General features: G+C 45.8%; 1 long non-coding RNA gene across 1 annotated transcript; it reads right to left on the reverse strand.

Annotated features, from left to right (window-relative positions):
- Positions 1-38,220: 38,220 nt before the first annotated feature.
- On the reverse strand, positions 38,221-118,434 carry LOC138924071 (uncharacterized). Its single transcript, XR_011438673.1, has 5 exons — positions 118,104-118,434; positions 104,963-105,113; positions 103,850-103,942; positions 63,137-63,301; positions 38,221-38,305 (listed from the first exon to the last, which is right to left on the reverse strand). It is a non-coding gene; the product is annotated as an uncharacterized lncRNA (long non-coding RNA).
- Positions 118,435-144,179: the final 25,745 nt, after the last annotated feature.

The following is a 144,179-nucleotide window of genomic DNA, read 5'->3' on the forward strand; positions in this document are numbered from 1 at the left end:
TAGCACCAAGCCCAGTGTCATGCATACAATAGGCATTCCAGAAATATTGCTGAACAAATAAATGAATACACTGGCAGTCAACTTGCCCTAATTAACAACATGATTTATATGAGTTATTCTCTTAATGCTGTTTGTTTAACTCTGCCCCATTTCTCTAGTAATTTAAATGTTTGAGATGGAAATTGATGGGACCTCTATCCCTCTACTCAGTGTGGCAATTCCATGGGAACCTTGCTACCATGCACACAGGTTAGGGGATCTCAATCTCCGAACAGGTTGGTTCTATAACTCCAAATCTGCCTATGGTGGGGTCCCTCAGACTACATCAGGGCTGCCTGACCCAGCTGCACAGCCCATCTGCATGTCTCCTCTCCCCCATCAACACACAGCAGAGAGCAATCCTGCTTCCTTTTCTTCTCCCAAAGTGCACTGCCAAGTCATCTGGCTCCTGCTCTGCCATCTGCTTCATCCCCAACTCTCCAACTTCCTTATTAATTATGCATCACATTGCTCTATCTTCCTTAATGCTATTACACACCCTTCCCCTCTACACACACACATCTGTCAGAATCTCTACCTGTACCATAGCATCCTTGCCTCCTCCAGGGTACCTGCGGCAGACACCACTGTTCATCCCAACCCTCATCCGCAATCCTCTCCTCCTTGAGTGCCGTCCAACTAGGGCTGGTCTGTGTCAGTTCTGGCCAATAAGATATAGTCGTGAGTCTACTGAGAAAGGCTTCTTTTCCAGAATTTACCAAATTAGCCTCTTGAAGAGAAGGCCTTTAGCCTCCTCCCCCTCCACTTCCTTCTTCCTGCCTAGAATGCGGATCTGAGGCCTAGAGGTGAAGCAGCCATTTTGCAACCATGAGGCAACAAGCATAGCACTATAGCCTTTACATTGAGGTTGTGAAATGGAAAAGCTAGAAAGAGCATGGATTCCTGGGGCCCTGATGAACTACCAGGTACCCTGGTAACCAGTACTATCTACCCAAGACTTCTCAAGGCATGAGATGATTCCAACCTGTCCACTTAAGTCACAGTCATAGGGTTTACTGGGTTTTGGAGCTAATCACATCCCTATTTAATACACCTTTTCAAGCGCCCCCCTACCTCAAATGAGAGAATGGCAAGGTAGTGTTGCTTGTGCTTCTCCCTCATGACTTTGTCATATGATGATATGAAACACACTGATTTGTGCACCTTTCTTATTCTGCCTTATAACAGCTTCAGTCTTCTGGGAGCGGAACCCGTCTCCTTCACCTTGGTCTCCCTCAGCACTTAGCCAAGTAGGTCAACAAAGTAGGAACTCTACATATCTGCTGATTTGAGGGAATGTGTGTCTTCCTTTCTGGCTCAATCTTTTAGCCAATGTCTCATAATCAAGGAGAGGAACCTAGCAGCCCTCCAGCCTCCGTGTACGGAAGGAAGCCACATCTTTCAAGCAATCATCAGAATCTCACATATATTTTTCCCTGCTGCAAATTGGTTATTTACATATTAAAGTGGTTATTAGAGGAGAGAATTCACTGATGCAAATTTGACATTCAGATGTCAGCCACTCCATAAATAAGGTCAACTGTGATGAGGACACATGTTAGTCTCCAATTAGAATCTCTTAATGTCTAAATAATGCTAATGTAAGGCATCTGCCAGCCCCATCTAGACTCATAAACAAAGACACTGATGAGAGTCAACTTAGTCCAGTGTTTCTCCCATTGCCATTTCACAGCTTTCAACTCCCAGGAAATGAACCCTCTCCATCTGGGAAGAGTTCTGGTCAGGTAGTGGACACAATGGCCCAGTCCTGGCAATGTAAAAGCCCCCAGCTCTGTGAACTTCCAGAGCCAATGGCTGCTTAGAGTTGTTCTTCTTGCTGCCCCATCCCAATTCTTCCCACAGAACACAGAGTCATACAAAGCCTCAGTGCACACAGAGCAGGTTTTCTGGAAAAATCCATTGTATTCAATGATTTGATGATAGTTGGAATATTTTTTACCTGGTGATAATTTAAAGCATTATTTGATATTAAAACAGACATGAATATAAAATGCAAAATTCACGTAAATTGTTTTCAAATAAAACATAAAAAATAGTCTAAGAAATTTCATGCTCGGGGCAAACTACATTGGGTTCTTCCCAGAGGGTGGTACCTTTGATGGAAATGTCTGAGAAACACTGATTTAGGGGAGATAATTCCAAGGCCACGGCCACCATGTTTCTGCTGCAGCTTGGAAGAATTTTATTCAAATGAGGGTGGGAGGAAAGACTCTTTCTAACGCCAGCTGCACTCAGAAGAAAGGCCTCTTCCCTCCCAGGAAATTGAGGTGCCTTCCTTTAGCATAACCGGCAGGTGCTACAGGGTCAGTACAATTTCCCTACTGTCCCATGACCCCCAGGCATAATCCTGGTCTCTTCCTCATGGCAGGGCTTGACTTTAATTCCCATTAATTAAACCCTAGATCTCCTCCGCCTGGATTGGGTGAGCAAGTCAAACTCGAGTGCCCTCTCTGAAGCGTGGCTTTCCATATTTGAATTCTGGCCTGGGTACCACGGGTGAGCAGCGTATTGGCCCATCACACATGGTCTGTCCCCTGAGACCAGACAGGCCTGGCCTGCCCTTTGCCCTCCCTCTTCCATCAAGAGAAGGGAATTGTGCACAACTCTTGAAAACGTCTAAAAAAGCAAAATGGTCCTTCCCATCAAGAGTCATACGATATTTTTAAGACACCGGAAGCAATTACCCTCATGCCAAAATGATATACACTTTACTCTCACAGGCTTAATTTCTTTGCCAAAACTGCACTTTAGAGAATGAAGTTCAAACTCTTCAGCCTGACGTTCGAGGAGAAGGCTCAAAGAAGTAGAGATGCCTTCCTGTTCCAAAGGCATCTTCGAGCTCTGCCGTTGTCTAACATTTCCATCCTGTACGCCAGTCACATTTGATCTTTCCTACAAATCCTCTCTTTCTCTGTTTCTCTCCCTTCTTCTCTCCCTCCCTTCCTCTCTCTCTCCCACTCTCTCCCTGCTTTCCATGTTTTCTGCTCTAAAATGCCCTCCGCATCCAATTCCAGGACCTGACACTTATTCTTTCACTCAAATGGCATCTGTCTATTGAGAATCAACCGTGAGCTGGGACTGTCCTAAGTATGGTATATGAGAGACCAGATGCTGCTCTCATGGGGCAGTCATTCTGCCAGGAGATAGTGAAAGAAAACATCCAGAGATGATACGTGCTAACTGGCGACTTTGGGTGGTCCAGAAAGGCCTCTCTGAGAGGGGGCTTTAAGCTGAGTCCTACGACGAGACCACCTCATGCTCTTCTGAAGGACAAGCATTTCAAAGAAAGGAAACTTGAGAAGCAAAGGCGTAGAGTACAGACAAGCTTGGGGGAGGGTCTGAGAAACTGGAAGAACGTGGGGGTGGCTGAGCAGATCAGGATAGAGGGAGACAGTGCAGATGAGGTTTGAAAGGCGCCAGGCCATGTAGGACCTTGTAGGCCAGGGAAAGGAATTTCTATTCTATTTTGAGTGGGAAGGGACCCTATTAAAGGGTTTTTAGGAGAGAAGTGACGTGACCCTGGGTGAGAACCCCACGTCAACCCCTTACAGGTGTTGTGTCCTTGGGCAAGTTACTTAATCACTAAGCCTTAGTTTTAGGATCTATCTCCTTGGGCTACTTTGATAAATAAAAGGATAATACATACAAGAGCCATAGCCCAATCTCTAGCCCAACAAGCATATGGCAGGTATTGTCATCAGACACAGCTCCCTGATTCTAGTCAGCTGGAAGGGATTGCTCTTGCCTCCGGCATCCCTTAGCAGCATATATGTACATCTTTCTATCTATCTGTCTGTCTGTCTATCTATCTATCAATATAACTTTCTATCTTTCTGTATATTTCTTATTTTCCCCTAGTAATCAGTGAATACATTGACAGCAAAGATCATATCTTACTCATTTCAAGGTCTCCCACAAAACTAACTTGAGTGTACTCCACTGGGCAACAATTCAGCATTTATTAAATGAATACATGGATTTAAAAAAAAGAAAGAAACCTAGTGTCCTTAACGTCTTGCCTGGGGAAAATGCAGGCATATTCATAGGTCCATTGTGAGCTTAGAATTTATTTTCTTGAAGGGAGAGATGAGAGAACTGTTTGCAAAGGCCTTCAGGAAATAAACTTTGGAGAAAATGATATCCAGTGTCATGATTTCAAAATAAAGAGTCAAAAATGAAGAATGGCCATTCCAACATTTCTATCTGGTCTGTGTGCAGTTAGATGAGGGTATCTTCAGAGCAATATGCCATTGTTAGACCCTGCCAACCCCCAGCCCCCAAGAAAACAGGAACCACTGAGGTCCAGCATCTAAACCTCAGCCCACCCACCCAGTCCTGAGTCAGCCCAACCTGGACAGAGGATACAGAAGCCATCACAGCCCAGCAGACATGAGATCTAGAAATAGCCTTGTCACTATAAAAAAAATAGAAATGAATATTAATAATGAACCAATACCATTCATTGGACCCTTGCTATGTACCTATAGCTGCACTAGCTCTTTGATTTATTTTTATATTTTACTGATTTAAGAGTCCTTTAATCCTTCAGACAATTCTTATCGAGTGTAAGCACCTGCCCAATATCGCACAGCTGGTGGTAGAGCGGCTGGGGGTCAAATTCAGGCCCATCCAACTCCCAAGGCACTGACCCAAAGCTGGGGTGAGCTTGGGTACCCACTTTGCCAACTGAACCGCAGTTTTTCCAACCCCTGCCTTTCTACCCTTTGACCCTGTCCATGTGCCTAGGCTTGTGCCCATTTCCTGATTAGCTCCTACACACACCATGGTCTGGGGCCATACCTTGGCGGCTACAAAGCTGACCATCCCTGTCTTGCTCTTGAAAATCTCTTTTCCTAGGAGCCTGGACCCCGTCTCTTGGGCCTTGCCTTTGAGAGTGAAGCCTGAGGGTGACACTGTATCTAACGGTAATGTTCACCCAGAGTCAGTGTTAAGTAGAGTGAGGGATGATAGGTCAGTTTCCCTGGCCCTGCTCTGCTCTACAGGACTTTCTTCCTTTTCACCACCATCCCAACCCTAAGATTCGAACCAAGCCTCAGGACTTTCCAGACCAAAGCTGAGACTCCCATTAGGCCACTGCAAAAGCACGAGGCCACCAGTTCCGTTTGTAACCCAGGGAGTTCTGAATGCTGCCCTCGTGCCCCTTAAACCATCGTAAATTGAATTTTAGGGTATCTTACTTCTCCCATCTTGTGCATCAATGTTTTGGATGGCCAGATGTTAAGACAGATAGAAATATGAATAAAACATCGTTCCTGTTATCAAGAACTTGCAACCTTGTCAGGAACACATGGAAAGTTAAATAACAATGACTGACTTAACAAACCAATCAACACAGAAATAGAAAACGTGTGAGGCAGCACTCCTTGGGTTGAATGCTTGTGTGTGTTAGCTTGTGAGATTTTCTTTATCCTCAAAGTTTACCAGGAATTTTCCCAGATTAAGCCTAAGTCTATCCCAGTTCCACAATCTTGTCTGCAGCTCTGCAAAATCTCTCGATTTGAAAATTCAAAGAATTTGCTTCCACTTAAGAAATGCTTTATTTTCCTATTATTTGTTTTATTTCTAATTCTCCTCCTTCTCTTCCTTTTTTTGCCTTGTGGAACTCATGTCAGGGCTCCTGGATCCACCCCTCAAGTCTCGTCTCTTGTCCCACGAGAATTCCTCCTCTCTGTGTTTCTGCTCTCTTCGAGTTATTTCTTCCTCTTGGTCTTCCCAGCCACTAATTCAAGTCTCGTCTGCTCATTCAATCCACTGAATTTCTGAGTTGGCAAACTATACTTTTTAAGTGCCAAAAAGTCTTTTTCTGCTGTACCTAAATCTCCCTTCATAGTCCAATGGGTTGAAGAGTGTCCCCCCAAAATTTATGTCCACCCAGAACCTTGGAAAGTGACCTGATTTGGAAGCAGCATCTTTGCAGATGTCATTAGTTTAGATGAGGTCATATTGGATTGGGTTGGGCCCTAATCCAAGGACTGGTGACCTCATTAAAAAAAAAGGAGAGGACACACACAGCAAAAGCCTGTGACAACGGAGGAAGAGATGGAGTCATGCATCCACAAGCCAAGGAACACCAAAGATTGCCCGGAGCCACCAGAAGCTGAAGAGGCAGAGATGGATTCTCGCCTAAATCCTTCGGAGAGAGCATGGTCCTGCTGACACCTGGATTTTGAACTTCCGGCTTCCAGAAATTTCTGTTGTTTTAAGCCAGCAAGTTTGTGGTGATTTGTTACTTCAGCCATCGAAAACTAATAGACAGGGTCGTAATTTTTGCTGAAATTGTCTTTTCCAGACTCTCTATTTCATGCACCTCTTCTGTCTGTTTTGCAGAGTCTTCCTTTCCAACTCCTGGGTTCCTTTCCACGTGCTTCTGTCTTCCCCTCCTCTGCTCTCTGGGGCTGAGTCAGAGCTTCTGTGGTACCCTGAACAGGGGCAACCCTGAGAGTGATGGAAGAGAGCCCCGTCCTCCAGTGTGGACGGCTAGGGCACATGCCCGCGAATGTTTGACAAGGCAGGCAGAGGCCAGCACCCGTTCAGCTTCAAGGGCAGAGAGGACACGATGCCCAGGACCTCACCAGGATCAAAAAGACCAGCCAGTCCTCCTCACAGGCAGGAGTCATCCCCATCCCCAAGGTCCCAGGTGTCTGTAGACCAGGCTCCCTCCAGAGTCCGCCACGCTCATGCTGGTTCTCACTCCAGGGCCCTCCCCTCTCATTCCCAGTCAATCCACCAACCTGGAAAGTAAAACCCTGTAAAGTAAAATTTTTTCCAAGAGATCCTGAGGCTCCTTCCCCAGAACTTCCTGGGGGTCCCAAAGACGTCAGAAGAGCCATCAATGCCCCCACCCACCTCCCCACACACACGCTAGCTGCCTCGGAGGTGTTCTAGGTCTGCTTTCTGGAGGAGAAATCCAGCCTGAAAGATGACGGAGGAAGCTTTTCTAATGTGCTTGCTCTAATATTACAGGATTAAGTGTTGGAAATTTCTGGGGCATGTCCTTATTTTCCCAGGATAACATGGGGCCGGCCTGAGCCCACAAACCAGCCCGGAGAGGTAACTATGATAGAGCAAAAGCCTATGCTGTCTAAACTCTCCTGTGCCCACGGTGCTTGTTTCCCTTTTATTGGCCTTAAAGCCTGTCTTTAAAGACCCAAGCTACCTGACTGGACTGTGGGGAACCAGAGGACACCTTGTCCACACTGGGGCCCAAATACAAAAGGAGGCTCCAGACCTCTCAGGACCCAGGAGGGAGGGTACCTCAAAGAAAGTCAGGGTGGCCTGGCCTTCCATGCCCACCAGCAGATGCTACTTGGAAAGCTTTGAAAAGCCTTGGGTTTGATTTTCTTAAGGAAGCAGATTCCCTTCCTTCTCTTAGTCTCTTTTTCAAGAGAGAGACATAGAACCCCTACAATTAGGGTGACCAACCATCCCAGTTGGCAAGACTTCCAGTTGGTTTGTTTTGGGTTTTTTTCTGGGATGAAATTCACAGGACGTAAAATTACCACTTTAAAGTGGCCTTTAGCATATTCACAACGTTGTGCAACCACCTCCTCCATCTACTTCTAAAATGTTCTCACCACCCCAAAGGGAAGCTCTGTGCTCATAAAGCAGTCACTCTCCGTTCTCCCCCCTCCTCTCAGCCCCCAGCAACCACCAATGTACTCCATGTCTGTGGATTTGCCTATTCTGGACATTTCATATAAATGCAATTACACAAAATGTGACCTTTTACATCGGGCAGCTTTGACCTGGTGTAATGTTTCTGAGGTTCATCCACATTGTAGCAGGCATCAGTGCTTCACTCCTATTTATGGCTGAATAGTATTCCATTGTGTGGATATACCACATTGCATTTAGCCATCCATTTGTTAACGGGCATTTGGGCTGCTTCCACCTTTGGGTTGTTGTGACTAGTGCTGCCATGAACATGAGTGTACACGTATTTGTTTGAGTCCCAGTTTTCCATTTGCTCAGGTATATGCCCCAAAGTGGAACTGTGAGACTTTCCATTTTGAAACCAGAAAAGTCTCAGGCAAACCAGGGTGAGTCAGTCACCTACTTACGAGGTGTCAAGCATTAGGACACGAGGTGCTCAGATCCAAAGAGGAGCAAGGAAAGTACAGTCTGGATAGAGACACCTAAACAGATGATTCTGATCCAGGGGCGGTAGAGTTGAGGGAACCCAGAGGAGAGGCATCGGATCCAGGCACGGAGTGGGTGGGGAAGAGCTGGATCTGGTCAGAAAGACCCTTCCTGAAAGAACAAGACACAGTCCAGCCCTCAGGGACTCACAGGAGGGCACGGGAGACACTCAACTACAGACTGATGAAGGCTAAAATGGAAATCAGCACTGGGTTCTAGAGGAGCACGAGGATGGAAAGAGGGGAGCTCCGGAGAGTCAGGAAGATTCATAGAGCAAGGGGCACCTGGGCTAACCTCTGAAGGACAAACAGAAGTCAGCCTGATGCAGAATGGAGGAGGGAATTGTGGACAGAATGAATGACGTGCTCAGAGACGCGGGAGCTGGATAGAAAAAGTCTTCCCTTACACATTTCAGGAAATGAATGTCCCACTCCTAAAGATTTAAGCAAAAGACCTTGCAGCTATAATGCGATGCCGGAAACCACCACTTCCCCCACAAATTACAACGTGCCATCAAAACGCAAAGGTTCCATGGCATGGAGTCGTGAAAAAGGTGCTAATAAATGGATGGGATGAGACACACGATTTTAGCAATTTAGGCAAGTTCCAAAAGAACCACTGGCCTGAGTGAAGATTTAGATTTCTGGCGCCAGCTCGGCGGGGCAGCGGTTAAGTGTGCACGTTCCACTTCGGCGGCCCAGGGTTTGCCGGTTCGGACCCTGGGTGTGGACATGGCACTGCTTGACAAGCCATGCTATGATAGGTGTCCCACATATAAAGTAGAGGAAGATGGGTACAATGTTAGCTCAGGGCCAGTCTTCTTCAGCAAAAAGAGGAGGATTGGCAGCAGTTAGCTCAGGGCTAATCTTCCTCAAAAAAAAAAAACCTCCAACCCACAGCTCACCACTCCAAGGACAGCGCTGAGCCTCCACACCCATCAGAGGAGGCATCTCCTCTGTTTTCAGCTTGCTGAAGAGAGTAGGCGAAGCGTTCCCAGGAGAGACATGGTAGAGTGACCACTTTTGTGGGCGCTCGGTTGCCTTTCCTTCACAACATTCAAGAACACATGCATTTCCCTTGAAACAAGGAAGTTCGCGTCATCTTCTCCCAACCAGCCTCCCCATCTGTAGCCCTGAATGTCTCTAGTTCAACTCTGTTGTTGGAATCGGTTGTCTCATCCACCATTCTCACCAGGAGACAGCTCAGGGCAAAATTCCCCTCTCTGATCTAAAGCAGAGGAAGCGTCAGGGAGCTTCACTTGAAGAACCCTCCATTTCTTCCTCACTTCGCCCCCTCTCCCGCCTCACACCCCACATCCTCACTGATGCTCCTTTGCTCCCCATGATGGACTGAATGTTTGCGTCCCCCCAAAATTCATATATTGAAACCCTACCCCACAATGTGATGGCTTTAGGAGGTGGGGCCTTTGCTAGGTAATTAGGGTTAGGTGAATGGGATTAGTGCCCTTTTAAGAGTCACGAGAGCGCTTACTTCCCTTCTCTGCTCTCCACCATGTAAGGAGAGAACGAGAAATTGGCTGTCTGCATCTCCGAAGAGGGCTCTCACCAGAAACCGACCATGCTGGCAACCTGATCCCAGACTTCGGCCTCCAAAACCATGAGGAATAAATTCCTGTGGTTTACAAGCTACTCAGTCTATGGCATTTTTGTGATAGCAGCCCAAGCTGAGTAACATAGCCCCATTGTCCATGTCCAACCTTATTTGGGAGATGAGGGACTCATTAGCTTCCTAACAAGTTTATAATTCCTATCCACAAATATCCCTTAAAACAGGTTGGAAATACAAATACCCAGAGGGGTCAGGCAGCTGCCATAAACGAGTGAAATACGTCAGCTGTAAGAAAACGGGGGGGTTTGGTGGGAACTTTGAGAAACAAAAGGGCACAGGTCCCACCTAAGAAAGTTACTCCCATTCATCTTCTGACGGTGGGATGGGTTCATTCAGGGATGAAGACCCAAGTGTCTGGCTCTTGGGATTTTTCAAAAGAAACCAGAAATCCAGATTTTAACGTGAAATTCCTAAAGTACACAACAATATTCAGGCCAAATAAAATAAGCCTGAAGGTCAGATTCCACCCCAACCCACCTGTTTGGCATCAAAACTTTCCTTTTTATCTCACTATCATCAAAAAGTTCAACCTGGGGCCAACCCAAAAACATAGTGGTTAAGTTCACTTGTTCCGCTTTGGTGGCCAGGGGTTCACAGGTTCAGATCCCGGGTGTGGACCCAGCTCCGCTCATCAAGCCATGCTGTGGCAGCATCCCACATAAAATAGAGGAAGATTGGCACAGATGTTAGCTCAGGGCCAATCTTCCTCCTAAAAAAAAAAAAAATTCAACCTGAGAAAGTGGGTTTAGAGAGAGTCAAGCTCTTAAATTTATCATTCAGAGAAGACAGCCATTGCTGCCAAGATGGGAACACACCCAAAGGGAAAAGCCATTTTAACTAAAGGGAGGGAGAAAAGTCAGAGCAATATCAGTGTGATGGCTGCTTCTGACACCTCACATATCTCCACTTCAGATGAATAACAAGATAACTTTTGATCTAAAACATGCATTGCTTTCTCAGTCAAAAATACACAGAAGGAGTTAGAACTGCCAAGAGACACAGCACTTTAGAATTTGCAGCCTCATATAAGCATTATTATTAAGCTGTTCCTGCTGCGTCCTGGTTGGATCTGACCTTGCTACAAGGGCAGCAGTCACAGCCTTCACAAACCTGGATGACTCTCAATCCCGAGACATTTGTACACGAAACTGACATTCCAAATAGTTCCAAACGTCCAGGTATTTGTCACCTCAGCACCCAGACAAGTGACGGGATTTTTCCCCGACTGCATCATTTATAAACCACGTGACCTTGGAGAAGTCTTAAATTCTCTGTTCTTCAGTTTCCCCATCTACAAATGGGTGTTATAATAATAGGACACACCCCATAAAGTTGTTACAAGCAATAAAAGAGCTAAAATACTTAAAATGCTTAGAACAGAGCCGTACGCATAAAAAAGTGCTATAGAAGGGTTACTCGGTGGTGGTTTGGGTTTTGTTGTTGTCATCACTACTATTTGAAAGCAAATACGCATGGCTTTAGTGACCTTGATGAGAATCTGACATTCTGAAACACGCATTTCTGTGTAGTTCAGAACGTGTACCATAATAAAATGATCAACGCAGGCGGAAACATAGCACTTATGAAATAGTGAGAACACTAAATATCAAAGACCTCCTTTTTACACTCCGCTCTGCCTTGTGTTGGCTGCAATCATGCCTCCTTCTCAGGGGTAAAGGATTGGTGAACATCAGATATGCCATCCTACTCACTTTCGAGTGTCTGCAGAATAATGGATCATCATATATCAGAGTCAGATGACCCCAAATATTTAATCAAAGCCATAATTCACTCACTTACTGGGTGCCTACTGTCTGCGCAGACCAGCAAAGACCCTGTGAAAGATATAAAAGCAAGAGATGAAGAAACAACAAAATGCCACTGTATTCCCATCATACTGGCAAAAAATTAGAAAGGTAAATAATATCAAGTGCTGGTAAAGACGTGGTGACTGAGTGGTTCTCATGCACTGCTGATAAGGTCAAGCCATTCTAGAAAGTAGACTGGGAGAGTTTCATAAAACTCTGAACTTGCACAACCCTGAGAATGAGGGCCACTTTAAATTGTGCACCCTGGGCACTTTCCATGTCTCCCCCTAGTCCTTGCCCTGCTAAGGATGTCACCTGGCAATCCCATTCCTGGATTTATATCTAGAGAAAGAATCACACAGACACACAAGGGACACATCCTATCCTTAAGATTCTCACAAACCCTTGTCCATAAGGGGCAAGGATGTTCATCAGGGCATTGTAGAAGCAAGGAGTTAGAAACAAAGTCATCACTGGGGGATTCAATATATAAAATGTGGCAAATACATATTAAGGAATGCCCGCAGCCTTTATAAACACCCAACTAGATGTATACATAGCAATATGGATAGAGCTTAAAAACACAGTGTTTAGTGAGGGGAAAACGTAAGAAAGAAAATGAGACATTTTTGCATAGTACCATTTTGTGTAAATTAACAATCTTAACAAAATCGTGTAAATTAACAAAGCACCACCACATATTTTACAAGGGTAGAAGCATGTTTAAGGATATTCCAACCACATAAAAGTGAGCACCTATGGGAGATGATAGGAGTAGGGAATAGGGATAAAGGGAGACAATAAAATAAAATAAAATAAGACCAGACAAGAGCCTCATAAGGACCAAAGGCGATAATGGGCCGCTAACTGGCGAGTAGGATTAACTCAAGCCTCTGCACCCAAGAATCATCAACAATCCCATAAACCAGGCATGAGATCAGGCCTGGTCCCTGGGGCAGCAGGCAATGATGCAAACACTTGAAAATCTCATTAATAACACAAAGCAATATGCACGGAAGTGCTGAGTTACTTCTACAGACAAAAGCTTTCCAAGTTGGGAGAAGGGGATTTAGAACAGAGAGGGTACAAGTCAAGAGAATGTCACAGAGCCAGTCCTTGACGGTTAAGTAGAATTTGCACCATTAAATAATCATGATGATGATAATAATAACCCTTTGTAAGCCCCGACTTGGCAAGGACAAGCACTTTACACACATTTTCCCATTTAAGCCTTCCAACCACATTACAAGGTAGAGGTTGTCAGTCCCATCTTTCAGAGGAGGAAACTGAGGCTCAGGGAGCTGACTAGGAAACTTTCCATAGGTCCCACAGCTACTAAGTGACAGAAGCAAGATTTGTACCTTTAAATCTCTGCTCCGAAACCAGCCTTTGTCCTGTGCACACATATAACAACATTCAGGGCAAATAGACAAGGGCAGGGATCAAAATCCAAAGGCTGAGTCTGAGGTCCAGTGGACAGAGAACTTGGATCAGAGAGAAAAGGGTGTGAGAGAGAGGGGAAGGGCCCTGAAGTCAGGCTGCGGATCGACCACCTAAAATAACGTCTGCAAATTTCTTTGATCACACATCTTTATCAGTTTCCAAAAAATGACTATGCTCTCCAGTACATCATTTGTTTACTTTCTACGTGTATGAGTTTATTAATATATTATGAATTTTATAAAGCACATACAAAAAGCAAGAATTTTAAAGTAAGAGAGAAGACAGACATCTACGTCAAAGTTCTATTATTTTCCTCTCGCCCGCCAACGGATTGTCTTACAAACACAGCCCTACGTGAATGCAACCCAGATCCCGACCTCCGACCTCCGAGACTCGTCATTTTCTCTTCCTTCAAAAGCTGGCGGCGATCTCTGATATGCCAGGAAGCTCCCTGCCAACTGAAATCAGGAGCTGGGACTGCGGAAGTCCGTTTCTTTGGCTTTCTGTCTAGTACCCTCCTTCCCTTCTCCGAGGACCCCTCCTGGGCTGCCCCGCCTCTGCCCAGCAAAGGTCCCGCCCTGTTCCCAAAGCCCAAGGACGATGCTCGCTGGCAGGGACTTCCTCCGCAGTCAGTCCACGCCGTCTGGTTGCTGCGGAAACCAGAAAGTCAGCGGTTGTTTTCTTCCACCGGCAACGCTGTAAACAGTAACCAAACAGCCTTGCCAGTCCCGAGGCCCGTCTGTAAAGGGCACAGCCTATCCTTGATGGACAGGCAGAGGGAATCCAGGCCCGTCTGCTCCTCTCATATCACGTTAGCAATGCCTGGGTTAGGTTCCATAATCCTGACGCCATCACATAGCAGGAGGATTCGTTTATTCAGTCCTGTCCTGACCACAAGGGAATCTGAAATAGAGCAGCTTCCCACTCTGCTGGAGCCTGTGTGAAATGCCCCTGCCCCAAGGCTGAGAGGCCACCAAAGGCCAGAAGACTTCACCACTTCTGAGTCATGGGGGTCGGAAGGGCTGCCCAGTAAGGAAGGCCTTGACCTCCCGTCCATTGAAGTTTCATGGGCAGGGGTCATTCAAGTTTATGTGAGCTGGGGCTTTAAATTCAGACTGTCTTAGGTTGGAATTCTGGCCCTGCCACTTACTAGTTTTATGAACTTCCTAGAGTTGTCATGACAAAGTCCCACAAACGATAGAAATTTACTCTCTCAGTTCTGGAGGCTGGAGGTCTGAAATCAGGGTCTTGGCAGGGCCATGCTCCCTCCAAAGACTCAAGGGGAGGGTCCTTCTATGCCTGGTCAAGCTTCTGGGAGCCAAGGGTCTCTTTGGCCTGTGGTAGCGTAATTCCAGTCTCTGCCTCCATCTTCGCATGGTCGTCTTCCTCCTCTGTCTGTGTTCAAATCTCCCTCTTGCTATAAGAACAGTCATATTGGATTAGGGCACACTCTACTCCAGTAGGACCTCATCTTAACTAATTATGTCTGCAACAACCATATTTCCAAACAGAATCACATTCTGAGGTACTGCAGGTGGGGCTAGGGCTTCAGTGTATGTTTTTAAGGGAACACAATTTAACCCGTAACACGAGCTGAATGAGTTTGATAAACATGATTAAGCTCTTGGAGGCTCAGTTTCCCCAGCTGAAGGAAGCAGTACTGTGACCTGCTTCACGTGGCTGCTGTGAAGCTCCAATGAGATCGTGGGAAAGCTTCTGGGGGCTCTTCAGTGCACGTTAGTTCTCTCTTTCTTCTCCCTGCATGCCTTCCCACCTCCCCTCCCGACCTCTTTCCCACTTTGGGGAAACTTTTGCCCCCTGTTCAGATACCAGTTGTCAGCCTGCTCAGCCTGAGATCCAGCCGTGGGCATAGCACACTCACAGCCAAAAAGGAAAGAGGAGGGGATAGGTGGGGAGATGACCTGGATGTGCACCTGGTCTGGGAATGGATGGGCCTGGGGTGCACAGCATTAAAAACCGTAACATGGGGCTGGCCCTGTGGCCGAGTGGTTAAGTTCGCGTACTCTGCTTCGGTGGCCCAGCGTTTTGCTGATTCAGATGCTAGGAGCGGACCTGGCACTGCTCATCAAGCCATGCTGAGGCAGCATCCCATATGCCACAACTAGAAGGACCCACGACTAAAATATATAACTATGTACTGGGGGGCTTTGGAGAGAAGAAGGAAAAAAAATTTTAAATCTCAAAAAAATCGTAATGTTCAGAGGACAATTTGGCGATATTTCAATTAAAAGTTAAAATGTCTCTGCTCCTCGGACAGTTTCTACTTCTAGATTTTTACCCTGAACATTTGGTCTATGTGCCAAATGATGCGTGAAAAGGATATTCACGGCAGCATTGTTTCTCAAAGCAACAGATTGAAAACAGCCTTTACTTTATGGTACACCCATGTAACGAAATACTATGTAGTCATTAAAAATAATGAGGAGCTCTCTGTATGCTGATATGGAACCATCTCCCAAATAAAATTTTAAGTGAAAGAGCAAGGGTCAGGGAAGGAGGGATGAATAAGTGGGACAAAGAGGACTTTTAGGGCGGTGAAAATACCCTGTATGATACTATAATGATGGCTACAAGTCATTGTACATTTGTCCAAACCCATAGAATGTCAAACACCAAGAGTGAACCTAATGTCAACTATGGACTTTGGGTGATAACGACGTGTTCTGTTAATGTAGTTTCATCCATTGTAACAAATGTTCCACTCTGGTGGGACATGTTGATAATGGGGGAGGCTATGGATGTGTGGGTGCAGGGAGTATGTGGGAATCTCTATGCCTTCCTCTCAATTTTGCTGTGAACCTAAAAGTGCTCTAAGATATAAAGTCTATTTTAACATAAAGTGTAATAAAAGCAACATCAGAGTAATGTGTTTCGATAACCCTCATGCTGGGGAGGAGAGAAAATATATACACACACATACGTATATTTGTATGCACACACATACACACATGCACATATATGCATGTAATATTTCCAGAAGGGTATATTAAAATATAATAATAGCGGTTGCCTCAAAAACAGAAATTGGGCAACTGGGACAGAAGACAAGGGGAGATCTACTTTTCACCACATTTCTCTCTGTGCCTTTTGAATTATATGCTATATAAGGAAATTATCTGTTCAATAAATGAATCCAATTTCTAAATAATAACAACAGGTCTCAAAGGCTTGTGACCAATTTGGCTCCACCTGGACTAATGAGGAACTTAAGGGAGAGCTCTGATCTGGTGGGGGAGGGAAGCGTGTTGAGGAGCTGATGGTGGGCAGCCAGGCAGAGATCTCTTCATCTGGGGCTCAGATAGCTGGGAGTACCAGGAGCAGGAGCTGGTCTTCAAAAAGAAAGAATGGTAAAAACTACTTAGGTGGTGGTTGGTGCAACCATGTGAGCTGAGAGGAGAAGTGAGGATCCCGGAGGGAATAAGGTAGAAAAAGCAGAATGGACCACAGGCCCAGCTCACAATGGGGGCAGATGAGGGTAGGGGTGGCCCAGGGAGGATGGCTAAGGCTCCTGGGCATGGAGGCCCAGCCAGGCTCCACAAACACATGCACCTTAGTCCCTGCTGGAGAGGACAGGGCTCGGAGAGAGTGTATCCTCCCAAAGTGGCCAGGAAGAAAGGAAGGAATTAAGGAGTTAATATCAGAGGCACAGTCCAGTCTACGCTCGTGGAATGTCTAGTTCCCTCAGGTTGCTGCTAGGTGACCGGCTAATTTGATAAACTAATCAAGACACACTGTAAGACATTATTTCATGAACACCTCATGGGGGCACATAGGATGTTTCCTCCTGAATCAACTTGACATTGCAGTATTAATAGCTGTTAATTGTTTAATTTGCTCATCCTTCCCAGGGGCGATTGCGTTTTAACTGGCACTTCAGACACTCAAAGGAATGCGTGTCTATGGGAAGTTCTTTCAAGACTGTGACAGGATGACAGAGGAGAGCTATTTGGGACTGGAGGCCTTCTCTGTACCCTTCAAATCCCATGACAAAGGGGATTAACCGATTTACCCACCTTTCATCCCAAGTTGTCTCTGGAATAAGACTGAGGACCACTTTAAGGGAACAAAAGCCACTTGGAGTGGAGCCTGCCAGTGCCTGCTGTGTGCTGAAGGGCTAAAGAGAGGGCTAGTATCACCTGAATGGCTCAACAGAGCACAATTGACTTGGGGTCTGTCAATCAGACATATTCTGCCGGCATAATTCAGCTGCCACAATATGTCAGGTCTGTAAAGAAATAATTGCCAGGTCCTGAGAGAATCAACGCCCAACACAAGGTATTGCAAGGGCCCAGGAGTGTCCCTTTCTTCCTCTGACTATGAAACCGCAAGAACTTCTCCAGCCCACAACACAAAAAGAGCTATTAACTACTTTTCAAGGACAAAGACATTTCCGTTGTATTGCCACAGACAATGAAGAAGTCGGGCTGCCTAGTCCACCCTCTAAGAAAAAGCCGGTCAGTGCAATTTACCATGATTGCCCACCATTCAGTAGGACTTACCAACTCTCCTAGAGACTGGCTTCTTTTAGTATGCAAGGTGCGCAAACTCCATGAGCCTCTCAATGGCCCTGGTGCAATTATTGTATTGATTTGATGCAGCATTAGCTCCACGTTTAAGGTGGTTTATGTTTTTTAATTTGCAATTAAATCAAATGATGCCTGTTTGCTAAAATGGCTGACACTTGTTTATATTCTGCAGCAAGCAATGAAGGCAATTTTTATTTAGCACCATAAAACATGTAGGGTGGGGAGCTTGAAATTTCAAGCAACTCAATTTCTTGCCTGGCTCTTCAGCCTAGTGAAATAATCAAAGTACATACCCATCCATTGTAAAAAATAGTCCAAGTAATAATTGGTGTTTTACAGTGACAATCTAATGAAGTTACTGAGCAAACAACATTGGAAGGATGTTATGGGATGAATGCTTGTGTCTCCCCAAAATTCATGTTAAAGCTCCAACCCCTAATGTAGGGTCTTTGGAGGTGGAGCCTTTGGGAGGTGATTAGGATTAGATGAGTTATGAAGGTGGGACCCTCATGATGGGATTAGTGTCCTTATAAGAAGAGTAAGAGAGAAAGATCTCTCTCTCCACACATAGACACACACCAAGGAAAGGCCATACGAGCACACAGTGAGAAGGTGGCTGTCTACAAGCCAGGAAGAGAGACCTCACCAAGAACCAAATCTGCCAGCACCTTGATCTTGGACTTGTCAGCCTCCAGGACTGTGAGAAAATAAATATTTAAGCCACCTAGTCTATGGTATTTTGTTATATCAGCCCAAGAAGACTAAGACAGATGATAACTTGAAGAGCAGCAAGAATAATTGGTGATTTTGTCACATCTTCCTTTCTGGATGATCTCCAAGCACGTGACCCACTCGATTTCTTTCCAACCTCTGATATGGTTGCACTACATCCCTTTTGCATTTGCATTCTGTTTCAACATCAATCTCAGCATCCTTCTTCCTCCAGGAAGAGGCAAGATGGTAGTTGACAAGAGTTTGAGTCTTGAGAGGGCATCCTATAATCCCAGGATCAGAGCAATATCAGCACCTCATCTGGGGACTCAGAAAGATCTTCAAAGGCTGTCCCATCCCCAGCTCTTTAAACATAGTGTACCCACCAACTCACCACATGACAATTAACACATAAATACCAGCTGCAGAAAATAATGCCTGCTTTTTGAACCATCCCAGTATTTAACAACTCAGTAAAGGAGGATGAACCTGCAACAGAGATGGAGGAGAGAGAGAGAGAGAAGACAAGAGAATCACAGAAGATAAAGGAAGAGAATGTTTTAAGGATGTCCATTGCAGCTAAGCAGTCAAGAGAGAGGGGGACGACAGGGAAGGCGGAACGGATGATTTCAAACGTCAGGGGGCACTCAGGTGACCTCCGCGATAACTGTTTTGGTGGTAAATGGAAGCGGAAGCCAGCATGGAGTTTTCAGAGGAATGAAGAATTATCACTCTCCAAGGTGGATGCTTCCTTGCTCTGCACATTCCAGAGACCAAGGTTGTGACTCACAGAGAAGTTCCCTCAATTTAAGTTCCTCCTCTTAGCAGTAGTCAAAGGATGCTTCTAACAATATAATGATCATCTCTTTAAGATTAATAGCGTACCATTGGCTAAACTAGATTCTTAGACATTGATTTAAACAAAAATGGACATTACTTCATGGGTGTGGGTTTGGTATTAACTGCCCCTCCCTCCCTCTCAGGTATTGACGAAATCCAGCCAGGAGTAGCTCAGGAACATCTCTGTGCTGGCCCTGGTCTGCCATTGCTACTTCCTTTGTAGTCTACTGGCTTCATCATCTCTGCTCCATTTCTACATCCAATGCCAGTCCAAGATCATTGCTGACCCATGACAATCTGTAATGGACCAGCCACTTGCTTATACCAGAACCAGAGCAGCATTTAATGAGAGTCTTGTTTCTACCTTGCTCCAAACATTTAAGTACAATAGAGTTTTGCTCTGTCTTGTCCTATGCAAATGCTTAGGCAGCCAGGGGTGGAGGCTTTGCCAACACCTTCCAGAAAAAGCCTATGAAAGAGTCCTACAGGGACCATGTCTAGCTGTGGTGGGTGAGTTGTCAAGACTTCCCTGGCTTCCATGGGGAAAAGAAGTCTTGAGTGCTATTGCCACCTGGAAGCAACTCCCACCATTACTCCAAGACCCTTGAGACATTGGGTGGCAGGAACTTGCTCTTTCAAATGAGTTTCCTGCTGTGGTCTCCACTGCTCTGGGGCACTGCAGAAGAGGCACAGGTTTGTGGGGGAAATATGGAATAGGGGTTGTACGGAAACAGAGTTCCACTGTTGTGCCTCAATTCTCTCCTCTAGGAATAAAAATGACCCCTGTAGACTAAGAAGATAGGAAAGGATTGTTCTTGCCATCAGGGCGCACAAAGGTTCATGAATAGATCCAATGTTAATGGCAGAGTTCAAAAGAGTACATATGGTGTACAATTAATTATTTGGGACCAGGAAAAGTCAGGGCAATTAAACTCATTTTAATTTTTAAAAATGATGTAGACAGTCAACCATCTTTCCCTATTAAGTGACCATTAGGAAAATGTTCAAGAAACGATCAAGGAAAAATGGAAAGGAAATACTATGTTATGGGTTAAACTGTGTCCCCTCAGAAAAGATATGTTGAAGCTCTAATCCTCAGTATCTCAGAATGGGCCCTGGTTTGAAATAGGATCTTTACAGCAGTAATCAAAATAAGGGGGTGGGCCCTAATCCAACATAAGTGATATGCTTATAAAAAGGGGGAAATTTGGAGACAGAGACAGACACACACAGGGAAGACAATGTGAAGACACAACGAGAAGATGGCCACATGACTGGAGTGATGCATCTACAAGCCAAGAAATGCCAAAGATTTGCAGCAAATGCCAGAAGCTAGAAGAGACGAGGAAGGATCCCCTCCAGAGCCATCAGAGAGAGCGTGGCCCTGCCAACACCTTGACTCCAGACTTCTAGCCTCCAGAACACTGAGACAACACATTTCTGTTGTTCCAAGCCACCCAGTTTGGGGTACTTCTTTATGGCAGTCCTAGGAAACTAATACACCACCACATTAAATATTTGCATTAATTGCAGGTCCTATCCCAATTTCTGAAAAATTGATGTGTGAAAGAAATCTCCGTTTTATGAGTCAACATAGCATACAAATCAAAAAATGGTATTCTTAGTGGGGCAATTGTGGGAATGTTAAGAACAGAAGAAAAGGACAGAGGCAAAAGAATCCAGAAGTAAAGTTAGAAACAAAACACATAAGATTCTTTACAGTTTGCTGAAGGTTGTAAATTTCATTCTGGGCGTCCTAGTACCCAGTTTAAAGAAAGAAACCCAATCACTTTCATAACACAATTTTCACAGGCAGGGAAGAAACAACAGTTCTCATGAGAAGTAAAGCTATTTCTGGAGCTGAAGCCTCAGAGAAAGTTAATAAAGACATTTGGCTGATCACTGAGTTATGTCTTGAGCAATATCCTTCATCCCATAACACACTGTTTAGTTCTGAATTATACAGGGCCGTATCTTGTAACATCCTTCATTTTTAGCCAGTGATCATGCAGGGTGGTAAAAGCTGTGATTTTCAAAGCCAAAAGGATGTCATTTGGTTTCCAGCTCTCTAACGATGAGACTTAATCCAGAGATAAAAATCTACAATATTTTTAGGCAGCGGTTCCCAAATGCTAGTCCACAGACTAGATGCACCAGGATCATCTTTAAAAAGATACTGATACAGATGCCTGAGCATCTGACAATTCTGGTGCCCAGTCAAGTTTAAAAACCGCTCATCTAGAGGATGATGAAGGCATACCTCCTGATGTGTAAGTATCATTTCTCAGTCCAGATTTTGATAACCCTTGGATGGAAGAGAAGTCAAGGTAAGACACCCAGCCAATTATTGGTTTCCTCAGTGTGCAAATGTAGAGGACTACATAACCTGTTACCCCAAAAAGATTATGTTCTGGAGCTAAAGTGACTCTGCACCCAGTCCTGCATGTTCCCAGTGGGCTGAAATAATATGGGGCTCCGGGCTTCGTCTGAGTCTCAACGCCTCCATTTAATAGCCACTTGGCCCTTAGCTGGGTCAGGGGACCTTTCTAGGCTTCACGTGGCTCAGAGAAATGGGGGTGGCAAGGCCAGTCTCATAAATTTGATGTAATGATTTTACAAGAAAGTACACGTGAAACTCTTAGCAAAATGCCCGTGTGGTAGAAAAACCCAATAAAGGAAGCTTTTTGTTGCTTATTTTTCTTTTAGGAAATACCCTTTTTCTGAGACCATATCCCAAGGCATCACCCTCTCTGATAGCAGGATAAACCATCGAAATGCTAGACCACAGATCAGAATTGACCACCAAGTTGCCCCAAGTGGGACCCCCTGGCTACCAATAGCCCTTGGTAATGGCATCTTCCACATAACCCTGTTGGGAGGTGGAGGGGCAAGGGTACAGAATACCACGTGTAACAGAGCAGAGAACGTTGTTACAAGAATGAAGAGGGCTACGGAAACAAATGACTCAAAACCTATAAAAATAAACCTGACTTCACTTGCAGCACTTACATGCAATGAGGACTCAGGAGGCCTCTTGGAGAATGGTGCATGTTATTTTTATTTAGTGAGGGTCTTTTAAATTCTTTATTGTTTAATCCTCCTACAGGCTGGATAGCTCTTTCTTTTAGGGTCATAAAGCTAGGTGCAATCTTGGACGGGCTGTTTGGAGGCCTTATTCTCTGCCTCCAAGCACTTGTTTGTCTAAACCTGAGTACCCAGGATACCCAACGTGTGTGTGCAGGGTAGCTGATTTCTATGCCTTCCAAAGCCGTGAGCTCATGGCAGGGGGTAGGGAAAGAAGGGAACAGGCGGGAGAGAGGAGGGACAGCCAATGAAGCTCAAAGACAGAGAGGGAGAGGACTATGCAATTAGCAGCAATCTCATGAAGCAACTCTGGGGAGGCAGTGCAGCTGCCAACATGAGTTTTGTCTCTGCCACAGCTATTTGACAGCCTATGATGCAGCCATTTACAAACATCTGTGGGGAGTTCATAATAACACGGAAAATGCTTATTTCACACTGCCCTGTACATTCAGTGTAGAAATAATAGCTACACTTAACTGAGCACAAACTCCCCACTTACTTTACTTTATATATATTATCTCATTAAATCAACACCCTACAGTGTAAATTTGATTATCCCTGCCTGAAAGATGGGGAAACTGAGTCTTAGCAAAGTTGTCACTTGTCCAGTGACAGAGTGGTAGAAGCAGATTTGAAACTCCTGCCTTGTCTGACCCCAAATCCTGTACTTTCCTTCTTTCCACAGTGAGGAACAACCCACTGTGGCCAACCCAAATGATTAGAAGACAATAGAGCAGTACCGTTATATCTGAAATCTGGGGGTTTGGGCATTTTTTAAAACTGTTTTGCATTTGTCCAGAAGGATCATAAATTTCTTTCATAATGGAGAACATTAAACTTGTTTTTGTAAATTCCCTTCCCTCATGGCATCCCAACGAACATAGGAGGCGCCAAACGGAACTAGTGGCAAGTCCTGACTCCCAGTGAAAGCCTGAGTCCCCACTCTGTGGTCTGCAGAGGGCTGCTCGTTCACCACATGAGACAGGACTTGAGTTGTTCAGACTTGTTTCCTTTCTTCTCCAGCTGTTCTCCAGCTCCAGCCAAACCAGCACCAGGAGGAAGGACGCAATGCTGGTGAGGCCAGGAGCATCTGCTGCCCCACAGCCCCGTAGAGATTGTATTGGTTTCCTGGGGCTGCTGTAACAAATTACCACAAACTGGGTGGCTTCAAAGAATAGAAATTTATTCTCCCACAGTTCTGGAAGCCTGAAGTCCAAAATCCAGATGTTGCAGGGCCATGCTCCCTCCAGAGGCTCTAAGGGAGATTCCATTCTTTGCGTCCTCCAGCCTCTGGTGGCTCCAGGTGCTGCTTGGCCTGTGGCTGCATCACTTCAAGCTCTGCCTCCATCTTCACATGGCCTCCGCCTCTCTGGTCTGTGCCTCCTCGTCTATCTCTTATAAAGACGCTTGTCATCGGATTTAGGGCCCACCTGGATAATCTGGGATGATCTCATCTTAAGATCCTTAAGTACATCTACAAAGACCCTTCTTCCAAATAAGGTCACATTCACAGGCTCAGGGATTAACATATGAACGTATCCTTTGGGGAGAGTTATCATTTAGCCCACAACTGAGACCATCCCTCTTTCTAGCCCCGGACTCATGACGAGAGGCAATGGAGGCAGACGTTGGATTCAGACCTTCAGCAATGTCATTGTTTCAGCACTAAGTATTCAATCGCCCACATCAAAGGAAGAAAACTCTGCTGCCAGTTAGAAAAGGGTGGGATTTTAAACTCCTCTCTCTCTGTCTCCTCCCTAACTGAGCAACGTCTCTTGCACAATAGATAATGATTGATTATAAATGAAGCAATGTCTCTTTAAGTTCCTGAGGCCCCAAATCTTGAAATCTCCCTTTAATTGAATGGTAACCAGTAGGGGCTTTGTTGGGGAAAGATGACAGGGGTAATCACCCGAGAACAGATTTCTAGGTAATTTATACTTAGTCAATTCAAACCTAATTCCTGAGTGACCTATACTGTGCCTAAGGAGCCTGATATAATCATGTATTTACCCTTTACCCTGAAATTAGATGGTACTTACTATGCAATTACCCAGCCACTAAGTGACAATTACCATGTAATTAAATGGTCAGTGGGCACCATATTATTAAATAGCATTGACATGATATTCGTTCCACAGAACCTTGCACTGTCACCACAGAATTAAACACCCCACTGAGAAATTACAGCTGTTCCTGGGAAGTTCTGCTCTTTGCTTGGATGGCTTTCGAGTTGGCAGAAACTCCCAGGGCCATGTGACTTGGAGGGAGCCAGGAAATGGCCAAAACTGGGCACAGATATAACGTGGTCTCCTGGGCATAGGCCTCTCGCCGGACCAGGGCAGCACCTCTGCATCCCAGCTCCAGTCCAGAACTAGGACAGCTGGGTCAATTCTTCCATCTTAATCCCAGAACACACCATAGAGGGGCGGTAGACATCATGCTCTTTCTCTTCTGGATGTGGTACCTACTCAGGGGCACAGTATGCTGGGAGAGCTGGAAGCCTTCAGTAAAGCAAGAGTTCTGTTTCAACCTGCAAGAAACTAAATCATCATTATAAGCATAAGCTGCCTCCTAAATTCCATGAGGACAGGATCTCTCTCTGTCTGCCTTATTTATGACCTTACGCCAACACCATCCTTGGCACATTGTAGATGCTCAATAAATATTAGTTGGATGTATCCCTCCATTCATTCACTCATTATTTATTTATTAGTTTGCATCTACTACGTGGCAGGCCCTGAAACCTTTTAAGGACACTGTGAGATCTGATGGACTCTCAGAGAGGCTGGGTCACTTGCCCAAGGTCATTATACAACTAGCCAGTGGCAGATGCAAGACTGAACAAAGGACTGTCTGACTCCAAAGCTATGCTCTTCTATGACACCACAACCTCTTGGCCACGTACAGCCTCAAACCACCCTGGGACGCGAAGGAGGACTGGGGAAAGCTAATGGCTTCTGCAGGATGAATTGCTTTGGGGACGAAGCCTTCTTTTTTAGAACAACCGTACTAGTTCACGTAAACTGTTACATTCAGGAGATGAAGGAAGCGAGGCTCAGAGAGATTAAGTCACTCGTCCAAAGTCACCCTGCCGGTAAGTTGCTTAGGGTTGAACTTGGACTCAAAAGCCGTTTGTCTGCCTGGTATAACCAGAGAAAAACACGCTGCCTGCCTCAGGCCCTCATATTTTCACCATTAAAATGTTATGTCTTTGGGTCAGCATTGTTTCCAGATGTTACTGCTAAAATGTAGTATCTCACTAGCGCTCTCTAACATCCTAGATTAAATTATCCAGCCTCCAAAGACGGATTCCAGAGGAAAATGGGACCAGAGAGGAATGGATAGTTTGAGGCTGTAGAGAGAAAAAGATTCAGGCAATGAGTAACAAATAGGTCTCATCTTAAAGTCAACGGATCAATTGATAGTAGCTGCCTGGAGCACCATATTGTGAAGCCTTCTAAGACTGCGTGAGGGCTCAGCAGGAGAAAGTATCAGGATCCATTAGTGATGTCTGCCATGGAAACTAATTGAGGGCGTAGTTGCACATGGGCCACGTATTTACCATCTCTAATCTAGACTGCGGGACTCTACAAAATAAGGTCAGGCTTGCAAATTTTCAGGGCTGAGGAGAAGCCAATGAATGAGGCCGGAAAACCAACTAACTAAGTAAGCAGACATTCTCTCCCTCACATGCAGGTATTCGAAAGAGAAAGTGAAAAATATAGTGTCAGTAAATTGAAAACTACAAGTCAGGACACCTTGCTCCTAGTCTCAGTTCTGCTGTTAATTAAATGTAAGACTTTGACCTCATCCTTGCCCCTCTCTGGGTCTCAGTTTCCTCATCTGTAAAATGAAGGCATTTGAGTAGCAAATCTCTAAACCACTTCCAATTCCAGAATTCTAAAGCCTATAATGCTTGGTAGTGAACTGAGTGAAAGAAGGGAAGGAGATAAGCTCATTGAAACCTCACATCACATGGAAATCTCCTCAGCCTTTTAAAGATGAAGAAAATAAGGCTCAAGGAGTTAAACACCTTGTCCAAGTTCATCTTCAGGTCACAGTTGTGCTGGAGTTGGGATTCACAGTCAAGGCTCTTCAGTCCCAAAGGCCCGGCTATCTGCCATGCTGCCCTGCCTCCACGACCCCTGGAGACTCAGCACTGCTGGGTAGATTGAGCTTTAACTGAGCTTAACTGCAAGAGGCCAGAAAGGTTCACCCAAGGCTCATGGTTTTCCTTGGAAATGTGCCTGGCTGCATGAGTTGAGGAATTGACCGATCAGCAAGGTGAGCTGCAGGAGCCTGCTGGCCTCAGGCCAGCTCTCTTCTTGCCCTCCAAGAGCTGGTGGACCAGCCTGAGGCAAGTGGCAGAAAGTTCCTGCTTGCTGGTTCTCCCCATACACAATTTGAATAGGTGAGATGGTTCCCCACATCACACAGGTGTGGGGAGGAATGCAGACGTGGACCCAGCTGTAGCTGAATCCAGGGACAAATCGTATCAGCCATATGGGTGTCCTTCTTCATGAGGCCTGCTGAGCCCAAAGCCAAGTTCACTTTAAATCAAAGAGCCACCTGAGTTCTGATTAAATGGCAAAGCCCCACCTAGAGATCTGAGTTATTTCATGATAATTGGTCTTCGGACAATTCCCACCTCCTCCTGCCCCTGTTTGCTACACGCTCTTCTTTATCAGATCTGTTTCCCCCTGGGGGCCCAAGAATGCACTATGGGCATCATCAGGCATGACGGAATGAAATAGAAATGGCAGACAGACTCAGGTTCTAAAGTCCCTGATAAGGCTCCTTAGGCCCTAGTCTTCGTCTCTAAAATGCAATGGGAAATTAGCACATAGTCTTATTTTAAGAGTTAAATGAGATATGGCCTATTAAGGGTTTAGTACAGGGCCTGGCCCTAAATGTAAATGTTAGCTACTGTCAAATTAAAAATGACTTTAGACTTAGGTAAGGAGAGACTTTATTTTAAAGGATTAATTGTCAGAGGAGAGAAAGAGACTATTGCAATAGGAGAAGAATTACTGCAATAGAGAGCATTCTAGCCATGACTTCTGCAAAGGTCTCAAGGGTTAGGGAGCAAGGACCTTTTCTTTTATTGAATGGAGCAAATCAGGCTAGGAAGAACCAGGCATGGGGATGTAGGATGAACAGGACGAATGGGTGGAGATGTCCTGATCTGACAGTAAATCAGAGACCCCAAGGCATCAGGGATTTTTCGAATCATCGCCATTTTCCAGGATCACAGGGCTGGGGTGAAATTCAACATTGTCACTGCAACGAAAACATGTTTAATCTCTGTGAGCCTCTGCTTTTTCCTCTGCAAAATGGGGATAGTAATGGTAACTTCCCAGGACTATCGTGCAGATTAAACGGGACAAGGGACACCAGGTGCCAACCGCAGGTCCTGGCGCACGTGAGCACTAAGTGTTGTTATTTTAATGTTCCATTCCCACTGTGTACCCAACACTGTAGTCAGCACTGCAAGGAATGAAAAATAATAGCTTTCAGATTCTGAGGCACTGAGGTAGAAAAGGCTGGAAGTAATTGAGCGTCTAGGATTAGGTCCCAGTAGGTTATAATAGAGATGGGAATCAATGTCAGGGTCTCGCCTCCCTGCTGGCTATTGGACCAACCCTTCAGCCGCAGGACTCACATCCTTACCAAACCTACGGCCAGTCAGAGGAGCCATTCCTGGGGTCCCTTCCTCCAGCCTCCCAGGATGGAGAGATCCCTGTGGCACCTGCAGACCTATGGAGAGCACAGATAGCTTCTACCCAGTCCTTTGCTTTTCTCTAGGCAGTGAGAAGAGACAAGTTTGATCATCTCCATCATCCCTGGGCTGTGCAATTCTAAGCCACAGGCTGTCTGAAGTTAATACAGCACGGTGTTCAGGCAAATCTCAGCAGTTTCATCAGTCTTCCTAGACACAGGATACTGGTACCCCTTGACTTCTGTTATCATACCCGGAAGCTGGGCACGCGCTCTGTGTCCATCTTTCCTGCAGATGGTTGATGGCTGGGCTGGGCAGCACACAAATGCTCCTTCATGTGAACCCAGTTAAGGACCAGCGACCTCAGACACCCCAGCGAGCCCAAAGTCAGCTTGTCCCATGTTGCTGCGGAGCTTGCCTTGTGAGTGCTGGTGTAAATATAGTTCCCTCGGGGCAGCCAGCCGGAGCTGTGCCAGCCGACATTCCCTTACCAGCCTGCTCTTCACACGCTACTTGGTTTCACTACTTGGAGCTGCTCCGCCACTCGGGGCTCAGTATTCAAGGGCTCCGGGAAGCAGAGCCAACTTGCTTTTGGATGGTTTTCTTCCTGCCATCTTGGCACCGCAGACACCGTCTCTAAGGAACTCCTCCTTTCTGAGTGCTGCGAAAATTCCTTTGGATCTTGCAGTGCAGGCTTTGGGTGTGTTCCATTTGGGGGTACCTCAGCTCCTGCCGTGCCTGAGACAGACAAACCTGAGCCTGAAGTCAAAGGAAAAGAAGCTTTTTGAATGCTTCTCTGGTGCCTTCGGCCATGGACAATGGGACTTAAAGTAAAAACAAAAATGGCAAGTAATATAAAATGATCCACTTTCTTGTGGATGATCTCTGTACTTGACACAGGCCCCAGATCTGATCTTGGCTTCTCTCAAAGCCCATCAGGGCTCCCCACCCAGGTCAGGCCCGGGGGCAAACACTGCCTATGTCGGCCCAGCACTTAAGCTCACCTCTTTCGTTGGCACTTTAGTTACAGGGATGTCCCTACAGAGCTTGAAAAACAACAGCCTGCAAGCCACATTTAACCTGCAGACAAATTTATTTGGCCCACCTGACAATGGCTTGCACATTTTAATTTTGTCAATATTTTTTAAACCTGGAGATTCCACCTAAAAATCAAGGTTTCTGGCTTTCCTTAGAAAGCAAAAAGCAGAAGATCTAATAAGACTGAGGTCACATTTCTACATGGCAAAATCAACTAGAACTAAGTCACAGTTGATCCCTTTACACAGGGCATGTGCTCCCTGGCTCACCACCATCTGACACTCATTCACTTATCGATCACAGTGACTGAGTGCCTACAGCAGGCCAGCCTGTCTCAGGTCCTGCCAACACAGTGGAGAACAAGAGAGCGAGTTCCCTGCTGTTTCAGAGGTGGATGCTAACATCCCATTGTCTCCTAACACTGAGGAAGGGTGGCAGTTGACGTTCATCATCATACTTGTACTTTTAGTCAGTAAGAGGACAGAATGGCTCACACCAGCCCCACATCTCTCCTGCATGTCACTAATGGGCCCCTGTGGACACCTACTCTCTCTGACCATCCCACTAGAGTGAGAATGCTGGAAGGATGGGAATGCAACACGCATTTCTGTATCCTCAGTGCTTATGTCATCATCTGTCATAAAGTATATTCTTAACTAATAGAAATATAGATATAGGAAGATGTACACTCAGAGTTGGTGAAATCAAAAGAATTAAATGAATAACTTGGGGACCATTTAGGAGATCGTCGGTTCCCTGGGGAAAGGGACTCTAGGTGGGCTTGAACTGCACTTACCTTGACACCTTCCCAGTCTGACCAAATACAGCTACCAAAGCAGTTCCTTCTTTAATGCCTTTCTCAATTATCAGTCCACTCCTTAATATTCCACATGGAATCAGGGCTACCCCAGGACATAGGTCTAGAAAATAGGATATGAGGATACACCTGTGGCTGAGCAATGGTCAGCAGGAGATGTGGAGTAACAGACTTTCAATTAGACCAAGCCCACGATGCACACCAGGTGATCAGAGATGCCAGGACAAGAGACCACTGTGGCACCAAGAGTTTAACTGGTACAGGTCTCCCCAGCATCTACTGGACAGAAGTCTAGTTATCCTTTCTGGAAAATTTTTGATGGTAACGACCAAAAGGCAATGACTCAGAGCAGAGGAGCACATGCTGAATGTGAGACAGGCCCCTATAAACTCAGTTGCAATAATGTGCAGGAGCTGGGACTTGCAGGGGCTGTAGTCGGCATGTCAGCTCTGTAAAACTGAGCAAGGTGGGGAGCAGCAGGCGCTGCCTGGCCTCATTCATTCTGTGCCTGGAAGGCAATGATGCTCTTCAGGGCACTAGGGGCTCCCAAATGTTCTAGGCAGAAAGACTTCACTTGGCTCCAGATGGATCTGGTTTTCTTCTTTGATAAGTCATTGAGAGCTGGGTCTGGGAACTCTTGGCTGAAAGAATGGTAAGGAAGATCCAAGACCAATAAAAACAGCCACTCCTAGAGCCATCTGGCCACCTGCATGAGTCACTGCTTCCCCTCTTCATTCCATCCAACTGCTCAACATCAAGTCCACCAGAGGGAGGGGCAAGGATAAAGAGGAGAAGACAAACCAACATTAGCTGAATACTTGTGTGTGCCAAACCCTTTGAATGCATTGCCTTATTCTTCCTCCCTCCAAACCAGTGAAGAAGGTGCTTTTTTTTCTTTCCATTTTAGACTTGAGGAAATTAGGACTTGGAGGAGTTTAGCAATTCACCCCAGGTCACACAGCCAGTAAGGGGCAGGAGCAGAGATTTGAACCCATGTTGGTTGAATTCCAGAAGTTAATTCTTCACTGCCAGACTAGCCTCAAACATGACAACAGCTAAACTCTGAACAGCTCCAGCAGATATTTTGGTGGGTCGAGTTTACAAACACCAGTCAAAATTAGACTTACAGAGTCTCTGTTAATTTACACTTTCCTGTGATCCCTGCCCCTCCCACTAACTCCCATCATAACAGATGGAGAAGGGATAAGATCTGCTGAGAGCTTTCCAAGGAAATCCAAAAGCTGCTGTCTTCTCCTTGGCCCTCTTAATACCCCCTAATCCCAGAAGATAATCGGAGCATGAGAGGATGACATGTTGAATTCCAAGGGGGCAGTGCCAAGCTCTGGGAGCAGAGGAAGGCCTGTGAAGGCTCTCAAGAGTTGGAGGCAATTAGCCAGGGCCCAAACAGCAAGCTCAGAGCATTGAGGAGGCTGCTTAACTGGACCTTCCCCTCTCTCCACATTCTCACCCTGAGCCAGTTCCATGGCTTAAAATAACAGCTACATGCTGGAGATCCCATGCTCCAGACCCACCCCCAAAGTGGACGCCCCACCAGCATCTCAGTTGTAATGTGTCCTGAAGAGAACTCTTAAATTCCCACACCCAAACCTGTCCCTGGTCCCCGAGTCTTCCCCATCAGTAAACAGCACTGTTGTCCCCTTGGAGACTTAAAACTAGAGTCCTAGGATTCAATCCTTTTCATCCCAACTTCTTATTTTGGAAAAGTTCAAACACATAGGAAAGTGGACAGAATAGTATAATGAACTCCTACGCACCCGTGACCCAACTTCAACAGTTATCAACTCAAGGCCAGTCTTATTTCATCTATACCCCCTTCCCCTCCCTCCTCCTTGGATTATTTTGAAACACATCCTAGGTCTCAAAGTGTGATCCCTAGACTCCTGGGGGTCTCTAAGACCCTTTCAGGGAATCTGTGAGGACAAATCTATCATAATACATCATTTTTATTATAGTATTGAGGCATTATTTGGCTTCTTTACTGTCTTGACACTTGCATGAATGGTGCAAAAGCAATGGTGGGTAAACTGTTGGTGCCTTAGCATGAATCAAGTCAGCATTGCAACATTGTATTCTGTACTCCCACTCTGTATTAAAATAAACACCAGCTGCACTTAGATGTCCTTGATGACATAGCAAACATTATGGACTTTATTAAATCTCAACTTTTAAGTTGACGTCTTTGGAATATTGTGTGACAAAATGGAAGTATGCATGAAGTGCTTACGCTGCACACCAAACACAATTGTTGCCTCAAGGAAAAGCACTTGTGCAAATGTTTGAGTGACCAGCTCAACTATCCACTTTTTTCATGGAATACCATTTTTACTTGAAAGTCTGGCTAAAGGACAAACTCTGCTTATTTGGACTCGGGTCTTGACCCATATTTTCTCAAAAATGAGTGAAGTGAGCCTGTCATTTCAAGGAAAACAACTGATAGCATTTGCGGCCAATGACAAATTTCAAACTTTAAGGCAAAAGTTAGAATTCTGGAATAATCGTATCTGCCACCAATGAGTTTGACAGCTTCCAGATCAGTGATGATATTAATAAATGTGGGGTTTTTTTAATATTGTGTCATGCAGTGTGCCAGCATTTGAAAGATCTGTATATTCAGTAAACCAATATTTGCAAATGACCCATGAATGATAATACAAAATCTTACATGGGTAAAAGATCCATTTAAAGTACAATATAGAACAATGGATTGCAGCGTAAGAGAGTACAAAAAGTTCATTGAGATGATTACAAATAGAAATGACCACATTTGATGTAGTATCAAAGAATAATATCCACAATGATCTGAAAAAGTTTATTAAAATGCTCCTGCCTTTACCAACTACATACTTACATGAGGTCGAATTTTTTTCATATGCACCAACTAAAACAACATATTGAAACAGTAAATTCAGAAGCAGATAGAGAATCCAGTCATCTTCTATTAAGCCAGAATATCAAAATTTTGCAAGATTTGCAAAAATGGAAAACAACGGCACTCTTCTCACTAATTTTTTTAAAATATAGCTATTTTTCACAAAAACGTCACGAGCTATAAGTAAATTAATAAATATGAATGTGTTATTAATTAAATACTTTTAAATGTTTTAAGTTTTCATTTCCAATATAGTAAGTATCAATAGCTGTAATTCACATTAAAAAATGCCCTTTGGGGTCTTCAATATTTTTAAGTAGATCGATGTCCTGAGACCCAAACATTTGAGAACTGCCGATTTGGACTGTCAATATTTCCATTCGTGTCTCTTAAAGATCAGGAGTCTTTGTTTTTAACGTAATCATAATCTCACTCTTAAAATGAACAGCTGGCAGCGAAGCTGTTGAGGAGAATTTAGAACTGAAACAGAAACCACAACGTGCAAAAATGTACCCTGATTTACAAACGGATAATCTGTGCGAGACCAAGCCACGATGTGCATCCCAGACTATCTAAAGCACAAACCCTTTGCACGCCAGTTCATTTGGACCCATATGTTCGAGGTGAGACAAGACAGACTGATCTGAGACACAAACCTCAGTACTTGTACACAGATTCATGGGTTCTCAACATAAGACCCCTCACTGTTGCAGCAGCTTCCAAGATTGCAAAATTCTGGTCAATTCCTGCCAAGAGCATCTCTGGCTAACTCCAGCCCCAAGGTCTTCTAAGCACTCCTTCCCCACCTGCTCTTTTTGAGTCACTCCATGGTTCCCCATGGTGTGCAGGCTGCCTTGTTGAAGCAAGTAATAAATCTAACTTTTTAAAAATACAGCTATGTTCCTAGTGTGATCTATAGTTGATGGGAATTGACAATCCTAAATTCAAGACATCATCTTCTCCTGCCCAAACCACTGCAACAGCCTCCAAACTATGCTCTCTGTTCTCCTCACTGTTGCTGCATAATAAATTACCCCAACACTCAGCAGCTTCAAACAACCACTTTAACTTGCTCACAATTCTGTTGACCAAGAATTTGGAAAGGGCACAGCAAGGACGCCTGTCTCCGCTCCCTGACGTCTGGGGCTCACCTGGGAAGATACAAAGGCTGAGGGTGTCTTGACAGCTGGAAGCTAGAATCATCTAAAATCTTGTTCACTCACATCCCTGACCTCTGGGCTGGGAGAACTCAAGGCCAGGGCTGCTGATTAGAGCACCAACATGGAGCCTCTCCATGCGTTTTGGCTTCCTCACAGCATGGCAGCCTCCAGGGGAATGGGGAGCTGGACTTCTGCTAAATTCTATTGATTACAAGCAAGTCACAAGCCCGCCTACGTTCCAGGGGAGGGCAATTAGACTCATCTCTTGATGGAACCTCTGAAGATTCAAGAAGATGTGGGATGAACACTATTGTTCGCAGCCATATTTACAAAACATAATCTGTCCTATTCCCTTCTAAATTCTATAGATCATTTTCCACTCAGCAGGCAAAGTTATAGTTCTAAAATTAACCAAGTCATGTCACATCCTTGCTGGAAATCCTTCAATGGCTTCTCATTACACTGAAGGAAAAGTCCAGGCATTTTACTACGGGCCAGAAGGCTCTGCGTATTCTGGTTCCTGTCTACATATCTGCCATTGTTTTGTTCACTCCCTCCCCCACGCTGTGCTCTTGCCCAGCTCTTCACAAGGCTGGCTCCTTCTCATCCTTCAAGGTTCAGGGTAAATGTAACCTCCTCAGAGAGGCCCTCCTTAATGATGCCCTGTAAAGTCATCCAGAACCCAGAGTTAAATTAAGTGATTGATTGATTGGTTGATTGAAGGCAATATAAATAGCAGAGACATTGGGCTGCAGAATTCAGAATTCTCTAAGCAGCTCGCAAAATTTTTAATGTGAAACATTACTTTAGCCAGACGTTCAATAGACATTCTTTAAAAATATGGATCCACAGCACATATCCTTATAAACACTTGAGTAAGACAAAGTTGCAGAGCTTTCTTTATAGCATGACCACTCCCCATCTATAATACACTAATTGTGTGCCAGGTCTTCTTGAGAAGGATGTAACAGGCAGCAGTTCTCAACATATGCAACCACAAAACCCTTTTTTCAAGCAGCATCTCCTGGCTCCTCTTTGCAAAACCTTCTCCAGTTATGTCCCTAGGTTTGCAAAGCAAAAGAAACTAGAGTCCTCAGCACGTTGTTCCACATGTGTCCCTGACCCATGTCCTCCAAATGAGTTACAAATAACAGGAAACCTGCGGAAGAGCCAGTAGTTCTGGGAACAGCCTGATTGGCTGGAACTGAGGTCATACTTTTGACTAATGATCCTGATTGGCTGTCAGTAACACTCCACTCATTGAAACAGTGTCCAGCAACTGTATGAGGCTCTCATCTAGATATGTGAATTATATTCTTTCGAGCAGTGAGTCATTGAGGTCAGGCTCTGCCTAGGATTGCATTTTTTTTATTGGGCCAAGAACCTCAAGGCTGGCTCTGGGCCTGCTCCCATATAGTGGAAATGTGTCTGCAGCTTCCCAGAAGCAGGCTGGCTGGCCCTGGGGATGGAGGAATGGTTCACCAAGGGGCTGTAACCTGGAGAGCTCAAAGGAGGTGATTTGTCTCTGATGCTCAACACCCCATTCCCAGAATACATCTCTGAAACTATCACGGGGGAAAAAAAAAAGGTTGCAGTTTTATTATTTATGCAGTCTCGCATAATGCTTGCTGGAAAATCTTTGGGGGTTGATTTTATCAGAAAATCAAAACAAAATATTGTTATAGCTTAACTAAAGTTGACCCTCTCTCCCATCCACTCTCTGTATAATTCCCCAAGGAACTTTAGTTTGATAAAAATCCTTCAGTCCTAACGACAAAATCAGTACATCTTCGTAGTAGCAATGACAGCTAACACACAGCCCCCGCTGTGTGCCAGACACTGTGGAAAGTGCTTCCTGTGTAGTTTCTCTTCATAGCCATCTGGTAAGACATGTGTACATATTGTCCCCATTTTGCAGATGAGGAAACTGAAGTACCAAGAGGTTACTGACTTGCCCAATACCTCACAACCAATAAACAGAAGAGCAAGGGTTCAAATCCAGGTAGAGTTCTTAACCACTCAATGGCTTTTAACTACCGTAACAGCTCAGCAAAACTGTCGGCCGGTCCCGCCTGCCTAGGGTCAGAGGATCTGACACTAGCTTCTCAACCTTTACTAGGCATGCACCTCACTTGGGGATCTTAGTAAAATGCAGATTCCGATTCAGGCTGGGGTGGAGTCTGATTCTGCACTTCTTACAGGTTCCCAGGTGTTGCTAGGTGCTGGCTCAGCGGCCACACTTTGAGTCTCTAAGGCGACAGTTCTCAAAATTTGCTGCACATCACAGTCACCTAGGAAGCTTTTAAATATCCTGAGGCCCAGGTCTCATCCAATGGCAAAGAAATAAAAATCTCAGGAGTGGGCCCCAGCCATAAGTAGTTTAAGCTCCCAGGTGATTCCAATGCTCTGCCAAGGCTGAAAACACTACTCTGGGGGTCATGAGAGGTCCTGAGAATGCCTAGAGGGGAAGCCAGGACTCAGCTTGCTGCTGAGGTGGATGAATTTTGTAATGATGCCATCCTTGTTGGAAGTTTCAAAAAAAATCATTACCTTCCCTAATAACCCATTACTACCTACAAAATCATGGTGGCCCGGCCTCTTTTCAAAGGTAGCTGTCTAGCATAATCCCAGATATCAAATGATTCAGTTGTTGGCCACCCCCACGCCCTCCTCTCCCTGTCACGGACACACTATTCACCACGTGCGCTTCCCTAGGGCTCCCGATTTGACTTTGAACTTGGAGAAGGCCATTCCCATCATGGTCCACCTCTCCCCCACCCCCAACAAAGGCTCAGAACACCAAGCTGCTTTCCTGAACACCCACCCCACTCATCGGATGGGAAGTGCAAACATAAACACCCTGGTGTTATTGAAGCAATGAAGGCTGCACCAGCTGTCTGTTTCTCTTGAGTCAGACCAAAATACTCACAAGTGACAAATGAAAGAAAAGGAGGAGAGAGGAAGTGTGTCAAAGTTAAAGGCTTGAAAAAAAAGAAAGAAAGAATTAGGGCAAAGAAAGGATGCCAAAATAGCGGTAGGCTACCAATCCAGGCTGTGTCCCCCAGTGCCTGCCCCTTCCACGTGTGTCTGCTTCCACGGTTGCCAGGGCCCCTGTGCACACTCATCAGAGGAACCTGATCTCGCTTTTCTCTCTCACTTTCCCTCCCCCAGCTGCCTTTCTCTCAACACCCCTCTTTTCCTCTGGAAAGCAAGGAAAATAAATTAAGGAAATCTTTTTATCTCCAAGGCTTAAACAGATGTTCCTCTTAGTAAAGGCCTGGAGGTCAGTGGAAATAAAGTCAGAAATATACTGGCATAGACAGTGCAGGGCAGGACTGGTAAAAGTCTGTTCAAATAGGGAAAAACGACGAGGACTCTTGTTCAGAAATGCCCAGCTGTGGTATATCTCACCCACAGAAACAGTACTACCAGAGGTAGAAATCACAAAGGAGGCACATAGGTGCCTTCCAGAACACAGATTCCATAAACAAATCAAAACTATTTTAAGGATGAGACATAAATAACTTTCTCTGGAAAACTGGGTTGGGTCCACCATACTCTGTAGCAAAGCGCTCCCCACATCCACAAATGGAGGCCTCCCAATTTGGCCATGTGACATGTCCCATCACACTGGAGTTGACTTGGCTATATGAGTCCCCGAGGGTGACCCACTTGTCCCAGTTTACCCGGGACTTCCCTGGTTTAACCTCGAAAGTCCTGCACACCGAGAATTCCCTCAGGCCCAGGGAAACCAGGACAGTTGGTCACCTGGTCCCTTCCTCATCTGGACACGGGTCCTGGCCAACTGTGAGAGGCCTCTCGCCCTGGACCAGGCTCTTCAATCCTCATTTCCAGCTTCAGCCCCCACAAATAGGGGAAATAACAGGCCAAAATGCCCCTGAGCTTTCTTTGTACCAAAATGACCGTTTTAAAATGACAGACTTGCATTCTGGGTTCATCAAAGTAAGAAAATACTGCATTTTCTTTCTGGTGCTGGTCGAATGGGTGCCCTTGTACCCATTTCAAATATTTAGCCTTAACCTGTATATAGTCAAGGCTGGACCTTGGCAACGTGCAGAGGTAGGAGATGCATGAAGAGGCAGACTTCCATGAAAGATGGCCTGGGCACCCTCAGGCAAAAACAGACAGAAAAAAATTGCATAGGTGATTCTGTCCTCACTTGTCACTCCTCCCAGTTGCTCTTCCTTTCTTCTTCGCCCAACTTTTCAACCCTGACTTCAGGTCCCTCCAGGTCTTTCACCTGTGTACTGATGTGATCACTCACCTGGTGAGGCCGTAGACCCATGAGACCCACCTGTGAGCCTGAAGGAACCACGCATAGGTTGAGAGAGACTTGGGCCACTTCCATTTGGAGGAAAGAGTGGGCAGAGCAAGCCTATGAAAAAATAAAAACCAGGGCAACATATTTATTATACTTTAATCACAAAGAAATCATTATGAGTACAACCTCCTTCATAGAGAAGATCAAAAGTCTAAATGTGACATTCTTTGTGACAATGACCAGGGACAAATAGCCCCATGCCTTCTCCATCCCCCATCCCCTTCTTGAACTCTCAGGGGTCTCATCTCAGCCCATGAGATTCATTTGGGACTTCACTACTTTTGAGCTGAAATTGACACCCCACTGCCACCTTGCCTCTCCCCAGGGGACAAATGGCCCCAAGAGATTTCAGATGTGCAGGAAAAGGAAGAGCCCTGTGAGCTGTGGGAGCGGCCGATGAGAGAGGGGGAAGCTGCAGTGATGCTGGCCAGGCCCTCTCAAAATTAGCTTGGAACAAAAACCAGGAGACTGCCCAGACAAAACAGCTGAAAAGCAACTCAGTGTCCTCAAGGTCACCCCTCTGTGTGGCCGTCACAGCCAGGCTCAGAAAAGCGATAGTGGAATACCAAGTGCAGATCACTTCTGCCCCGCGTGACCCAGAACAAAGAGGAAGGATTTGCGGTGTGTTTTCACAGATGCCTTCTCCAGGGTCTGGGAGGCAATTGTTTCTCAAGGTCACACTACTGGGAGCTCAAGAGGGTCTCAGTTCTAGGCCCTTAAGGGGTGCATCTGCCTTCCCCAGCTTTGCTGCTAATTCCACAGAAAACAAGGTGGCCAAAAACACTGATGCCAATGCCGTAAAACGTTAGAAAAGCAGAATATTACACTAGCTGCTCTAAATTTCTCCAGCAACATTTCCAACCCCAGGGCCTCGGACTCCCACTCTGACCACGCTGAACTGAACTCCCCAAACGTGCCCTGCTCACTCATACTGATGAGCACGCTGTGGTTGATAAAAATAATAGTCATAAGCCAAGACAAGGAAGCAGCCTAAGTGCCCAGCAACTGATGATTGGATAAAGAAGATATGGTGTGTATATATATATATATATATATATATATATATATATATATATACACAATGGAATACTACTCAGCCATAAAAAAGGACAAAATCATCCCATTCACAACAACATGGATGGACCTTAAGGGTATTATGTTAAGTGAAATAAGCTAGATAGAGAAAGACAAACTCTGTATGACTCCACTCACAGGTGGAAGTTAAACATGTAGACAAAGAGAACTGATTGGTGGTTACCAGGGGAAAGAGGGGGTGGAGGGTGGGCACAAAGGGTGAAGTGGTGCACCTACAACATGACTAACAATAATGTACAACTGAAATTTCACAAGGTTGTAAACTATCATAATCTTAATAAAAAGTTAAAATAATAATAATAATAGTCACAGCCACCAGAATTAGCAGACCTGGGATTTGGACCCAGGCCAATCTGATTGGCAAGCTGCATCTGTGTTTTCTTTCTCCGTTCCCTGGGCTTCGAGATTCCTCTACCATCAACCCCCAGGAATACCCTCAGATCCCTTGAGGTCTGGCAGCAGCTCCCTGACCCTCCACAGCCTGGGCTCCATTTGCCCCCTTGGCTCCCCTTCTTGAACTATGCTTACTCCTCTCCCAGCCTTTGTCACACTCCAGTGAAGTCATAGGTGAGCTCTGCCTTGCACCCCCATGTTGAGGGCCCAAGGGGGCCGGAACTCACTTTCATCATCCCCATCTGCTTCATCCTCAAGTGCCAGTACATGATAGATGCTCGCATGTGTGCCCTGTGAGGTCAGGGGCTATGGCCCCATCACTCACCATATATCACAGGTAGAGGGCACAGCGCATGGTTGGTGCTCACCAAATATTTGTCCAGGGCATGCTTACTGATTGAATGAGTGATAAGCATTCAATTCGATTTGGGACTTCCTTATTCATAACTCAAATACTCATTAATAATTGAAACACATCTCAAATGTTCCTTTATTTCTTCTCTCTCCCTGTTCTACTTTTTATTCAAAGAAAAAGGATTGGATCAAAGCTTAACTCTAAGTGACTGAGACAAACTAGACTCATTTTGTGATGGTGTCTGAATTGCCCCTACAATTTGAGTCCCCACTCTAATTTACTCACCCCCGCCCCGACCCCCCCGCCTTAGGACAATGCAAATTCAGACGCACTGCAAGGTCCAGCCTTCCTGACTCATTGTTGACTGTGTTTGCATGGCCTGGGGCAAACTATTCAACTAAATAGACATGTTTTAAGCACCTACTGTGAGCAGAACAATATACAAGGTATTCTGCAAAAATATGAATAAGGTCAATAGCACTTTCAAAGACTTTACTAGAAGATAAGACATGTGTACTAACAACTATGACATATGGAGTACAGGTTCCCTGATGAGAGAACAGGGTGCTGTGGGAAGACACAGACACATGAGAGGTGACCTCTGGCAGAGCAGAGGCACACTTTGATGGCAGAAGCTCTTAAGCTGAACCGTTGGCTGAATGAGTTAGCACTTTGACAGACAGGGGCAGGAGGAAGGCATTCACTCCATGAGGGAAGAACAAGAGAGTTCAAGAACAAGAGAAGGGGTACAGGACGCTTGCAGATATGGTGTGTGCAGAGGAGCATCCTGAAGGGGTGAGGTGAGCCAAATACTGTAGAATTGGAGGCCAGGCTGGGAAGTAGTTACTTCCCGTAATGCAGAGGCAGTAGAGGGACACTGAATGTGGAGAGAGCTTGTAGGGTGGTTTGTACAAAGGGGAAAATATCTTGCTGTTTTCCTGTGGTGCAGTCACTCAGCTCAGCTACCCAGCAAGACAAGAAAGGCCCTCTTGCCACTTTCCCAGGTTCAAGTGTGCCTGGCCTGGAGGACAGATGGAATCTGAGACTTGGTGCTACTCAGCCGTGGGCATCCAAAAAGCAAGGAGTGGCCTTGAAGTGCCTGTAAGTCCTTTAAATTTTATGTAAAATCTTTTCTTTCTTTTCTCCAATTTCCTTCCGCCTCCTCTTTGGGGTCTTTCCAAATAGGCACTTGAGCGTCCCTGAAGAGGAAGCAGGAAGCACCATAATGGATCCTGGCGGTAGCTTGCCCTTCCGATCCACTCCAAAGTCAGCCTGTGAGGACATAAGCTCTAGCTAAGGTAACAACAGCTGCTGTCTGCCCACTCCATACCTGCATTGTTGCCCTTGGCTCAACAAAGTTTTCGAGCCAGCTTAGAAAGGATGAAATAGAGAGACAAGTGTTACTGCGAGAGGGGGCTCAGTGTGAACTGAAGCTGTGTTTACTTGGGCTTCAGATAGGACTTGGAAGTTCTGAGGAGTGGTGGAGGAAGCATCTCCAACTTCAAATAAGCCACAGAGGAGCCTCCTAGGAAGACCTCAGCCTCAGAGAAGAGAGGGAGCTGGCACTCAGGCTGAGAAAGAACAAAGAAAGGGAGATGATTTGAAATATTCCTCAGACTTGGCCACCCAAAGGTGCCGTGGCCCAGGCCCCTCCTCAAGGCCTGAGTCATAGAACACAAGGGCTGTGATAAACACGTCTGTAAAGCAGGGGGAATGGCTCCTTTTCTATCTCTGTGAGAGTCAGCAGCAGAAAGGGCTCTTTTGGTGTGAGAGCTCACAAGACTTATCCCTTCCAAGTGTATCACCAAGAGAGGAGGAAGGTGCTAGATGCCTCAGGGAATCAAGCGCACAACTTTCCGTGGCACCTGTGGACACCCCAAGTACTCCTTTTGACCACTTGGAAGGAATTCAAGAGGAGCTGACTTTCCCATTTGGCAGAGGAAAACAGATCCAGGGGGATTCTGTTTTATAACATAATGGTGACCCCACTTTTAGCTCTAGGCTAGGGTTCTCTGGGAAAAGTTTTGTGGCTGATATTTGATCCCATTTTTTTCAGCAAGCACGTCTGTCTCTCCCACCATTTTCAACCCCTCCTCTCCTTGACCCCATTCATTCTGAATGGTAACCCCCCAAAAAATCCAAAAGGAAGCTCAGCGCTTACATAAACTTTCAAGAATGTGCTTAACATTTTGCTTTAGCATAATAAGCTCTAGCAGAAATAAGAATATCTGAAGTAAAGGGTTCAATTAAAATCATTTGCTTTAGCACTCAAAGTCTTTTTCTCCCTGATTCCTAATTCTCTCTGTTAGAGACTTCTGAAGATTATCCTTCCATTTCTCTAAGCAATGGTATTATTTAATGTCCTTCTGGCTGTTCTTGTCTCTTGTCCCTAAAACTTTCCATCAGTTTTATGTGCCTTGTGATTAATGATGCTTAAAGAGGAGAGTTTTAGCTCAAATATGAGCAGCCTGGCCCATTTGGATTTAAGGCCCAGAATCTTAAGAAGGGTTTTCTTACTGATTACCACCAGGGATAATGCAGACAATCTCTAATCTTTGTGATTTCTGCACATCCCAGGAGATCACAAAGATCATCTTGGTAATTTACTACAATAGTAAGAGAGGGTTAAGTCTCTTCAATGAATGGTGTTGGGAAAACTGGCCAGTTGTGTGCAAAAGAATGAAAGCAGAGCATTGTCTCACAGTAAAGACAAAAATTAACTCAAAATGGATTAATGATGTTAATGCGAGACGTGAAACTATAAAACTCCTAGAAGAAAATATAGGCAGTACACTGTTACATCGGTACCTCCATCTTAGCAGTATCTTCTCAAATACCATATCTACTCAGGCAAGAGAAACAAAAGACAAAATAAACAAATGGGACTACATCAGACTAAAAAGCTTCTGCAAGGCAAAGGAAACCATGAACAAAACAAAAAGACAACCCACCAACTGGGAGAAAATATTTGGAAATCATATATCCAACAAGGGGTTAATTTCCAAAATATATAAAGAACTCATACAACTCAACAACAAAAAAATAAAAAATTTGATCAAAAATTCGACAGAGGATATGAACAGACATTTTTCCAAAGAGGACATACAGATGGCCAACAGGCACGTGAAAAGATGGTCAACATGACTAATTATTAGGGAAATGCAAATTGAAACTACAAGAAGATATCACCTCACACCTGTCAGAATGGCTACAATTAACAAGACAGGAAATAACAAGTGTTGGAAAAGATGTGGTGAAAAGCAAACCCTCAGTCACTGCTCGTAGGAATGTAAACTGGTGCAGCTACTATAGAAAATAGTATAGAGACTTCTCAAAAAGTTAAAAGTAGAAATACCATATGATCCAGCTATTTCACTACTGGGTATTTATCCAAAGAGCTTGAAATCAACAATTCAAACAGACTCATGCACCCCTATGTTCATCACAGCATTACTCACAATAGCCAAGACATGGAAGCAACCCAAGTCTCAACAACAAATGAATGGATAAAGAAGATGCTACACACACACACACACACACACACACACAAACACACACACACACAATGGAATACTACTCAGCCATAAAAAAGACAAAATCGACCCATTTGCGACAACATGAGTAGAACTTGAGCATATTATGCTACATGAAATAAGTCAGACAGAGAAAGACAAACCCTGTATGATTTCACTCATATGTGGAAGATAAACACACGGACAAAAAGAACAGATTAGTGGTCACCAGAGGGGGTGGGGGTGGGGGAGTGGGTAAAAGGGGTAAAAAGGCACATGTATATGGTGACAGATAAAAACTAGACTATTGGTGGTGAGCACAATGCAGTCTACACAGAAACTGATATATAATAATGTACACCTGAAATTACACCATGTTAGAAACCATTATGACCTCAAGAAAATAATTTTAAAAAGAAAAAGGGGTCTCTGTGCAAACAGTGGGGAGACCCGATGACTGTATTTAGGGGTTTACGCAGATCTCTTAAATATGGTGTCTGACAATATCTGTAACATCAGTGCAGTAAATGTGTCATCTTCCTCTGATGCTATTATTCCAGGGAGGTCAGTGACAGTGAAAAGCGCAGGTCCCTCCCCAACTGAATAACTCATACCTTCCTTGTGATTTGCTCAATTCTATAAAATATTTATTATTATGTGTCTACCACACACTTGGAGGTTCAGGCCCAGAAAGAGAAGGTGATTTGTCCAAGGTCACAGAGCCCACCTGGACAGAGCCTGGAGGGAAATACATCTCCCACTAAATCCTCTCACGTCGCTGTCAGTGCCCTGGATTGCAAGCTCCTTAAAGATGCGTGAGAGCCTGCTTTGTGCTGGACACTGCTTGATGCCAGGAACAGGGAAGGGAGCCGCACAGACAGAGCCCTGCTCTCATGGAGCTAACGTTATAGTGGAGGACTTGGACCCAAAAAAGTGTGTAAGTAATTACAAAACATGGTGCTATAATAGAAATAATCTAGGGAGTTGGAAGGACCATAAGAGGTAGGACCTTCTTTGCAAAGTCAGGAGCAGAGGTGAAAATTAAGTTGAGACTTGCAGCATGAGGAGCAGCCCATTTGAAGGATTGATGACAGAGCTTCCAGAAAGAGTGGAGAGCATGAGAAAATCTGAGTTGGGAAAGGGTGCAGGCCTTGCGTTTCCAGACTAGAAACAAAGCCAGCATGGCTGGATCATAGGGAGCAGAGGCAAGGATGGCAGGGAGAGGCAGATTAGGACCAGCCCACACAGGCTGCCATAAGTGATTTGAATTTTATTATTAATGGGAAGTCATTGGAAAGTTTTAGCAGAAAAGTGACATGATCATATATAGACAATTAAAACTACATGGTTTCTGTGTTAAATATAGACTGTAGGAGGGTAGGAGTGGGAATGAGGAGAACAGTGTCTGCAGGACTTCCCTGAGAAGGTTTTCGTGGACTAAGTTAGTTGGGGTGGAAATATAGACAAAATGGATGGAATTGAGCCATGTGACAAACTTGGGGGGTGGAGCGTAATGAGGGAAAAAGAGAGATCACAGTGTCCCATGTATTTGTGACTCAAATTACTGAATGGTTGGTATTGCCATTGACAGAGTTAAGGCCAGGAGGCATGGGGACAGGCTTTAAAGAAACCAAGATATAGACATACCAGTTTTGAGATACAAGATGGGAAGAATTCGAGTGAAAATATCAAGGGGTCAGTTTGGGATGTGAGTCTGCAGCTCAAAGGAGAGAGCTGGCTGGAGATACACTTTTGGGAATTGGCACCTGAAAGGTGATATTTAGGTCTAGAGAAAAGGATGATACCACCTAAGAGAAGAGTGAAGAGAGAAAACAGGAGACTTAGGATGTAGCCTCAAGAAATTTCTAAACTTTGGAGGTCAGGCAGAAGATACAGTAAGGGTGACAGAGGAGAAGAAGCCAGCGACGTAGGAAGAAACCCCAAATAGACCAAAATCTAGGAGAACAGAATGTTTCAAGGAGAGAGTGAATGATGAGCCATGAGGGATGCTAGGGGAGGTCATCTGTGAGGAAATGGGGATGAGTGGAGAGTCTGATGGGAGAAATCTTAGGGGAGAGGTAAAGACAAACCAGGGCGGAACTGTCGATGCGTGAAGCCAACATGAGTAGAGAAGCTTTTCAAGAAATTTGATTATGTTGGGAGCAGAGAAATGGAGCACACCTGGAGGGCATGGGGTCCAGTGAGGCTATTGTAAGATGGGGAATCCTCAAGTATGTGTGTGTGTTGGCGAGAGTGACCGTGCAGAGAGAGGTCAATGATGCAGGAGAGGAAGAGGCCAACAGGAGTGAGGTCCTTGAGAAGGAGCAAGGGAAAGAGACCCAGAGCCCTAGCAGGGGGACTGTCCTTTGGTAAAAGGAGGGACTCTTCCTTCATTGTAACCACCTGGAAGAGTAAGAAGGTCACTCCAAATACAGCTGGGAACGTAGGTGGGCCTGCAGAGAAAGGACAGTTCGCATCTGAGCCTGTGTGTCCTCAGGGACATACAAAGTGGGCACATTGGGGATAACGACAGCAAAGGAGGGAGCATGGACAGTCCAAGAAGAGAGTCTGCATTCCTCTCAGGACAAAGGACAGTCTGTAGAGAGGTCATTTTACAATTTTGTATCCAAAGTGAATGCAGGCAGTGCCGTGGTGTGACTTCCTCTGGCCATGCCCAGCAGCTCAGCATGGGGATTATGATGGCTAATTTTATGTATCAAACTGGCTGGGCCACAGTGCCTAAATATTTGGTCAGACATTATTCTGAATGTTTCTGTGGGTGGTTTTGGATGAGCTTAACATCTAAATCATGAGTAAAGCAGATTGGCCTCCATAATGAGGATGGGCCTCATCCAATCAGCTGAAGGCCTTACTAGAACAAAGACTGACTTTCCCCGAGCAAGATGGAATTCTGCAGCACAGTCTTTGGACTTGAACTGCAACATCGGCTCTTCCGAGGGCCTCCAGTCTAGTGGTCTACCTTGCAGATATTGGACTTGCCAGCCTCCATAATCATGTCAGCCAACTCCTTAAAATAAATCTCTCTTGATAGGTAGGTAGGTAGATAGATAGATAGGTGATAGATAGATAGATAGATAGATAGATAGATAGATGATAGGAAGATAGATAGATAGATGATAGGTAGGTAGGTAGATGATAGATAGATACATACATACATAGATAATAGGTAGGTAGGTAGGTAGATAGATTGATAGATAGATAGATGATAGGTAGATAGATAGATGATAGATACATAGATAGATAGATAGACAGATAGATAGATAGATAAGATATATATGTGTATATCTACCTTATTGATTCTATTTCTCTGGAGAACCCTGACAAATGCAGGCACCAAGAGGCTTGTGGAGGCCAATCCAGAATTGGGAGTGAGAGGGCAGGGAGACGAGAATTTCAAGCAAATGGTTAGAGAAGACCCTCCCTTGTCCACGCGATACACTCTCTGGATTCACAAGGACCATGACTTGCTGGAGGGAGACCACTGGACTGGAAAAAACAAAGCCAGTTTGGAATCATATCCTGATCCTGAGTGGAGAATGGACCAATTTCTCTCCCCGAATGATGTTGCCTTCTCCATGAAGGGCTTTCTTCTCCCTCCTTCCCAGCCTCTGGCTAGTCCTGGTCCAGAGGTCTTGTGGCTCTCTGGAAAGGTCAGGGATACAAAATGGTTGAAAACAATCCCTTTCTCAGGATCATTTGAATGGGGTCCCTATTCAAGAAGGCCGCAGACCAAGCCCTTTAACGTTGTCTGCAAGTGGGCCGTGCACAGCATAACAGAGCTACACTAAAATACTGAAGAAGATGACCAGTGAGGATGTTAAACAACCTCAAAATTCTGTTACCAAACCACAAAATCTGCTGTGTGCTTGTTCTGGTCACCTCCTATCCACCTCTTTGGTGAAGGAAAATAATACAAGATAGCCAAAAACGCAACCCCTGACACTGGCCAGATGAGATTGGCGACAGTTTATTAGTCACATATGCTCCCAGCCCGGGGGAGGAGGACACGGCATCTTGCAGGGAGGGCCACATGGGGTTGCACTCAGGGACAGAGTGAACAGCCAGGAGCTGTGAGAGGCAGGCTTTATAGTGACAAGAGGGTGAGGTAACTAGTGGTTCCCATGGGAGGATATGACCCGTTTGTTTGAATATGTCTTTGGGTTGTCAGACACACGAAGCCATTATGTTGAGAACCCCGTGGGGTACAGCTGATTCAGCTGGTAAGGGAACCGTCTGGGAAAGGGGCCTTACCCCACTGGGTGAGGGGCATATCTGGTGAGGCTTTTGGGGCCTTGTGGGGCTCAGAGATTTCAAGGCAACAGCAGCATTTGAAATTTTACGTCTTTTAACACAGAGCTCTGAATTCATATTTTTCAAATGCTGTGATTATCCTGTGAACAGCACATTTATGATACAATACTTTTAGATATGTTAAAGGAATTAATGTGAGAAATGTAAATATACTTTATTATATTTTATATTTTCATATATTTACATTTATTTATATTAACATTTGTCTTTTTTAAAAATTTCTAACTATATGTCTTAGTCAGCTCAGGCTGCCATGACAAAATAGCACAGACTAGGGGGTCTAAACAACAGACATCTATTTTCTCACAGTTCCGGAGGCTGGAAATCCAAGATCAGGATGCAGGCATGGTCAGGTTCTGGTGGGAGCTCTCTTTCTGCTTTGCAGAGGGCCACCTTCTGGCCATGTCCACACATGGCAGAGAGGGAGAGAGAGAGAGAGAGAGAGAGGGAGGGAGAGAGAGAGAGAGAGGGAGGGAGAGAGAGAGAGGGAGAGAGAGAGAGAGGGAGAGGGAGAGAGAGAGAGAGGGAGAGAAAGAGAGAGAGAGTACTCTGTGATGTCTCTTCTCATAAAGGCACTAATCCCAACATGAAGAGCCCACCCTTATGACCTCATGTAAACCTGATTATCTCCCGACAACCCCATCTCCACATACTATTACACTGAGGGGTTAAAGCTTCAATATACAGATTTGGGGGGAAGACAGCTTAGTTTCTAGCACCATACAATGGGATACCACTCAATAACAAAAAGGAATAAACTATTCATCCACACAACCATGTGGGTGAATCTCAAAAGCATTACGCTAAACAGAAAAAGCCAGACAGAAGACTGTGTACTTTACGATTCCATTGATATAACATTCTACAAAGGGAAAAATGTAGGGACAGCAAGCCAATCAGTAGTTGTTCAGGGTTGGGTGTTGGGGGAGGGGATTTACTGCAAGGAGGCACGAGGGAATTTTTTTGGAGTGATGGAACCATTCTATATCTTGACCATGGTCATGGTTACACGACTGTAGGCATTTATTAAAACTTGTCTAACTGTACCCCTTAAAAGGGTGAATTTTATTGCATGTAAATTATCCCTCAATAAACCTGATCCGAAAAAATCGCCTTCCACTTGGATAATGCTTTGTAGTTAACCAGGCTCTTTCTCATTGATTACTTTGTTGATTTTTACAACAATTTGGTAAAGCAGGCAAAGTGGTATTACTATCACCATAGGAAACAGAGCATTGGGATTTTGGTGACTTCTGAGCTCATTCAGCCTTAAGGAGAACAGTATCTTCTGAGAACAAGAGCTCTTCCCTCTCTGCCCAGAAAATCTGCTTGGGCAGTAATGTCAATGACAGCCCCATCTCCTACTCTGGGCTGTGCTCTGTGATACATGCTGTCCATTCATTCTTTTATTTTCTTCTCACAAATAAACTCTAAGGGAAGTAGCATTATCCCATAGTATAGATTAGAAGAGAGAAGGGTTAATTAACTGGTCCAAGGTCAAATGACAAGAGAGTAACAGCATCATGATTTGAAGCTGTCTGAATGGGTGAATGAACCTGTGCTTTTCAACACAAGCCCCATGCTTCTGGAAACAAATTTAGTTCCAAATAACCCAAAAGACAAAAGTCTGGACCAATCACAGGGAAATAATTATGAGCATCTTCAAGTGGAGAAGGCTATCAAGACAGTGCTAACCAATCTTTTAGGCACTTTTTAGTCCGTAGGTCTTGAAAATTTTTCAGACTCTCCAGACATTTCCTGAGACTCTGCATCCAACAAATTAGCCACTTTTCTTGATGCCCCGTCCACACCACCTAGACTTTCCATTCTGCCCAAAGCACTATCCTGAGCTGACTGCAAGCTGAACAGTGAAAGGCAAGAACGTTGGGCAGGACCAAGAGGTGCTTAGCAACGGCATAGTATCCTGACATTGGACGCTGGTGGTCCTTCTGCAACTGTTCCAAATAAGCTCAGGGGCCTGGACGCAGCCTCTCACTGCTCCTGCTGCCGGGGGCCATCTGTAAGCACCTTTTCACTGGAAGAAGTAGGTCATGATTTGCAAATAGACCAGTTCTCTTCTTTGTCCTTGTCATCCGGGCAACTGCAAGCTTTACAGATGTCTCCATGGCACCCCTGAGACCTGACCACGAAGCTGGCAGATTCCGATTTGCAGATGGAGGATCCAGGGCAGAAGACGGAGAGCATCCTGCCTGGTTCCTTGCAGCAGAAGGAAAGGAAAATTTTTTTGAGTGCCTTCGACGTGCCAGGCACTGTGCTATGAATTTTATGTGTCATACCATTAATAGTTGACATCTATGAAACCCTTTCAACATGTCAGTATGTCTGCGGAATATTTTCTATATGTTATTTTTACATACATTATCTCATTTAATCCACTCAACAACCCTACTGGATAAGTACCATTACTACCTCCACTTTATTATAGACGTCAGAACTGAAGTTTGTAATGTTTGAACAGTCCACTGTTTCTATTTCCGGAATCAGCCCTAAACCCCATCTAATGCAAGACCAGATGTGGATATTTTAAAGGAATTAGTATTTTTCACTACTCTTCTTCCTAGCAACACCATGTGTATCAACTAGTTTTTCACAAACATTTTCTAAGCTTCTACGACATCCCCAGCACTGTGCTAGATGCTTCCACATTATGTTACCTGCAAGATGATATGGAAATTCAGGAACAGCCAATGCATGGCCCCACACTTAGCAGAGACCCCAAACAATCAGAACACTCACTTCAGCTGAGTCTAAATGCAGCCTCAGAGCCCTTCTCAACACAGAGCTCCAAGAAACTGCTAAAATTAAGCAGCGTTAGCACACAGATGAAGCCTATGGGAACTCCCCACTGCAGGATTCCATAGGCAGAAATGACAGTGACATGGCAATAAGGAACAATGGGATGGAATATTTTGAACAGAAGTCCTGGGATCAAATCTTTGTCTACTTCTCACTAACGGGGCAGGAGCAAGTCAATTAAACTCTCTTCACCTAATTGCCTTTGTCATCCAAAATGGGGATGAGGATAAGATCTCGTCTACGTCACAGGACCGTTCGACCCAGAATTGTTGGGGAGCGTGGGAAGGAAAAGGCTAGAAAACCAGAAGCATTGAGTAAGGGTACTGGCAAGAGACAGGACAATGAGAGAACTCAGAAGATAAGGTTTTGCCTGGGCAATGGCCTAAGATTTTCTACAAAGGAGTTGTGTTGCGGGTGGGGTGCCTCCAAGGTCTTGCTGGCCTGCGTTGCACCACAGGGTTTATTCTGGGTAATGGTGGTGGCTTCATAGTAAATGGTGGGGCTAACCCACAGCCCTAGAGCTACCCAGGCAGGGCGACACGGCAGAAACATGCAGCTGGAGGAGCCTGGCTGCCTGGTTCGACTCCTGGTGCTGTGTGATCTGGGGCAAATTCTTCGACTTCTCTGAAGCTCAGTTTCATCATCTGAGAAGTGAAGAAAATTATCCACTTCATGGTAAAGATCAAACAAGATTGCTCCAGACACATAGTGGGTTCTCAACAAAAGGTTTTCGAAGGAGTGTAAAGACACAGGGGTTGGTGGGCAGAGATGTCATCAGAGACCCAGCCAAGTGGGAAAGGGATGATGTTAAGAGGGGGTGGCAATTTTCCATCACAGTACAAGGAGGAGCTGACAGCAAGCTCTGCTTGTGTCTTATTCACTGACATAACCCAGCAGCTGGCACACAGTAGGTGCTCAAACATATTTATGGGCTCAGACGTTAGTTGTTTGGTTGTTGAGTAACACTTAGGAAACCATTGAAAGCCTTTAAGCAGAGGGAGAGTGTGATCAGATTTAAATTCTAAGAACATTGCCCTCTCTGTTTGTGCAGACAGAGGTAGGGGGACACATGTGGGAGCAGGAAGTCCACTCTGTTTCTCCTTCCGGGACAGAGACCATGAGGATGGAGGTCCTGATCCAGTGGAAGAATCATGGCAGCAGGGGCCCTGAGCGAGCTGGAAGGGTCAGGAGATGGGACGTTTTAGAGTGAAGATTTCTGATGAGGTGCTTTTTCTGGTGGTGACAAGATGCAGGGCACGAGCAAGGCGGAGGTGGCTAAGAGTCAGTGTAATAAAAGGCTGTGGTGACTGGAAAGTGGAGAAACTGAGACGCCAGGATGAGGATGCATTACCCTTCGTGGGCAGTGTCTTATTTCCCTTTCCTTACAAAGCTGCTGTGTCGGCGTGATTGTCCTCCTTTAACAGATGATGAAGGAGACATTCAGAGGTTAAGAGACTGGCCAAGGACAGGAAAGTCGCAGAGCCAGGCTTCACCCAGGGAGGTCTGACTTTACAATGACCGTGGCCTTTCTCCTCCTTGCCTGCTGCCCATTGACTTAGCTGCACCCCATTAAACTTCACTCTGCCCAGATAACATCTTACAGCTTGACTTTCTCTGATTTTTTGCTGCAGCGGCTGCACTAAGGATGTCTCATGAGCTGGAAGGAAAGGAGGGGGAGGTGCAGAATTACAAACACACGAGGTCACAAGAAGGACAAATGAGGACTACAGCCTAGCAGGCTTTTGCCATTGGCCACTCCGAGAGGAGAGCTCTCCCGCCCCTCGCGAATGCAGGGGTGTGCCCTCTCTACCTGTCACCAGCTTCTGCAAAGCAAAGCACTGGGCATTGCTAAAGCATCACTCATTCCCCACATACAGCACTCAATGGTATATCTGGGCCATAAATACTGTATAAGCACTTTGCAATCGGGTCCATTTTTGTCACCATTTCATTCCTTTTATACATCATTACTTATTCTGACCATTTAGAGCAAACTATTTGAGAAATAGGAGCACAGCTCAGGCCGGGCAATAACCCCTCTTGTGTTGTGCATTTCTTGGAGGATTTGGCAGGGTAACAGTGGAAAGATGGGGGCAGATATTTATTATCCTCAGATATGCTCACACTCACGTCAGTCCAGCCTCCCTGAGCAACCTGTGCCCCAGTGGAACTTAACGGGCTTTATTTGAGCTTCACTCTGGCCATTGGGCACCTCGCTGTGAACCAGGGATCTAAAGCTTCATGATAGAAGGAGATGCGATTACTCTCTTAGATAGCCAGCTCTGCCTGGAGACTGCCTTGTAGAACTCACCCAACTTTGCTGGGCAAGAGGGCCCAACATCAGAGAAATTGTGTCCATTGCCCTTCACGGAGAGAGAATGCTGACTGTCTCAAGCTCCATCATTAACCAGCAGTTTAACCTAAAAGGTGGATGAGACTCAGAGGTACAGTCTAGTTCAGGAAAGAGCTTCTGGGAGGAGGCCGATTTCTCAAATAACTCAACTAGCACTGAAATTCCAGATTTGTTTCTCTAGATCCTAATGTAGGGAAGTTAGTCTTCTGATACGAGTAGATTAGCATGTGGTCAACGGTCCCTCCTGCTGCAAGAACTAGGGGAACAAAAAATATTTAAATAGCTGTTTGAAGTCAGAGAGTTACTGAGGAAGCAAGGACTTGAGGGGCCAAGAGCAGAGAGTGAAGAGAAGTGCAGGAGTGAGCCATCAATGGAGACCCTTCTCCGCTTGTGGCATTCACTGATTCCAGGACAATGACTGGTAGCCAAAAAGCTGAACAAAATTTAGGCAGCCTATGGGTTTCAAAGGAGTGAAGTTGGAATTCAGAGCCCACCAAGCATCAAGGGCTCCGGGACGCAGCCCAGGCTTTCACCTGAGAACTCCAAAGGGCTCCGAGCTAAGAGTCAGGTGTGCAGGATAGAGACCAGGGTCACAGAGACTGAAGCCCCCCTTCGAATCAGCCCAGACCCCGAGCACTCCATGCAGCCACTACCAGCCAACTGGAGCTGGCACATGATGTGGAGCCTTGCGCATCCCGTGAAGAGCTCAGACTTTGGAATTAGATCTGGAAGTTCTATCGTGGACCATCATATGACTAGGCCCCTTACCCATTCTGCCCCTCAGTATCCGACTCTTAAAACAGAGCCTGACTGAGGCAACGTGGGAGGAGTGCCTGGGACCTCACGAAGAACATACTCGGCACTTAGGAAACGAAAGCAGCGGTGAGTGGGGAGGAGCCACGCACGTGCACGGAGAGAAGACAGGAGACCAGGACCAGCCCAGCTCCACTATGCCCAGCTGTAGGATGGTGGGCAGATCACTTGGCACCTCTGGGTCTCAGTTTTCTAACTTACTAATCAGAAGGTTGGGTAACAACCTCTAGGGTCACCTGTGACTGTAAATTCTCTGTTTCCCTGCCAGGCATCCTGCAAAGTTTGACAGAGAGAGAGAGAGAGGGAGATGGATATCCGTGTATGTATACACATACATACAAATGAATACAAATTTTTTTATAATTGCAAATATTTGTATATATCTTATACATATGTATATATGTGTGTGTGTGTGTGTATATACTTTTTCTTAAGTTTTGTGTTTTCTCAGAAACATGTTCATTAAGAGCTCCTTTTGCTGAAGGATCTCTGGCGGGCATCACAGCATAGGAGGTGCAGGCAGATATATTTCTGCCTGCGCTTGAGCAGCTTGTTCTCCCAAGTACAGAGCTCAGGACCCTCCCAGATCATCCACTCCAGGTACAGCATCGTCCTCCTACCCCGGAGCTGTCTCCTACCTCAGGCTACAGAGGGCTTGGAGCCCATGGAGGAGGAGGAAGGGCTGATAAAAAAACCCTCGGAGTCTCCCCAGCTGACCTGAGCAACAAAAAGCATCCCACTTGAACCTGTCGCCTCTCCCTTAGCAAACTATGGGATTCCCAGAGGCTGGACTTGTACAGCTGCTCCTGTACCAATGGGCAGAGGGGCCTATGAAGAAGCATGTGGGGCTTGTGCCAAGATCTCCAGACAGAGTTTAGAGTTGGCGGGGAGAAGAGATGACTGTGTCCCAGGCATAGGCCTTCAGGAAAACATGCTGGGAGAATGTGGGAGGTGTTGCCAAGTGAAGGGCGAGTCAGGGACTCGGTGCGCTGCCCCTGGGAGAAGAGTGGGGCCAGGATGAGTGTACCAGGATCCCAGCTTCCTTCATGGAGTTCTGGGAGAGGAACCACAGAACTGTGTAACGGCTTCGTTGCTACTAGAAAATTCAGCATCAGCGTATTGATTAAAAGTGTGAACTCTTGAGCCAGACTACCTGGATTTGAATCCCAGCTCTGCCACTTTCTACTTGTGTGACCTTGGGCAAGTCACTTGACCTCTCGGTGCCTCAGTTTACTCATCTGTAAAATGGAGATAATAATATCTGCTTCACAGAGTTGTTGAGAATTAAATGAGTGCTTAAAACAACACTTGGCCCTTAGTAAGCTCTACATGAGTACGAATTATTATTATAAGTGTCCCGCTTAAAGTTACTACAGTGCCCTAGATGTGGGCAAATGTAGCTTTTCTAGCTGATCATTTATAATTTCTCCCTCGGCCCCTGGGCATCCCATGACATTTCTTCCACCTTTTTCTACCAAAGTCTTCTCATCCCTCTAGGTAAGAACCCCTTATCAGTTTTCTGTCCCTCTCTGGTCCACAGGAAAAATTCCCATTTGACCTCAGTCGGTAAGGGTGGAATGATTTCCCCAAGGCAGCCTTCTGTGCACTGAGTCCCCTGCAGACAGCTCCAGCCACAGCCTTTTGCCCTGTAGATTCCCCAATTTGAGATAGGTGTCAGTCCACTGTGGCTTTCAAGCCCCAGGGGATGCACGCCGAGATCTTTGAGAATCCCCATTAACGTCCCTCTCAATAGATTGGGGATCAGAAGGAAAGCATCTCCTGCTCCTCCACCATCAAGGGTGGAAGTCACTGTGCAGCTTATTCCAAAGAAACTCTCCAATTCCCAATGGTCCCTCTCGACCCTTCCCACTTTTTATGTCCTGTCGCTATACCCCTTTTATAGCCTCCAGTGGGTAAGAGTTTAAGGTTCCAGATCCAGTTTTCGCCCATTTCCTTTGTAAGTCCTCCAGCATCTCACTTTGCAATATGGGAGTAGTTGGCCTTTATTGTCTTAGAACTTCAAATGAACCAGAGTGGAGTCCCATTTTAACATCCTTTTGAGAGAAAGAGAGTTCATGAACAAAAAGCACCTGCTTAGTATAAATACTTAAAGGAGAATGGCCTGGGAGCCTCACTGGATGGCCATAATCACTCCCAGAGTTCAGGGCTGAAGGAAGACGGATATTTCTTCCTTAGAGTGAGGCCATTTCCTCGCCTGCAGAAACAGGCTGCACGGGGATCGAAGCTGATGCTAAATCTGCACAGGAACATTTTCCGCCAGCTGCCGCTAACTTCCCTTAGAGGCCAAGTTCATTATCCTCTTAAAGCTTGTTTTCTCATGCAGAGGAGCTTGGCAGGCCAGAGGGGCTGTGGTTCTTTAGTCATGGGCTGTTGCCTTCACAAGAACTTTCTTCAACAGCCCATTGCTCAAGCCCAAGTCAGCTCTGACCCCTGTGTGTGGCGAACACGTGGCTGTTCTCAGTTCTTCTGGGATCCAGCTGCCTGTGCAGAGGGACCTGAATGTCAGATATCCTAGGTTCAAATTCTGGCTTTCCCACTTCCCAGCACTGAGACCTCAGTTTCCTGCCCTGTAAAATGGGAGTTATAGCTCCTCCCTTAGAGGCTCTGGCGTATATGTGATACGACTTATACACAAAGCCTACAGCAAAATGCATGAAACTTAACAGAGTCTCAGACACTGTTCATTCCCTTTCCTCTGGGGTACACTGTAACTCATGATTTCTTCTATTGCTCCTCATTCCATGGATCTTCGCCATGTCAGTGTCAGTAATGACAAAAAATAAAAATATTGTTGCATGGCAAAACAATACTCACCAATAATTGTTATCATCTGCACTCATAAGGACAGAAGATGTAGGCACTGACGGGGCCATAAAGAGGACTGGACCAACAACCTTTCCATCTCTCCAATGAAGACACTCAGGGCACAGAGAAGATACACGGTTTAGTCCACAGAGCCGCTTAACTGAAGAGCTGGTCCAGAAGTCAGGCTTTCTGCCTACCTTGGGACTGGGTAGCTGATTACCCTATATTCTGGCTCTGGCCAGGTACAGCCTGATAAACTGCAGCTGGAAGAAGGGAGCAGTGTGGAAGGAACCAGAATCAGATTATAAGCGAGGCTAGGGCAGCCACGGAAGAGACAAAGCCAGATATGATAACAACAGCAGACCGCTTATCACTGTTGGGCATTTACGTGCATTATGTGTATTTTCAGATTTAATGCTTAAGAATTCTATAAGATTATTATTACCATTCTCATTTCAACATGGGAAATCTGAGATTCTTGGAGATGAAGCAACTTGACCTACTACCCATAGTGAAAAAATAATGGAGCCAGGAATTGAATGCTGGTCTGTCTGGTTCCCATTTATAGGCATCGAGAGAGTTCAGTCTGGTAGTATCATTATCCAAAGCTTCTAGAAATGATCTGTCCAGGCGAGTTCATGATACTGAATGTCTAAGATGAAGTCACAAGGACATCTCTGTAGGATGGCACACTGAGGAACGTGTTCTCTCACTCTCTCATTCTCTCTTTTTTTCTTTCTTTCTTTCTTCCATTCATCAAGCAAGCACTAACCCCTGTCTCAGCTGATACTGAGAAATTCCACCCAGGATCCTTGCTCGCCTACCCATGAGAACATCCCATCCCCATCCATTGTATGAAAATCATGGAAATGTCCAAAAGGCCCAGGTAAAAGCTTTTGAGCTTTTCTATGGGTTGACTTGTGTACCCTAAGAAAAAGATATCTTAAACTCCTAACCCCGAGTAACTCAGAATATGACCTTATTTGGAAATAAGGTCTTTGCAGATTTAACTAAGTTAAGATGAAGTCATTAGGGTGGGTCCTAATCCAATATGACTGAAGTCCTTATTATAAGAGGAAATTTGGGGAGTCAGCCCCATGGCATAGTGGTTAAGTTTGCACACTCCGCTTCAACAGCCCGAGATTCTCAGGTTTGGATTCTGGACGTGGACCTACACACGACTCATCAAGCTGTGCTGTTGCAGCAACCCACATACAAAATAGAGGAAGACTGGCATAGATGTTAGCTCAGGGCCAATCTTCCTCACAAAAAAAAAAGAGTGAGGGGATTTGGACATAGACACACACAGAGGGAAGACAATATGAAGACACCCAGGGAGGATGCCACGTGAAGGTAACTGATTGGAGTGATGCATTACAAGCCAAGGATTGCCGGAAAACCACCAGAAGCAAGGAAGAAGCAAGAAAGGATTCCCTATGGGTTTCAGAGGTAGCACGGCCCCGCTGACACCCTGATTTCAGACCTCTAGCCTCCAGAACCGTGAGAAAATAAAATTCTATTATGTCAGCCACCCAGTATGTGGTGCCTTGTTACAGCAGCCCTAGAAACATAATACGGCAATGCTCTGCACACCCCACCCTCAGCCCTCAAATCCCCACCCCCACTGCCAAGCTCAGAAGCATCCATGCCTAGTGCTCTGAGAGCTCCCAGGTGCCCTTTGGCAATGAAGCCACCCCAGGCCTCCATGTCTCATTTATTCATTCATTCCCCTAAATTTTCCCAGTACCAGTTTCGCGCCAGGTACTCTTCTGGTTGCTGGGGTCACAAAGAACATGCCTCTGCCATCGGGGAGCTCCCATTTGAGAAGGAAAAACACACTCAGAAATTCAGACAGGCCACTCACAGCATCCTCCGCAAAGAGGATGTCCAGGTGGAGGTCATGGAGAGGGAGAGCTTAGGAGCCAGACAGGGCCTGCCTTCGAAGGGCTGGGACGTCAGGCACAGCACCCAAGTCAAACAGAGGCCCAGCTGGCAGAACAAGAGTGGGTCTAGAACCCATACAAGAGCCAGTGCTTCAGGAAGACAGGACTGCTAAAAAGCCTCCTACAAAGGATTGCTCTAGAGGCTGGGGCAGGGCCGACCCTAAAGTGGGCAGGCAAAGAGCATCACCATTATTGGGAGTGCCAGACAAGGGTTATCTATGCCTCTTGCCTTCCCATCCCAGACTGCTTGGATCCCTCACTTGTAGTGGACACAGGCGGATCTTCTCTCCTCCACGAGACTGTCCTTGAGGCTAAGGAAAGGTGTGTATTTGGAAGAAACTTAGCAGAGGTGGCTCACATTTGTCAACAATCCTAGACATATACATGATGACACCCATAAAGAGTTGCAAAGCTGAAGGGAAAGTTTCTAAGCTCCCAATAATAAAGAGCCAATCTGATCCACCGTGCTGGAGGGAAGATAGAATCATCTTTATACATGATTTTTATAGTCTCTCTATAAAATATTACAAAATCATTGTCACGTGCAAAGGAAATCAAAGTATACATGGACAAAAACTTGTAGGGAAAAAAGTGATTATAGAGATGTGCAGGGAGTTAATTAATAAAAAGATCATGTTCCCTTTCTGGGCTGTGTGACATCTGAGCTGTTTGGCACCTTTTTTTTTTTTTAATTATTTGACTTTTTTTTCAGTCTACAGAAAAATTGAACAGAAAGCACAGAGTTCCCATAAACCCCCTCACACACACTCCCACCTCCAGTTTATTTGGCAGCTTTTTACAGTTTGTAATCTGTTGTGATCCCTCATGCTGAAGAAAAATCCACTTTGTGTCTAATTTTATTTGTAATTTTGTACTCTTTTTCCTAAGAGCACCCCCAAAATTTTAGAAGCTTCAAATCCCACAAAACCCAGCCCAATCTTCCCCTTCCTGTCACCTCCTTAGTGGATTTCATTCTCACTCCAGTGCCACGAGGTGGGCATGTCATAGCCACACTGCAAACTGAGGCACAGGGAGGCAAAGGACGTGACTGAAGACACAGAATGAACACTGGTGTCCCAGAACTAGCGCCCGGATCCTTCTAGACAGTGCTCTGCCATCAGTCCCCTCCACTGCCAGGGACCTGCCAGAGCAGGCCTTTGGACCTCCTCCTGAAGGCCAAGCCCAGCACATCTCTGCGGGCAGGTGTGCGACTTCACCTTCCCATCTGGAAACAGGGACGGAAATAGGAACAGGTCTGTGATCCCTTAGCCTGAAATTCAAGAAGCTCCAAAAACTGAAAATTCTCCAAAATTTACCAGCGGCAGAATCTGAGCCAAATGGATAAGAGGTTACAGCTTATCTCCATTGACCTAATTTTGTGTGAATATTTATATGTTTTGCTGTTTGACTTCAAATGCTGCCCCAGCCCCCACCAGGGCTGTTATGTCATAAACAGGATGTGCGCTGTAGTTGTTTTTCTCAAGTCTGCAGAGCTCTGAATTCTGGAACACTTCTGGCCCCAAGGGCCTTGGTAAGGGAGAATAAGCCAGAACCTACCTCATCAGGTTGTTGTAAGGATGAAAAGTAGGAATGTATGTGAACGGGCCTGGAGCATTGTAAGATGCTGGCCGGTGCAGGTGGGGGTGGGGGTGGTCGTAACCATCACCACCCTAAGAGTGGACAAGTAAGAAGAAGGGGAAAACTTCCTTTCAATCTGAGTAACACGTCCACTTCAAATGTCACCTGATAGCCGAGCGCTCCACCTGGACAAGACAAATACGGACACCCACTCTGTGCCCATTTGGGGCACATTCACTCCAAGACCTCAGAGCTACTTAACACACCCTGCAGATGGAGCCCAGTGACCCACAAGTGTAGCAGGACTGTGAGGCCCGTTCCAGTCCTCCACTGATTAAACAGGCCACTCCAAGCTCTCTGGGCCCCCATTCCCTTTCTCTAAAGGATGGGGAAAAATAGCTAATTGTGGTCTGTGTTATGGGCTGAATTGTGCCCCCCAAAATTCGTATGTTGAAGTGCTAACCTTCGTTATCTCAGAATATGATCTTATTTTGACTTGGGATCTTTACAGAGGTAATCTTGTTAAAATGAGGTCACGAGGCTGGAGCCTAGTCCAATATGACTAGTGTCCTTATAACGAGGTGAAATTTGGACATAGAGACATGCACAGAAGGAAGACACAAAGAGAAGATGGCCATCTACAGGCCACAGAGAGAGGCCTGGAACAGATCCTTCCCTCACGGCTACTGAAGGAACCAATCCCGACAACATCTTGGTTCTAGACTTCTAGCCTCCAAAGCTGTGAGACACTAAATATCTATTCTTTAAGACCCCCCATCCGTGGTAACTTGCTGCAGCAGCCCTAGCTAACTCTGCAGGCTGCACAGAAGCAAAGTCTGCTTGGGGACGTGATACTCCTCTATTACCGTTACTCCTGTGGTATTGCAAGTCACGTGTGTGTCACAACGTATGTGATCATCTCAGTAAATCCAGCTTCAGGTTGAGCCTGCTGTTGACCAACAGTAAATTTCTTCATTCTCCACGTTCTCCTGGGAAATCAACTTTGCCAAAGCGCCCCAACTTGTAGCAGACCAGAAGCAGCATCAGAACATGTCTGTTCTCTCTGTTATCCAATTTTGAATCTACTCTGTAACAAGTCAATGGGTTTGAGTTTCACCTCCTGTCTCTGCCCATCTAAGTCAACACATTTCAGATGAATCGCAGGAGGATTTCCTGAGCTGCTCTAACTACAGTGACCATAATAGCTACCACTTACTGAGACCTACTGTGGGCCAGGCACTGGGCTGTGTACTTAGAGACATCACGTAACTTACAGCTTACCCCAGGACTAGGAAGTAGGTAGTTTTATCTCCATTTTATAGATGAGGAAGCTCATCTGTACCCCTGAGATGGGCACTGTGAGCTGTGCGAAACAGGGGACTGTAGTCTCTGCTCATGGGGATTTAGCCATCTTGTTACTGATGCACTTTAAATACACAAAGCAAGTAGAGATCACATGATCGGATGCATAGAACAAGCTGTTAAACTGAATATGAATGAGTGTCAACTCTAGTACATATGAGCTCCTCGAAGTATAGACTGTGTCATGTTTGACTTTGTAGCCTTCTGGTTGGTACAGTTCTTGGCATTTGGAAGAGGTTTATGGAAGGAAGGAAGGAAAGAAGGAGGGAGGGAAGGAAGGAAGGGAGAGAGGGAGGGAGGAAAGGAAAAGAGGGGACAGAGGGAGGGAGGGAGGAAAGGATAGAAGAGAGGGAGAGAAGGAGGAAGGAAAGAAATAAGGGAGAGAAGAAGGGTGGAAGGAAAGAAAGAAGGAAGGAAGGGAGGGAGGGAGGAAGAAAGACAGGTAATTGGTTTCCAAAAAGATAAGGGCTTTTGTTCCATCTTGTCCTCAAAGCAAAACGGTAGGAACTAGCAGGGCAAGAGAAGAGTAGCAAATCCAAAAATGGGGGAAAGCAAAAGACAGACATCAGAAAGAGCAGATGCAGCCTAGACCACAGAGAAAGAGAGAGTGAAGGGCGCGCAGTCTCTGGGAAGGAGCAGGACAGGAATGCATTCCTGACCCACAGTCAAGGGCTGTTCTGCCAAAGCCCTCAGCTGGGGTGGGCTCAAAAAACGCGTTTTGAAAGTCCATTCCATGTCAGAATCTCCAGGGCTGGCAGGACGAGAAGGCAGATGCACCCAAGTGTACCTCTCTGAGCACATTCCAATGTGTTCCTTTTTGAGCACGCTTCTGTGGGTCTTAAAAACACTGTGCCACACATGCAGGTCCTAACCTCCCTGCTCGCCAGAGAAAGGAAAAGTCAATTCATGGTTTACCTACATGCACATACACACCCTTTTTTAGAGTAGATCTGACTTATTGGATCTTGATGGATTGGAATGTCTTTGACTGGTGGGGAGGTGGGCTTGCTCATAAGCAGTAAAGGGTCTCAAAGGCCAGGTGCCATAAAATTCTGAAGCCTGGGGGCCAGCCCGGTTATGTAGTGGTTAAGTTCACATGCTCTGCTTTGGTGGCCCGGGGTTGACCGGTTAAGATCCCAGGCGTGGACCTACAAACCATTCATCCATCAAGCCATGTTGTGGTGGCATCCAGCATACAAAATAGAGGAAGATTGCCACAGATGTTAGCTCAGTGACAGTCTTCCTCAAGCAAAAAGAGGAATATTGGCAACAGATCTTAGCTCAGGGCCAATCTTCCTCACCAAAAAAATTAAAAAATAAAATCCTGAAGCCGAGTCGTCTGTCTTTGACTTCACGGGAGCTGACTGTAGTGAACTGAAGAGCACCACCATCCAAACCCCCCAGGAAAAAAACATTCTTTCAAACGTCCCCACTGGCTCTCATGCAAATTCTCAGTGCCCAGGGCTGTAACTGATTAGTTCGTTGGTAATGCACAGGATAACTTACTAAATCATCCAGAAGAGGAAATTGACTTTTTTTAAAGATGAAACCTTTGCCTGCCGAGAGCCCCATGTGGGTCTGGAGCTTCCTCCTCCTGGGCACCAAGATTCAGCCTATTTGTCAGGGGCTGAACCATGTGTCTGAACTTCTGAGAGTCGCTCGTATCTTCCTCTGTGACAAAGACAGAGAAGGAGAAATCAGATAAAATTATCTAGATTTATTTATGTAAAAAGCCTAGAAAATCATCGCCCGCCCTTGGCCGATGAATACAGTCCACCAGCAAAGTGGAATACAGTAATTCACAGCCCTAGACAAGTTCAACGCTGCCTTTCTGGTCTGCCTGCCTGAGCGCCACTTCCCAGCCTGGGATGCCCGCCTTTCCAGTGAACACGCGAAGCTTTCTTTTCCATTAAGCAAAGATCAAAGACAAAGATTATTAATGTCAAGACATTCCCAGGGAACATGCTGATGTCAGAGCTCCACACGCCCACCACTTTGGCAGGACCTGTAATCTTGCTTCTGGTGCTCAGAGCTGCCGCTGGCCCCGGAAAGCACAGCACACCGGCTTCACTTCCTGGGCCGTGTAATAGGCTCTGCTGTCAGGTGTCCCTGCATGCATCCTGGAGGATTGTCTGCACACCTGCCAGGCCATTCAGTCTCTGTTCTTGATTTCAAAGGTGCCTCCAAGTTGCCTATCCCAGTTAAGACAGATGAGCGAATATCAGCCACTTCCAAGTCCACATGCTTTCAGACCAGCTGAGACTGAGTTCCTTCCTCTCGTCCTGCAGGGTGCATAGTGATAGACCGCCAAAGAGCACGTTGCCCAAGGTCCAAGTCCTTGGGTGTTGATTCTAAATAGACAAGAGTTGGGCTGGCCCAGCTATGTTCTTTACCTGAGCCCAGATTTGCTAAGGAAGACATTTTCTGCAGCCAAGTATCTACTTGGCTGAGAGAAGATGCCATGACAGGCAAGATGCCCACCTGGTTGAGGCAAACAGTCTGCCAGGCACAGCCCTGCTGGGATAAGGCGTATGTGACAATTAGCTGCTTACAACTGGGATCCCAAAGGATTCAGCTGTTCCCCCATGTAATGCTGGACGGTCCCCTGAGAAGTGGAAGGAACAGAGAGACATCACCACAGAGCCAAGTAGTAGACTGAATGAATGAATGACCCTTCAGCTTAAGTAGGCCAGTACTCCATGTTTCCCTGCTAATTATTCAAGTTTAGGACATGCTGCTCCATTTCATGCAAAATTTAGCAGAATATATCAGGAAAATGAGCCCTACAACATGAAGCTGCTACAGCAGTAGTGGAAGGGTTAGCGTGGTCATTAAGGTCTAGTTTACCCCCCTTCTCTCTGAATGCTGCAGATCAACGCCCACTACTGCAGGTCAACCCACACTCCCTGCCCTCACACACCAAACCAACCCATCTTGTACGCATCTTCAAATGGTGTGACAGCTTTGTGGCCCGTTGGTTAGGCTGAACTACATTTCCCAGAATCCCCTTCTCTTGCATGTTTCCTGTTAACCGTGGTATTCTCCCAGGAGAGTTGGAAGGCAAAAGGGAGCCAGCAACTATTTTGTCACACATACATTGTTGCCAATCTGCCGACTTGCCTCTGTGACATGAAACAATTGCTCTCTTCTCCCTCGGAATTTTCCCTCCATTTCTCTGGCTCCTGGGCCAGGTATGTGTGTGCTCAGCTCATGAGGAAGGACTCCGGCTCCTGCAGGAAACCCTCATCACCAAGGTCAGAAGCAACAAGAACAGACATGGGGTTCAATTCATCCTCACAGGATTCCAGCTTACACACATGGGGTTCTAGCCTGCTTGTGCTTTTCCCTTTCAGATCACCTGCCTGGGGACTTCAAGCTCTAGCATCAGACTAAGAGCCAGCCCTGTGGAGACTGCTTAGCCAAGGTCCATAATTGCATAAGCCAATTCCCTACAGAAAATGAATTATATACTTATTCTGATTCTTTGGGTGAACCCTGTCCAATATAAGTAAGGGATTTCAGAGATGAAATCCCTTTATAAAGGGATAGGTGGAGAGAGGCTCACATAAGATATAAAAGCCCTCAGCACAGATTATGGCTGATAGTAAGAGCCCAGTAAACATAAGCCAATTTTAAAGGGACAGGGTTTGTACGAGGATGAAAGAAACAATATTTGTAAAAATGTTTTCAGAACTATGAAACACTATTCAAATGCCAGCTTTCATTATTTCTACACTTAGTGATATTACTTATACTATCTGTGATACGGACAAAGAATATTGATGGACCTGAGGAGACAAGTTCTAATTCTTTCAGATTAGCATCAAATCATTTGGAATATATAGTTCCATACCAAATACCACCTTAGGTCCACCCCACTCGAGTGCTCTCCTCTGCCTATGCCAGTCAGTCAGAACCCTTGCCCTGAAGGCTCACACGTGTGCCCAGGCCGATCTCAGCGTGGGCAGGGTATGCATGGACCACTTCCCTCCTACTTCTCCTAACCAGTGGAACTCGTAATGGAGTCAAATTTCAGAACTGAGGTCCAAAGGCCATATCCCACTGTTGGGCTGCTACCTTATGAGCCAAATCATCTTGTTCCCAAACATACTTAATACCCAGTGTCCTGGAAGAGCTATGGAACCAGCACACACACACTCTTCTTCTCTCCAACACAGGATAAACCCACTGTCTCTATTTCCATTCCTTCTGTTTCATTCTTTGCTATTCTACTTCCTCCAAACACTCCTAGTTAGCTGGGGTACTGAGACCACCCTCCCCATTCCATAGAACTGACGTTTTTCTCCCTTCTTACGGTGAATCTCTTGGGATGACTGCTATTTCCCACCAGGCTCCGGAGGATTCCACTGCAGTCTTTGCAGCCACAGGATGGAAAGACCACTTCTCGAATTAGAAATGAGACTGCTCTGCCCCTTCAGAATTGTGGCTAATCCATTCAGGTACCTTTCCCAGTCCAGCCTAAGAGACCAGGTTAGCCCTCCCTAGCTACCTCTCCCTCCCCTCGGCCCCAACCAGCAGGCGGAGCCATAATAACTTAGAGCAAAGTTGACCTTAATTACCACAGCTTTAGGCTCACAACATAGAAAGACACATGAGGTAGCCCCAGGACTACAGGAAAAACATTCAGTAATTGGATCCTGATTCAAACAAACCAACCACAACAGACACCTTTAAAACAATAATGGAAATTTTAATATGGGCAGTGTATTAGATGATTTTAAGGGAACTACTATGAATTGTGTGATAATTGCAAGGTGGTTTTTATAAAGTCCTTAACAGTTAGAGATTTATACTGAACTATAGACAGGTGAAATGATATAGGTGTCGTTTTAAAATAATACAGAAAAAATAAATGGGGGAAAGAGAAAAAACAAGATGGGCAAAATGATGATAATTGTTGGATCCGGGTAAGGGTGCGTGTGGGTTCATAAAACTATTTTCTCGGGCCGGGCCTGAGGCCGAGTGGCTCCGCTTCAGCAGCCCAGGGTTTCGCCAGTTCAGATCCTTGGCGCGGACATGGCACCACTCATCGAGCCATGCTGAGGTGGCATCCCACATGCCACAACTGGAAGGACCCACAACTAAAAATATACAACTATGCACCGGGGAGCTTTGGGGAGAAAAAGGAGAAATGAAATCTTAAAAAAAAAAAACTAGTTTCTCTACATTTTGTGTTGATTGAAATTTTCCATGATAAAGGTTGTTTGGGTTCTTTTAACTTGTGAAAAACATACAGAGACTTCCTACCTGCAGGTAAATTTCTTCCCTATGGTGCTAAGTGAAGATTCCAACTCCAGTCAGGAAATGGGAGTCCAACACGGACGGAGAAAATCTGGGTTTTCTCCACCCGGAGAAAGATGGCGCCAGGAAAGAATGAACACAGAGCTCTGGTGATCTCTTTTAAAACTTACTCTCCCTGGATTCTAAAAGCTGCAATTTATTGACCAACTTTTACTGGCTACATCCAAGGCTATCAGATTCTAAGCGGAAGTTAGGGCTAGAAATAAGAATGCATAAAGCTGTTTGTAATTTTTTTTTTTACAAAATTTACTTTTATTGTGTCTTGAAATATATGTGCAATACCGTAAATGTATTTAAAGTGAAAGAGCAGTTACTGTTCGAGGAAGCAATGAAACACTCTATCAAGTTCAAATCTCACTCAAATGTTAATAAACACACAGGCAACAAAAACAACTATCCACATTAGATTCAACCATTAATATGAAATAGAACCTCCATCTGCACTGTCAAACAGAAAATTTTTCACTCTTTCAGATTATATTGTTACCCAATAAAAATACTACTACATTTTTGTGTCCTAATGGAGTTTTCAAGGGGTCTAAGCCAAAGCTAAAATTTCCAAGGGGAAAATAGTCCTGAAAAATTTCAATCACCTTTTTTAATAGATAACTAACTTCAAACTTTCTTACCCTGTGTTGGAACCTCAACCACGGATTGTGAATATGTGTCTATATGTATAAATCCTCTTCTCTCTTCCTATGAGATGACAGTGCCATTAAGATGCCATCAGCCCCTCTTGCCCAATGGTCAATGAGTCATTCAATCAACAAATAGGTATTGAATTGCTACAATGTTTCAGGCACTTCCAGATGCAAAGGCTTTAAGGAAATGGGCTTATTCAGTGACAAAGCAATGAAAGCCCACATTCGAAGAGCGTTTTTGCAGTTTACAAAGTACAAAGACCAGAATTCTCTTACTGTTCGAGCAAGTCTCTGAATCTCAGTTTCATTTGAAAAGGAAGGGCAACATTATCATCCAGCTGAACGGTTTTGGGGTTGGGTTTTTTTTCTGGGTTTTTGGGGGTTTTTTTGCTTTTATTCAAAAACATTTGTTGAGCAACCACTTTGCACGAGTGGCTGTATTTCTATTGATATCACAGACAGTTGTTATAATAATCCAGTGAACTGTGACAGCACCCAGCACCCAGCTTGGCAGAGGGCAAGCTCCTTAAATGTGCATTCCCTTCCCAATCACTTATTTCATTGGCTCTTTCCCAAGGCCGCCTCTTAGCCCACTTTCCCAGCCTGCCTCTTTGGCGGTGATTCAGTCTCCCTTCTACCATCTGCCTTAGGCCCCAAAGCCCAGTCCATCGTGGGAAGCATCCAATGTCAGCACAGCACCCTGATGGCCAGGGCTCCCACCAATGTGGGCCCAGCCCTGCCAGAACGACCCTAACGGGGTGGTGGGCTGGGGGATTGGAGACGGGAGGAGCCACTTAGGTCTGCTGTATTGAATTAGACAGACTCAAACTTTTAACTGCTTCTGATGCTGCTGAGTTCTTGGGAACCACTTGAATAAGCAACGCATTGTGCTTTCTCATTCCTGGCAAGGCTGACCCACAGAGGGCTCCCTCAGAGCCTGCATGGGGGCGGGGGAGAGCTCTGAATGGCTAGGCAGGTTTTCCCATTGGAAACCAGGCTTCCCACTCCTCAGCCGTTAGTAACACCAATCCCTTTTTTCCCTGTCGCATTGTCTTCGTTCTCACTTCTGACCAAGGAACCCTATTAATTTTCTGTGATGTGCATTCCAAATGACATCACCTCGCTCCTTTGAAATTCAAAGAGCTGGATTAATGAACCACAAATTTCAAGCAAATTGGCTGCATAATCCGTCTCATCTGACCTCAGCTTTGCCACCGCCTCAAATTCCAAAGACAGGCAGAAATTTCCCAGGCTGCTTTTGAAAATGAACACAGGAGCCTGACACAGCAGCCTACAGTAAATTCATCCTCTCTAGAAACGTTACGTGTCTTCTGTGCGCTGGAAATTAAATGGTCCCGTCCCCCGCCTGGGATTTTATTGATATAAATTTAACCTGTTCAAATGTTATATTAAATTCCAATCTTTTCCAGAATAATCTACGTTTAATTCCTCATTCCACCAATCTATTGAAAATATCCCTCTTGGCAGTCTTTCAGAAAAGCTATATGAATTGCAAACTCTTAGATTTTGTGGAAGTAGTGAGAACACTGCTTATCCACATATTCAACTGAAGACCTTTTATTCCATTCCATTTCCCCAAACTCCTTTCATATAATGTCAGAGCCACAAAAACCAGGAGCAGTGGCTGGGCACAGCCATTCACCTCTCCTTCAGCAGTGAAACTAGCATTAATGTTCGCAGCTGAAAAAATATATATCAAATTAATTACTTCCTTTTCTTCTGAAGCAAAAGACGATCTAACGCCATTCTTCTGGACATAATGCCGTTTATTTCACGTAAGGGGTTTTTCGTGCTCTCAAAAAAAGATGGTGTTTAATACGTGCGAATCAAAACCCAGATTAGCTAATTAACTGATGTGGCTGAGAGTGAAATGAAGATTCAATAGGCTGTGAAAATTGTCAAAAGCACAGAAGAAATGTCATGCCAGGTGAGACTAGTTCATGTGGTCCTGAATTTTTTTCTGCCAGTGAAATAAAAAAAATGCTTTTTTTGAAAAGCACAGTAGAATAAAACTTTGGTTAGCTGGAATGACCAGGAAATGAATCATGGCTGGATAGCTAAGTTTTCCAGAGAACTGAAGGTAAGTTCTTTAAGTAGGAAAAGTTTTTGTTCATCTTAACCATTTCTCCATTAAACACTCCTTGCTCATTCAGAGTCATTGCTGTGAACACCGAAAATTGTTTACCGAAGGCCTAAGAATTGACGAATTGAGCAAGGTTATTTTTCCCTTCAATAAGTTGCCCCAAATCGTGCTGGATGTGCCTGATGGCGACCTTGAACTTGAGTTCTCTATTTCCTGACTCTCAAGTAGGTTCCAGACAGTCTCAGACAGGTAACATGATGTCAGGTCACTTCCAAGGTGTCATTTCAAATGATGAAGCGTTTACCTTCCCCCAATCCCTAACCCTCAGGAAGAAGTGCTTAGGACATTCACCATGTAGAATTTCTCCAGGCTAAAGGCTCTAGTCACGTTCTTTTATTGCAGAAACAGACACACGCAGAGGTCATTTCTGTAATAGTCACAGTCACTTCTAGGATATGATGAGGAAACTCAGTCCTAACTGATCCAGTCTTGAGTTACAGAGGAGGAAGGACAGAAATTAGATTCTTGCTAGCTCTGGCAGTCAAATGCTTCCCCAAAAATTCTAGAACCACAGGAAAAGTCCAGGCTGAGAGAGAGAATGGGCAATATCAATATCACTGAAAAGTTAGCAAATAGCACTTCGAGACAAATCAATCCATTAATTTCACTACTGCTGTAACATCTCTGTGCTTCTGGTTTGTAAAACTGTTTAGAGTACCAAGTTCTCAACATTTATACCTGTGCTCGATGCATATACATTTTCCAGAAACTTGAAACTGTTTAAAGGGATTACAAACTTTTTATCTTTCCCATTTTGTGTGCAAGTCGGTACATTCCAAAATGCACCATATGGTTTCTTGCCTACTTAACCAAGAGGTACAGGGCCTCGATTTTTCTTCTCTCAGTGTCAGAGCCACACCTGAGCACACCCAGGACTTGATCATGGAGGAAAAGAACAATGTTCCTTGAGATTTCCTTCCCAGTAGGGTAACTTCAGGAACATTCCTTAATTTTTTTTAATCTGTGATATCCAGAACATAGCGTGTACCTCATAGATATGGTGGATAAGGCAGGTCAACAGGCGAGCCTGATGCATCCGCTAAGAGGAAGAGGAAGCTTCTTGGCCTCTACAACAATTTATACTGGATTCTGTGCCTCGCCTAGTTCTTGGCTCTGCTTCCCATTTTTCTTCTGCTTTCTGCTTGATCATATAGCTGTCATCCATCCCTTTTCCTGTTTCCAGTCCACCTGTTCCTTCTGATTTTGTTTCGTATTTTCTGTTGGTTGCCAAAATAAAATGAAGCTTCTTAGAATTGTATCTAAAGGGAGAGAAATAGGTCCTGGATTGGAGCGTCTGCTCCACCCTGAAATTCTTCCTGAGAGGCTCGTGGGCAGGCATGTCGGGTAGACGGTGACCAAATTGCACTACCCAGAAGTAGTATCCAGATGGCTGTGATTTCCGGGAGTCTGATCTCTGATATGTGGTAAAGGACCACATCTCCAAGCCATTTCCTCAAAACATTCCTCACGTCAGTTTTGTCCAAGAATTAGGACCTGGAATAAATGCATATTTATGAAACATAGAATTTTTTCAAAATGTTGCAAGTTTAAAAAAAGTGCACAGTTGGGGCTGGCCCGGTGACGTAGTGGTTAAGTTTTTGTGCTCCACTTCATTGGCCCCAAGATTCGCAGGTTCAGATCCCGGGCGCAGACCTAGCACTGCTTGTCAAGCCATGCTGTGGCAGTGTTCCACATGTAATACAGGAAGATCAGCACAGATGTTAGCTCAGCAACAATCTTCCTCAAGCAAAAAGAGAAAGATTGGCAATAGATGTTAGCTGAGGGCCAATCTTCCTCACACACACACACAAAAAAAACGTGCATGATTTCATCTATGAGGTATTTTTCCAAAAAAAAAGTGCCTGAATCTAGTCAAGTCTCTTAGACCTAATTCTTTTTTCCTAGAAGGGAGGAGAAACTGTCATGGATTGAAAGAGATATAAGAGCTGGATCAACTGAATGCAAAGTGAAGACATTATTTGAAATCTGGTTGGAAGAACCTAACCAAAAGAACACCATTTTGAGACAACCATGGAACATAAAGCATGAAAGAGGTATTCTATGATATTAAGCAATGATTATTATTTTTGTTGTGATGATGATATTGTGGTTATTTTTTAATCCTTGTCTATTGGAGATACAAACGGATCGGATGTATTTACAGGCAAATGATATGAATTTGGAATTTCCTTTATAGCACTCCAGCCAAAAAAGAAAGTGTGTGTGTGCGTGTGTGTGCGTGTGTGTGTGTGTGTGTGTGTGTGTGTGTGTAAAGGGAATAAACAAAAATAACAGAATATTGACAAGTATTGAAGCTGTGGAAGGATACTTAGGGGTTTATTATACTATTCTCTTTACCTTTTGTAAGTTTGAAACTTTTCCAAATGAGTCCTTAAATTTATAGACCTATACATTTTTAGAACGTCATTTCAGCTGACGCGTCAAAGTGCCACACTCTCTGGGATGGAAAGCTAACTGAAAAGTCGATCAATCCAGCCATCCATCAGCACTCATTGAACACCTACTGTGCACCCAGCCAGGCAGCCCTGAGAGGTCGAGCTCATTAGCAACCATTCCTAACGTAGCCTTTGACACTCAAATGCATTTCTTTCCATCTAATCCATTTTGCAAAATCATAGTCACAATGAGATTCTCATTTGGGGTTTGCACGATCTGAGAGACAATTCAATGTGTCATTTTTTGAGCTTGTATCAAATCTCAAGTATTTTTAATTAATATATAGAAATGTATAAATGTGGCATCAATTATTATTAACCAAGTTAATGGAAATTTATACAATGAAACAGCTCACTTATCTCAATCTCCTTTGGCCTCAGTTCCTTTGGCCTTTCAAGTTTGTTAAGCACTGCTAAGGCTATTTTTGGAATCCCTCATTACTTCCAAATAAAGAGTCTCAGGTCTTTAATACTTTGAGTCTAACGAAAACAGCAGGCACCTGAGAATCGGGAGAGAGGAGCCTGTGCCCCCGACTCCGCCAGCAATGAAATGAGTGACTTGAGAGATTCTTTTCTGCTCTGAGTCTCAGTCTCCCCATGTACAAAATTAGGCTAATTGTACGTGTCACCCATTGTGTAAGGATTATACAAAATTAAACCCGCAGAGTATTATAGAGATTGTGCAAAAAACACAAGATGTGTGGGAAATACTGTTTAATAACTTGAGAGGTAGGAACTGAACAAGTTCAAGACATCTGTGACCTCGGTTCAAGCCTTCCTTCTCTTCTCAGAGCAAAAAGATGTCCAGAGAGAACTCCTTGAATGGGCCATCTTCACGTTGCTTTGGATACTGGAGTCCATTCACTCTTGTACTGTTAAAAGTATGGTGAGGTACAGCTATGGTGGAAGGACGTCCTAGAGGCCCCTGGAGTGATGCATGGATGGTCCTACCCCCAGCTAACCCCAGAGACGGCTAAACAATGTTTCCCAAATGTATTCTTCAGCTGGTCCACCGGTGACAGTGGCTCACTACAGCACTGTAACTCAGTGAGGGGACCGCCTCACTCAGCGGACATATCAGCATTTCCAGGGGTGTCTTTTTTATGAGCTCCCCTTGAAAGCTCTTCTCTAGGACTTCCTTAATTGTGTAATACTAACACAACTGCTGCAAAATATTGAGGAAATTAAGTCCTTCACATCTCTCGCCAAGTATATGATAGTAGTGCGCTCAAGCAACAGGATGAAGTGTTCACCCCATGACCATTCTCCATGGACCAGGAAACCCAATGATCCGGATAAAGGAGAAAAAAGGAAACGAATGTCTTCTTTAACAGGATCATTAAAATCTTGAAAGTGGCACAAAGGAGGATTGGAGGGTTGTTAAGGACGAGTAGAACACTGTACAAAGATGATTGGTGGCCGTCCCCACAGCGTTGAGCTAATGCACTGGCCAGGAGTTATCTCTGGTAACTCTCCCTGGAACCCAGCCTTCCAAGCCAAGCCCTGACAGTACGCAGATAGGCAGGTGGCCCCAGACCATCCAGTGGATGGGTCTAGAATTAGTGTCAGTGCCTCAGAGCCCACATCTGTTATTAACCCCAGTGTTGCATCAGCTCTGGTTTGCCCAGGCAGAGGCCACCCCTCTGCTCTGGCACCCCCAGCCTTTACATAGCCACCTGGTTTCTCCATTCCCCCTCTCCCAGCACACCTGATGGAGTGAGGCCACTGTGATCTGAGAACATTCCTTCCACTTAAATTCTGAATTTCCACTATTTCTAATAAACAGAAGCAAATCTCTACCCATTCAGCCCGCCCCTTCCCATCCTCGCTCTGAATTTGACTTAGAATATATCAAAGCTAGAGGGCTCGCAAAGAGACCACATAATCCATTTGTGTCCCTCAGCTCTGTTCTGCTCAGATCCTGAGTAAAGGTCTCGCCGCCCCCACCTCAAATGTTAATGACTCCATTTGTATTCTGGGTACTCTCCAAACGTTTCTGCTTAGCTTCTCTCCCTGGATTTTGGGTACGCACTGAGCAGGGCTGAAAATACCTCGTGACAGCTGTGATCTGGGCATTTGAAGAACTCCAGGTTCCACAGTGCAAGATGGGAGGAGGGACGGGCCCTGAAAATAGAGCCCATCTGATGAGCTGGAATGAAACGCCAGCATCGCACGGCACGCTCTGGCCTCCCGGGAGGAGCACAACAGAACTATGCAGTCAGAGAACCAGATCGGGGTTGGAGGCCGCCTTCTGCTCTGACAAGCTGGGGTCGACTTCTGCCCAGACATCCAAAAGCACATCACATGGAGGAGACCCACAGCGAGCTTTCGATCCTTCAGCAGATGGCAAATAGGAGCCTTCTCTGATGCAAAGTAAACAGGCAGCTGCTGCAGAATGAGGACCCAGAGCCTCCCTTGGTTCCAGCTCAGACACCTGAGCACTCCCCTGCTCTCCCCACCCGCCCCCCCGCTGCCCACTCCAGAAGGAGAACCGGCGGCTGGCAGAGTTTATTACAGACGGAGCTTGGCGGCTGCTCCCACTGTGCATCTTCCATGTTCTTTCTGCACACAAGGAACGGGAGTAGAGGATGCGTTCTTCCTGCATCAGTCCCAAAATAGATACTCTCTATACAAATATTAGTCGGAATTTTTATCATGGCAGGAATGATAAATTGAACTTTTCCCCCTTACATGTGATTTTGTGGTTTTTCTCCAAGGATAAAAAGTCCTTGTGGAAAGATCTCCCCATAGCACGCTGCAGAGCTCTGGGGACAGTGATGGAAGCCCCCATTGTCATAGCCCCACATGGCCATGGCGAATGACGGGCAGCAAGTAAGCTCACAGACAACGCTGCGAAGTCAGTTCCCCTCCTAGCATCCCTGAGGACAGTGTCTCCATTCCTGAGCCTCTGATGACCATTCCCAAACTCACTGTGAGCTGGAGGGATGCAGACACCACCTGGCGCACAGGGAGAGAGAGCCTGGGGTGAGGCAGACAGGGCAGACAGCCAATCCAAGAGGTCACCAAACCCCAAATCTCAGGACTCCTCAGGCGTCAGAGAATGTCCAGCGGGATGAAGTGTCTGCATAGTGGTGGGCAGAGAGGTCTGGCCTGGGAGGAACGATTGCACCAAGCTTTCAGTGAACTCTAGGGGAAATGTCATATCATCCAATTAGTGTTAACATTTCATTGCTCCAAAAATATTGGGCAACTGTTTTGTCCGGTTTCCTTGGAAAAGACCAAAGAAATAGAAGCACGGTCCACTGCTGAAGGAGTTCACATTTGGCTGGCCAGGAAAAGGGACCCAGGTATAGGTAAAAACCAAATTTCAAACCATAGAGCAATTCCTGTAAGGTTATTGGGAGGTCAGTGTGGACCAGATTCCAAAAAGCTGCATAAAAAAGAGAAGGCTTGAGCTGGACCTTATTCAGAGCTAACACGTATTCAGTTACTATTATGCGCCGGGCCATATGGTAAATTCTTCACCAGGCTTTGATAAAGGTACTACTGTTATCTCCATTTTACAAATGAGTAAAAGACACTTAGAGACCTTAAGTCACCAAGGGTCAGCTAGGCCACGATGAAATTAGGTGTCACCCAGACCTATCTGATTCTAATGCTGTTTTCCTAACCACTGGGTTATTATTATTACTCAGCCTCCAATATTGTTACCATCCTCCAAGAGGGATGGAGAGAGAGGAGGCGAAGGGGAGAGCAGGCGGCCTGCAGCAGGAATCAAAGGCAGAAGAGGGCGAGAGAGACCCACAAAGGGATGCTGTCCTGTCCTCGCTAAAAAGCAAGGGTTTCCTTCCCACTACAATGACTTTCATTTTTCCCCCTTGTGCTCATCTACATTTCCAAAACTTCCCTGACGAACACTTAGACGCGTGTCACAAATAGCGATAAATATTGTACTAAATTGTAGGTGGGGCAGATCTGAAGAGCTTTTAAGCAGAGGAGTTATAGCTCATAATATTCTGCAAGTTGCATCACTTCATCTTATCGAGGAGGAAGCTGATGCATTAAAATAGGAGGTAACTTGCTCGGGGACACAGTGAGATGAAGACGAAGCGGGTAAGAAACCAGGTCTGCGCCAGCTGGGTGCTCTCCCCACCACACTGGGTGCTGCTAAATTTTCCACCACGGCAAGCATAAGGGTGCAAATGGGAGGTTAAGAAAGTTAGCAGAGTGGTAGAGTGGAGGGCAAAAAGGAGTTGGGAGCAGCTACCAGGAAAGAAACTAGTGTAAGGAAGGCGTGCCAGGCTCCAGCAGGAGCCTTAGTAGCCAGAAGTAGTAAAGAGAACATGTTAGACCTATGAAGGAAGGCGCAATAAAACCTGAAAACCAGGTGTGTCTAGAGCATGAAAGAGTTGAAGGGATGAGAAATTGATGTTCTGGAAGAGAAGGCAATGGTGCAGCTGTTGACCTTGACTGGGCTATGACCCAGATATCAACCAATGTTGAACTTCAAGATCCTGAAAAGCAAAGTCAGAGACACCTGCTCCCCACCCCCCAGGCCCCGTCTGCCTCCACCACCACAGTTCATGACGCTAAATTGGCAGTTCTCAACTTTTTCCCCTTCAGCAATACACCTGATATTTGTTATTTGCATATACAATGCACTCCTCAAATTTTGATGAAACCCATAAAAAATGTGGAAGTAAGGGACCAGCCCGGTGGCACAGTGGTTAAGTGCACACGTTCCACTTCGGGAGCCTGGGGTTCACCGGTTCCGATCCTGGGTGCGGACATGGTACAGCTTGGCAAGCCATGCTATGGTAGGCGTCCCACACAGAAAGTAGAGGAAGATAGGCACGGATGTTAGCTCAGGGCCAGTCTTCCTCAGCCAAAAGAGGAGGGTTGGCGGAAGATGTGGAAGTAAAATGCAACACAATATTTCATTGCTGCCTCTATTAACAGAAGATTTTTTGTTGTGGGAAATGACCTATGTGAGGCAGTCCCTATGGCTCCTGGGGTGCTCTCTGTACCCCGACCCTTTTTCTCCTACACAAAAAAGCGCATCAGAATGCGAGTCAGCAAGTTTTCACAGAGAAATCATCTTGAATCTTCTTCGATTTCTAGAAAAATTCATAAGCATTGATTCTTTCACTATTGTTATAAGGAAATACTTGTGAGACCCACTCTACAGTGTCAAGGCACCGAGTCTCTGGATAGCCAACCCCACCTGTGCCCTTGGGGATCCTTAACTCCCTAGCCACGATCTGACTTCCTGACCACTAGGGGGAAGATGCTTCCGCACTTTCCTAACCTGGACACCACCCTGACCTCATCATTTTCTGACTTGCCACCTACTGAAAGACGGGTCCCTGACCCTGTCCTCCTCTCAGGCCCCAACATTCTTGCTCCATGGATCCACCTTCCTGATCAAAATCGCTGGCTTTCCCCAGCCCACTCGTTTGACCTGACTGGTCTCAGCTGCTCCACATCGTCCACTTGGACACAGATTGTACGATGGAAAATCTTTATGATGTGTCACATTGATTATTCAATATCCTCCATGACATAGTCATTCATAAAATGGTAAGAAGAGGCATGGAGGGGTGAAAGAAAGACGCAGGAACAGAGAAGCTAGTGCTACAGAACAACTAAAGAGACTAAAGATGAGAGAAGGAAAGCACCAATGCTTACAAAAGAATAAGCACATGGACTGCAGGCTCCGCCTCCTTTTCCCTTCTCAAGGGTCATCCCCACCTATTTCGCTCATGCTGTTTCTTGTAATGACTTGTCATTTGGCCCCTGGTCTGCCAGGTTACTCTGTCCCATGCAGCTGTGTTCTCACTTTACTTCCCCGACAGAAGTAACTAGGTGAATGATGCCTAGCTCAATTCCCTTTGTCCAAACACACCTTAACTGCTTTCACAAGGCTTTGCCCTAACCAACTGACCTATACTGTACAAGGCTGCTCACTACCCAATAGGTCCAGTCTCATGTAGACGCACCACAGAAAGACATGCTATCCCAAGTAAGAGGATTCTGCCTTCCAGGAGAATTATGACTTTGGGGCTTGGAATTTGATGGCCTTCGAGAGATTTTCTATAAGGGAATTGGAAATACACAACCAGGAGGAATTTAAGAAGTTCCAGCCATTATTAATATTATTTTATTCTTGGAGGCAAGCGGAAACTGGTATAAGTTTATTAAAATTTGATGAGGCCCGTCAATGCAATGACCATGTTGTCCCAGCTGAGCACGAATACACTTCTGGGAGCAAGAGGAGGGAATACCTGAATTGAGGAAGGGTCTTGGGCGGGGCAGGGGAGAAGTACATGGCTGCTGCATCTGTAGTCTGAGCATATTTCCCCAATCATTACACAGGCAGAAATTTCTTGGCATAATCATTATTGTCATTTCCCTCAGCCACTGAACACTTCAGATCTCCACGTTCCACAGTCTTTAAAGAAGGAAGCCATGTGTACTCACCCCCTGAATTATATAATTTGTAGCTCGAAATCAGTCTTTCATCCTTTTCTTTTATTGATTTTTATGTCTAAGCAGACTTTCAGACACCCTGTGACTTGATTCTGAATCCTGGAGTCCGAGAGACCCAACCAGGTGATGAAAGGGGGAGAGAGTGACACAGAGAGTAGAAAGTTTTTCGGTTGTATTCTGCCCAATTGGCAAGGGCCACGTCCACTTCAAAAGAAAATGACTGTTTAGCTGGCCTAGGAAACAAGCTGCGATGAAAAGAAAAACATTTTTTAATAAGGGAAGAGTTGTCTCTTGCAAAGTACCCCTCAAATCACTACAACTTGGTGTTTTCTTAATTATGAGACAAGTGTAAATGAATTTGGGGGAAATCGGGTTCGTGACTGGACCTTAGAAATAAGATCATCACTGTCATTTTACAGATGAGTGAAGTGGGGTCAGAGAGGGAAGGCAGGGTGTTTGTGCGAGTCAAGGACCCATGATTATGTAGCACCCACCCAACCAAGCTAGTATGGTGCTCCCCCCAAACAATATCACTTATTCCTCCTTCATTCACTCAACGTTTATTAAGCACCTATTAATGCAAAAGGTCCTGGCAACCATGATGTGGTTGCTACTGAGGAATTTTCTGGACCAATGGGGGAGAGAAACATAAACTGCCAGCCGTATGAGGACAATGGCTTTGAGCCCAGCAGACTACAGCAAGAAATCCAGTTGGAAGCCTGTCGTAGTGACCTCTAAGAGCAGTGACAAGGGCCTAACTCTTGAGCTGATGATGAGCTGATTTCTGCCTGCGTAATGATTGGGGAAATAGCTCAGACTACAGATGCAGCAGCCATATACTTCTCCCCTGCCCCGCCCAAGACCCTTCCTGAATTCAAATATTCCCTCTTCTTGCTCCCAGAAGTATATCCATGCTCAGCTGGGACAACATGGTCATTGCACTGACGGGCCTCATGAAATTTTAACTCATAATTATAAGAGAGAAGAAGGGATGGATTCAAGAAACTTTTAGCAGGTAAAATCAGCAGAATTGTTGATGGATGGGGCATGTGAGATCATGCAAAGGGGGGTTCTGAACGCCTGCTAGATTTTTTCGTCTTGAGTGACTGGAAACCAAAATAAGATATGTGATGTAGTGAGGAAAAATGTGCAAGTTATCCAGAAAGTGAGTTAGAATGGGGAAAGTAAGAGAGAGACACACACAAATGCTCTGAAAAATTCATAAGCATTGATTCTTTCACTAGAAGGAGAGATTCACTCCAACTGGAGACACTGGGAAGGCTTCCTGACAGAAGCGACATCTGAACTGAGCCCTGAAAATGAGTAGGATTTGAAGGGTGAAAATGGGAGGGCAAGGCATTCTGGGTAAAGGGTCCAGCATGAGCAAAGAAAGAGGAGGGGTGTTTGGGGAATGGAGAGTAACCTACAGAAACAGAGCACGGGGAGGGGAAGGACTGTGGGAGGTGTAACTGGACAGATGGCCCCCTTCCTGAAGAGGGCTTCAAATGTCATGAGGAAGGGTTTGGATCGTCCCGTAGGGCAGAGGGAGAGAGTGAAGGCTTTTGAGCAGGAGAGTGGCAAGATCAAAGGAGAGCTTTCAGAGACACTTCTCCAGTATTTTCAGAGTTAGTGAGGCCTATATCACCTTCCCAAGCCTCTCCAAAAGCAGAGAAGTCAATTGCACTGGTTTGGAGACTTGACAATGAATAAAAATGAAATGAAATTAACTCCCACCTTCCTCTGGTTGGCCTCTGTCCAAGAAGGGCAGATGGAAAGAGGTGGGCATGGATGATGCTTGCTCTTTGATACTGAATGGTGATCAAGCCGCCCCACAGAGCTCCCGAGGTGGGTCTTGGATCAACTGAGGGATACCAAAGAGTGCTTAATGACCAGAGAAAATGTCTCCCCCCCCCCCCCAGAGGAAAGGGAGAGCTTTCGGGAGAAGCTGGGGTGCGAAGCCAGCCTTCTGGAGTCCTCCTACAAAGGGGACTTGCAGAGGGAGAGAAGGAATGGGGCTGAGGAATACATCACTCTCCTCCTGGAACACTTGGCTCCATCTCAGGAAGGAGCTGGCCAGCAGACAGGTGCCCAAGGGCGCTGAGCAGCCCGGTCCACTGCCCACAGCATCCTTATGGCACTGAATTGGACCCAGCTAGTTGGCACTGGGCTTGCACAAGTGAGATGCAGTATTCCAAAGGAAGGAAATGAAGTACGGGGCTGAGAAAAGCCCCAGGAGTCCTTCAGAACGGAAGCAGCAAGTGCCTCGGGCACAAAGCCTGGAGCCAGCAGCCCCTGGGGTTCTGGCACGGACTGCACCCCCACATCCAAAGCCTGGCCTCCTCGAGGTCACAGGCCAAATAGAATTTACCCACTCGCAGGTCAGTCTCTCTTCCTCGATTTGAGACTCCCTGAAACTGATCCCTGGACTCAATCTTGATGTCAGAAACTAGCACGGGACATGTTATAAAATAGGTTAGAAGACAGACAGACGGACTGACTCAGACGGCCAGCGGGAGGGAGCTGGGCAGGCAGGTGACAGCCTCACACAAATTATGCCAACAGAGGAACGCCCCATTAGGACAGGGTCACTGAGTGAGTCGTGTCTGTATGAAAGACTCTGCTCTGAGCCGAGCTACATGTCTGGACCTATGAGTGTGTGTACACGTGTGTGTGTGCGTGCACAGAGAGAGGACAAGATAATTGAATTATGCCATTTCTAGCTTTTGTGGTCCTCCACTGCTGTTTTGGAGTGGTTTGTTTATGGGGCTTTACGTTATTTATGGGAGTCAGTGATGAGGACCCTGCCATGGAAATCTGGAGTTTTTGCACCACCCGCTGCATCCACTCTTGTGCTTCTGGCAACTGTGACCCAGTTTCCTTTTATGAACATCATCTTGCCCTAATTTGCTTGGTAGAACTGTAAACCAGAGCCACACACTTTCCCGGAGCTGAAGGGTTAGGGGCATCATCAGGGCCAGACAGATTAGACTGACACACTCTCTCATTCTCTCTTGCTCTCTTTTGGGACTTTGTGTCTTGAGCAGCGTGATACAAGGAAAGAGAGCTCTATCATAAAGAATATCCACTTTGTTATTTTCACACAAAATAATGCGTAAGCATTAAAAAATAGTAATTCCAGGGGACTGGCCCTGTGGCATAGTGGTTAAGTTTGGCACACTCTACTTCAGCAGCCCATGTTCACTGGTTCAGATCCCAGGCGCGGCCCTACTCCACTCATCAGCCATGCTGTGGTGGCAACCCACATACGAAACAGAGGAAGACTGACTGGGACAGATGTTAGCTCAGGGTGAATCTTCCGCAGCAAAAAAAAAAAAGCAATTTTACATCACTTCTGAAGGAGGAGGAGAAGGAGTCACTGACAGTCACCCACTATATGGGGATGAGGAAAGACATAGAAGGAAAATAGAAGTTATACTCCTTGCCTTTTATCCTCTTTCCATGTCAGGCACTATATATATTATACAATTTAATACAATGTACTGGGCATGGAGGGGCTATTATGCCCGTTGCAGAATGTAACTGGGGAGATAAGGTGCAGGAACCACAGTGCCCTCTCTCCCTGGTCGGATTCTGACATGGGTGTAGCACATCATGGAAATAATCCTCTCAGTGGGTGGGGTCGTTTGGCCCCTGGGGCTGTCACAGAGCATACAGGTGGTTATTTGTAGATCCACTGTGCTAAATAAGCATTTATTCATGAAACCCGAAAATACTGGACACAAAACAACTAAACAATAACACCAGGTGTAAGAGGAAATTAACTACCCAATACTCAAAGATTAATATTGAAGGCAACACCGTCCATTGGGCTGACTATTGAACATATGAATCTCTTGAATGTCCTCATATCTGTTACATCTTGTAAGCAAAATAGTGGGATAAAGTAACTCCTGGGCAAGGGGGTCTTATATGGGTTGGCCCTCTGAGGTAACATTATGCCCCTTGTCAGCTGCTGATATCAGAGTCCTCAGTTGGGGGAGGGTGTCATATTTGGGAGCAGGCCCTGAGAAAATGGCACCTTCAGAAATACCAGGCCTGTTTCCTTAACTGATAAGAAATATGCAGAACTCTGTATTCATCAGAACCCATTCATCCCTGCAGGATTGCCTGTCAGTGGCATCCTGGATTCCTATTGCAACTAACCCTGCCTCTCCAGCCTTCCCTTTGCACCTAAACTCCAGATATCTCTGTCAATTAGCTAGTCCCTGCTTTCTAGAGGCCCCGAATGAGAACTAAACAAACCACCAGGCTGTAAATGGACATGCCAGTCACATTCAGGATGTACTGGCGTCTCCAGGGAGTGGAATATTTAAGTTTCTAGAACACTCTTCTTCCATCAAGAACCATTTGACAAGCACCCTCTATGCTCAGTATCCCATGACAACCATTTTCAGAGAAAGAGAGAATAAAAAATCATTTTGTCCTGTACTATCTACCTTGCTCTTAAACACTTCCTCTGTTTTACAGGACCCACAAGAGTTGTTGGCACAGGTTATGTTTCAGTCTGTTTTTCTGCAATTTAGTATTAAATATTCCCTAAAATGTGCTAAGTATGGCAACATGCTGTTTTGATTGTTGTTACTCTCTTGTTTCAAGATTTTGGAACATATTTTCTTGGAGGCTGAGTTGAGCAAACACAGACACCTAAGGGACTGATGTGGAAAGCACAGAACTGAAGGGATTTCTAGAGGAGAAAAAAAGGAATACACTTTGGAGCATTTGGACCAATACACATTGGTCCAGTGCCTTCTCCTGCCACCAAGGGACATAAGTTCAGATCTTTCGAATTCCAAAACCTAAAGGTTTTCCCCACCATCCTTGATAATTGCTCTAATAACAAGTGACTTTTTTTTTCATTTTATAAGCACTCGGTTTTATTACACAGAAGCAATTGAAAGTGGACTCCAGTGGAAAAATGAGCCCTGGCATGATTCAGTGGCCATTCCACCCCAACTCCAGCTCCTTCAGGATAGAAAGCTTGACCACTGACTTTCCTTTGGAAAACAGGAGGCCTTCGGGAAAGGTTAAGACATCGCAAGCATAATATGTTTCTAGCTGCTCATTCTTCATTGCGCTCACCTGTCAGGTACAGACACAGGAAACAATGCACTTACTTGGAAAGGAGGGGGCCAGTTTTTATAGTCAAATGTCTACATGTGGCATTCAATGTATGTCACACTGGGCTACATATGCTATCATAACATAACTGTCCGTCTCCTGGGGAGAGCTTGGGGCCACTCAAAGGTGGTTGAGTCCAACCGTCTCTTTCTCTAAATGAGAACCCTGAGGCCCAGGGGGTTCTCAACTAGTGTCAGAATAAAGACTAGAACTCGGGTCTCCTGCTTCTCAAACCATTTCCCTTCCCACTATGTCACCCTACAAGAAACCCTCTCTAAGCCCATGATGCTGCATGGTAGGTTGACGTCCTTCTTTTTACTCCAATCCTGCAAATAAGGAACCTCAGAGGAGGCGCACATTAACTCTGTTCTTCTTCCCTTTGCCCCAGTGTTTTTGTCTTTTCAGCTCCTCCTTGTTTTGATCCTCCTCCCAGGTCCTCCTGCCCTTTCAGCAGAGCAGCTGCTGGGGCATGTCATAGCAGGTCCGTCTGGGGCGTATGGAGTCACTCAGGAGTGACCAGGACAGTGGAGAAGCCAGGAGGGAAGCGGAGAGGGGCTGGTTTCAAGGGCAAAGGAACAGCTGGTACTTCAGGCTACCACTGCCAGCATGGTGAGGGCAAAGCAGGCCCTGGGGAGCGAAAGGACAGGGACGTTTGGCCGCAGCTCTCCAGCAGCCACAAGAGCTGGAGCCTGACAAGGCTTAACTGTCCCTACAGCACCGTAGTGGGGACAAACAGGTGTTCCCACAGTTGATTGGGCAGCTCAGCTCCTAGCAGAGACATGTGGTGGGGCAGACTGAGCAGGGCACTGCAGAAATACAAGGTCTAAGATACAGCCAGGCCCTCGCAAAGCAGTTGAGAGTAGCAGCCTGGGATGAAGGTATGTATTCCTTCAAGGATAGAAACACTTGACCTTCAGCCAGTCAGAGGCTAAAGGCTGCAGGACCTGGGACAACGCTACCAAAAGGGCGGGCCTCACAGGAACAGCATCAGCAACACCTGGGAGCTTGTCAGCATGCAAACTCTCAAGCCCCGCCCCATATCTTCTGAATCAGAACCTGCATTTTAACAAGATCCCCAGATGACTCCCGTGCACATTAAAGTTTGTGAAACGCTGGTCTCAGACAGCAATTCTCAAAGTGTGGTTCTCAGACCAGCAGCAACAGCATCCCCGGAGAATTTGTTAGAAATGCAGATTGTCAGGTCCCGTTCGCAGACTTCCATGGATGGGGGTCAGCAAACAGTTTTAACGAGCCATCCAGGTGGTTGGAGGCACATTAAAGTTTGAGCAGCACTTATGTAGAGCACAGCATATACGTTTTGGAGGGAGGTCGTTTGGAGGAATCTCAAGAAAGGCATCTGGATTGCAGCTGGAAGGAGGACCCAGGACGTTGGCTGTAGCCAGCAGTGTCTCCTGCTGCTCCAGCCTCCCAACACACTCACCCACAGAGATCAGATCCAGAATCCCACTGGCCCCAGGATTCCCAAGTTTCAGATCTGAGCCAGTCATTTATTAATGACTACTACATTTATTAATGGTCACTGCAAATGGGTGCACCATATTCTGGGAAGCTGGACCCCAGATGAAAACTGAAAAGCTGAGATACGTAATCCAGCCACCAGCTGGAGCCTCCTTGCCCTTGAGGACCAGATATGACCAGCCAGAACTTCACTCCCTGGCCTGTGGAAATCCAGGGTCCTCCCCCAAGATTTCTGGGTGTTCTCAGGGTCCTTCCAGGTTCAAGATCCTATAGCTGAAGCAGGTCAACAGATGGATAACCTCACTCATGCTTGCAAAGAGTCCCCCTGCCTCACAGCATCCATCTGGGTGAAGGTCCTAGTACATTAGTGGTTTCAGTGTTGTTGTTGTTTTTAACTAAAAAAAAACCTGCCACTGGAATTTTGGAAGTAACAGACTTTCCAAAGGTATTAGGGAAAGGGAGTATGTCACAGAGATGCAAACCATTTCTAATTGAGTACCATCACCTCCATTCTTAAAAGCCCCAGAACCTATCATGATGCTCTGACACTCTCTTCCCCTCCCTTCTCAACACCATCCTATCTTCTTTCCACTCCTCTCTTCCCCCACCCCATCACCAAATCGCTGCTTATTTACAATGCAGAGAAATTTGTTTCTTGACTCTCACTAAAGCATGCCCCACCATTTCATCTTCTATACCAAGCAGGATAGTTTCTTAAATAAAACATTTTCTTTCCTAAAAGTAACTCCAGTGTCAACGAAAATAGACAGACAGACAGATAAATAGGATGGATTTTTGCTCCACTGGAGCACACAGCCCCTCCTCCTTCCATTCTCTCCTTTGAAAAGTCCTGATCATCCTTCTTTGTCCCATTTTCTTAATCTAACTCTGAGATCTCTTCTTTCATTTACAGTAATTCAGGTTATTTTATCTCCTTCCTTTGTCTGAAACCAAAACCTCTTTCCTGGAACTTCTATTTCGTACAAGGCTAACCATTACCCACCTCGCAGCCTGAATTATATACCTCTTATCAGTGGATCTTTTCCAAAGCAGCTGGCAGCTTTATACAAAAGCCAAAATGCAGCTATTCTTAATGTAAAGGCTGGGGTTGCCTTCTAATATCTGGGGGCTCAGGAATCCCAGAGGGAGCGGAACTCTGTAACAGCAAGTGTCCTCTCCTTTCCATTCCCAACACCAGCAACCTAGCTTAGGACTCTCACCATCCTTTCCTCGGCAATCACAATAGCATCGTGAATGATGTCCCTCACTATCCGCTCCACCCCACCCCACCACCACCAGGTCCTCTGTCCCCCCATTGAAAGAATCAGCTTCATGCTCACAAATCTTCGAAGGCTCCCAGTCGCTTATAGAAAAACACCAACCTTCCCTCAGCTCAAGTCTCCTACTAAAGTACGAAAGGGGTAGTGAAAGGAAGATGGAAAACCTAGAGAGCTGGGCAGAGCGAGAAACAGGCACTGATGTCTCAGCCTGGAGGGAGGAAGAGGCAGAGCTGATATCCACACAAGACAGTAGAGTGTGGGGTGCTGGCCATGACGGTAACCCACAGGATGATGGTTAGAAATACCTGGGGCCACCTTGTCACTCCCCGAGAGTTGGCTCGGAAATCAGACCACTTATTATGGAAAAACCTGGAATAAAAGAACAGAGAAGAATAGATGTTGGACATGGGGCATGTAGAAAAATAAGCCAGGTCAAAGGCCAGTTTGCAAAGGGAATCAAAGATGTGCTTTCTAATGAACTGGTTTTGTTTTGTCTTGTTGTACTTCCCTGAGACAAAGCACTCTATGAATGGCTGGCTTTGGTACCTTATTTCCAGAGGAAACTCCATTCAGTTCACTTCTTCACCTGAACACAGGGTAAACATTTTATTTCTTGAGTGTGTTTGCACAGCATTTCATTTGGTTGTCCACCTGTGGCCTGCACTTCAGGATCCACGCTGCCCCTGGGACGGAGCTCTCAAAGGTGGGGTGAACCACTGTATGGATTAAGTCGCTGTGTGTGGCCCCCTTACAGCCCAGCAGCTGTATAGTATCATTTTGATTCTGCTAATAAAAGGCTGGGAGCCACCTAAGGAACAATCTTAGGGGCTGGGAAGATGCTTCTTGAGAATATCCTTTGGCCACCCGCAGTGAGAAATCACGATTTTTCCTGTATTTAAGGCCAAATGTAACTCCAGGGAAAATCTGGGGAGTGGAATATTGAAAAGCATAGATGAGATGGAGAGAAAGTCACAGCGATTTATCCTGAAGGTTGTGCAGCAACGCCGTGGTTGTTTCAATGATGGAAGGGAGAGAAGCTTCGTCCAGGGAGGCTGGTGAGGACAAGAGAGTTTTGTAGGTGAGAGCAACCCTGGACCAGGTTTGGATTCAGAAAGACTTGGATGTGAGTCCCTCCTCTTGTTGTTTACCAGATTATTGGCTAGCTCAATTTATGTAACCTGTCAAAATCTCAGTTTTCTCATCTGTGAAATGGGGATCAATGTACCTGACCCAAAGATTTGTTGGAAGAAGGAAATGGGATAAGAGACCTGAAAGTGTCAAATATCTGGTCCAGGCTCAAAAACTGCTGTTTCCTTTCATCCCTCCCTCCTTCCTTCCTCATCTGCTTCCCTTATTCCAGAAACCAGCTCCTAAAAGGTGCCACACTGGAAATGAAATTAAACCACATTTGTCCTCCTCCAGAAGGACATCACTAATGAACTCTGACAAAGATGTGAGTCCTTGTGAATAACCTTATAGGAACTATCCAGGGTGGAAAGAGAAATCACTAAGAAACCAATTTCATCCTCAGCTTCTGAGGGATTATTACAAGGAGCGAAGGGGAGTAAGTATATAAAGATGACTGACGTTACAATAGCCCCATTCATCCACCAACATTTTCAAGGGTGCTCAGAAAGTTTTCCAAAACCACATTTCAACCCTTCCCCCCCCAACAAAAAACAAGCATTTTGCTCATCTGTGAAATGATGTGTCCACCACCAGCACCCCCCCCCCCGCCCCGCCCACCATGAGAAATATGGCTTCCACTTGGCTGCCTCAGAAATACTGCAGAAAGCTAAATTCACAGGATTTCGGAGAGGGACAGAGGAGGTAGGACACGATGATTTGCCTGACATCTAGTCAGGATGTCAGAGGTGGCTGTTCAAAATGTTGACAATGGCTCTAGTGATATATGATGCTAGAAGTCCCCAAACAGGGCCCCCTGTGAGGTACCATTGTCCCCCGACTTCAAGATGCTTCTGTCACATAGGTCTGAGCTGACATTTGAGCCTTAAGAGCTGTCATGTGGGCCATTTGCCTCAGTTCACTTTTCTTTAGGCACCTACACTGAGAGCAGCCTTCCGGGGACGCTGGGTAGGCAGAGAAACAACCTCGCTGACAGGAAAAACACAATGTCTGCATCTGGCAAAATGCCGACTCCCACAGGAGCCTCGAGGAGCTCCTCAATGACTCAGAGAGGAGAATGTCACCTCCTGAATCACCAGTGCCGCTCCGGCCAGCTGGTCCTGCTTCTCTCCAAAATCTGCTCCTCAGATCCTGACCAGCTCTTCAGCGAGACCACACCCAGGGGCCAGGAGATGTGTCCACCTCCCCATTCACACTTCACCGTCTACACACAAAATGAGTCGGTATTGACAGACACAGAGTAGTACTTCTGACCATTTATAGGACCATCCTAGGTCAGTGAAATGGGGAATTTGCCGGCTATCTAGAAGGACACATTCCTTTATGTTGGCGTAATCAATTTTGATTGAGAAACATATCTAGAACATGCTTGAAATTGCCATACTGGGGTTCTCCAGCAAACAGGGTTGTTGGGACAAAAAGTGTGGGTGGAGGGCCCCTCCTGCACTGGGGGCCCCTGGTCTGTGTGGCTGCTTGTCTGACTGCTCCAGACACAGCAGGGAGTGACCAAGAATCTAATACAACGCAGATGGTTAAACTCTGAATAATACCAGGATGTGAGAATTACACAGAACCAGAATAACTTCATGAGGAAAACCACAGACAAGCTGGAATTTAGTTCAGTAAAAGAGATCCTTGGTTGAATTGTGTTAACTTTCAGCTGGACTTGTGGCTTTTTATTCATTAACCCATATACAACATGTATTTATTGAGTGCCAGAAAGTACCACTCAGAGAGAACATGGTACACCAGAAAGAGAACAAGCTTTGAAACCTGGGCCTCCCTCTACCTCAGTTTTCTCATTAGTACAATGGGACTAATACCACATCTAGCACATAGGGTTGTTGTCAGGATGAAACACATTATTGTGGATTGCGTTATTGGCCTCAACCTCCATTTCTCCCTCATGTTTTGCCATGTGACTTTGAAGCTCCCCCCACCACCACCACCCTTTCCCCAGGCCTTGACTTTGGGTTTGGCCATGCCACTTGCTTTGACATATTGAATAAGGTGGACATGACAGTTCCTAGCATAGGCCATAAGAGGCCTTACATGTGTCCACTTATTCTCTTGTCCTTCTGCAGAGCCAAGAAAAGGGCATGCCTTGGCTAGACTGCTGGTCCCAGGAGGATGAGAGACACATGGAGTAGAGCCACCCCAATAACTAGAGCCAGTGACCTGACCTGTCTTGCCTAACTCCCAGACCTATACTAAGAAGAACCATCTAAACAAGCCCAGCCCCACTCAACCCAGATCCGCCAAACCCCAGACAACATGAAAAATAAGAAACGACTGAGGCTTTTTTAAGCTATGGAGTCTTGGGATGGTCTGTTATGCAGCATTACTGTTGCAATAGCTAACCAATACATTTTTATTTATACACACACACATAAAGCATCTCCCATAGAACCAAGTATACAGTAGATGCTCAATAAATAGTCATTTCCTTCTCTCTCGCTCCTACATTCCAAATACTGTGCTACGTGCTGGCGATACAAAGATAAATGAACCTCAGACCCTCAAGAAACTTTCGGGTTGGTGGAATAAGAACCGCAAGCTATCCGTTCAAGTCCTCGGTCCCTCACAGAAAATTAATGGAAGCTGTGGGAAGGAAAGCAATGAGCCAATTGCTTCTCCTCCTCAACTTTTCTCTAAAATATGGTAAAATAGAAGTTCTCCCAAGACAGGGATTTCTTTTCTATTTCCTGAGACCGTATCCATCAGACACTTTCACGAGTGTAGAAAGAAAAACTCCTTAAAGACAGGGAGAGCTTTGGGTTGTGTCTGTCCTTTGCCTAAGATTAAGTTTCTCTTCGAGATTCCTCAGGAACCAGCCTGGCTTTGAGGGGGTCAGAGAAGCCTGCAAATGTAGCTAACTTGAGCTCAAAGCAGAAAAGGCCTTCAAGCGAGATTTACAAAAAAGAAAACTTTTTTCTTTATCAGTGTTGAAGAAAGTAGTTCAAAATGGACCTTCTTTCTAAAGACAAGAGTGTACCCATTGCAGCTGCCCACCTTCCAGAAAGGACACAGTTCTCGGTTGGGACTTTGTCTGCAACGGAAGAATCAAACCCACCAGGAGGTAGAGAGTGAAGATATTAGGGATTTTATTACCAACCATGTAATGCCTGTCACTGAATGTTCCAGTAATGGTCCAGCCCAATAATACCCTTCCGTGTTCTTAAATCTCTCCTGTCGTGGGAGCTGAAGGATAGCTTCTATTCTTTATTCCTTTGAAATGACCAGTCAATGGTTTGCTGTGTGAGTAGCCTCGGCCTGACAGAGAATTATTGGCTTTTTACTTGTCAGCTTAGAGGAAATATCTATGTGATGCCACTGGCAGCCGAGGCAGCTGGCAGACAAAATGGCACCGAGATGTGAAGCTTGGAGTCCAGGGGGAGCAGTATGGTCCTGAATACACTCATGTCTCAGCTCCACGGAGCGCTGGTCACCTCCAGGAGAAGGCCCTTGTTTAGGAGAAAGGACTGGAAGATGAGTTTGCATGAGCAGCCTCAGCTCAAGGGAAATCGGAGCCCTGGGCAGTGTTTTCCTAGCACTCTAATGAAAGGAGAACTCCCTTCCAGCCAGATGGCTCCACCAGTGTCATCCTCGTCATACTGCGGACTGCGAAATACTCTCACCTTCGTGAGTCCACGGAAGCCTTACCACTCAGATCACTCCGGCAAGATTTGTCATGTTACACATTAGACCACATGAAATTGCAGCTATTTGACTGTTTTGACCTACAAAAACTGCAATTTTAAGAAAAGTGTTCATTTTTTTGAGTCAGGTTCGTTATACACAGTAAAACTCAAACTTTTTTTTTATATAGCTCTTGGAATTTTGGCAAACGCACACAGTCACGTAACCGCACTTATAATCAAGATAGAGAACAGCGCCATAACCCCACAAAGATCCCTGGTGCCCCTTTGTAACCAATCCCCTCCCCCCACACCCAGCCCCTTGCAACCCTGACTCGTGTGCCCTCCCTGTAGATTCGCCTCTCGAGAATGCCACAGGGATGGAACAGGACAGCGTGGAGACTTAGGAGTCTGGCTTCTTTCACGTGGTATCACACACTTGAGATTCATTCACGTTGTTGCTTGGATCAGTAGTTTGTTCCTATTTATTGATGAGTAGAATTCCAATGCATGGATTTACCACCTTCTTGATTATCTGTTCACCAGTGGATAGATAAGTGGGTTGTTTCCAGTTTGGGATGGTTAGTGACAACGCCCCTATCAACATTTGCATACAGGTTTCTGCATGGGTGTGTATTCTCATTTCTCTTGGGTAGGAGAGAAAATATCTAGGAGTGGGGATCTCTGGGTTATAAAATAAGTGGATTTAACTTTATAAGAAACTTGAAAACCATTTTTCAAAGTGATCATGCCCCTTTGCATCTCCAGTAGCAGCATACGAGAGCTCCAGTTCCACTTCGTTGCCAACATTGGCTTTGTCGGATTGGCGGGGTTGAGGGTGGTCAGCCATCCTGATAGGTAAGGAGTGGTATCTGATTGTGATTTTAATTTCCATTTCCCTAACAACTACTAATGCTGAGCATCTTTTCATGCACTTATTTTCTATCCAGTATCTTCTTTGGTGAGGTGTCGGCTCAAGTCTTGCCCATTTTCTTAAACTAGGTTATCTGTTTTCTTATTATTGAATCATGAGAGCTCTTTATTCCAGTTCTTTATTCACAAAGTTAATATCAGGATATTAGTTCTTTATCAGATCTGTGTTTTGCAAAACTGTCTTGTCTTTTCATTTCCTTAAACCGTGTCTTTTGAAGAGCATAAGTTTTTAATTTTGATGCAGTCCAATTTATCATTGTTTTCTTTTATAGTTCATGCATTTTGTGTCCTATAGAAGAAATCTCTGCCTAACCCAAGGCCACAGAGATTTTCTCCTATGTTTTCTTCTAGAAGTTTTATTGTGTCAGGTTTTACATTTACGTGCATTATCCATTTTGAGTTATTTTTGCATAAGGTGCAAAATATGGTTCAAGGTTTATTTGTGTGTGTGTATAGATATCCAATTATTCGAGCATCATTTGTTGAAAAGACTATCCTTCTTCTATCGAACTGCCTTGACATCTTTGTCGAAAGCAATTGACCATATGTGTGTGGTCTATCTCTGGACTCTATTCCATTCCATTGATCTATGTGTCTACGCTTATTCCAATACCATATGGTCTTGATTACTGTGGATTAATAGTAAGTCTCAAAATCAGGTAGTGGGAGGCCTCCAACTTTGTCTTTTGGGGGTTTTTTTTCCAAAACTGTTTTGGCTATTGCAGTCCCTTTGCTTTTCCATACACATTTTAGAATTAGCTTGTCGATTTCTATAAATAAGCCTGATGAGAGAGTGACTTACCCAAGTCACATGGGTTAACAGGCATTAGCGTCAGCTCAGTCTCCAATCACTTTTATGGATCCAAGTTCACGATCTGAGCCTGGGCTCCACACGAACACTGAGGGAGAGCCTCATTATGGCAGAATTGCTGAGGCAGGTCCTGCAGAGCTCGCCAAAGGTCTGGAATTTTGGCTCTCAGTACATTGGGAAGAAAACCAACTGTCTTCAGACACTTTGCCGCTGCCTTGCCTTATCAGGGCAGAGAAGGAGAACCAGATATTGTCTGGAATAAATCATACAGTCATAGACCCAGTGTCTGGGGAGCCAAGGTGGAGCCCTGGTGTCTCACGGAGCAATGATTCCCAGCTTTAACACGCCCTGACCTGTTGACAAGTCTATTCAAGAAAGCTTCAGTCTTGGCTTCCTGCTTAGCATTCCCAGTCCCCACTGGGAAGGAAGCCCAGCTCTGAACCCTCTTAGCTGGTGCTTGGACACCTTGCCTTACCCGTTCCAGTTATTTCCACTGTCTCCTCCCCCCGTGATTGGCTGGGGCACCAAAGCAATGAGTTCCCAAGACAGAGACCTGCTCCCTGTGCCTGGGTCTGACCCTATGGCTGACCCCACCCACTGGGCTGTTTCTCTTATCTCTAGCCCCTTCCCAAACCAATCCCAGTTTTATTCTTCCCAATTGGACAACTTCTAGAAAGTACCCCTTCCAGCCACCCAACACCCCACAGCCGGGAGGCAGACTAGGGTAGAAGTTGAGACTTCCAAATCTGGGTTTTGGAACCAGACAGAACTCTGCTTGAATCCCGGGTCTGTATTTTTGGGCAAGATACTTAATTTTCAGAGTCTCGGTTTCCTTGTTTATGAAATACCCCACAAGGCTTCCAGGAGAACACAAATATTCTAAGGCATTTCAAGCATTTGACACAGTCGCTGACATGTACCTGGGAGTCATCAGCACTCTTGTGGCTGCCCCACCCCAGCCCCCATCCAGGTCTGCGTCCATCTCCCCACCAGCCCACACCACTGAGAAGGCAAACAGCCTCCCAGCAGAATCCCAGGGCTCTGTCACCAGCCGCAACGCCTTTTCCAGCCAGCTGCGAGGAAAACAACCTTGGAAAGATCCAGCTGCAGCAAATTCGGCAAATCCTCCATCACAAAAGCAGCAAGTCTCTTCCCCATAGGTCCCTTGTGCTGACTTGATTGAAGAGAAACGGGCATTTATTTTTCATGATCCAGAAAAACCCTTTCGCACTTAGAGAAAGGAACTCAAGCCTAGCAACTGCCTCTATTGAGTGTCTTATTCACTTTTAATGGTGAATAACCAGTGAGAGAGACTGTCTCGGTCACCAGAGGGCCTTAATGAGTGCTTTAGTTCTCTCATTTTCTGGCTTATCGCAGAGCCAAATGAGAAGCTATCCTTCATTCCCAAAGACGGTGCCATTGGCTTGTGAACAGAGAAGCTTGAGATGTTTTCTGATGGTGGTGATAGACAGGGCAGGTCCACCGTTCTCTGGTTTCTCCCCCATGACCAGAGGTAGGCCCTGATGAGAAGGGGGTTTGGGTTTTAGATGGAAGCTGAGACCAGGGGTGTAACATTGCACACCACACGTGCAAGAATCACGCCTGCCATCTTGATGTGTTCGCATGGAGTTCTAACCACGCGATGACAGGCATGAGTCCCACTTGCTCAAGGAACCAGCCCAGGGCCTCTCTGGACCTTGCAAGGGAGTGGTCATTGGAAGACCTCAAGAACTAGAAAGACAACTGAACCCAGAAGTCATGCCAGGAACAAAGCATAGTCTCCAACTGCACACAGAGTATGAAGGAAAGCACCCCCCGGGCCCACAGGTGTGCCAAGCAGCACACAAGAGGAGCGCCTGGGCAGATGAGAGATGTTTGCAGGCATAGATCTGGACTCAATCCCTTCTGTCCACCCTGTTTCCAGTCCTCCATCCATTGCAGCCTTCTCTCCTATTCCATCCCTCTAGCTGACATGCTGTCTACTCTATTCGGCCCCGTCTTCCATTTCCCGATTTATTTTCCAAAAGTTGATCGGCCTCCTCCCTCCTTATAATGAACCTTGCTTGGCACGTCGAAGGGGTCACCACATGTTAGTAACATCCCATGAGCAGGCCTGACTGAGCCCCCACAAGCCCTGCTCCTTAATTCCCAGGACGGTCTGAGAAGGACTAATTCTTTTTACTTTTTTTACCAATTTTTTTTTCCTTTTTCTCCCCAAAGCCCCCCGTTACACAGTTGTATATTTTTAGTGGTGGGTCCTTCTAGTTGTGGCATGTGGGGCGCCACCTCAGCATGGCCTGATGAGCGGTGTCATGTCCGTGCCCAGGATTCGAACCTGTGAAACCCTGGGCTGCCGAAGCAAAGCACGCAAACTTAACCACTCAGCCACGGGGCTGGCCCCAGAGAAGGGCTAATTCTAAACGCTGGTCCAGGGATGGCAAATCCCTGTCATACATACACCTCGTCTCTCCCAGACTTTACCTACGGTAGACCAGGTGTTCTTTCCTGCTGGGCCAAAGGCAGTGGTGTTCAGCCTAAGTCCCAGATCAGAGACTGGGTGAGGACATGTTTTCCTGAAAGTCCCAAATCTCAGGAAACCCTTCAGTCCCAGGTATCCTGGAACAGCTAGTTCCTTAGCAGACAACACCAAATACAAGGGAGGCCCGTGCAAAAAAAAGCACTGTGGAGTGAGCAGGGCCAGAAGCTCTGCAGACGGTTCTAGAGACTGAACAGTCATTTCTTACATAAAGAAACCATCCTAGGCCAGAAAGTCTACCTGGGGTAACAAACAACCCCCAAATCTCAGTGGCTTCAGGTAATAAAGGTTTATTTCTTGCTCACGTGACAAACGTGGGCTGGCAGAGGGCCCGGCTCCACATGGCTGTTCAGGGATGTGGGCCTCCTCAATGGAGTGGCCTTAACGCCTTAGGGCAGAATCCCCACCACCACCACCCAGGTCCTCTGTGCTCATTCACAGACACAGGAGGGGAGAGGCAAAGAGAGCCGTGCCCGGGGCTGCGTGGCCAGGCTGGAAATGGTGTTCCTCACTGGACGGAACGAAGTCACGTGGCTGAATCTACCCTCAGGGGTGCAGGAAAGTACAGCTGTGCAGCAAAGTAGAGCATGAAACAGGCTGTTTGTTGAATATCTAGCTCACCTCTGCCTACAGAACTCATTAGTCATAAAAGCAGGACGTTCAGTGGTCAGAGGGTCCAAATGTCCCCCCTTATCCCACATCCCCTTTACGTACCTGGGCTAAACATGAGAAGACTGTGGGGTGGGTGGAAGAAAAAAAAGGCAGAGAACTCAGAAAATCCACTCCTGGGGATATACCCAAGAGAAATGAAAATGTGCTCACACAAAAACTTCCTAGCAGCGTTATTCACAACAGCCAAAAAATGGAAACAACCCAAATGTCCATCAACGACTGGATAAACAAAATGTGGTATATTCGTACAATGAAATATTATTCAACCATTAAAAAGGAATGAGGTTACTCACACGTGCTATAGTATGGATGAATCTCAAAAACATTATGTTAAGTGAAAGAACCCAGACACAAAAGGACAAATATTATATGATTCTACTTTTTGAAATGTCCAGAATGTACAAATCCATGGAGGGGTGAGACGGAAGGGAGAACGAATGCTAATGGGTACAGGGTTTCTATTTGGGGTGATAAAAATGTTCTGGAATTGGATAGTGGTGATGGTTGCACCACCTTTGAATATATACTAAAAATCACTGTATTGTACACTTTAAAAGGGTGAATTTTATGCTAAGTGAATCATGTCTCAATAAAAAAAGAAAGAGAGAGAAGGAAGGAAGGAGGAGGGGAGGAAGGAAAGAGAGGGGAGGCAAAGTTGCCACTCCATTCCGCACCCAGGCCCTCCCACACCTGCCCAGACTGCCCTGCCCTCCCGGTTGGCCCGCTCCATAGGCCCCTGGCATCCTCCTTGCACTGCAGTTGGTTGATGTGTAGCAAGGGAACCCACACACAGCAGTTGTTGTGGTGACATGTGACAGGCCCAAGCCTTGTTTCTGCAGGTGGGCAGCTGTGCAAGGCACAGGCAGGGGCTGCAGAGGTGAAGAGCACCAGATGCATTGAATGCAAATGGCATTACTGACCTTCACTTCTGCAGGGCACTGGGGTTTCTAACGGAACCACGGAGCTTCTGGAAACAGTAACCTAAAAGGCTTCTCTGCCATCTGGTCTTTCAATGACCCTTCAGCTCAAAAAGCCAAGGCTTCCAGGGAAGGAGTCTGAGCTAAAATGCTGGTTTTTCTTGCTGGGGCAGCAGCAGAGAGAAAGTTCTAGAGACACAGACAATCTGAGACTCCTTTGTGTCAGGAGAACGGCCCCTGAAGTAGAACAACCCCTTAGTTTTGGAGAGCGTGTTGTAGGGTTGGCTGACTTTCGCCATCACATTATTCCTCACAGCAACTGTAGGAGAGTCATCCCATTTTACAGAGGGGACGAGTGAGGCACAAAGGGAAGAGGTTTGTCCAGGGTCACCTGCTCACAAAGAGTAGAACTTGGTCTAAGGTAATATTGGAGTCAAAGGGATCTAAATGTTCTCAAGCCCAAACCTTTTATTTTACAATGAAAGAGAGAAATGATGCTCAGGGGAGCTAAGTGTCTGAGGTCACATAGGTGGACCTGGAATTTTGGTTTTCTGCCTCCCAGAACACTGCTCCAAGGCTGCCACCACAGCATTCTAGAGGAACGTCTGTGCCACAAGCACACAAATGAGGTGAGCTCTACAGTCACCCACACTGGGAACGCTTCCCTTCCTCAGGGGGTAGTCAGCCACCTGTCCTCTGTACGCCCCAAGCACCCAGCACTTACCATATCGGACTCCATCATCCTTTTACGTGTAAGGCATCCACACCAAACCAGGAGCCACCTGTGGACAGGAACCAGGTCTTCTCTATTTTTCCATCTCAAAATCTAAAACAACGCCCCAGTGTGGCATCGAGTTGACTTCATTCATTCCTTCATTCACAAATATTTATTGGGCACTGCATGCCAGGCTTTGTTCTGGGGTGACAATGCAGTGGGGAACAAAACAACCCAGGTAGGCATTGGCCTTCATGGAGCTTGTGAGCCTGTGGGACGGGGCAAACGATAGACTATAAGGGAATGAATAAGTAAATAGATCATCTCAGTTGGTGATCAGTGCTCCAGAGACAAAAACAACAAGAAAAAGAAGATAGGGCTAGAAATGTGACATTGAACAGAAACCTGAATGTAAGACGGAGCCAGCCAGGGCAGAGCAGTTAGGCCAGAGGGAACTGAAAGTCTGAAAGACACCAGAGTTTGGTGTCTCCAAAAACACAGAACAACAGCCAGGTGGCTGGAGCACAGTGAGTGAGGAGAGCAGTGCCACCAAGGTCAGAAGGTGTGCAGGGGCCAGATCCCGCAGGGCTGGGAAGGCCACGGCAAGGGGTCGGAATTTACTCTGGGCACGATGGGAAGCCATGGGGCAGGGGTTAAGCAAAGCAATGTCCCGATGTGATTGACACTGTCAGAACCTCCCCCTGGCCACTGTGGGGAGAGAACAGACTAGAAAGTCAGTCTACTGTTCAGGATTGCAGTAGTCACAGAAAGAGTTCTCCACATAGGATTTGGGACCGTAACCAAGTGCTCCAACTCAGCATCACCAGTAGTGGAAGGACATGACATCACGTGCCACCTGAAGCGAGGCAACAGGAAGGACACCAGAACTCCCAGATAGAATTCCTGCCAAAATGTTCAACTTCAATCTAATCATACAGAAACAGTAAGACAAACCCAGAGTGCTGGGCCTTCTACAAAGCAAATGAACTGGACTGTTAAGAAACGTCAAAGACCTGAAAGAAGGTCCTCCCAAAAAAGAGGGGGGACAGCTCGACAGGGGGAAAAGAAGTGACTAAAGAGACAAGACCACAAAAGGTAGCGTATGATTCTTGAATGGATTCTGGAAGGGAAACTGAAAATCCATATAAAGAACGTTTCTGGGACAATTGGGGCAGTTTACATATGGATTGTATGTTGCATAATATTAATGTGTCAATGTTAACCTTTTTGAGTGTGATAATGATGTGCTCATGTAGAAAAATGGCTTTATTCTTAGGCGATACATGTTGGATTACTGAGGGGTGACATGTCAGGATGTCTATGACTTTCAAACATTTCATCCAAAAAAGGGAGAAAGCGAGAGATGAGATAAACATGGCTAAATGTTAACAATCGTTGGATCCAAGGGAGGAGCAAGCAGGTGTTCATCTCCCAGCTTGTCTATAGCTTTCAACTTTTCAGAATAAGAAGTTGGGAGGATGGGAAATAAGTAAACAAATTAATTAGTCAATTGACTAAATGAACAAGATTTGGGGAGCTCCTTAGGCTGAGAGCTTTATGAGCAGTTTGCTCACATTGATTCCGACGTGGACAGTTCTGGAAGGATGAGGGCAGGATTAGAACGGATGGTTTTTCCTGGTCTCCTCCAGATTGCAGATATTTTTTTAATTTGGAAATTCCAAAAGCAGAGCAGACAATGCGTGTGATGCTTTAGTGGCTACTGCCATCTGGTGGATCTCCGTGCTTCAGTGAGGGTGGAAGCAGGACAGCCAGGGTCACCGTATGCTAATGAGCTGCCCTCCACCGCCTGATGGCTAGCACGCTGGAGGTGAAAAGTTTAAGCACTTTTGTCAACCTCCTTCCAGAGTGAGCAACAGGGAAACGCAGCCTCCGTCCTTTAAAGGGCCTCCCGGAAGCGCAGCCTTTTTTGCCTTTACAGTTACCAGGCCTAACAGAACCTTCACTGATTTCATTCTACAAAATTGGAACCAGGGAGCCACGAAATGGAATTTTACTGCCATTTGCACACAATATTGACTTGCTGGCGTCTCCTTCTTCACGAAGGCTACTGAAAATGATACTGGGCACTTTGGATGCCACCTTTCCAAACCTGTAACTAGTTCACAGACAAAACTTGGAAAGCAGGTCTGGGAGGGTTCCCCTGGGGACAATGAGGAGGAGAAGGGGAGGTGCCAGCAAAAGACTGTTAGGAGTGGCTGGAAATAAAAACAGATTCTGGATTTTCTCTGCACGCAGGATGGGTCTGGAAGAAGCTCTGAGGACTTCGAGGGTGAGCTGACCTGGTTTGCACTTTGGCTTTGCAGGGCCACTTCCTGCTTGGGGCGGCTTGGACCTGCCTGAGGGTTCTTCATTAACATGGTGGGGGTAGCACGTCAGAGAGTTTCGAAGGATGTTTTCAGGCAGTGCTTCTCAAACTTGAGCAAGCAGCAGAATGACCTGGAGGGTCAAAACCACAGATCGCTGGGCCCCGCCCCTGGAGTTCTGATTCACCCCGTCACAGGTGGCCTGAGAATGTGCATTTCTAACATGTTCCCAGGTGATGCTGCTGCTGCTGCTCTGGGTACCGTATTTTGAGAACAGTTGCTTTAAGGATTAAAATGCCATCAATATCTGGTAAGCTCCTAGCAAGTAGTTGACAGTCAATAAAATGTCTGCCTGACATCTCCCCCTACTCCATTCTACACACCCCCTGCGCCAACCTTGGAGCTGACACAAGCATTTCTGAGACTGAGGCTGTCTCTAAGAGATGCAGCAAAGTTCTTCCTAAAGGCACTTCACAGCCCATGGTGGGTGGACTAGTGCCCCAAAAGTGTATGTCCACATGGAATCTTAGAACAAGACCTTATTGGAAATAAGGTCCTGGCCAATATAATTCAGGCAAGGATCAAGATGAGATCGTATTGGGGGCCAGCCAGGTGGCGTAGTGGTTCAGTTTGCGTGCTCTGCTTCGGCCGCCTGGGGTTCACAGGTTTGGATCCTGGGCATGGACCTACACATCACTCATCAAGCCGTGCTGTGGCAGCATCCCACATATAAAATAGAGGAAGATTGGCACAGATGTCAGCTCTGCAACAATGTTCCTCAAGCAAAAAGAGGAAGATTGGCAACAGATGTTGGCTCAGGACCAATCTTCCTCACCCCAAAAAAAAGAAAGGTGAGATAACACTGGGATAGAGTGGGTCCCAAATCCAGTGAGTGTTTTTAGGAGAGAAAATGATACACAGAGAGACACCCAGAGGGAAGACAGCCATGTGAAGACAAAGTCAAAATTTGGAGTTATGCTACCACAAAGCAAGGAACCCCAGAAAGCACCAGAAGCCAAAAGAGGCAAGGATGAACTCTCCTCTAGAGCCTGCAGAAGGAGCATGGTCCAGCCAATGCCTTAATTTCTGACTTCCGGCCTCTAGAACTGTGAGACGATGAATTTCTGTAGTTTTTTAAGCACTAAGTTTGTGGCAATTTGTTACGGCAGCCCTAGGGAACTCACACACAGCCTCTTAGAACACAGCATTGACCAGTTCAGCTTGGGCACCTTCCCCAAGGAGCCTGAATGGGCAGCGTAACCCAGATCTACTCATCCAGATGGCTCATCTCCACACCTTTACCTTTCACTAGTATTTTCACTTCCATCCAAAGTGTGCCACCCCTCTAAGCAGGTGACGCTGTGCTCCTTCAGAAAGAGATGGGTGGCATGTTCCCACCTTCCAGGAGCTCATCGCTAACAGTGGCAAATCAGGAGAAACCAGAGGCGGCCTGTCAAGGACTGAGAAAGGACAGCCACCAAGAGAACGTGGTTGCACAGGAACAGCTCCATAATGATGGCGGTGGGGGGCCGACCAAGGATTTTAGGTTTAATATGCAGAACTATATCAGAGGGGACATGACTTGGCCCATCTAAGTAATAACCATGGTCATTACATCAGGCATCATGCATCAGGTAACTGATCTACTCCTAAAACTTTGGTAGATCCAGCCTCACTCTCAATGTGCTAGGAGAGTTCCAACGTAAATGACAGTCACCCCATTGCCTCAGTATTCTGTGCATTTCCCTTCTTGTCATTTGTCTCTGAGGTTCTCACTGACCTTCGGTCACCAGCTTTCATCTGTGGGCCTGCAGTCAGATCCATTTTAGTTGGTTGAGGATATGGGAGGCTTCCTGTCAAAGCCAAGTCCACGTTGACACTCCCCCACAGTTTTCTTCTGATGCCTGTCCTACTTAAGACTCTTGGGCAAGATCTGTCTCCTTGGTGGAAACGTGTCTCTAAGACAAAGCAAGACAGCTCTTCTGGCCTCCCTGTTCCTTGTGCTTCTGCCAGTTTCCTACACCTTGAGGCCCTGTTAGATTTAACTGAAGGACAGAAGTGGTTCTGGTTTCAGTCTTGGCTGAGAACAAACTTAGGGAAACAATGTCACTGAGAAATGCGGTTCCTGTTAAGAGACCTTTCTCGCCATCTTGACTACATAGCATCCAACCATATCTTCCCCAGCAGGAATTCCAGAGCTGCCAGCCAAGGGGAATGTCAGGGCTTAAATTCTTGTTATGGCTGTTTCCACTAGGGAGGGAGGCCGGAGGGCGGAAAGAAGAAGGAAACATTTGGCCACCTTTTGGGCCTTTGGAGCTCAGTCAATCAGCAAGAATCCGAGGAGACTGTAGGTTCCTGGCAGCATCGGTTGCCAAGGCTCCTTCTAGGAGATTTTATAAATAGGGAGATGGAAGCTTGCCTCGAATTATCCGAGAACTTACCCACCATCTACATGATTCCTCATCTCCACCTTGACCTCCAGCTCAAGATGTCCTTTCCGTGGGTACTTTCTGGATGGATATCTTTTGGATCCATGTGTTGCTTTCGCCTAAGCTCATCCCTCGTGTGTGTGGTGCCTGGGTCAAGAGTCCAAATGGAGTCCCAGCTACCAGATATCTAAATATCTAAAAGTTACAAATCAAGCCCACAAACCACCAAATAACACATTCTAGGCTCCTCCCTTGACAAATACATCTTCACATCGACCTGGCAGGCCAGATTTGACTTTCAAATTCCCAGACTCATTGGTATTCTTTTCTGGAATAGGCAACCTGCGGAGAGCCAGCTCCCAGCCCCTGCACGTCAGTCCCGGGGCCAACAGCACACAGCCTGCCCATGCTCCTAACAGCCCAGCTCCGCCCCACACCTCAAAGGGCCTCACACGCGTGCACACATGTGGACACCCCAATCCACAGGTCAGGCTCCACCGGCACCCTCTACCAACTGTCACCCCCTAGTCAGCCCTCAGGTCTAGGGTGTGCACACCAGAGGTACAATGTGCCCTCAGGAGTCGGGCCCTGGGAACAGACACACAAGGGCCCTGAAAGTGGGCTCAGGCTACCAGGCAGGTAATGTCAAGCAATGAGTGGTGTGGCACAGGCAAGGATGGGCGCAGTCCCTTGGCCCCAACCGTGTTGGGCCCCAGCCTGCAGCAAGACCTAAGAAGGTCCCTCTGAAGCCTGGGGCCCAGAGTAAGAGACCCTCTTACCCAGATCTGAGGGCAGCACTGGCTTTGCCCACCCAACATCCATTTCCCCATCTTTGGGGGACAGTACCTCAACTTCTCTTTGGGGAACCACTCTCTACCATCCCAGTCCATGTGGTTCCTCTGGTCCATGTGGCTCATCTGGACCTCACTCTTGCCACTTGGGGCTGTGGAGTTCATGCCCCCACAGAGGGGTGTGGTCAAGGGAGTGACCCAGGCTGAAATCCAGCTGGGCCCTGCTGGCCGAGCAAGCACAGCTTAAGCTCAGGGGATCAGGGACCTTTATGTTATTTACCTGCCCTAAAGGATCACACGCCCCCACTCAGCTCTCAGGACCCAGGCCCATTCTATCCCTGGCCACAGTAATCAAAATAATCACCAGCAAAAATACCTGATAGAGGAGACCGTTTCAACAGCAGCGTATGTGAAAAAACCAGAAGGTTCCGTTCTTTCATAAGCCCAATGAACCGACAGATTGGGAAAGCTGCCGGAAAAAAAAAAAAATTTAAAGCTAAAGCTGTCTTCAGCCACATTTATGGAAGCCCAGCATTCAGATCAGAGGAAGAATCGGATCCAGTGTAGGTTACATTGATCAGGCCACATTGGAAAACTTATATTTTTGATAACAAACTGGCTCTATGAAAGACTGAAAGCAGACGATAATCAAATGCAGCCTCCAAATGCAGTTCGTGAGGGAATTCTGTTTGTCCTTTAAAGGCTTAACAAAAAGGTTCTCAGTCTGAGTTGCACATTAGATTCAGCTGGGGAGCTTTTAAAACTATTAGTGCTGGAGCCCCACCCCCACCCCCACGAGACTCTGAATTTAACTGGTCTGGGGCAGGGCCCAGGTAACAGTACTTTTTTAAAAGCTCCCCTGATGATCATAATGTGCAGCCAGAAATGAAAAGCACCGGCTTCACGGTAGCCAGACACTTCAGGGAATGTGCGTGTTACCTAAATAGCACCAACAGCACCTCGACCAGCGATTCCCAGCCTGGAAGGATCCTCAGAAACACCTGAGGCAGTTTTTTCACATTCAGATGCCTGGCCTGACTCTTAAGTGACTGAATCAGAATCTTCTCCCAAGAGGCCCAGAACTTGGCATTTTTTTCAAAGTTGCCTGCTTAATTTCAATTATCAGCCAGTGACTGACAATACCATTTTTCTGCTGGGGATGCACATCAGCCAGATCCTGGGCGTGATCCAGGTAAACCCAGTCTGGACGGGGACTGAGAATCAGTATTTTAAAGTTCCCCTTCCCTCTGATTTTGCTGTAGAACCCGCTGATATCACTAACCTGGGGCAGGACAGTTAAAATCATAAACATACCATAACAAGACAGCGTTAGTTATCTACAGCTGCATAACAAATTGTCTCAAAATTTACTGTCTTAAAAAAACATTCGCTGTCTCATGATCTCTGGGTCTGAGGCTCTCCCAGGCTGCAGTGGAGGGCTCAGCTGGGACTGTAGACATCTGTAGGCTCAGCTGAGGTGGGGACTCACCTCCAAGCTCACGCAAGTGATTGTGGGCGGGATTCAGTTCCTCTCAGGCTGTTGGACTTCGGGCCTCAGTTCCTCACTTGCTGTTGCCTGGAGACCTTCCTCTGCTCCTTGCCACCGGGACCTCTCTGTAGGGCAGCTCATAACATGGCGACTGGCTTCATCGGAGTGTACAAACAGGACGGGGAGAGAGAGAGGGTGCTACTAAGATGGAAGTCACAGTCGTTCATAACCTAATCCCAGAAGGGACGTCCCATCCCTTTTATGGTGTTCTATTTATTAAAAGCTAGTCACTGAAACAACATGAGATGCTACGACACACCTATGAATATAGCCAAAATCCAGAACAAGAACAATGCCAAACGCTGACCAGGGGGCGGAGCAACCTTCCGGTTGGTGGTTTCTTGAAAAACTAAACGTAATCACACAGCAAAAGAAACAATGAAAGAAATGAAGAGGCAACCCACAGAATGGCAGAAAATTTTTGCGAACCATATATCAGATAAGGAGTTAAGATCCAAAATGTATAAAGAACTAATTTAATAGCAAAAAAACGAAACAATCTGCTTAAAAATGGGCAGAAGAACTAAGTAGACACTTTTCCAAAGAGCACATCAAATGGCCAACAGGTACCTGAAAAGATGTTCAACATCAACAATCATCAGGAAAGTGCAAATCAAAATCACAAATGAGGGGCCGGTCCAGTGGCTCAGAGGTGAAGTTCGCATGTTTGGTTTCGGCGGCCCGGGGTTCGTCGGTTTAGATCCCCGGTGAGGACGTGGCACTGTTTGCCAAGCCATGCTGTGGCAGGCATCCCACATATAAAGTAGAGGAAGATGGGCATGGATGTTAGCTCAGGGCCAGTCTTCCTCAGCGAAAAACAAGGAGGATTGGCGCCAGATGTTAGCTCAAGGCTAATCTTCCTCAAAAAAAAAAACCACAAATGAGACATCACTTCACACCTGTTAGAACGGCCATCATCAAGAAGACAGGAGACAGCAAATGCTGGTGAGGATGTGGTGAAAAGGGAACCCTTATACACTGTTGGTAGGAATGTAAATTAGTCCAACCACTATAGAAAACAGTATGGAGTTTCCTCAAAAAGTTAAAAATAGAACCACCATACGATCCAGCAATTCTACTTCTGGGTGTATACCCGTAGGAAATGAAAACAGGATTCCAAAGATATGTCTGCACTCCCATTTTCATTGCAGCATTATCCAAAATAGCCAAGATACAGAAACAACCCAAATGCCCATCAGCAGGTGAATGGAGAAAAAATGATGTGGTATATATACACAAAGGAATATTATTCAGCCGTGAGAAGGAAGGACACACTGCCATTTGCGACAACATGAAGGGCCTTAAGCACACGATGCGATGCAAGATAAGTCACCCTGAGAAAGACAAGTACTGCATGATTTCACTTATACATGGAATCTAAAGATTGTAAAAAACAGAGAGTGAAGCAAAATGGTGGTTAGCAGAGAATGGGGGTGGGGAGACCATGAATGGTGTTTAAGGGGACAAACTTACAATGAGTAGTAAATAAGCCATAGAGGAATAGCACAAAGTATAATGAATATGAACAATAGTATTATACCATAAAGATGTAATATGATAAATACAGCTACAAAGGCAATCATATTACAACATATAGATGTGTCAAAGTAACATGTTGTACACCTTAAATTTACACAACGTTATGTGTCAAATATATTCAATTAAAAAATACTAAACATACTCTTACCACACAATCCAGCCATCACATTCCTTGGTATTTACCCAAAGAAGGTGAAAATGTATATTCACACAAAAACCTGCATGCAGATGTTTATAGCAGGTTTATTCATAATTGCCAAAACCTGAAAGCAACCAAGATGCCCTTCAGTAGGTGAGTGAATAAACTGCGGTACATCTAGACAATGGAATATTATTCAACGCTAAAAAGAAATGAGTTATCAAGCTATGAAAAGCATGAAAATGTGTATTACTAAGCTAAAGAAGGCAATCTGAAAAGTCTACCAAATGTATGATTCCAACTATACGACATTCTGGAAAAAGGCAAAACTATGGAGACAGTAAAACGTTCAGTGTTTGCCAGAGGTTAGGGGAGAGGAAGGGATGAAAGGCAGAGCACAGAGGATTTTTAGGGCAGTGAAACTACTCAGTATGATGCTATAATGGTAGATATATGTCATTATCCATTTGTCCAAACCCATAGAATGTCCAACACCAAGACTGAACCCTAAGGTAAACTATGGACTATGGGGGATTATGATGTGTCAGTGCAGGCTCATCAACTGTAACAAATGTACCACTATGTGGGGGATGTTGATATGGGGGAGGCTGTGCATATGGTAGAGGGATCTATGGAAATCTCTGTACCTTCCTCTCAGTTTTGCTGTGAACTTAAAACTGCTCTAAAAAATGTAAAGTCTTAAAAAAAAATTTTTAAAGCAAGTCACTAGTCTAGGCCATACTCAAGGGGAAGGGTTTATACATGGGTACGAATACCAGGAGGAGGGGATCACTGGGGACCATCTCAGAAGTCGGCCTGCCACAGGTACCACATCCTGAGCACAAGACACCTTTCTAGCAACTCTGCACACTAACTCACGGAGTCCTTAGAGCATTGTGAAGAGTGAGGAAACTCATTCTAATGGGAGAAAATAACATCCTTGAAGCCGTGCGGCTGGTAGGTACAGAGCTGGGGTCCAGCCCCTCACCCATTGCTGTTGATTCCCTGGCAAGAGAACTTCCCCATACAGAACCTGCAGCTGCCTGTGCACGAGCTGAATGTTTCCTACGACCAGCTGGAGGAAGGAACACCAATGACAGACGGACTGGTGCACGTCCTATTGTCCAGGTGGGGCAAGGACGCACCTCCCTTAGCTGGTCATGGTCAGGAGGTGGCCAACGTGGGAGCCTGCAGCTCCTGGCCAGGCACAACTCTTCTGCCTCCAAAGAGGCTTCTGAACGCTCCACCTCCTCCTGCCCCTCCCCAGCTGTGGCCTGAAATACAGTTCCAATTAGCAGGAAGAATATTCATGGGCTGCTCCTGGGGCCCGAGCGTTTCTTAGCCGTCTTGAATAAGTTGGATTAATAAACTATCCTTCACTTGCCATCCTTTGGCATGAATTTTGCATTAGGCTGGATTCGGTTAGGTTCAAGCTGACATCATTCCCTCTAGGACAATGCTTTCTTCTCGTGGGCATGCGCATGTTTACAGGAGGATGTCCCCAATGCTCGAGGAGCTCCTGGCCCATCTTGAGAGCATGTTTATGAACACTCAGGCCTTTGGTGCCTGGGAATTAAGTCTGCAGATGAAACCACTGTTGGATTTATGCTCTTAATAAAGTGGGCTTCTTTCTCTTTACATTAAGGAAAATGACTAGACTGTCAGCAGAGTGTCTGGTTGGCTCAGCACTGTGGAGGACTGTCCACTGAGAAGACAGGGCCAGCAGGGGAATGAAGGGTCAAAGGTGGCCTTGTGAATGGGGGAGAGGCCACAGACACAGTGCTGTCAGGGCCATGGACCCCACGGGGTTGCATTGGTCTCCACATGAGCCTAAAGTTGGCCCCATGGGTCTTACAGAGGCCCTTGCAAGGTTTATTGTGCAGGGAATCTGACCCCTGAGCTCAGAGCATGGGCTGCCCACCTGGGGGTCCCTGAACCTATCGTGGAGCGTCTGGGAAGGGAAGCCCGTCGGCCACTGACACGCATGCCTTGATGATCGTTCACTCGACAGGGGCAGCTCTGATCCCACAGGTCTTAGGACGGGATGACGACACCCTGGGAAGAGTGAGCATGGTGAACACAGGGCTGGAGCCTGATGCTGACCTGGGATGTCGCCAGGATGCAGCATCTCCAACACATTCCAAGGGAGCCACTGTTGCTGGTCTGTGGACCACACTCTGAGTAACCGAAGCTGGCTCAGAAGCCATGAATGATGAAGTGACTGGCCACCACTGTAGGTGACAGGAACCCAGGCACAAGGCAAGGCACTGCTAGGGTACCCAAGACACCCCACACCTGTGCCCTCCTGCCCTGAGGAGAGCGTCCACTTCTGAGCAGGCAGGGAAACTGAGAAGAAGAAGTGCAGAGAAGATGTCAAGGAGCTCCCATTCTCCTCCTGATTCCTCCATGAGTCAGCTCTGTGACTCCGGAGAAGTGTCCCTGTCAAACGTCCTGGCTGCCACAACAAGCTGTGTAACGTCTAATGGAAACAGAGATGTGAGAATGTTCTGGAAATCACAAAGCAGAACACAAATGCAAGGTCACAGAACCAGGACCAAAAGCCCAGAGGTTTAGGGCAATGTGCTGCCCCCAGCATCCTCCCTGGGCCCTGTTCTCGTTAGCCGCTGCATGGGGCCCTCAGGACGCCAGGCACCATCAGCCATCCAGAGATGTCCCGCGTGCTTTCCTTAGAGCCACACCGTGTACATAGCCTGTGACCCCACCAACCTGGTTATCCCTGAGGCAAGAGGCTTTCAAAAGGATGCCAGTGGCCTCCTGGGCCCTCACATCCTAGCTGCTATGTTTGACTGCTCTTTTAATCCTTCAGCCCCCAAGGAGGTTATGGGGAAAGTATGTCCTTTTCAAATTGTGGGCAGTGAGGCAAATATTAATTCATGCGATCTCCATTTAGTAGATTAGGAAAGAGAACAATGGGGAATAAAGTTGAGGAGTGAGTCTGGACGAAAGGGCCCTTGGGAATATCATCCTGCTGTAGATTGAGGTATACCTGGGTGCACCCAGAAATACCTGGGCACAGAGCGACCCAGGGGTCTCATGGTTTCTACATCCTGCCCCCTGCCACTATCACCCTATCATCAGCAAACACACATTGAGACCCTGTTCTGGACCTAGGGCCAAACTAACTACTAACTACTGTTTGTGGGGTGGAGGGCTATTGGCTAGCAGAGATGGTGATGAATCAAAGGAAAAATAAAAAACGCATCCCTTCTCTCCAGAAACTTAAAACTAAATGTGGAGGTAAGTTATGCTAAAAACCAAACCACAATAAGGGGCAGACTATGCCAAATGCCAAGCCAGATTTCCATGCGCAGGGCTACGAAGTCCCATGGGGTACAGATTGCCAGGCCCACATGTGGGAAGGTGTTTCTGACCTGTGGTTGCAATCAAGGTGAAGAAGGAAACAGAGACCGCAGCAGTTGTAGCGACTGTGAGCACAGCTGTTGTCCTGTGACAGCTACCGTTTGTTGAGCGCTCTGAGCCTTCAACACACAGTGCCCAATGTGGTCAGCGCTCCCGGCTTGGCCCCGCCGGACGAGGAGGGTGGGAGGAATCAGGCGATACTGCCCCCTAGAGGTCGACTGAGAACTATCGCTGCAGGTGGGAGACAAAGCTGAGGGCAGAGCCTGCCTTGATGGGCCTGGAGTTCTGGAACCCTGCAGAAAAAGATTTGAGCCCATCTCACATTCAGGGTTCAGACATGTTCAGATCTTCTGCTGGGCTGGGCATCCACCTAAGCCAGGCCTGACCTCGGGGCCAAGGGAAAAGTTAGCCCAGGGGCACCAGATGTCTAGCTGAGAGCAGAGCCAGGAAGCTACAGTGGGCAGGCCAGGAACAGTGAGAGGCTGGCCAGACCATCACTGTCCCCACCTGCACCCTCGGTGACCGACAGTCTGGAGAAAAGGACTGGGTTCCAAGGAAAGGACTCTGCTATCAGAAGCGCATGCGCGCTCGCGGGCGCGCGCTCACACACGCACGCACGCACGCACGCACACTGCTGGGGACTCTAGGAAAGAGCTGGCCATAAGAAACACAAGTTCTTCCTCCGCCCGCCAGCGAGCACACTTCAGCTGGAAGGAGGGCTGGACAGCAGCCCAGGGTGGGGCCTAGCGGTCTTCGACGGGCCAAGGACAAGTAAACAGCCCCTGGGCATTCTGTGCTGAAGCCCAGGACACACCTGCCACACGTGTGTCAACCCACTTATCCTGAAGTGAGGAGGGTACTGCTACCTTCATTCTTACAAAAAGACTGTCAGTTTCCCAGGGCCACTAATTTAATTCGTGGCAAAGCCAAAGCCCGTGCTTTCAGTGGCTCCATCTCTTCCCTTGCAGGATGGAGCAAGCAGTGTCAGAACTAGCATTCAGGAGTAAACACTAAAAGAGAAAATAAATTACACTATTAGAATCCTAATGAGAAAAAAAACGTATAGCTTAAACATGCCTGAGGTTTGAATGTGTAGCAAGCCAGAGTGAAATTACCTTCTTGCAGAGCAACTCAGGGCATCTGAAAAATGCAAACTCCAGGTGATTGGGGAAGTTGTAACGCGAAACAGCTCCCAGACTGCCGCCCTGTTTCCATGTTTATTTCTGTTACATGCCATCTCTGCTGTGTTGGAAGTTAAAGGGCTGTGGGAGAAACAGTTGAATTCTTATCCCAGAGTGAAAAAGAAGAGAAGGTCCCTCACAGCCAAGTACTAAGTGATCTCTCACTTTCCTAATGAGAAGATGTCTTTAAAACAAGTTTGGGGGTCAACTCGAATATGCAAACTTTCTAAGGATGTGGAAGGAAGAGTCAGATGTTCACTTATAAATATTTCATTGATGCACTTGAGCGCTAAACGTCCTGAAATGGCATAACTTGGACTTTTCACATCATTTATTATTATAAAATAAGTCTGAAGCTGGAGGCGTAGCTCCTTCATGGCCCCACGTCCATCTGCCAATCACAGCTTCCTTTACAGCCACTTATTCTTGGGGTTGACGGTGTTTTTCTTACGTCCTGACTTTCTGCCTGAAAGAAGTACAAGATATAAGTGCCAAAAATGCAAAACCTTAGATAGATTCATGGAATTTGCCAAACAATTCTTCCTGGTTTTGTCTCTCTTAATTTTATAAAATTAGGAATTTTGGAGAAAATTCTGCATCAACCTTACGTCTTGTTAGAGAGGCTGTTGCAGAACGATGTCTCCACAATTGTTGGGAAAATTTAATATTTCCACAATCTTGTTTTGAGACTTGTTTTTATTTTTCATTCTCTCATTATTTGAAAACAATCAATAATAAAATCTTAGAATTTCTGCTCTCTAATTGCTGTGAAGAAGAGTTTTTTCCCTCAAGTATTACACTTTTTGTGGAAACACAGACCCGTCTAGCTACTTTCTGGGCTGGCAAGTTTGTGTGCCCAAAGGTAGTGCTAACTAAACTAAAAACTCAAGTAAACTAAGTTCTAGTAAGAAAGCCATAGAGAGTGGTACATCCTGCCATGGAATACTACTCAGCCATAAACAAGGAACAAACTATTGAGACACGCAACATGAATCTCTGGAGAATTATGCTGAGTGAAAAAAAAAAGTCAATCCTGAAGAACAATACTCCAAGCTAATAATGAACAAAAGAAAGCAGGTGTCGCTATACTAATATCAGACAAGGTAGATTTCAAAGCAAAACAGATAAAGAAAGATAAAGAGGGACAGTATATAATGATAAAAGGGACTCTCCACCAAGAAGACATAACACTTATAAATATATACGCACCCAACACAGGAGCACCAAAATTTGTAAAGCAACTCTTAATAGAACTAAAAGAAGACATCAACAACAATACAATAATAGTAGGGGACCTCAACACGCCATTAACACCAATGGACAGAACATCCAGACAGAAAATCAACAAGGAAATAATAGAATTAAATGAAAAATTAGACCAGATGGACTTAATAGATATATATAGAACACTTCACCCAAAAACAGCAGGTTACACATTCTTCTCAAGTGCACATGGAACATTCTCAAGGATTGACCATATTTTGGGAACCAAAGCAAACATCAATAAATACAAGAGAGTTGAAATAATATTAAGCATCTTTTCTGATCATAATGCTATTAAACTAGAAATCAACTACAAGAAAAAAGCAGAGAAAGGTGCAAAAATGTGGAGACTAAACAACGCACTTCTCAACAAACAATGGATCATTGAAGAAATTAAAGAAGAAATCAAATTTTATCTGGAGACTAATGAAAATGAGAACACGACATACCAAATCATTTGGGATGCAGCAAAAGCAGTCCTAAGAGGGAAATTCATCGCAATACTGGCTCACCTCACTAAACAAGAAAAAGCTCACATAAGCAACCTCAAATGACACCTAACAGAACTAGAAAAAGAAGAACAAACAAAGCCCAGAGTCAGTAGAAGGAGGGAAATAATAAAAATAAGAGCAGAAATAAACGATATTGAAACAAAAAAGACAATAGAAAGGATCAATGAAACAAAGAGTTGGTTCTTCGAAAGAATTAACAAAATTGACAAACCCCTAGCCAGACTCACCAAGAAAAGAAGAGAGAAATCGCAAATTAATAAAATTAGGAATGACAGAGGAGAAATCACAACAGATACCAATGAAATACAAGAGATCATAAGAGAATACTATGAAAAACTATATGCCAACAAATTGAACAACCTGGAAGAAATGGACAAATTCCTAGACTCCTGAATCAGGAAGAAATGGAGAATCTGAATAGGCCAATCACAAGTAAGGAAATAGAAACGGTAATCAAAAACCTCCCCAAAAATAAGAGTCCAGGACCAGACGGCTTCTCTGGAGAATTCTACCAAACATTCAAAGAAGACTTAATACCTATTCTCCTCAAACTGTTCCAGAAAATTGAGAAAGATGGAGAACTCCCTAACACATTCTATGAAGCCAACATCACTCTGATCCCCAAACCTGACAAGGACAACACAAAGAAGGAGAACTACAGGCCGATATCACTGATGAACATAGATGCAAAAATCCTCAACAAAATTTTGGCAAACCGAATACAGCAATACATCAAAAAGATTATACACCATGATCAAGTGGGATTTATACCAGGGACACAGGGATGGTTCAACATCCGCAAGTCAATCAACGTGATACACTACATCAACAAAATGAAAAACAAAAACCACATGATCATCTCAATAGATGCAGAGAAAGCATTCGACAAGATCCAACACCCATTTGTGATAAAAACCCTCAGTAAAATGGGTATAGAAGGAAAGTACCTCAACATAATAAAGGCCATATATGACAGACCCACAGCCAACATCATACTCAATGGACAAAAACTGAAAGCCATCCCTCTGAGGACAGGAACAAGACAAGGGTGCCCACTTTCACCACTCCTATTCAACATAGTACTGGAGGTGCTGGCCAGAGCAATTCGGCAGGAAAAAGAAATAAAAGGAATCCAAATAGGTAACGAAGAAGTAAAACTCTCGCTGTTTGCAGACGACATGATCTTATATATAGAAAACCCGAAAGAATCCACAGAAAAACTATTAGAAATAATCAACAACTACAGCAAAGTAGCAGGGTATAAAATTAACGTGCATAAATCAGTAGCATTTCTATACACTAACAATGAACTAACAGAAAAAGAACTCAAGGACTCAATCCCATTCACAATCGCAACGAAAAGAATAAAATACCTTGGGATAAACTTAACCAAGGAAGTGAAGGATCTATACAATGAAAACTACAAGACTTTCTTGAAAGAAATTGACGATGACATAAAGAGATGGAAAGACATTCCTTGCACATGGATTGGAAGAATAAACATAGTTAAAATGTCCATACTACCTAAAGCAATATACAGATTCAATGCTATCCCAATCAGAATCCCAAGAACATTCTTCACAGAAATTGAACAAACAATCCTAAAATTCATATGGGGCAACAAAAGACCGCGAATTGCTAAAGCAATCCTGAGCGAGAAAAACAAAGCCGGCGGAATCACAATCCCCGATTTCAAAACATACTACAAAGCTACAGTGATCAAAACAGCATGGTACTGGTACAAAAACAGGTCCACAGATCAATGGAACAGAATTGAAAGCCCAGAGATAAAACCACACATCTATGGACAGCTAATCTTCGACAAAGGAGCAGAGGGCCTACAATGGAGAAAAGAAAATCTCTTCAACAAATGGTGCTGGGAAAACTGGACAGCCACATGCAAAAGATTGAAAATTGACCAGTCTTTTTCACCACACACCAAAATAAACTCAAAATGGATCAAAGACCTAAAGATTAGGCCTGAGACAATAAGTCTTTTGGAAGAGAATATAGGCAGTACACTCTTTGACATCAGTTTCAAAAGAATCTTTTCGGACACTGTAACTCCTCAGTTGAGGGAAACAATAGAAACAATAAACAAATGGGACTTCATCAGACTAAAGAGCTTCTTCAAGGCAAGGGAAAACAGGATTGAAACAAAAAAACAGCTCACTAATTGGGAAAAAATATTTACAAGCCACTTATCTGACAAAGGGTTAATCTCCATAATATACAAATAACTCACACTGATTAGCAACAAAAAAACAAACAACCCGATCAAAAAACGGGCAGAGGACATGAACAGACATTTCTCAAAAGAAGATATGAATATGGCCAATAGACACATGAAAAGATGTTCATCATCGCTAATCATCAGGGAAATGCAAATCAAAACTACACTAAGATATCACGTTACACCCGTTAGATTGGCAAAAACATCCAAAACCAAGAGTGACAAATGTTGGAGAGGATGTGGAGAAAAAGGAACCCTCATACACTGTTGGTGGGAATGCAAACTGGTACAGCCACTATGGAAAACAGTATGGAGATTTCTCAAAAAGTTAAAAATAGAAATACCCTATGACCCAGCCATCCCATTACTGGGTATCTATCCTAAGAACCTGATATCAGAAATCTCAAGAGTCCGTTGCACCCCTATGTTCATCGCAGCATTATTTACAATAGCCAAGACATGGAACCAGCCTACATGCCCAGAAACTGATGATTGGATAAAGAAGATGTGGTATATATACACAATGGAATACTACTCAGCCATAAAAAAAGACAAAATTGGCCCATTCACAGCAACGTGGATGGACCTCGAGGGTATTATGTTAAGCGAAATAAGCCAGTCAGAGAAAGACGAACTCTATATGACTCCACTCATAGGTGGAAGTTAGTATATTGATAAGGAGATCTGATTGGTGGTTACCAGGGAAAAGGGGGGTGGGGGGAGGGCACAGAGGGGGAAGTGGTGTACCCACAACATGACTAACAAAAATGTACAACTGAAATCTCACAAGGTTGTAATCTATCATAACATTAATAAAAAAAAAAAGTCAATCCTGAAAGGTTACACACTGTATGATTCCATTTACATAACATTTTTTGAATGACATAATTATAAAAATGGAGAGCAGATGTGTGGTTCTCAGGGGTTAAGGATCAGAAAGGGGAGGGAAGGAAGCAGGGGTGACTATAAAAGCACCACGGGGGGCACCCTGGTGGTGATGGAAATATTCTGTATCTGAACTCCATCAATGTCAATATCCCACCTGTGATATTGTACTCGAGTTTTGCACATTGTTACCAATGGGGTGATATGGGTAAAGAGTACACGAGATCTCTCTGTGCTATGTGAATCTACAACTATCTCAAAATTAAAACTTTAAAAAAAGGCTATAGGAACCTTTTGGATGTTTAGAGTGGTTGGAAAAGTAGAGGCAACAAACAGTCTTTAAGAGTTTACTTAAACCACTTTTTGGTTCAAATTTAAGAAATGAGAACACATCTAATATTTTGAATATTCTTAGTACAAAAAACTTCCCTCTATGGATGGGGGAAATTGCACACACAGCTTCACCAGTCAGGCCCTGTGGTAGATAAGTCTATTAGACTTTATCTCAATTCTCCTCACACTGACTTTCAGAGGCTCAGATTATGATCTACTTTATAGAGTAAATTGCTGCTCAGAGAAGAGAAGCAGTGTTCCCTGGGTCACACAGCTAGGAACTGGCAAGTTTGGGATTTGACTCCAGGTTTGTGTGCGTTGATGTATTTTCTATCACCAGATCTACTAAGAAACAGTCATGAGTCCAAGGAGTAGAAAACCTTTCAACTGCAAGACACAGATCTACAATAGAAATGAAAGGAAAAATAGATAAAAATCAAAGGCCACTAACAAGTAAAAAGCAACTTAAATAATTTTTTTAATCTTTTTTTTTAAAGATTGGCACCTGAGCTAACATCTGTTGCCAATCTTCTTTTTTTCTTCTTCTTCTTCTCCCCAAAAACTCCCAGTACATAGTTGTATATTCTAGTCGTAGGTCCTTCTAGTTGTGCTATGTGGGACGCCACCTCAGCTTGGCCTGATGAGCGGTGCCATGTCCACGCCCAGGATCCAAACTGGTGAAACCCTGGGCCGCCGAAGCAGAGTGCACAAACTTAACCACTCAGCCACGGGCCGGCCCCCTTAAATAATTTTTTAAACATACAAATATACATGACGACTAAATGCAATATGTAATCCTGGATTGGCTCCTGAACTGTGAAAAACTTTTCCTTCTGATATGAAAGACATTAGTGGAACAATTGATGAAATTTGAATAAAGTCCATTGATTAAATAGTAATATAGTATTGATGTTAATTTCTTGTTTTTGATAATCGTACTGTGGTTATGTGAGAGAATTTTTTTTGCTGAAGAAGACTGGCCCTGAGCTAACATCCATGCCCATCTTCCTCTACTTTATATGTGGGACTCCTGCCACAGCATGGCTTGACAAGCGGTGCATAGGTCCACACTGGGACCTGAACTGGTGAATCCCGGGCCACCAAAGCAGAACATACAAACTTAACCACTGCGCCACCAGGCAGGCCTCAAGAGTGTCCTTGTTTTTAGGAAATACTGAATGAAGTATTTAGTAGTAAAGATACATCATATCTGTAACTTATTCTTAAAAGTACTAGAAAAAACATTACATGTCTATATCATGATGAGGGGTAAAATTTGGAGACTATGAGTGAAGGCTATGTGGCAATTCTTCGTATTATTCTTACAACTTTTCTCTACCTTAGAAATTATTTCCAAATATCTTCAATTTTAAAAATATTCTAGGAAATATCCAGAACAACTATCCAGGTAAAGCCCCAACAATGAACATATTCTTGCAAGGTCTGCAAAAATATTGCCCAGGTCCTTTTTTCATTCTTTTCTCTCTTTTCCTTTCTCTCCATGAAAACTAAAAATGAAGAAGGATTTGGCCCCACTGGCTAGGCCGGGATTCCTGAAAAGCAAACAATACACATTCTGCACGGAGACAAGCCCTCCACAGGTGTAACCTGTTACCCGATGAAGCACCAGTTAGGACCCACGCAGCTGAGAGACAGGATTCGGAGTGGGTGGTTTCCCTCCAGTGAGGCGTCAGCTGTCAGGCACCTCCGCATCTGTGCAGGTGGAAGAGCCGCCTCGCACCTGGTCCAGAATCGAAGAAGTCCCGCAGCGCGTAGTGAATGCGGAGCACACAGCACCCTGCAGGGAGGAAGTACAGTACCAGGGAGAGAAAGATCGGGGAGCTGGCCTTTTGATCAAGCAAGAGAGATATCAAGCGCTGGCAAAGCCATGTTCTGGAAACACATTTCATACAGAGAGCATGGGATACCCGCGTTCATGACAGCGCGATCATAAATGTCTAGACACGTAGAACTGGATGTCTGGGCTTACGTAACGTTTTCCATCATCACAACCCCGGAACACCCACAATTCGAGCAACCCCGGCTCCCCCAAGCTGAGCTCCTGCAGCGATATCTTGCACAAAAGCAAACGCAGCCTGCAGCGCACCCCCAGGCTCCCACTATGCCTCAGAGCCCTGCTCCCTAGCCGCATGCATTAGAGAACATCAGAGTCCCGGCCGCCGGGCGAAGGTAGCTTGCAACTGTATTAGAAAGAGCGATTTCTCCGCTCTCCCGTTCCTTACTGCTTTGCACGCTATTAGAATGTTCCTTCTTGATTCCTTATCTCTTTGACAGCTGCATATCAACAGTACCCGCAGCACAGAGCTGACTTTTCGGAACACTCAAAAACTGCTTCATACACACACACACACACACATTCACACGCACCCCCAGAGGACAAGGCCAATTCTCCCCATAAATTTCTAAGCTTGTTACCATAGAGACAGGCTCCGGGTACCCCAAGTGTGGATCAGCAGTGCCACCTAGTGGGCTATTGGTTATCCTGCATTCGCCAAACCACTCAATGTTGCATGAGAGGGGATGCTTTCTTTCCCCCCCCCCCCCCCACCCCCTTTTTTAGCCATCTGGCGTTCTCCTTCAGTATTTCTGGGGATCTGTCCACCAACATCTAGTTCAACCAAGCTTTTTGATGTTCTTTGCTTCCCACATGCAGAGATAGAGTCCAATGTCACATTTGGCACTGGGGTTCCATCTCATTTTCTGGATGCTCTGCCCTGCTATCCCGTACCTACCTCTAAGTCAGGAACTGCTGCAAGGTCCCTTGATGTCACATATAATGACAAAAATAAATCAATGCCTGACGTGAAGGAGAATAAGACTCATCGGGGATTAGAAATAAGTGAATTCCTCCTTTATCATTTTATCCACTTGTCCAGCCAGTGTGGCTTCTGCTCCACAAATGTAGATGTGCAAGAAGTAAGTCCTCTTTGTTTTCCATAAACAAAATTACCCCTTCAATTGGGAAACAGAAAGTTGATATCACAAAATTCTAGATCTCCTGCCCTCACTTTATCCGAGTTCCAAAGGACTCATGTGGCGTTGAGTGTGGGGGGCAGGGCGGGTCCTCAGGGGACTTACCCATCCACACTCCCATCTGCCTGCTCAACATGGGCCACGACCCCGGGCAGAGTTTGTCTCATCCTCCTGGTCCAGCCATGAAGCATCTCATGGCGAAAGCCAGCCTACTGCTCTGCCCTGTGGTCCTCCTCCATTCTGTGACTGCCAGATGGTGCAGTAGAAGGGGGAACCCCTTGGCGAACGTCTCTGAATAATAATCTGTCAACCAATATTCATCACACTTACAGACATGGCCTATTTGTGGGTTGTGATATATGTGACTCCTTTTCTTAAGCTCACGGACTGCTGGGGAGACAGACTTGTCAACAAAGTACAGGAATGCTCCAGGCAATCGCTGCAGGGAGACATAAGCCCACCATCCCTTCATCAAAATGCTTGGGCCGGGTGGGTTTTGGAATCCCAAATTTGTTGGCTTTGAGAAGGTTACCGGTCATACATTATATATTCCCTAATATCTCCATCAGGCTCTAGGATGCCATCTGTAACCAACTGCATCCGTATTGCTGCAGCAAAACTCAGTAGCACTAAAGTGGAATAGATAAAGACTGTCAACAACCTCATGCCTGAACTGGATTTGCCATCAAATGGGGCTTAGGAAAATTTTTTGTCTTTCATAATTTTTCACTGAGGTGAGACCTGGAAGTGAGAGCTGTCTGGGTGGCCAGGCGGCGGCATGGCAGATGGAGCATGACCACGCACAGGGACCCAGGTGAGGGCCAGCAGAGCGTGTTATGGCAGCCTCAACAGTTCAGTGTGCTGGAAATATTGGAGTCTTCACTCTTTTCAACAATCCCAGCTCTGCCTCGAAACACCGCCTTCACAGGAACCTTCCCTGATGGCCCACCCTCGCCTGTACACGTTGCATTGACATTCTGGAAAAGTTCTGTGTGTTTTCTCTGGGATCGCTACAGAGCCGAAATTCCTTAAGTACAAACAGCGGCTTCTCTCTTTGGTACCATCTGCTAACAACTATTCAAGGTTTTCCATCACGGCCATTCACTCCCCTATAGCTACAACCACATCTGCAACTAGCAATAATAACAGCAACTTTTAAAGAAGGTTTTTTTCTTATTTTGGGTGGTTAGGAGATAGCGTTAGTCCTGGACAGGACAAGGAAGAGAGAAGGGACGGAATCTCTCAGGGGTTGTCTGTGCTCGTGTTTTCTCTCCTTCTCCTCAACTCACGGAACTGAAGGTTGTTTCCAACTCTGTCCAGGAGACAGAATTTTTTCTGTCCATTATTTCTCAAATCAGTGAAAGTTCCAAATCAGCGATGTAAATATTCAGGCAGTAAACAAGGCGAGCCAGACAGAGTGGTCTTCACAGTTATTTTCGTTTCTCTGTCAAAATATTTAGCTGATATGTAAATCTTTTAAAACACATTCATTCGGCATTGCATGCAAACGTCTCCGTGAATATTAATCACCCCTCGACCGCTAACCGTGGCTTCCATTTCAGCATTTCTTCAGCACTTGTCAAGGAAGACTGGACCCAAAACCCAGAATATAAGACCCAGAAGGGCCTTGCCCGGACTGAGGGACAGCCCACTGGTGCCCAAGCTGGCAGGCCAATGCCACTCCTGCCTTCCCAGCCCCCCGAGGAATTAGCAGGCAAAGTCACCCCCCTGTGCTGTAAATAGATGCTGAGGCAATTCAGAGAGCCAGGAGGAGGGCTAGCAGAGTGGAGGTATTTCTGGAATATGTCTTTTCCCCGGGGCTGGATAAATCAGCCTGAACTCCTCAGAACTCTATTTCCTGCAAACTGTGGGAATGTAAAACCATATTACTGGTTCAGAGTTGTTCAGCGTGGGTTCTTTCTCAGTTTTTGAAGACATGCACAGCATAAACCAAATATATTTTTAATACACCAGCAACGTGCGGTGGATTCTAATGAAAGTGATTAGACCTATGGAAAGAAACGAAGATAACATGGAGGAAGTAGTTTGATCTGGGACACTTCCCTCCCTCACACCCCGCGGGGGAAGGGTTCTGTGGTGGCCTCTACTCAAGTTCAGAGGGACTAAGCTGTGACTCACAGGGAGCTCAAGGCTGCCACTGGAGCTAGCAGCAAAGCTTTCAAGAAAGAAGCCTCAAGCTGTGTGAATTCAGCAAGACCACTCAAAGAATCGACTTCACACTCAGTCTTGTGCTAACCATTGAAACAATGAATACAGTTCTGGCTTTGCCATCACGACAGGATGGACAGTTTTGGTTGGCAGAATAATGGCCCCCAAAGATGTTCACGTGCTGATCCCCAGAACCTGTGACTCTATTATCTTACATGGAAGGGGTACTTTGAAGATGTGTTTAAGCTCAGTGTTCTGAGATGGGGAGATCATCATGGATTATCGGAGTGAGCCCAAAGTCATCACAAAGGTCCTTATGAAAGGGGTTAGGAGGGTCAGGGTCAGTGGTAGGAGATGTGACAACTGAAGCAAGAGGTCAGAGGGAGGCAAGGAAGGGGCCATGAGCCAAGGAAGGCAAGTGGCTTCTAGAAGCTGGAAAAGGCAAGGAGACAGATTGCCCCCGGAAGCAACATAGGCCTGCTGACACCTTGATTTTAGACTTCAACCTCCAGACTGTGAGAGAGAATAAACTGGGTTGTTTGAAGGCACTAAGTTGGTGGTAATTTGTTACAGCAGCCGTGGAAACTAATCCATCGTCCTAACCACCTAGCAACACAGCCCCGCAACGTCAGCATTGCTGTAATAGAGGTATTTTTGGGTCACTCAGCAGGTCAGGCAAAGGTCAGTCTTCTGGAGAGGACAGGGAAGGCCTCACAGAGGAGGCGACTGGACCCCAAAGCTGAGAAGTTTCGAAGCTGGGGGAGTTTAGGAAACAGTCCAGACAGTAGGCAGGGCCCGTGCAAAGGCTCAGAGGAGGGAAACTCAGAGCACGTTCACGCAACAGAAAGGATATTGCATGGCCACCCTAGGGGGCTGACAGAGGAGGCTGGAAAGGTGGACTGCAGCCCGATTCTAGAGCAAGGACGGCTACAGGGCCCAGGCAATGGAAGCGAATGGAAATCAACCATTTTCTGGAATTCAACTCAACCTCAAAGCCCAGGGCACTGTGATAGGTGCCACCGACACAGGGTGGAGACCAGGATGAAGGGAGCCAGGCACGGGCTCAGGGGCAAAATTGAAGGGGGGAGGCGAAAAACTCAGTGATCAAGATAAATAAGTTATCAAGACAGTGCAATATTTAAAAATTCCAAATTAAGGCCAAAAAGTGACGAACAAAATATCAAGGTTTTAAATAAAGACAGGATCAGCTACAGGGCCTTGCCGAGCCACATCAGAGCCTGAGGCAAGAGGGAAAATCAGCCATTCTGATCCTGTCTTTAAATGCTTGATACTTCGTTCATCATGGATTTTTTGCAGTAATTTTGATTTTTAATACTGCATTAAAATATTACTTATCTTTTCTCTACTGAGGTAACGTTGGTTTAGAACATGATGTAAGTTTCAGGTGTTCATCACTATATTTCCATTTCTGTGTAGACGACATCGTGTTAGCCAAAGAACATGAAAACACTAATTTCAAAAGATATTTACATCCCATATTCATTGCAGCAAAATATTACTCACCTTGATTACTGAGTTTTTTGGTGCAATCTTAAGCTTTGCACCCATGCCAATGCCTCCCCACCTCACCCAGTCCCCGCCCTGCCCATACTTTCTGGAGAGAGCACACACCAGTTGGCTGCTATCACTCTCAACAGCCTGTGTGAGAGAGGCCGGGGACTCAAAGGGTGGGAGGGAATTTTTTTTAAGAAATTCAAACAAGGAGAGGGGAGAGTTCGACATGTGCTCCCTGGTGTTTGGGGTACAGAGGCTGAAGCCTCCTGCTGGCCCGGCTATAGCAGCCCACCAAGGAAAGGTTGAGAGGGAGGGCAGCAGAAGGGCCATTCCCCATCCACCATTTGGGAGTCGGGGTCCGTGGGTTCCCCCAGGCCGAGTGTAGGCTGGAGAGAAGAGCTGGATCAGAGCTCTTAATCTGGGTTAATCCGACCCAGCTCCTGGTGGAGATGTACCACTAAGAGCGGGAGCTGGGGGAGAGTCAGAAGAGGCTGAGGGAGTGAATGTCTACATCAGGAAATGTAGGGGTCGCCACGGGGGTCTCAGAGGAACCTAATAACACGCCTCAGAGAAGCCGTGTGACCCACAGAGGGCGCTCAATGGCCAAGGGAGAAGTAGGAACGAGGCTCCAGCCAAGTCAGAGACATTGACCAGAGTCCTGCTCAGCCCTGCTCCAGGGTCCACCCTGGAAAAGGCAGCAGTGAGGCAGAGGGGATGACACAGAACAAGGGGAGGGAAAGAGCAGGCGTGTGCCCACTTCCCCGGATGGAGGCTGAGCTAGGAGGGGAAGAAACACATCTGAACAACCTGAGAAATTGACATTTTGTTGCAAATTGGATTGGATCTTGCAATAACTGAAAATGAGGCTAATTAGGCTCCAAAGTGGCTAGAAAGAAACAGGTTTTGCCCAAGATCAGTCGGAGTATAATTGAAGGTAGTGATGAGGAAAGAATAAACCAATCTCCTAATCCTTTCCTACAGAGTTCAATCCATTTAGTAAAACAGTCATGCTGGTTATTCTCCATGTAGTCTGCACTCCGATCTGCTTTCTGTCCTCCCCTTCCCTGCTCAGGGCTCCTGGAGATGGATCCCTGAAGACTGCAGCATGTGGGCTTCCAAGACGGCCACTGGGATGGTTGATCTCACGTGTCAACTTAACGGGGCCAGGAGGTGCCTGATATTTGGTCAAACATTATTCTGGATCTGTGTCTGTGAGGGTGTTTTTGACTAAGTTAACATTTAAATTGATAGACTGAGTAAAGCAGACTGCTCTCCCCAATATGGTGGGTCTCAGCCAATCAGCTAAAGACCTGAATAGAACAAAAAGGCTGCACAGGAGGAAACTTTTGCAGCCTGACAGCTTGAGCTGGGACATCAGTCTTCTCCTGCGCTCAGACTAGAACTTACAGCATCAGCTTTCTTGGGTCTCCAGCTTGCCAACTACAGATCGTGGGACTTTGCAGCCTCCACAGTTGTTTGAACCAATTCCTTATAATAAACAAACAAGTATTCTCTTTCTCTGGAGAGCCCTGACTAATACAGCTGCCCTCCAGCTGGGCTCTGCCAATGGCAGCCAAGACCTGCCCCTGCCCGACTCCTCTGCCAGCATCCCTGTCCTTCCACAACCATGACCCCTCCCATAACTCCAGATCTCGGAGGCTCTAGTGACAAGATTTCCTCCCCTGGTGTCTTCAACCCTAGCATGGTGATGGTTTTTGCTATTGCCAGCTCTGGGTGCTTCAACATCTTTTGCTCGTTCCTTTACAACCAGTCTACAAAACCGTCTACAATTAGACCCTTTGTTAAAAGTTTGCTCGTTAAACCTTCTGAATGAATTCCATTTCCCATCCAGATCCTGACTGGGACAACCAGGAGGAGGGATACCCTCCTCCACTTTGACTAGAGAGAAAGAGGTGTGAATGAGTGGAGACACGGATGTGTCTTAGGTGGGGATGGAGTGGGCAGGAAGTAAGGGGCGCTCACATTGTTGGCTCGCACTTTCTTTATGAAGAAAGATGAAAGATCAAGTGTTAAAATGGAATGCAGACAGAGACGTTTTGTAGCACGTAGTAAAAGGAATGGAAGAACCGCCATTAAGACCAGAAACCATGAATTTTTAGAAGTACCGCTCTGTAACTTTGGATAATTCTCTTCGTCAGCTTTGAGCAGCTGAGTCAGATCACGTCCGTCTTCAGTGCTTTGCACTGTTCCCCTTAAGAAACTGTCACTACAGATAACAATCAAAATAGATGTTCAGGGCAGCCTGAGTTCATGGACTGAGCAGGGCACATTGTATCTCTTACAAAGGGATTAACAGTACCGGGCACATCGATGAAGATCAAACGCACAAACACTGCAAAGTAAGGGACCTACAGACTCATATCTTATCTTGGAACATTTCATGGCTTGAATTGCCAGATGGGAGTTAATGACTCATAATTCATCAAAGGCCAGATCAACTCACTTGTGTAATCGGCAAACGTACAAACTCCCACTTTACCACTTCGAGACAGCATGATATTGTAGAAAGAGCAGGGGGCCTGGATAACTTGACGACTTACTAGGTGAGTTTCGGCAAATTGCTTAAATTTACTGAGTCTCCATATTCCCATCCATAAAACAAGGATGATGCCACCTTACCCATCTGAGTTACAGCACCTGGCCCTGAGCTCAACAAAGGGGAGCTATTCTTGAAGCCTGAGTTAACACGGCAATCATGGTAGGGTCTACCCAATTCTGAAGGGTGTGGGTGAAAAAGGAAGAATGAAGGTAAGCCTTATCATTCTTTGCCCCCCCCCCACTATCAATTTGTGCATATTTGGAAATATTCTAAAGATTATATTACAGCTACTGCAAATGACTTTGAATAAGACTCAGAAAAGTCATGGAAGAGACGAGTGCCCAGGAAGACACCAATGCCTTGGAATGACAAGGAATCAAATACAAGGCATAGGGGCGTCACTTTACATGGAAAGCATCTTTGAGAGAAGAGATCTAAGACTGAACAGCTGAGCTAACATTCTGAGGTTAAGCTGCACCCACCGCAGGGAAATTCCAAAGCTTTTTGCAAAAAAAAATTATTAGACACCCAGACTCTCCTTTCGTTTTTCACCTTTTTAAACTCTCCAGTACCAGACAGCCTGACCCCATGTGGGAGATGATTCTTGAACTTTCACTTTTTCATGCTGTCACTTTCCCACATTCTCACAATAACGGAGGAGCCTGCATTTGGTGAGTGTGGGAGGGACATCGGTGGGGAAGGAGAAACTTGGAGCAAAAAGAAGACAGAATATGATGTTCAAATGTTGGAATAAAATTGTTCGTTTTAGCTATTGCAAGGAGCTGGCCCTACGCATTTGCAGGGAATGGAATAATTAGTTCCCATGGCATCAACCACACGGAGCAGTTTTATTATTAAAACGGCCAAAGCATTTTCCACGGTTACGTTGATGATGATATTAAAGTAAAGAAAGATAAGGAATGGATAGGGATTGGGGCAGAAAAGTACCATTCTAGGAGAAATAGAGGCAGTTATCAACTGTACTATCCTGCATAGGCCTTTTGTAGGTGGAAGGAGTGGCAGGATTTCAAGTCTATGTATAGAGAAATATGGAATGTCACATTTTATAACCCAATGTGCTCTTTTAATAAAACATATATTATTTAATATTGTGTCTCAACATGATTGATTCCATTATGAATAGTTAACGTTCTTCACAGGTGCTGAAAAGCCAGAAAAGTCTGCAGCTGGAAATTAGAAAGTCAGGCCAGTTTCATCTTCCTTTGCTCCCAAATCAGTCATATGTAAATCATCAGAAATATTCTCAGGGACTGAGACAGGCAGACTGGACCACAGGAGGGACTTATGTAAAACCCAGCTTCTATGAATCCAGATGTCCACCCATCTCTTATGCATAATGCTGCCAGAATCAACTCCTGACTTGGAAATGTCCGTTTCCAGTCACACATCCCTCCCACATTTGCTTTGGGGTCACGACCCAGTGAGGTGTTTGAATATCAGCCCAGTAACCCACACTACTGAGCTTTTATTTTTTTTTTCTAGTCTTTTGAATGATGTTGAGACTTACTCTGCGACCCACAATATGGTCTAAGTTACTAACTATTCCAGGTGCATTGAAAAGAACGTGTATTCTGCTGCTGTTGAGTGCAGTGTCCAATAAAGGTCACTTAGATGGGACAATAAAAAGTGTTCAAACCTTTTCAGTATCATTGCTGATATTTTTGTCTAGTTGTTCTATCAATTACTGAGAAAAAAAGTGTTAAAAAATCAACTAAAGGGGGCCGGCCCAGTGGCGTAGTGGTTAAGTTCTCACATTCTGCTTCAGCAGCCCTGGATTCACAGGTTCAGATCTCAAGTGCAGACCTACACACCGCTCATCAAGCCATGCTGTGGTGGCATCCCACATACAAAATAGAGGAAGACTGGTACAGATGTTAGCTCAGTGACAATCTTCCTCAAGCAAAAAGAGGAAGATTGGCAATGGATGTTAGCTCAGGGCCAATCTTCCTCACCAAACATGAAAAAACCTTCAACTATGATTGTGGACTTGCCAGGTACTTATTTTCTGAGTTTGTGCTTCATGCATTTGGAAGCTCTGTCCTTAGGCACACACACATATAGAATGGATATATTTTCATGATGAAGTGGTCCTTTTATTATTATAAAATGATCCTTGTTATCTTTTGTGGTACTCCTTGCCTTGAAGTCATTTTGTCTAATATTATTATAGCCACTCCAGCTTTCTTATACTTACTCTTTTCCTAGTATTGCCTTCAACCTATCTGTGTCTTTATATTAAAAGTGTGTCTCTTGTAGAGAGCATAAAGATGAGTATTGCTTTTTCATCCAGTCTGACAATCTCTGCTTTTTCAATTGGTCTGTTTTGTCCATTTACACTTAATACAAATGTCGATATGTTGGGTTTAGGTCTACCATTTTATTATTTGTTTTCTATTTGTCCTATCTCTTTACTGATCCTCTGTTCCTCTTTTCCTATTGGCTTCTGGGTTAATCAATTATTTTTTAGTATTATATTTTAATTCCTCTATTGGCTTTTGAGCCACACTCTTTATATTTTTTTAGTGGTTTCACATAAACTGTAAAAAACTTACAATATTATGGTTCCATTAACCACCCTCAGTTCTTCATATCACTGTTGTCATATATAACCTCTCTCTACATATATTATAAACCCCACTGATTTGGGGAACTTTGTTAAAGCAGTTAACCTTTCCTGACTAATAGAATAACCAAGTTACTCAATCATAGACTTGTATTATTTGGCAAGATCAATTCATAGATGGTGAGCTCAATAGTTATATTTCTTTTTCATTTTTCTAATCAACTGTTTGAGAATCCTCCTTATCCTTTTAGCGGAAAGTCCAACATTGCCTCTTGAGTCTTCCCCCCTCCTCCCCTTTCCCCAACTTAAATTTCCCAAGACCTTAGGGCTTACTTGATCCAAAAAGATCCATTCTACTTCCCAATACAACATGGAGAGAGAGAGAGTGAGAGAGAGACAAGAAAAGGAGAAAGAGCTGGTTATGGAGGAAGAAAAGAAGAGGAGATAAGAAGAGAAGAGGATAAAAGTCCAGGACCAGATGGCTTCCCTGGTGAATTCTACCAAACATTCAAAGAAGACTTAATATCTATCCTTCTCAAACTGCAGCATTATTCTCAATAGCTAAGACTTAGAAGCAATCTAGGTGCCCATCAAGGGACAAATGGATAAAGAAGATGTGGTGTATATACACAGTGGAATACTACTCAGCCATAAAAAAAGATGAAATCTTGGGGCCAGCCCCATGGCCTGGTGGTTAAGTTTGGAGCACTCTGCTTTAGCAGCCCAGGTTCGGTTCCCAGGTGTGGACCTACACTACTCATTGACACCATGCTGTGGCAGCAACCCATATACAAAATAGAGGAGGATTGGCACAGATATTAGCTCAGGGTGAATCTTCTTCAAACAAAAAGAGGAAGATTGGCAATAGATGCTGGCTCAGGGTGAATCATCCTCAGCAAAAAAAAAAAAAAAAAAAGACGAAATCTTGCCATTTGTGACAATGTGGATGGACCTTGAAAGTATTATGCAAGCTAAATAAGGCAGGGGGAGAAAGTCAAATACCATATGATCTCACTCATAAATAGAAGATAAAAACAACAACAAAGACATGGAGACAGAGATTGGATTGGTGCTTACCAGAGGGGAAAATGGGAGGGAGAAGGGCAAAAGGGGTGATGAGGCACATGTGTATGGTGATGGATTGTAACTAGTCTTTGGGTGGTGAACATGATGTAATCTACACAGAAATCAAAACATAACGATGTACACCTGAAATTTATATAATGTTATAAGCCAATGTTACCTCAATAAAAAAAAAGAAGAAGATGGAAGAGAGAGGGAATAAATACGACTGAATAATTTACTAGAAAAAAAAAAAAAGAAGAGAAGAGGAGAGAATGGAGAGTCCAAGTGGTCCATTGGCACAGTGGCTTCTGTACCATCACTGGTGTCCCTACTGAACCCTGGCCCGGTGCACACTTGCAAGGCACACTTGCCTTTTTCCAACTAAGACTCTTGCTGGCCCAGATCTGTCCAAGCAGGAGTGGTGTTCCACACTCGACCTTCAAGGCTGTGCTGTCCTATTTCACATCCAGAAGCTCTGCCGTTGTTCCCTCAAAGCACAAGGACATGCCAGGGTGACTGGATCCACAGCCACCATCATATTCTGGGCCGGCTGGGCCTGCTCGCAAATCCTGAGGGGCTGGAGAGGAACCAATCACCATCTCATTTCCCTCTTAGTGAATTCTCACTCTGAGGCCCTTGGTGTCCTTCCTTTCACAGGGCCTGGTCAGAACCACCCCCCGCCCCTTCAAGTCCCCTCCCCCAGTTTCACTACCTTTGAATTCCAGAGCAGTGCTGGAATGCCAGTCCTTTTCCTTCTACAAGGCCTCTAGGCTTCTAGGACAGGTTGATGCATTTCCCAACTCCTGCCACTGCCCCCAGCCACATCCCCCAGCAGACCCACACTGGAGGGGAGAGGCAGCCTCGAGGCGTCAGACAATCATCTTATCACCTCTTTCCCCAGGACGAGAGTATCTACTGTTCCTGACAGGAGCATACTGATAGGACCTATGTACGTGCTCTTCTCAGATCAAAAAATCCAACTCAAGGTGATTTTCCATATCTGCCAGACATTGAAGATGCTGACACAGCTTCTAAAATCCAGCTTCACCCAGTAACCCAATGCACAATGTCTACTTACGTGTCTTCTCACCTCCTTGACGGTGAACATGTTGGGACCGGATTGGGATTTGAACCCCCAGTGGCTAGAACAACGTCTGGTACAGAGGAAACGCTCCACAAATGTTTGTGAAAGAACGAATGAATGAACCAACTGCTGAGTTAAACCCAGGCTGGAGCAACAAGAGACAGAAAGAGTCTTTAGAGAGCAGAGCAAACGCCTGTACGTCCCCCGCTTCCCTAAGCGCTGCTCACTAAAGGGAGGGAACAGCAATCTTATTACTGAGTCTGACTGCAGGGCACTGATGGAGTCATGTGAGCCGGGCACACGGTCAGTGTGTGCGCACACCGTGCCCATCCATGTCCCTCCTCTTCTGCCCCTTTCCTCCAAGAGGCTAGACGGTGAAGTGGCCGGCATCTCCCAAGAGCCGCTGTCATCCCCTCCATGCCACCCCTGGTGGAAAGACAAAACACTGAAACAAGAAGCTCTGCCTCCCAGGTTTCCTCTCCCAGAAGATGCTGCTGACACATCGTGATCTCACCGCCAAATCAGATCTGATGTGCCAACTTCCCCTCCATCCATCATGAGCTGAAGTTGTTTTGCTTAATCTGATGAAGCAAGTGTGGATTTCCTTCAAGGGATCTGAGCCCCATGAGTCCTGAGAACTGGAGCTGAGCTTCCAGAAGCAGGAAAAGTGGGGAAACAGCACCTGTCGGTCCGGGTATAACACTTACTGCCGTGTCGGTGGCAGATGAGCACACAGCAAGAGCCGCTGCTCTTATTATTATCCAACACAGACTGAGAAGGAGGGGATTAGCCTGTAAAATGGACCCAAAACTGAGGTTCAGAAAAGCTAAGTAATTTCCCTGAGATCACACAGCCAGAAAGTACTCCTCCACAGTGTTAGTAAGTCTTGGAGCATCCTTCTCCAATGTGGCTTATCTGGACTGCGATGTACTTGAAGTTGTAGGTGAAAAATCTGATTTTCTAAGAGGGGAGATCATGCTTTCTGGTCCACCTATCTCCACATGGCTCAGACAGTGAACTAATTCTGCCAGCCCCATATCTCCTGAACCCACACGGAAACAACTCAATAATAAAAAGACAAATAGCTCAATTTAAAAATGAGCAAAGTATCTGAGTAGACATTCCTCCAAGGAAGATATGCAAGGGGCCAATAAGCACAAGAAAAGATGCTCAATGGCAATAGCCACCAGGGAAACGCAAATCAAAACCACAATGAGATGCCACTTCACATACTCTAGCGGCAAGTTAGCGGTGAGGATGTGGAGAAACTGGGACCTTGGGACACTGCTGGCGGGAATATACGAGGGTGCCACTGCTTTGGAAAACAGTTTGGAAGTTCCTCAAATGGTTAAACATAGTTACCGTATGATCTGGCAATTCCACTCCTAGATACGCACCCAAGAGAAAAGAAAACCCAAGTCCACAGAAAAACCTGCACAGGAGTGTTCATAGCAGCATTGTCCGTAATGGCCAAAAACTGGAAACAAACCAAATGCCCATCAAACAATGAATGAATAGATAAAATGTGATCTGTCCACATGATAGAATATTATTCGGCAATAAAAAGGAACGAAGTACTGATCCATGCCACAGCCTGGATGAACCTTGAAAACATTGTGCTGAGTGCAAGAACTCAATCACACGGACCACATACTGATGACTCCATCTATAGGAAAGTCCAGAGCAGGCAACTTTACAGACAGAAGGCTGATTAGTGGTTTCCAGGGGCCAGCGGGGAGAGGAGATGGGGGCTAAGGGTGCAGGGTTTCTTTTGGGGGCGATGAAAACGTTCTAAAATTGACTGTGGTGATGGTTGCACGACTCTGTGCATACACTGAATTGTACACTTGAAATGGATGAGCTGTATGGTATGTGTCTTATATCTCAATAAACCTGTTCAAAGTAAACTATCCTGACATTTTGGTAAGCTTTGCCTGAGGAAAGAATGAACTACCATAGCTCTATTTCTAAATGTTTCTTTCTTGTTTTATTTCATTTTAATTCCAATCTGTCAATTATAGTCAAAACTACACACTATTATTAAAAGCTGGTATGATCTTTCGTAAGACAAGGGTTTGATTCCCATTCTGCCTGTGGCCAAACCATACGACAATGGCCAAGTCACTTCCTCGCTGGGTCTGGTCTCCTCACCTGCAAAATGGGAACAATGGTGCCTACATGACAGGTTCCCAGCTCCACCTCATGGTGTGGTTCAGGTGGGCCCTCACCAAGGACATCCAGGCCAGAGGTGAGTGGGGCCCGTGAGGCTGCACTGCCCGGGGAGGGGGGGGGGAGCATCTATTACTAATTCTCAAGAAGCCATACGAAGGGCTTGTGCCAGCCCCCATGTTAGAAAGCCTAGAAGTGCTATTTCTAAAGTGCTGAGCCAAGTAGGGGGTACATGGTAAGTGATCAGCTGATGGTGAAGGATGCCTTTGGTTGCAAATAACAGCAGATACTCAACCTGGTTGGTACATAGAAGCATTGCTGGGCTCACAAAGCTGCAGGTCCTGAAGGAGGGCGGGGCACAGACACTCAGTCAGGGAACCTGCCCACCTCTGCCCTCGTCAGGGCTGGCTCTTTTCTCAGATGGGAAGCAAGATAGCAGCAGCACTTACAGGCCTGACGTCTGTGCAGCCCAGTGTCCCCAGGAAGAGAAAGGACAACTTCCAGAAGGTCTCTGAAGAGCCAGAAGCTTCTTTCACAGAAACACCCAACAAGAGCTCTTCGTTGGCTACCTTCGGCCGGGGCACCCCTCTCCAGAAAGAAGCCGAGGCCAGGACAAGACCAGGCACAGACCGCCCCAGCCCTGCTCATCCCAGAGCCCATCACCATGCAAGGGGATGGATCGTTCTGTGGCTTAAACCAGCCTACCCCAGAGCCTGGGGGGATCCAGGCCATGGTGTCTGGGAAACAATAGCAGAGGGTAGACCGTGTGTTAGGAGGACCACAGCACCCACCACAAAGGGCAGCTGGGGGAGCTCAACACCGCTGATTAATGCATTCAGGAGCCTCTTAAGGCTGTTTCCACGGAGACAAAACAGAGGAACAAGTCACCTTCCCTTCCTGGGTTGTTTTTTCCGTTGTTTTCCTTCGATAGCTGCCGTGCAGGTGACCATAATAATTATTTTGACCAAAAGTTATTATCTAGCCTGTGACACTGCTCTGAAATTCATCCATTAAAGACTTCCTGGAGACTAGCAAGATCTGGTATCTTGGAGACTAGCAGCTAAGAGGTGTGAACCGAGCAGTGTGCTCTATTCGTCCACTGACATCCTTCAGTGCTGACTCGCTCTGGGTACCGTACTCCAGCTCTTGGTACCGGAGATCCTGACATCCCTCAGGGAATCAGACAATGAGCAAATGAATGTAAAAACAAGATAATTCCAGGTTGTGAAAGTGTTAGGAAAGAAATAAGATGCGATGATAATACAGCATCATTGGGGACGCCACTTCAGACAGGGCGGTCTGGGAGTGTATCTCCAGGGATTGTGGACGGCTCTGATGGAGGGGAGATGGGATGATGCAGGGTGGTCCTGGATGCGCGCAGGCAGAGGAGTTCCACTTTTATTCCAAGAACAATGTGAAGCCATCATCAACAGAGGGGAGGAGAGGGCACTGCTATGAGGTCAGACACAGACTGAATCACAGCTCCACGTTTACCCTTTCTGAGCCTCAGTTTCCACACCTGTAAAAGGGGATTAATAATACCTACCTCAGGGGCTGGCCCTGTGGCCGAGTGGTTAAGTTCACGCGCTCCACTGCAGGCGACCCAGTGTTTCGCTGGTTCGAGTCCTGGGCGCGGACATGGCACTGCTCATCAAACCACGCTGAGGCAGTGTCCCACATGCCACAACTAGAAGTGCCCACAACAAAGAATATACAACTATGTACTGGGGGGCTTTGGGGAGAAAAAAGAAAAAAAAATTTTTTAAATCTTTAAAAAAATTTTTTAAAATAATTAAAAAAATAATAATAATACCTACCTCACAGGGTTGTAAGAACAAAACATGAAAATAGCATTGTAAACAGTTTAACAAATATTAGCAACCTTTTCCACTCATTTCTTTTTATACCTGATGGCTGAGATGTTTAGGAGGAGGTGTCCTGAGGTCTGCAGCCCACTTTGAAACACATCAGAAGAATAAGATGGTTTGATAGGTGGAGAGAGAGAGAAGGATAGATGGATAGACGTGCAAGGAAACAAGCAGAGCAAAACGTTCATGGACGAATCTAGGTGAGGGATACGTGTGTGTCCACTGTAAAAATTTTTGAATTCTAAGTATCGTTGAACTTTTTCATAATAAAATTTTGAGGAAAAGGGTGAGAGGTGCCACTTGTATTCTAAGAAATTTGAAGATGCTCCACCCCTCCCTCCCTCTCCAGGTCCACATGCCTTCCTTTCTTGTCTGATTGCGTTAGCAAGTCCACCTTGCAGTCCTGCCGAGTGATTCGGTCCCAAGCGGGATTCCTAAGCCGCCTAGGCTGGCGCAGGTCAGCTGTGCGAGGACAGTGACGCCGGGCAAGGAGCTCCTCAGTTAAGCCTCTGCGGGGACCGAGCCTTCGCCCTTGAGACCGTGCGGGGCTGCCGCCGCTAGAGGGCGCGCCCGCGGCGTCCTGAGCGCAAGGGAGGGGCGGACGGCGCTGCAGGGGACCAGGTTCCATCCCCGGGACGGGACAGGACAGGCCCTGGGACCCGCGGCCTCTGCAATTAGGTGCAAGAGACACTTCTTCCACAGTGCAGTCAGAGAGTCAGTGCCCACCGTCTGGTCCCCCAGATGAAGACGAGGAGGAGGGAGGGCAGTAACGTGCCCTGAGCAAGTGTCAGTGCTAAATGCTTTCACATCACTTATTTCATGTTTTAGTTATGAATCAGTCTGAAAATAGAACAGGAATTGAAGTGCAAGGGATATACATTTCACTCCTGGAAGAGGCTGCCCAACTAGGGGGTCCCTGGTTCTCTGAGGGCAGAGCAGCTTTTCCCGGCGGTAACGTACCTCCCCATCTCCTGAGCAAAGGGGCTCAGAGTAGCTGTGTGCCCTGGGCTGAGATGGCACCTTGTGGTGGCTTCCTGCGACATCACTCAGCATCTTCAAGGAGCCTGCTCACCCTACCCAGTCAGCCCATCAGCTTCTTCATGTGGGGCTAGAAGAGTATGTTAACCTTGAACTTCCCATGGCTCCCACTGACCCAAGTATTTTCTGGGATTGTCCGTCTGGTGCCCCAGCCACCAGAGATTCAGCCGTAAATAATCAGTCACTCAGTATTTTATAGTCACAATCATTCAAAGCCACTCTATGCAAACCAGTGATTTCCTCAAAATTTCTTGTTTGTGTAGCCACAGCCTTTAAGTCTCAAATATTGTCCTTAGACACCTCTACCACATGCCCGCATCTCTCCACCCACCAGGCCAGCCCCAGCCTGCAGCCCAGCTGGGAGCCCCAGCCCCAAAGGTTCTCAGGGCTCCCTAAATGTTAGGCACTTGATCCTCTAGAAAGGGAGCAGGATTATGCTGGAAAAGTCATCTCCTGGCTTCAGACCTGCCAGATTGGGAGAAGGGGGGATGTGAATCCAATGGGAATTTGGTTAGAAAGGATGACATGTCCCAGATTTTGATTAGTGTTTCTTTGGTGTTTAAATATTTTTATTCATAAGTAATAAAGGTCGGGTCTAAGAAATAAGATAAGCATGAAGACAATTAAATTCATCCATGGACCCAACCTGAGGTAGACACTCCTGACATTTGGTGTATACTCACTGAACTCTATTTCTGTGCATCTGTCAACACACATGCCATTTTCCTTGAAGGTTTTATTGGACACACCATTTGTAACTTACTTTTATTATTTCATAATAATCACAGGTACCTTTTGATGATTAAAGGATTTTTTTTAAAAAAGGTGAAATCACTACTCTCCTATAGATAAACAATGAACACATGTTAAAGATTTTAACTTGTTACTAATGAGGAAACCGTTAAGAGGTTACAACTGGTTCCACGGAGAAGTGGAGAAAGCAGAGACATTTATAGACCAGGAATCCTAAAATGCATTTGCAGATAGACACAAAAGTGGCTTCTTCCACTGGGGAGAGGGAAGTCAAATGACCCTCCACTGGGTGGAATTTATTTGCACGTCTAGAAAGAGTTATCTGCATTGCCATCCGTTGTCTACAACTTAAGGGAGACGTGAAATAGCTCAAAGGCCGCGAAAGGTGAAGAACCCCAGAGTCAGAATCGGCAAACCCAGGTGGGCGTGATCCACACGATGCCTAGTGGTCAACTGAAGCACAAATTTTTCCCCACACCATATAGACACACACACTTGCACCCTCTCTTTTTAATGCTTCCGTATTTTTATTATGTCCACGTTTCCATAATTTATGTAGCAAACTACTATTCGACTTGCTGTTGTTTTTAATTCTTCTTTAGTGTAAACAATACAGGGGTAGTTCCTGAGGTCTGAACACCTTTGAACACTATCTGATTAATTCCTTCAGATCAGTTTCTAGAAATGGAAGTCCTGGGTGGAAGAATGTGCTCATTTTCAAGGTCCGATACACCTTGACAAATGGCCTCTACAAGCTTCTTTCTAACCCATTTGGAATCTTCTCTCAAATCCAGATTGTCTCGAGTCTAATTTAAGATAGAGATTTATGCTCCTTTGATAAGAAATGACTCCTTGTGATGAAATAATGAAAAGCGATAGGCTGTATTGGAGAATATGAGGAAGCCATTTGGATTAAAACTAATTCAGCCTGACCTTGTTTTTCCAGAAATACCTGACATGACCTGTCGAGCACACATTGTACATCTGCCTTAAATATTTACTATGTCCCAAAGCCAAGAATGATGCCCTTAAAGATAGGGGTGTCGCCTTCCGCATATCAGCATTTCTTTAAGGAGAAGCATTTCTTCCCAGAAACTAAGGATTAATTACTGACCTGCTTTAACGCATCCCGTGACCGCTGATTTGCTGACCATGGACTTGCTATGCTCACCTTGTGACCACTGACCTGCTGTGCTGGCAAACATCTTGTGACTGTGGTAAGACAGATTCCTGGCATATGTGATGTACGCTCTTTGTTCCAAGACCATATATAACCCGTCTGGACACCGCACCTCTTCAGAGAGCTTCCTTCCTTGGTGAAGGTAGTTTCTCCCAGGCTATATTGACTCATAGAATAAACTCACCCCAAATTTCGGTTTATGGATTGATTACAGATTATTTGCGTCGACACTTTCATTAAAATTTCATTCCCCTTTCCTGTAAAATTATTTACCAGTGAAGGTAGACTACAGAGTGTGAAGTCAATGGAGAATTCAAACAAATGCACAGATAATTCAACTTAAGCAACCGTTTCTGCAATTCCCTCTGTCGTAGCCTGCTCCTATCAACACCCTCCCCAGCCCATCTCCAACATGACACAGATCTTTCCCCCACCGGCACGTCTCCTCAGAAGCAGAGAGAAAAGAGGCCCTCAGAGCATCGGGGTTTGGAGACCTAACCTTTCCCACCCCTATTCGTTGCCAGTTAGGAGTCATTTCCCAGGACTTCTGGGCAGAGTGGTCTAGGGCGTCTAATTCAATCCCACCAGGCCTGTTATACGATTAGTCTGATAGCACCCAACAGCCAAGGTCATTGGGAGAATTTGACAATGACGAACTTTACTTGAGTCTTGTTCTTCCAGAAAGAGAGATGGTGAAGAAATTCCCCCCAAACTGGTGTATTCCGAAGTCCTCCCATCCTTTTGCATTCTGGGAAGGTGCTCACCTCAAGGAGACACGTTTCCTGTATGACTCAAACAAGACTTGCCGTCTACTTTTTCTCATGACTCCCATGAGACTCACAGAAGACCCCCAAATCACCTGTGATGAGGCCAGACACAGTCCCTCCAACGCCTGTCCAAATGACTGGCTGACCCGTTTGTCCCCCTGAAGCCAGTTAGACACAGACAAACATTTCCTGTCCGGCTGACTGACTGAGATGCCCCCCGACTACAAAAACAACCCTGATGGTAACATCACCCCATCCATACTTGTCCGCTCCTCCCCAGGAAGGTCTAAGGCACACCAACCCTGCCTCGTGAGATGCTCCAGTCTTCAGATCTGGGTGTTCTCCCTGTTGAATCAGCCTGAACAGAATCAATTTCCTTGCTGGCTCAGGGTTTTTGTTGTTGTCTTTTGTGGGTGTTTTTGGCTTTGACACACTTGTCTTAAATCAGAGAGCAATTCTCTTCCTCTCCCAAAAGCTACTGGCTGGGGGTAGCTCCTAGCAACCCCCGGGTGAAAGCTGGGGTGCACCTGCTCCCAGCTAGCATCCTGCTCCAGGACCAATGTCCCCATCTCTGCCCACTTCCTTTCTTCGAGGAATGGCTCCTGCTCCCACGTTTCCCCCCACCCTTTGAGGGAGCATTGGAACATGTATCTATCTACGTTACCTGGTCAAACTGACTGTCCCAGGAGGTGGGAGGGATGGTGGAGCAGGGGGAGAGAATGCCCTTGGAGAATGAGGGGGGTCAGTTTGGCAAAGAATGCGCTGGAGGGTCATAAATGCACTGCAGTGGCATGGCCACGTGTGCTCATGCTGGGTGCTGCCCGGACACCCACACCTGAGACTCGCTCTAAGGGGGTCTAATTCTAGAAACTGACTGGAAGAGCAGGGAGACCGAGGAGGCAGGACATGGGAAGAACACAGAATACCTGGTCAGAGAGGACATTTCACTCACACATTCAGTCAACAAACTTGAATTGAATTAGCACAACTGAGTTTTAAGGACATTTACAAGGGGAAGGAAGGAATGAGAAAACACTGGACATTGCAAAAAGACTGAGAGAAGATAAGACGATCCTTGCACACTTGGAACTCACCTTCTAGACAGGAAGATGGTTCACATGCAAAACTGCCTGTAATACAGGATTGTGTAGGAGAGGTGTCATAGAATTTTACATGACAAAGAGGGAAAAACCAGTTCTGGCAAGGCTGTAGGAGCCCCCTTGCTCCTAGGAGCCTCGGTGCAAATTGGAAGGCGCCCACCTTGGCAGATGCAGCAGCCTGGGCCAGGCCGGGCGAACAAAGAGCAAGCTGGCTCTTAACAGGGTCCCCACTCCTTGAGGGGCCCTCACCCCCTCAGCTGGGCACCAGCCTGCTTCTCTGTGGGTGGCAGCCCAGGGTTTCGTGGAGAACACGGCATTTGAGTCGGCAGAAAGGAGAGGCAGGATTTTGATAGGTAGAGATGGGGGGAGGCAGGGTGGTAAGGGGACTGTCGAGAGCAGAGGGTAGGGTACTCCAGGCAGACGGGTTGGCGCAACAGCACCCTGGATGTGGGGATGAAGGAGCTCCCACTGGGGCCGTGGGGATTCTGCTGGAGCTGTCCCCTGAGGGGGCCACAGCAGGGGTGCCTTCTGAGTGAGTGCTCCCAGACCAGACATCCAGGCCAATGAAGCAGGGTAGCCTGGTGGCTCAGAGAGCACAGGTGTGAGAGTTATCATGGACTGAATTGTGTCCCCCCAAAATCCATATGTTGACACCCTAAACCCCAGTACATTAGAATGTGACTGTATTTGGAGAGATGACCTTTAAAGAGGTAATAAGGTTAAATGAGGTCATAAGGGGGGGACCCTAATCTAATCTGAGCAGTGTCCTTATAAGAAGAGGAAGAGAGGCCAGCCCCATGGCCAACTGGTTAAGTTCGCGTGCTCTGCTTCAGCGGCCCAAGTTTCTGCCTGTTTGGATCCTGGGTGCAGACATGGCACCGCTCATCAAGCCGTGTTGAGGCAGCATCCCACATGCCACAACTATAAGGACCCACAACTAAAATATACAGCTATGTACTGGGGGGGATTTGGGGAGAAAAAGCAATTAAAAAAAAGAAAAAGAAGATTGGCAACAGCTGTTAGCTCAGGTGCCAATCTTTAAAAAATTTTAAAAAAAGAAGAGGAAGAGACATCAGGGGTACCCGTGCACAGAGAAAAGACCATGTGAGGACAGGCAGAAGGCCGCCACCTGCCAGCCAAGGAGAGAGGCCTCAGAGGAAACCAGCCCTCCCGACACCTCCATCTTGACTTCCAGCCTCCAGAGCTGTGGGGAAAGATTTCTGTTTAAGCCCCTCAGTCTAAGATATTTTGTTACGGCAGCTGGAGCCAACGAAGACGGGAGTCAACATCAGGCTCCTCACTTCCTCCCTGTGTCCCAGACGAGTCCCTCAGCCTCTCTGAGCCTGTCTCCTCATCTGATGCGTAAACCAGAGAAGCACGTTCCAGCCAGGGCAGCGATGAAGCTCGAGTGAAATCGTGTGCATGAAATGGGAATCCAGTGAGCATGCAGAGGTTAACGGAAGAGTGTAAGTTGTAAAATGAGGTGCCTGCACCCAGGGGTGAGGAGGGGGGCGTCATAAGAAGTGGGGCTACCGTCAACAATACTGTGTTGCTTATGTGAAGGTTGCTAAGAGAGTAGATCTTAAAAGTTCTCATCATAAGAAAAAGAAATGATAACTATGTGCAGCAAGGGATGTTAACTAAACTTATTGTGGTTACCATTTTGCAATATATACATATATCAAATCATTACGTTGTACACCTGACACTAATACAACGTTATATGTCAATTATATCTCAATTAAAAATAAATGTTTTTATAAAAGATAAGAAGTGGGGTGGAGGAAGAAAAAACAGGGACTTCTTTTTACAATTATCCTACATCTTTCTTTTACATTTCTATTTTCATATATGGTTTTCATGGACATAACACAGAAATGTTTCTATATTATGAAAAACATCATCCTTGTATGCTTCTGCTTTGCATGGCTTTAGTGCAAATCATTTATAAGTGCAGTGAGATGTGTATATGATATATGAGTAAAAAGGTTTGCATATAATGGGGGTTCTTGATTTTTTAAAATGTACTGGTAGGGTCCAGCCTGGTAGTGCAGTGGTTAAGTGTGCACATTCTGCTTCAGCAGCCTGGGGTTCCCCAGTTCAGATCCCGGGTGCGGACCTACACACTGCTTGTCAAGCCATGCTGTGGCAGGTGTCCCACATATGAAGTAGAGGAAGATGGGCACGGATGTTAGCTCAAGGCCAGTCTTCCTCAGCAAAAAAGAGGAGGATTGGCGGCAGATGTTAGCTCAGGGCTAATCTTCCTCAAAAAAAGAAATCCATGGAGATCATGAAAACGTGTCCACTAATATTTCTTTGCATCCTCTGATGTGTCAGGGGAAGGAGGGAGCGTTCTGGAACCAAGGGAAGGGGGGTGGTCGTGATTATAGTTAGATGCCGTCAGGAGATTGGACAGCAGTGGGAGGGTGGCGGAGCCCCTGTGCCTGCTCCAGCCCTGTGGACAAAGGCTGAGACCTTTGAGGTGGGGGCTTGAGCTGCCATCACAAGAATCTTTCTGAGCTTCTGTCAATGACTAAGGGCCTTCGGGCACTGGACGAGCCCCACTGGCATAGATTTGGCACAGACATTGGCATGAACGTCATTCTTCAGATGGTCCCCTTTCACGGTTATAAAGACAGGAAAGCTGTGAATAGTGGACAAATAGGAGCCAAAACAGTAAAGGAGAAAAGGTTGGACGCTGTCGGGTGGGTGCCCCTGACAGAGTGGGCATATGGGAGGCTCCCCTTGAAAGCTCCCCGAAATGACTGGAGACACTTGGATGGGGAAGTCGGGGGAGGCTAACGTTCTCGTTTAGGGAGATAAGTGGCTCAGAGCCTCTGTCATTTGGGCATAAGTGTAAACATGGCCTCATTTTGCAGCCACAGACAAATGGACAGATGAGGCCCAGTGGCATATGAGTCCCATATTTCATCGAAGTTCTGCTTTCTGGGGCTGGGGAGGTTCGGTGCTTCAAACCCACACTAAGAGACAGTCCCAGGAATCCCCAGAGTGGACCATGAGTATGTCGGGAAGGGCTGGCCTGCATCACTCTGGGAGGTTTCTGTCCATGAAGGCAGAGCCTGAGAAACAGAATACAATCCTGTGGATCTGACGTCTTGCAATGCTGCCTTGTGTTCAGAAAAAATTGCCCAGACTTTGGTTTCAGACAGGCCTGGTTGAAATTCCTGGCTGTGTGACCTTGGACATGTCACTTAGTGTCTCTGAGTCTCAGTTGTTCCATTTGTAAGACAGGAATATTCTCTTGCTCAGAGCAAACAAGGGGAGAGGTCTATTTATCCGACACCCCTTGACCTCCAACACCCCCATCAGGTTTCTCTGGGGAATGACATTCTGGGTACACAGTCTTCACAGCTCCAGGAAGACGCCAGAGCAGAATTACAGTAGCAATCTCAGCCCCATGATTTCTCCTCCTGCAAAATGTGGCAAGTGGATTGGAGCTGGGGAGGTGGGGAGCAGCCGCTCCAGAGGCCCTTCTTCCAGCACGTTCTCATTTTGCAGCTGGCCAACAGCTGCCCCATGCATGCCCACGCACCAGCAGCCCCTGTCCTTTCCAGCAGGAGAAGAAAAGCCCCTTGAGCTTGAAAGCAGCTATGCAAAGGCCCGGCTTTGCCATTGCAACTCCCCGCCCCACCCCTAGTGGTGCCCACGGACTCGCCTTCGCTGAGCACCAGGGCCAGGCAGCTCTGCACATCCTCCTGGGAGCCAGCTGGAGGCTCGGAGCAGACACGGTTCTCCCAGCCTCTGCACCCGCCTACCTCCTCCAAGGACACTGCCCCCTTCCTGTCTCTTCTTCCTATTCCACCTCCCACTCCTTCTGGCTTCACTGTCACAGCCAGGACTCACTTTCCCAGACAGACTTGGACTTCTCTCCTCAGCTGGGCAACATGACTTGGGATGGAAGAGCACTGGACCATGAAGGAGTCAAGGATCTCAAGCACGGTTTCCAGAGCATTTGCACAGCGCCTCTGAGTGTGCACAAGAGACTGTGCTGGAAAGGGTTTCTCTCTTCAAGGGGCCACGAATCCTGGAACCCAGGCATTCTTTTCTGTTTCATAGATAAGAGCAAAGAAGCTGCATCCAATTCAGCATGGATTTATTGAGCTTCTACTGTGTGCTGGGCACTGTCTGGGCACTGAAGATATAGCTTGTCTTAGTCTGCTAGGACTGCCATGACAAAATACCACAGACTGGGGGCTTAAACAACAGACTTTTGTTTCTCACAGTTCTGGAGGCTGGAAGTCCCAGCTCAATATGCCATTAAGGTTGGTTTCCCTGAGGCCTCTCTCTGTGGCTTACAGATGGCCACCTTCTTGCTTCCTCTTCACATGGCCACGTCTGTGCACCATTGCCCTTTGTGTCTCTCCTTCTTCTTATAAGGACACCAGTCATAGTGGGTTAGGGTCCACCTGAACAGCTTCATTTTAACTTCATCATCTCTTTAAAGACCTCACTCTTAAAATAAGTTTACATTCTGAGGTGCTGGGGGCTTAGAGCTTTCACATCTGAATTGGAGGGGATGCAATTCAACCCATGACATTGCATAGGCAAGAATTGTTCCCTGCCCCCCGGGGAGCTCAAAGAGGTTAAATGACTCCACAACCTAAGGCAGTTTTTCAAATGTCTTGTAGGCCACCTGGTGTGCAGAAAGGTAAAAGGTCTGGTGTGTGTGGTTGCAGGCACAAGGGCAGTAACCACTCCTCACCCCAGGACCTCCAGGGAGTTCTCAGACCCGGCGCAGGGTCAACTGTGAGATCCTGAAAAGCAACAGCTAGTGTTCCTTGAGCACTTAGTATGGGCCAAGCACTGTTGTAAAAACGAGAGCAC

This window comes from Equus caballus, chromosome 1 (assembly GCF_041296265.1).
Source record: "Equus caballus isolate H_3958 breed thoroughbred chromosome 1, TB-T2T, whole genome shotgun sequence".
In the NCBI taxonomy this organism is placed as follows: domain Eukaryota; kingdom Metazoa; phylum Chordata; class Mammalia; order Perissodactyla; family Equidae; genus Equus; species Equus caballus.